This window comes from Spodoptera frugiperda, chromosome 31, assembly GCF_023101765.2.
Source record: "Spodoptera frugiperda isolate SF20-4 chromosome 31, AGI-APGP_CSIRO_Sfru_2.0, whole genome shotgun sequence".
Lineage (NCBI taxonomy): Eukaryota > Metazoa > Arthropoda > Insecta > Lepidoptera > Noctuidae > Spodoptera > Spodoptera frugiperda.
In genome coordinates this window covers 3439459-3544455 of record NC_064242.1, presented here as the reverse complement: position 1 = coordinate 3544455, position 104997 = coordinate 3439459, and the positions used below count along the sequence as shown (strand labels likewise).

The 104997-nt window shown below is 35.9% G+C and overlaps 7 protein-coding genes across 10 annotated transcripts; 2 read left to right on the top strand and 5 right to left on the bottom strand.

The window, feature by feature from the left end:
• Positions 1-561: 561 nt before the first annotated feature.
• Positions 562-39718, bottom strand: LOC118276066 (uncharacterized). Its single transcript, XM_035594203.2, has 5 exons — positions 39420-39718; positions 10956-11059; positions 10476-10592; positions 3478-3710; positions 562-3362 (listed from the first exon to the last, which is right to left on the bottom strand). The coding sequence occupies exons 1-5, from the start codon at positions 39649-39651 to the stop codon at positions 2969-2971; spliced, it is 1080 nt and encodes a 359-aa protein (XP_035450096.2). The 5' UTR covers positions 39652-39718; the 3' UTR covers positions 562-2968.
• LOC118276067 (transmembrane protein 230) lies at positions 39607-48981 on the top strand. 2 transcript variants are annotated; one of them, XM_035594204.2, is made up of 3 exons: positions 39607-39750; positions 47544-47732; positions 48263-48981. In XM_035594204.2, exons 2-3 carry the CDS (start codon positions 47705-47707, stop codon positions 48622-48624), a joined length of 390 nt encoding a protein of 129 aa, XP_035450097.1. In that variant the 5' UTR covers positions 39607-39750; positions 47544-47704; the 3' UTR covers positions 48625-48981. The 2 variants fall into 2 exon arrangements, with proteins under 2 accessions (XP_035450097.1, XP_035450099.1); XM_035594206.2 differs by lacking the exons at positions 39607-39750; positions 47544-47732 and adding an exon at positions 47894-47966.
• A 42-nt stretch (positions 48982-49023) lies between these two features.
• Positions 49024-53591, bottom strand: LOC118276065 (dnaJ homolog subfamily C member 21). The gene is made up of 7 exons (XM_035594202.2): positions 53097-53591; positions 52844-52988; positions 52604-52751; positions 52124-52338; positions 51481-51708; positions 49990-50367; positions 49024-49705 (listed from the first exon to the last, which is right to left on the bottom strand). Exons 1-7 carry the CDS (start codon positions 53285-53287, stop codon positions 49166-49168), a joined length of 1845 nt encoding a protein of 614 aa, XP_035450095.1. The 5' UTR covers positions 53288-53591; the 3' UTR covers positions 49024-49165.
• A 2162-nt stretch (positions 53592-55753) lies between these two features.
• LOC118276017 (MORN repeat-containing protein 5-like) lies at positions 55754-68672 on the bottom strand. Its single transcript, XM_050707363.1, has 10 exons — positions 68605-68672; positions 67696-67773; positions 66927-67054; positions 66298-66496; positions 65635-65802; positions 64973-65177; positions 57639-57682; positions 56647-56665; positions 56210-56253; positions 55754-55959 (listed from the first exon to the last, which is right to left on the bottom strand). Exons 1-10 carry the CDS (start codon positions 68646-68648, stop codon positions 55929-55931), a joined length of 960 nt encoding a protein of 319 aa, XP_050563320.1. The 5' UTR covers positions 68649-68672; the 3' UTR covers positions 55754-55928.
• On the top strand, positions 57998-64465 carry LOC118265164 (uncharacterized). 2 transcript variants are annotated; one of them, XM_050707345.1, is made up of 2 exons: positions 57998-59396; positions 64059-64465. In XM_050707345.1, exons 1-2 carry the CDS (start codon positions 59070-59072, stop codon positions 64095-64097), a joined length of 366 nt encoding a protein of 121 aa, XP_050563302.1. In that variant the 5' UTR covers positions 57998-59069; the 3' UTR covers positions 64098-64465. The 2 variants fall into 2 exon arrangements, with proteins under 2 accessions (XP_050563302.1, XP_035433783.1); XM_035577890.2 differs by lacking the exon at positions 64059-64465 and adding an exon at positions 60358-60501.
• A 1212-nt stretch (positions 68673-69884) lies between the features above and the next one.
• On the bottom strand, positions 69885-76938 carry LOC118276085 (MORN repeat-containing protein 5-like). 2 transcript variants are annotated; one of them, XM_050707366.1, is made up of 9 exons: positions 76819-76938; positions 76445-76479; positions 75310-75387; positions 74855-74979; positions 74289-74490; positions 72024-72191; positions 71349-71535; positions 70574-70632; positions 69885-70228 (listed from the first exon to the last, which is right to left on the bottom strand). In XM_050707366.1, the coding sequence occupies exons 2-9, from the start codon at positions 76453-76455 to the stop codon at positions 70195-70197; spliced, it is 864 nt and encodes a 287-aa protein (XP_050563323.1). In that variant the 5' UTR covers positions 76456-76479; positions 76819-76938; the 3' UTR covers positions 69885-70194. The 2 variants fall into 2 exon arrangements, with proteins under 2 accessions (XP_050563323.1, XP_035450141.1); XM_035594248.2 differs by having other exon boundaries at positions 76716-76914.
• Positions 76939-77361: 423 nt separating this feature from the next.
• On the bottom strand, positions 77362-91957 carry LOC118276018 (MORN repeat-containing protein 5-like). The gene is made up of 8 exons (XM_050707367.1): positions 91816-91957; positions 88383-88428; positions 87512-87589; positions 86293-86417; positions 85607-85793; positions 84370-84537; positions 78696-78906; positions 77362-77505 (listed from the first exon to the last, which is right to left on the bottom strand). Exons 2-8 carry the CDS (start codon positions 88415-88417, stop codon positions 77446-77448), a joined length of 864 nt encoding a protein of 287 aa, XP_050563324.1. The 5' UTR covers positions 88418-88428; positions 91816-91957; the 3' UTR covers positions 77362-77445.
• Positions 91958-104997: the final 13040 nt, after the last annotated feature.

Here is a 104997-nt window from a genome sequence, read left to right as displayed (position 1 = left end):
GTAAGTTCGTACACTTTCGTAGTGTTAGGTAGTGACGTAATAAAACACTTTTGGTCTAGTAAGTAAAAGTACGTTTATTTATTACCTAGGTATAGGTATTTATTATTAATAGTCTTGTATTATTCTTATAAGTACTCAGGCTACACCACAATACTTTGCCCTACCCAGTGATTAAATCCAGGGCAGGATAAGATATCTGGAACTGCAGACTACGGTTGTGGCTTAAAGTAGGAGTAGGAACCGGTAGTTTTTTGTCGGTAAGAGTCTGGTACTCTCTCTCGCCTCACCCATTGCGGCGAAGTCTTTGGATGATTTTTCCTCGTCGAAAAGGCCAGGTTTAATTTCTTTATTGGCATAGGTTTAATTACTTACTTTTATTTAAAGTAGGTAAGGTACTTATTGCCGCTCAGAGACATTTAATGATTACTTAAATTATTCTTTAGTAAAGATTTTGTATCGAAAAGAATAGCTGAGGGCAGGGTTAAGTAACCTTTAAATGACTCTGAGTACGGCGGTTAAAGTTAAAAGGATAAATAGGGCATCATGAAATAAAACAGAACATTTTAAAGTTTATTTTTATTGTTTTCTCAATACCTTTGCAAGGTTGGTAGTTAAGTGATAAACCGGTAAACAATACAGAATGGATCCTAAACTCTTTATTATTTTCTGTTCAATTGAAGTACACTGCGATTATGTCAACTGCAGTATAGGACGGAAAGCTTGTCCTTTTAGTTTATATTTTATTTATTTTATTAGATACATAAGTAAGTTAAGGGAGTGTTCAGAGAAAATGTTACTTATAATTAATAATTTCAAGAAATCTCGATCTACTTATTCGACATGTTCCTACTCGTATGTAGGTAAGCTTTTAGCATGATTCTATGGAATGAGTGTACCTACGTTTTCAAATAAACAGTTGAACATTACAATTGACATGTTACACACCACCTGTTTATAAGAAAATTGTCCGTAGAAATGACAAAACAATGCATAGTAGGTAATACCAAATCTTCACCCAACATATCGTCCAGTTCAATAACTATACACAAATAAAGACAAGCACAATTCATATTATAAGTAAGTAATCAATAATAAAAATGCAAGAACAATACACAATCAATAATTTGGCAATTTATTGAATTTAATAATCGGAAGCTCCAATTATTGAGCAATACTTAATTTTACAATTCAGGCCTTTGCCGATCTCTTTGATACCAGAACAGCGGAGTTAATACTACGTGGAAATAATAAATAGAAAGTATGTCTTCTGTCTAATAAAGTAAGAAGGGATAGGGTAATTATTTATTATTTATCATATTTATTACGAGTCCTTTACAAACCACTCGTTTTGTCATAAGAGTTGTCCACCATGCTTATAATAATGTCTTAGGAAGACAGAATAAATACTACAAATTGGCCAAATTAATAAAAATATTCAAAAAGCAATAAATATTATCATATCACACAATAATATCTATAAATTACATACTTAATAAATCGATGATTAACTTAATGATTCTAAATAAGTAATAATTAATTAATACTCAGGTATAAGGATAGCAAACGATTTTTTTTAATTAGATACGTCATTACAATCGTAAAATACATTCCCGTATTATATAATACCTACCTATCTACGTTTCGTATCAAATTTTAAATGATTTCTCCATGTACTTGATATATAAAAACTTGTTTGCTATAAAAAACTAATAATAACTAACAGAATTCTAGTCACAGTTAATTTTACTTCTATATTTATGAAAATATCTAGACAACAAGTTCATTTATTTTTGGTTTCTGATCATTTTGTATCGCAAATCACATTTTTTTAAACTTAAAATTAAAATTAATTGTCATGCCCTCCCATTGCTTAACAGTCCCACTTGTTGATTCACGTCAAGAAAATAAAATGTCCGAAATTGTTTAACGTTTTTTTTTTTACTTTTTTATTTATTTTCTTAATATTCGTCGCGTTCGTTCATTTTTAAAAGGTGCTTGATAAAATTTGTCGAATTGTGCAATCTGGGTGCAACGTCGGCAACCTTTCTTTCTCATGTTATTTTATACATTTTCAAGTATTCCAATGTTAAACTCTAACATTTTTTATCACACAGATCAAAACGGGTCCCAAAAATTTTATAAACCATGAGACAGAATAGTTTCCGCTCGATCAACGAGTGGTAATGAAGCGTTCGCCTAAATGAGTATGACCAGGTTCACACATCTTGGACATCCGATACAAGTAAAGACTCCTTAAACCCGCGTCACATGGTAGGTACCTACATGTTCCATTAACATAAATAACTTATTGTCTTAATACTAGAAGGAATGTTTTAATTTTTAAATGACGACGGTGTTTTGCTGTCCCAACCTATCATCGACGTAACGTACCAGTGACGAGGCCTATGGATCTTTAAATGCCAGGTTCCGAAGTATAGTGAACTCCGTATTTTGAGATCAGTTTCTAGGCTAGCGCCGGAGAACGCAGCAACGGCTACAGCTCTCGAATCTGACTGGAAGCGTGATGAGGCATCAGCTATATACGTATCAAAATGTAGGCAGACTTGTATGTAACGCCCAACAAGAAAGCCATTCGTTGTCATTATCAAGAAGTAGATACTAGGAGATTAAAAACGCTAACGGCTGAAAATTAATTATCGCAGAGGCCCTATGTATAGAAAGTCTAAGTGTGCTTGTACTCTGAGCCGGATTTATACCAATCATCAGGAGCCCTTGAAGTAGTTTGATTGGCTGAAGAGACGAGGGCTGGCACGACTGATATCGGCTCGTACAAACGCCACAACGGAGCTATCACTTGTCATATCGACTCGGGTCGGACCGAGAGCACTAGCCGCCCCATCTTAAAGCTACTACTAAAATTCTCTAGGCGATCAAAGATCGCAAGCTAAATTGATTTTATTCAAAAGTCTTAAAAAAATAAAATCTGCTAGTGATCAACTTTAACGCGTTAGCGGGGACGCAAAACGGCGCGCACCGTTCGGAAACGTTTCTCGAAGCCGAGCTTCGTGTACAGGGAGCGGGACGCGTCGTTCTCCGGACGAATGACGACGAAGGGTTTGTAGCCGCGGGCTGCCACCTCCTTGGTGAGACGGCGGGCCAAGTAGATCCCGTAGCCTTTCCTGCGGAATTCGGGCCTAGTTTGCATGGAGAACATAGCGCCGTAGTACGACTGCACCATCCAAGCAGCTAACTGTCCTTCGACGAATATTCCGTAAGCGGGCAGCTCGGCGACCAGCTTCTCGAACACTTCGCGGCATTCTATGTCGCTGGCCGGGTACAGGTCGTGAACGGCCTTCATGTGCTCGGGCTGCAAGCGAACTAACTCCACGTCCGGTGGCAATCTGAAACAGGTTTCATTAATATTAATAAAACTTGGAGGGTTAGTTGATAATCTAAGAACATAAAGAACTTTGCAGAGATGGAAAATTTATTATAGGACATTTTAAAGTTTTATACCCATCAGTACTGTCGTCTTGAGGTGGGTTATCACAGACGTAGACGTCGCCAGTAATCTTGTCGTGCGCTTCATAGTGCTTCTCGAAGCGGTTCACGATGGCTTCGTGAGTAAAGTTCAGGTACAATGGCTGGGTGAGGTCCAGGAGTATGTCCTCTGTCGTCAGCAGGTCCACCAGCTCCGCGCGCTCCGATGGACAAAATACTGTCACGCTTTCATATGTGGTTTTGTTCGGCTGGAAATGAAACGTTTAGACGATATTAAATAAAGGTTGTGACGTACGGAAGGACAGACAGACAGACATGACGAATCTATAAGGGGTCCGTTTTTTACCATTTGCCTACGGAACCCTAAAAAAATCTGGTTCAGGCGTCGCGTCGTGTCTTTAGTATCGGAGGGGCTATATAAAAATCGCCACTTTTGTGAACATTTTGAACCGTAATTTACATTGAAAACACTAATGACATGTAGTTTTCCTGTCCCAAAGTATCCTTTTACAAGTGATAATCCTCACAGAAGCACTATGTCATTTAGGTCATATAGGTAATTAGTCAACTAGGTCGCGTTAGCACTGAAAGCTTCTGGATTCAGTGGGGGGAGGGGGAGGGTTGTCGTTTCAATATCTGTTCCTGACACTCGCACAGTCGTACCTATGACGTGTCAACCGCATTCACAAGCGATACGTTTCAGCATTTTATCTGACAGTTTCGTTGTAAACATGTCTCGGTGAAAAATTTTCCATACAGGTATTTTTCAAGAAAATTTATTTCTAAAAGAGATTCCTAAATATCTGTTCTCACAAATTTTTCAGGTTTATGACTACCTAAATGTAGTAATACGACACATTAATTATCCGAAACTTCAAAGCGAGTCTTAAATAATAAAGACGTGCCAGTTTGAACTTTATTTTCACTTTACCTTAGAGATATTTTTTACTGAATTCAGATTATAATAACTTTAATAAAATATACCTAAATACTTCAAATATAGATCCACATATAAATCCTAAACACACACTACAAAGGGAATACGAGTAAAATATTAAAATCGTTCGGTTGTCAGGCGATTTGGGGGAAAGTTTGACGCAAGGAGACGCCTTTATTTTACGTTTACGACATCTTGTCTGGGCTGGGAGGCAATCAAAGTAGGTCTAGGTACCCTCCGTGTCTAAAATTAGATTCTGTCTGGAAAAGGTCAGAATATGTACCGAAAATTGACACAAATACGATCAAAGTTACTGCGAAATGGCCATTAATGATTAAAAGATATTAGATTTAGTACGTAGGTGGGTAAGTATAATTGGTATAGAATATCGGAGAGATGAAATGGATGGAATTTAATATTAATGTTTGTCTCGTTCTATTTTGAAGGACAATAAGGACAAGCGGACGAAAAGCGATTCAGATTAATTTCTAGCCTACCTTTTACCTTTACCTAGTAATTTTGCCCTCTCTGGTGGAAAAACACTCATTACATAAACACTTTTAGATTATGCACCAACAAATATGCGTAAAATGTACTCAGGTAATGTATATTCATGTCAAAAGCACTACATAGAAAATGTAATGGGTAATTTAAAACGTGGTCACACCTTAAACTAATGACGGCACATGAGACCGAAAGCAATTAATATACTATTAAAAGAATGGAGTAAAAATCCAACTATGATAGTTATAAATTACTTTTAATAGCAAAAAAGAGACAAGAAATATTTTTCATACTTTTATCTTTAATTACGTAATGGTATGTTTTGTCTGCCTCGTTGGTCGAGTGGTCGGAAGTGCGACTGGCGGATAAGGGGTCTCGGGTTCGATTCCCGGATCGGGCAAAGTATTACTAGGCTTTTTTCGGTTTATAGAAAATTTTTCAGTAGCAGCACGGAGTCTGAAATTGTGTCCAGTATATGACAATAGGCTCACCCCTTATTACATGGGACTTATAACACAAATGGTGAAAAGTGGGTGGACATTGTATACCGGCATTATATGCCGTAATGTGCACCTCTGCCTACCCCTTCGAGGATAAAAGACATGACGTTGCATATTACTTACCTACCACATAATGAGTGTATCTCAAAGATCGTACTTTGCTTAAAACGATTCTAGACACCATCTCTTCCAAAATGACTAAATAGAACTAAATCTAGATTTCAGTAGATAATCATGTACGCTCGACTACTCTACATAATGAAGAGGGCAACATAATCTGGGTATGGCCCCAAAGTCTTATGTAATAGAGTAGGTATTTGTTTGACGAAGGTAGCTATTATTTGGCTAGCTATCAAATGAGCCAAATGACGTAGCATTAAGCTTTGTTGTCCTAGTAATAGGAGGATACAGAGTACATTAAATTGCTACCATAGGGAAGATGGATTTTCCACTGTATCGTTTTGTTTTAAAGTTGAAAATCAATTGAAGGAACTTTATAGTTTAGGGTAGCTTGATATGCTGACGTGGGTCTGTTTCAATGCAAGGGAATTGCTTCTGTATTGACAGATTCATTTTTCTTTTTTAAAAGCCGTTACGTTAGAACTATCTATAGTAAAAAGCCCTTTTCTTAAGTGTGTATCAAGGTATTTTAAGTTATTTTTTTATTTCTTATCAACTCCAAATTCAGGCGAGATTAGAAATAAAGTTTTATCGTAATCTCAGCTTTAGTCTTGAACGTCGAAATATACGGTAATCCTCAATCATCCGTGCTTATAAATCGAAGGTAGGCTCTCGCCTAATACCATCGAGCAGTCAGGAAGAAAATTAATCCCTCATATTAGGCGTTTTAAGCAGATTAATTTATCTAAGCTTCTTAAAATACACGAATTATGGAAGGTTCAGTAAAAAAACAGTACCTCGATATTTTTTTACCAAGAAGATTGATTGTGTACAAAGCGTAAGAGTGCTTTTCCACCAGTGATGTGCTATGTAGCTATGCTATGAAGATGTAATAGCTAAGATATGAAACTATGTGACCGTTTCCACTGGTACTAAGCTATGTAGCTGTGCGAGGAAGATGCGCAGCTCGAGTATGCCATGTATCGATATCCATCCATAGCGCAAATCTATAGCACTAGTCTTTCCATATAAAATCAAAGTTTAGTTAAGTCCGTCCAGTGCTAAGCTATGTGTACCAATAAATATGATTGGTGGAAGTTAAACGTATCCGCAGCAACGTAGTAGAGCACATATCTGGTGGAAAAGCACTCATATGGAAGCACCCATATTGAGCGCCCAATAACAGTACCTAGATAAAAAAACCCAAGAAGGTTGGTTGTGTACAAACCGTAAAAAAATAACAAACAAACTTACTTTCGCATTCACTTTATCGTTAGGATTATGACATTAACATCAATATAGAAGGTACTTCTAAAGTCGAAATTAAGTAGGATCCTAGTAAACTGATTTAGTGAAGATCTTCTGAGTGGTCTAGTATTAGTTCTAAGTCATATGAGCGATCATTAAGTGCAAAGTTTTGGGTATGTGTGTGAACTTAATTATACCAGTTAGGTAATAGGGCTGCCTCCTATTATGTAGGACTAATTAACACTGAAATATGTTTATTAGTATAAGTCAGGAACACAGCTCAATATAGGCTCTCTCTTTAGTTCATAACATTAAAATAGCTGATTATTTAACACTAGCTATTTCAGTGCGGTTTCATCCGCTATGCTCGGCTTCTATCACCCATATCGTGATGTTTTATAGCCTGTAGCCTTCCTAGACAAGTGCACTATCTAACATAAAAATAATTATTAAAATTGAACCAGTAGTTCCGGAGATCAGCGCGTTCAAACAAACAAAGACTTCAGCTTTATATATTAAAGTATAGATTCAATGAAATATCTCTTTCTAGTAGATTCTCTAAATAAGATCTCCATTATCTAGTTCAAAAAAACTAAATAATAATATCAAAAATATTAGCCTTTTTATAACTGTCCTACTGCCAGATATATAGAGAAGGACTCAGGATAAGTCCCCAAGTTTGTTCAAAGTCGAATTTGCGATTTCAAACTTATAAATACAATGAATAGTTTATACATCTTTCTACCCTTTCAAAATCAAACAGACAAAGATTATTATATGTTTCAATATTCTTCTTTAAGCTCTTAGTGTATTTTTAAAAGACGTCGAGATTTTGCTTAGCAAAGAACCTCTTATGCAGACGTCCTCTTGAAACAGCTTACGTCACAACCTAAGTGATGTCTAGGAGGAGGGCGGGCGATGACAACTTAATGGTACAACACGATGGGTATTGGATTTCTTCTGCCCCTATTTAAGTAGGAAGGTAGTGGAATTTGTAAGTGAATAAGGGCTGTGTCGTCAATTGTGAAGTGCTAGAGGGTAGGTAATGGGTTTGAAAGTAGATAAATTAAATGGAAAATGTGTTTTGTATGCTTTGAAATACTGCTCATTGTTCTTAAACATTGAAACTTAAACTGATACAATTACGAATTAGAATTGAATAGTAGGTAACTTTACTACTTCGTATACATCAAAATCCAAGATTAAAAAGAATTTTAATATAAACATAGGCTTGTTGTATCTCTGAAATGACTGGACTTATGTTGACGGAACCTTTACTGGCAATTCTTTTATTAGTTAAAAGTCCGTAATTCACGCGAATAAAGCCGCGGGCATCAGCTAGATAGCATCCATAAAAATACCAAGCTTATTTTACCGAAAGTCAGCTTCACAAACATTGTAAAAAAACAACAAAAAGAAACTAATTTTCGTTTCGCAATATTTTCTCTTTTTCAATCCCTCACGGAGTTGCAGGCTGGCTTACAGTTAAATAATGCATGTAGTATGGCGTAGTTGCAAACACCGGTGACATAGCTCGTTAGTTGCTCACTGTGCTACCAATCCCTAGAGCCTACACAGAATACAGGTATAGAATGGAGTAGGCTTACAAATCTTTTGGTTAAAATGAAAAAAAAAACGCTACGAAAGTAAAAATGTTACCTAAAATTTGCATACCTATAAAATACATTTGGGAAAACTAAAGATAGTCCAATTGGTAATACTGATAGTTCTGGTTATCAAATAATATCCACTTGTAGCTCTGATTGGTTAGTTTATTCGAGCCGCGTTCCGATCATCGCTGATTGGCGGTCTCAATTTGATTACTTTAAACGTAAAGCAAACTCATACTAATGTTACTGAACATTTAAAATCCTGTGTTGGGAAACTTTTCTCTGTCTAAAATCATACATTTAAGAGTATACGTCAGATACAATACAATATGCCACACTATCCAATAAAGACTACGATTATGATGCAAATAATACAAGTGAATCTACAAAGACGAACTAACACCCACACTCACACAAACGAAACAAGGAAGTATCTATTAGCAGAATATCTAAAAAAAAAAAAACATAAACCTGACCTCCTTCACTATAGTATACTCTCGTACATAAATAAAAAAAAATGTCTTTCATGCACGGAAGTTCATTATACCTACAGCGTGTTCTTAAAAGTGAGCCTTTTATACTTATGCCGTGTTAGTAAGCAAACTCGCAAACGTCACGTCCCAGACTCATTTCCGTAGCACGTTTTATGGATTAAAATAGCAACAACCCTTAACCTTTTCGTTGAGTAATGACATTTTCGTTTATTCAGGCCTTAATGTTAATGTTTCGATATAATTAAAGTAATGTAGGACTGGCTTTATCTTTTATACAATTATGAGCATTATTTTTTGTTGGTTTAGAGATTATTTTTGTATGTAGTTTAGTGTGTTTTTTGGTTGGTACTTTAATTTTGATAGTATTATGAGATCTTTTATCATTTCGGTGTTTTTTTAGAGGCGTTACAAATGCGTTGCCGGCCTTTAGGGATTAGGAAGTCAAGGGTTGTTGGGGAATCGGAGATTGGGAAGAAGGGTAATTAGGCCTCCGGTACCCTTGCTCACACAACGAAACACAGGCGTTGTTTCATGTCAGTTTTCTATGAGGCCGTGGTATCACTTTGGTCGTACCGGCCCATTCTTGCCGAAGCACGTCTCTGCTACACTTAGGAGAGCCATACTTTCCGACCTTTTCTTGATTCCTACCAATTCTTATCTATGACTGAACCTATCTGAAACCAAAGTCCGACCTAATCTACGTTTGTAAACGTACCTACAAAACAAAACTTAACGGAAAAATTATCCTCACAATTTTTCCTCAATCTTCATAAAAATTACCTTTCAGTTTTCAGTGGGCGGCACGGCATAGGAAACTTTATCATTATTTTTCCAGAAGAAAAAAGAAAATTTCAAAAATAACATCTTAAGTTTATGTAAATTGATATTTCTTGTGTATTATTATACAGCGGGGAAAATAAGACGGTTCGTATTTTCTCTTACCTACTTTAATTTTAATCTCAAGCGAAGTAGTTGCTAAGGTACAAAAGGTCCACTTTTGAATAATTTAATGTAGGCCTTTGACGTCAAATGGACGAAAGTAGTTTCTGTTTTCAATTTCGGCCGCTCTTAGTAAAAGTAAATGAACATTCTTGGAGGTACTAGGGAGTAGTAAATTGACAATACTCTGTTTGGTATCGAAAAGTGCTTTAAGTTTACTGTTTGTAAGAGCTATTTTTGTTTGTTCTGTGAAAATGGGGGTTGTAGTTTTAATTGTGACAAATACTTTCTGATTTGTACTTACAATAGAAGGCTCTTAGATTGGGCTATTGTCTAGAGCCTATAGGCTTTCCAGGCAATTTATTTGCTAGGTAATTATAAAGTATCGTTTGGTGTCTAGAAAGCTATTACGTACTATTCAAGATAATGTAGTGTAGTAATATGTAGGGTAGTAATATACTACTAAATATAGTGCGCCAAACGAACAGACGGTTCACACGATTGTAAGCAATCGGCACCATCCATAGACACCAGAAAGAGTCAGAAGTATGTGGTCCGCCTTTTGGGAAGAGTGGATTTTGAAATTAGGCTTGGGGATTTGGTGATTGAAGATTGGGAGTCCAGAGATATGTATTAAAAGTTTAATAAATCATGTACTTACCGTACTAGTACAGCCGGGGAAATGTAGACAGATCGGGTCCTCGGGCCAATTCTTCGCTACATAAAAATGGAAGTCCCACACCTTGTTGTTTAGATATGTTTGAATCGTTTGATGAAACTAGAAATAGATTGAAAAAACATAATGTTATTTAGCAGACAAACAGATATAGTTTCATTTTAAAACATATTTGAGATAGAGAGAGCAGTACCCTTATAATCTATATGAAAACATTTAAAAACATGAAATTAAATTCGTAAAAGTCGTTGTTTTTCTGAAATGCAAGTATTTTATTTTGAGCCATTTTTATCGGTAAAAATTTCTCATAATTTCTATCGATTTACTGGACAAATATTAATGTTATTTTGTAGAACTTATCGGAAGTTGTTGGAATGGAAGAAGTTACTAACCATGTTTGCAATAACAGTAATGTTATTGTACTTTCATCAAAGTATTTTTATAAACAATAACTGATAAGATTACCTTTAGAGATTCAGGCATATACTGCACTAAGATATCGGCCACCGCTGGGAGCTCTTCTTCTGTAACCAATCGAAAGTTTTTCCCTTCGGGCACGATTTCCATCTCTGCAACAATACATTTGTAACTGTTATCATATCGTTTGAGTAAAATTGGAAAAGTGGGAATAGGTTTTCTGATAGTTGTTATAATAAAATGGCGGATAGAAATGATGAATATTCCAGATGTTGATAAATTGGCTGAGACGGGGCAGCAGCGGTAAGCGGGCCTCTTAAACTGCAATCTCCAATTTGATTGATTTTGATTGCCAAGAATAAAAATTACGGCTAATCCCTATTATCTAGAAATAGTCCATGTATTTTATAATTAATAAAATATTTTATTTAAACATCTTTGTTATTATTAAAATATTTTACTTTTTATGTTATAATATGGTTTTTTATTATTATTATTGATGAAGGGAAAGAGGTATGTAAGATGTAGCTGCCTGTATTTTACGTTTGTGCATAATAAACACTTAAAAAAATATTAAGAGAAAAGTAATATAACATTATAAAATGTTGTGTTTACAGCCATTTACATAACAATTTTGAGAGAACAATAAAACCAGACTCCTTTATTCTAAACTGCAACCATTCTAAACAACCTTTCAACAAATAAATGAAAGCACACAAGCATAAAGCGAAGTAAACAACTATAATTCACATTTAATGTTCTGTAAATAACTTGAACTTTAAACGAATGGTCACTTAGTTACTCGGGTTAATGTTCACGTTCACTGATATTTTCAGAATCGTCACAAACAAACATACATCGCTTCGATTATGTCGTTGACATTTACATAATCGTTGTGTGTTTAGATTAGAAGGACCGTTCTGTTATGTTATGTAATGTGACGTAACATCATGTTTGTCCTTTTAGTTACGTAGTTCAAACTGGGTTCAATGTTTGGGATATATAATATATGTCACTATCATTCTGCCATTTTTTTTGGGGGAATATCATCCAATGACTTCTTCCGTCTTGGCCTAGGCTAGAGAGAAGTGTGTTGTATCAGGAAGGGAGTATCATTACTCGTGAGTACTTTAGATCCATTTAATAGAAACTGGGGAGCAGCATAGCTTAAACTGGCGAGAAGCGCTGTTTAATTAATCTGGATCTTTGAAATTGTGATCTTTAAATCTGGTGTGCATAATAGAATATAGAATCACATAGTCTCATAGTTCAGCTGTTGACTGTCACAGGCGATTTGTTCCGATACTCAAACTCAAATCTCTCAAAATCAAGTAGGTAATCCACTTTTCAAATGTAATAGTAGGCCTAATAATAGAACCGAACCTATATTATTGTCTGTCCTATCATCTGTCTAATATTAGGTTCCATTCCAGGCTTCAGGCATTGTGTTAACAAGAATGCCATAACGCTTTTATTCATCCAGGAATGAGTCAAGAACCTTTATGCATACCTATTAGTCATATTAATCTAGTCTGAGAAAGAATAGGTACCGAAGATAATGGCCACTTAGAAAAAGCTGCGGAAAAAGTAAAAGACATACTCTTTTGTTTTTCCGTAGTACATTTTCACAAGTCAATTAGCCCACATTCCTTGTTTCTAAGAACTTGTGAATTATTAACTAACCTCTAATGATATCAGTATCGAATCAATAAAAGTACTTCTGCATGCATCGTGACACATAATGTACATGCCTATTATATAAGAGTTAAGTCATATTAAGAATGTTTTTCTTCGTTGGTCACACCACACGTATTATAGGACGCGGCAAAAACGTGAGAGTTCAAATACCTTTGAAAAAAGAACATATTTTATTTTTTATTTTGTGTTATATTGCTGGCTGGTTGTAGCCTGTGACTTGTAGTTTACCCCCAAAGAGGTTGTTAACTTAAGCTTGCTTTATCGCAATGGTAATCTGGCATTTTATATCTGAACAAGTAATATGGTTACAAAGGTCGTTGTTTGGAGGAAATAACTGCGAACACGCTACATTTACTATGTTTAGTTGTTTTGGTATGTTATATTTTATCACTATTTCATTAATTTCAAGTATAATACTTGATTAAAGTGTGGGAGAGCCATACTTCGGCACGAATGGGCTTGCTCCACAGGAGTGATACCACGGCCTCACAGAAAACCGACGTGAAACAACGCTTACGTTGTGTGAGTGAGGTTATCCCATAAAAAAAACACTATTAGTTTAAATATGACTACTGTATAATTATAAGGCTCATTCAATTAATCTAGTTCATCAGTAATACTGCGTACACCCTCATCGAATAACAGATTAACTACACGATAAAGAAAAGCAAACTTAATTCCTAGAGCTACATGAGAAAAGAAATGCGTAGCGTTGTAGTAAATGATAATGAGTTTGCTACGAACGGGCTACGATTACGTAGCGGCTACGGCTACGGCTACGGCTACGAGTTCCGGCAAGCGTAGCGTATAAGAAAAAAGTGGCTTTAGATTTGTAGCAGACATAATTATTCTGAGCTCGCTTTGATTAAACGAACAAAAGCCTTGAAATAGAAATCATCATCAGCCTGTTACGGCCTGTCGGTAAAGGTCCATTCTCATTCAAAAATAGAATGAGAATTAATCAGCACGTTTGCTCATAGCGGATTGGCGATTCCAAATTCATATTTTTTTATTTTTTTTCATTTTATATCTTTTGTTAGTATCTGATCAAAAATCAGGATGTTAGGTAAAACTTTTTTATGTAACAGGTTTATAATTTGGCAGTGGATTGGCGTAGGTTTGATGTTTATGTTAATAATGCCTCCTCTATACTTGCTATACTTCGTGTGTCATTCAACCAGCCACTATAGATGGGGGCCCAGTAAGGCTAATGCACGACCTGGAGCTGTGGACTACCTAGCGGGTCCCCGGGGTTCCGCCTCGAATTGCAGAAGTAAGAATGGTGTGGTTTTTAGTCATAAAGAGTCAGACACTCCCTTTGCCTCAGCCTTGGCGGAAGAAGCCATTGTATGATTTTTCGCACTCAAAAAAAAAAAAGATATGGGTTGCCAGGGCTTCGGCTCGAAGAGCAGGAGTAGGAACGAGGTGGTTTTTAGTCAGTAAGAGTGTGACACTTACTTTGTCTTACCCTAGGCGGATAAAAGTAATTGGATGATTATATCGCTTAAAAAATACTCGTCAATAAATAATGTCTGATGATATCTAAAAATTTGGAACAAGAGACCTAGTGTCGCATTCGAAACAGTTTTTAATAAAATAACAGAAACGTTGCATCGGTTGAATCGGCGATAAAATCTTGGAATGGAACGTGCAGGGTGAGCGGGATCCATGCCAGCGCACCACGAGTGTCGTTCAAAGTGGATTACTGAACGACAGCCAGATCTAATCTTGTTGCACTGTTTATTTTGTTAGCTTGTGGTTTTTTGTTGGTCTGTTTGTAGGATCACTTTTTTTTTAATAGGAACAAACAGGCTGACAAACAAACATTGTAAATACTTTTTTGGTGTAAGTATGTGTATTATGTATTGTATTATTTCAATATTACAAACAGACACTCCAATTACTAGTCTAACAGTCTAAAAACTTATTTACTAATCTAGATTAAAAATGGGTTATGTAGCTATAAAATACGAGTTTTTAGTTTAAAAATTACACATGTGCATTGTGAATAACAATTTAATATGTCTTAATATGATATGTCTATATACGAATCCAAACTTAATACGCCACTATTGAGAATAATTAAATGTAGTAGTGACCATACAATCAATGAAACCAGAATCCTTAGTACGAGTTTGTAATCGAAACGACAGCACGTTTGGCGCTCTGATTGGCCAGCTCAATAAACCAACCAATCAGAGAGCCGAACCTGCTTTCGTTACACAGAACTAAATATTGATGAATAAAAACAAATACAATGCTTACTGTACTTGATTGTACTGGCATTCTAACTAGCTCAATTAGAAAAAAAAACAAAAACCTTTAAAAAAAATAAAAGCTAACATGGTATCCGAACGAGGTCATATAAATTGACATGTAAACTCGATAGTAAACGTTGCATGTTGCACGACACCGAAATCACGCCACCAAGTACGTTACCATGTACCGGCTAACCGCAAATCGAATTACTAAAACCAACATAACTTGACCTATCAATATAGGAGAGTTTGTACACAACAAGAGGTCAGACTTAACTGGTGTTACTATTTGTCTGTATGGTCGAAATAACCAAAATACATGACCTATCAATATAGTGAAGTTTGTATACAATCAGAGTCCAGATTTAACGGGTTTGTACTATTTTGCTATCGGCATTGTAACCAATATAACGTGACCTATCAATGTAGGAAAGTTTGTAAGCAATCAGATGTCAGGTTTTACTGGACATTATTATTTTGCTATCGTCAAATAACTAATATAACTTGACCTATCAATGTAGGAAAGTTTGTACAGAATTAGAGGTCAGGTTTTACTGGACATGTAGTAAACTCGCAACTAAAAGACTGAAAACGTTTTGTAAAGTCGCTAAATGAAGTGCAATTTGCAAACGTCGAGTGTAACCTGCGCGAAACTCGTTAGTGACCTTGTTAGGGCGTTTAAAGTTATTTAGTACTTTTTAATGAAAGTAAGAACTGTTTTGTAATTGTATTTTTGTAATTATATGTGGTTTTTGAGATCACATTTAGGGCACCGAAGTGAAGCTGTAACTGTTTGTTTGATAACTCGAACTAGACGGCCATTTATGTACATAAATTATAATAATTATATTAGCAGATTCTAAAAAAAAATATCAATATTGGAAATAAAAAATTTAAGGTCTAATTTTTAAAGCTTTAAACATATTACACAACAATCATAAAAAGTTAAAAGTAACAAATTAAAAGTTTTTATTAAAAAAATAAATAAAAACAAAAATATCTGATAGAATGTTTCGTTCCCTCGTTCCGAGTTTGAATTTAAAAAAGGAAAACGTGAATCATTGTCGGAGCGTGAAGGGTTGTGGTTCGTTGCGAAAAAACACGTGTTGTGTCTATGGCTACAAAACATAAGTATAGGTACTCAGTGGCAGATTAATCAAACACGGGGCCCGTAGTAGCTTTTACTGGGGGGATCCTTAATTTTATAAAGTGGCCCTGGATCATGCTGTAATCTAAGTGTCTGTTTTATTAAAATACTTTCTAGATGCCATGCGATATCCGCAAAAAATATTAATTTTAGTTAAGTGTGGGAGAACTATGCTTCGTCGTGGGTTGGCTTGACCGAAGAAATATCACGGCCTCACAGAATACCGATGTGAAACAACGCTTGCGTGTTTCGTTGTGTGAGAGAGGTTTAGGTAGGCCCGTATTGTTTCGGATTTTCGTAGGCAGCGGCGATTGTTTACCATTAGGTGACCCGTCTAATCGTTTACCGGTTAATTTAATAAAAAATAAAATAAAAGGAAACTTTTATTCAGCTTGGCATTTATGGTCATACAAACTAAACGTGTATACAAAATTTCAATTCAATCGGTTGAAAATATTTGCTTCGTTTAGTAATTTTAAAACAGAGATGAGTTTATTCCGTAGGGCCCTTTTTGCGCGTGACCCATAGCAAATACTACTTTCTACGTAGTTAGCTAAGCTCTGTAGGTACCTAGCAAACGTATGAATATCAAAGTCCGTGATAACGAGGTCGGGCCGAATTATTGTGAAGTTTTATGGCTTATTCCGCTTTTAATGGGAATATGCAGACGTTATGGTGTGTTTGGCTTTATGTGGCAGTCTAGATATTTGACATTCAGGTCAAACAGCCATAGAATTCAGTTGAATGGTGGAAATACAGAACAACCATTAACATCTTCAATACGAAATATTTCTCACTGAATTGTATTCTAATTTGAGGATGAAGTAAGTCGGTGATTTTTCGAATTATTGTGTGTCAGCCTAATTTCTATTTAGTACCTAATTAGTTGACAATGAAATCTAGAAACATATTTTACTAGCTACTTCCGCGCGGTATCACCCGCTCTGCTTGGCTCCTATTGGTCATAGCGTGATGTTTTATAGCGTATAGCCTTTCTCGATAAATGCACTATTCAACACGAAAATAATTATTCAAATCGGACTAATATTTCTGGAGATTAGCGCGTTCAAACAAACTCTTCAGTTTTATAATATTAGTATAGATTGTATTAATTCTTTTGCTAATGTTGTGTAATATTAATTTGCAGTACGCAATTTAAAATGAATAAATTGATTCAGCCTTACTTCATGTACGAGTAACTTTATACACAGTTAATAAATGGATTAAATAAAGGTACAACATGAATGATTAAACATGTTTGTGGCACATGCACAAAATGGTGACTCAGGGAAATTAATTACGTGGGGCTGGTAACAGGCTCTTATTCACGCAGTAAATAATATTTTATCACAACATTTATTTAGATTTATTTACTTATGTTTATAACTGTATAATTCAAGTGAACATTTAATTTTGATTTCTGATAAGTAATTATCATACAACTTCGTATGTTATGGACATTAGAATACTTTTGATTAATTTATTTCTCATTTAATACTCTGCAGTTGATTTTATTGTTTAAGTAAAATGTTAGGTAATTGCCAGATTGAATTACAATTGATCTTATCTTGACATATTATGTGCAGAGTTTACATTGTAAACACTGCAATCTTACAATCTAATAGAATATCGGAAATCGGAAAATGAATATCGGTAAAGTGCTAGAAATTAAATTATTGATAAGTAACACTCTAAATCAAGCGAAAACGCCATTAAACATTAAAATGCGTAGAGTTACATTGTAACATCAATACATCAGTATGTAATAAAAACAGTTATTGTTTCAATATCACAAATCAACGCTGCTTTTAAATATCACAAACCAATTCTGCTTTTGAATAATTTACCCAAAGAAAACACGTTTTTTCTAAAAGGGCCACTTGAGAGACGTCAATGCTAAAAAAAGGAAAAAGATACGAAGGGCAAAATTAGATTAATTTTCCTTAGCGATACGAGGAAATCAATGAGTGTTGCCGAAAATAATTCGCGAGGGTGGTAGATTTAGTAGCAAACATTAAGGTAATGGTGACCTCTACGATATAATTTTGTTCCTGTAATTATTTTCATTTATGTAGGTGTGTGAGGAAGATTTGCAATGTTGACGTACGTGGGATTTATGTTTATAGGAACTTTGTGATTTAGTTTCGAAAGCTTATGTAAGAAAATTATGTAATAGGATGCTCTAATTCCAGCTATAATTATATAGCTAACATGATTTGGTATCAGCATAAAACTTTGACTATTATTATGTAGGGGTTCCCAATTTAAAATGAAAATCAAAGTTAAATCATTCCAATTAAACCATAAATACATACTTTTGCAAAGGCAAGAAATAAATAATAGTCTGTTAATCTGTTCGTCAGTGAAGCTAGATGCTCGTTTCAAAGTGTAGCTTCGAATGGAGAAGAACGAGCAAGAAACTCCATAAATATAATATTTATTAATTTGATAATACACTTACCCCAATTTATCTATGTACCTATAGCGTCCCTTTCAAATATTGGTTCACGAAAACCTAGGCGTTATTTTCTTAAAATAAACTTCATAAAACACACTTCATAATAAACTATCACAACTTATAACACCATAAACACAGTTTTGCAAATATTTTTCTGTCTAATTAGAACGATAGAACGTTCGGATAGGAGAGTTGGTCGCAATTAAATTTGCAATTCAAAGCAGGTGCTACACCCCTGCAGTTTGCAGGAAGGGGTCGAATGCAGTGAGGGGTTTCAAGGACACGAGTGACGTCACACGAGGACCCCATATTGCGTCCGGGGTAGGGTTGCCAAAAAGCACGTTCTTGTACCTGACACTTTGAATTAAATACAAATTCTCTTTGGGGATAATGGACAATGTATCGTGTACGTGCCGTTTAAATATTAATGTGATTATTTTTTTTTGCTTGATTTTTGCTAAGTATATTGTGTACGATGTATTTTTTTATCATGGTCTATGAAAAAGATATTTTTATAATAACTATCGTGAGATATACTAAATTAACTAAAAATTACGGTTTACTCACGTATATTAATAGAGAAAAGCTTTACTAGTTTCGAGTCACAGAGGGACTCTTCATCATGAGCAGCGTGCGCAGACGCGGCGACGTCGCGCGGCCTGCTCTAGTCACTCCAGTAGTGAGATGCTTATGATGAAGAGTCCCTCTGTGACACGAAACTAGTAGAGCGTTTCTCTATTTATGTACGTGAGTAAACCGTGATTTAAGAAAAACTAAAATTTGAGTATAAAAAAAGGATTCTTTGGAGTTATTGAAAGGTACCTACTTTGTGAATAGCGATAACCCTAACTTAATTGCAGTATACAGAGTGTGGACGTTAACTAATTAATCATAATTTATTTCTAATGGTTGGTATTCAAGGCACGTACACTTATAGGTATTTAATTAGGTGCATGCAACATGCCAACACTTAAATGACTAGGCGTAGGTAGGGCAAGTGACCCGGTTGTGGCCATCGACCCCTTTGTGGCCATTTGGGCCTTCAAATATTTATAACTAAGGCATGGACAAATAAATTACTCTGTGATGTACAGTATTTAAAATATTGAATATTGTAGACACTGATACCGTTAGCAGCTTTGATTTGTCAAACTTTACTTCCATGCAACAAATCATTTTTTTTAGTTGAGGGTGAAATTGTTAAGATCTTAACAAAAAGGCTAAGACGAGCGGGTGAGGATTTGGTTTTTATTTTTTAAATCTTTGCTTATTGTTTGAATGTTTATGTTAATACTACATGAAGAATATATTGTCTAAGTGGAATTAAAGTTATTTTGTCGGCATTTGTTTCTGAAGTGAGGTAATTAGAAGGTGGCCACTAATGGAGACCAAATTATGAATTTCTCCATCTTTGGCCACATGTCTAGCCAAAACTTTTGTACATAGACGCCCCACTTCTAGTCATTTGTCGTAATTTATTTATTATTTTTCCTTGGCTTTACATATCAACAAATACATATTTTTAATTTTCAAAGATGCAATTAATTGCCTTCACACAAAGGGGAGGTCAGTTTATTTTGCAGCTTTTACCAACGTCATATAAATGTTGATCTCTTTATTTGTAAGTTAAATTCAAGTGAAGTAATAATATTTCATATTTTCCAAACTAAATGAAAACCATTGTTTCTAAAATGTTAAATTTAATTAATAAATTTTGATTACTTTTATTGTACTTTTTGATCGCCAGAACTGGCACACGACCGTGGCCAGAAATGTCATCAATCTGGCCAAAAATGGCACAAACTCCCTTTTTTTTCTTTTTTATAGAGTAATTTTTCTATTGGACGTTCTTTAAAAAAGGGTTTTCTTAGGCAAGGTTAATACATGTTAAATGACTTTTTACAAGAAATATGTTCGTGATAACAAAAACTATAAGTTAAGAAAGCCTCAAAGTCGACAAAATTCTTAAAGTGGCCACAACCGGGTCACTTACGATACTTATTTAAGTCCCTATAATATTTACAAATAAATTAGTTTTTTTCATTCAACGCTCTATAGTAATAAAAAACGTTGATTGAACTAACTTGTTGGTGATATGAGATCAACATTTATTTATGGAGTCACCTTTAACTTGATTTTGGTTCATTTATGACTTTTTTAAGCTTTCAAATACGACCACTCTGCATGATACTGATGATACGGCGCACGGCATTTAGTATTACGCGGTTAAAAACCGCCGCGGTGCCTGCACTAGTGCAGTCGAGATCGAAGAAATGAGACATTGAATTAGGAACATTACACCACGAATATTAAAGTTACTTTTTAATAAAATCTCGTATGACGTGTGAGGAGTAATATCTACGAACAATAAGCTATGTATGTTATTTTAGGGGATATAGTCGAGACAGGTAGGTAATCCAATATTTATGAGAAGTAAACGCATTAATATCTCTTTGGTAGATCAGAGTTGAGAAATGTTTTTTTGCCATTCACATGTCATGTTACTCACGTTCCATATGTAAAATTCAAGTGTAGCTGTGTGTAGCTACCTAAAAATGTTTGCGTAAATACGTGTATCGCACACCAGTGGAACGTAAAAATATTAGGTTTTATATTTTGAGCTGGAAAAATGGCCGGCGGTTCTAAAAGCCTCGCCTGAGTACCGCCAATATAACGTTCGTGAACATTTGAATTTCGTTTCAACACGTCATTTCTTTTGGTATGAAACATTAATAACAAATAAAAACTCTTTGCAGTTTACGACTCTTCATAGTTCATTAAAAGGAGGTTTTATTGTGTTTACAAAATAATACTGGCCGATTTTAACGAAAAAAATCGGAAAGTGCCATTTAAGTAAGAAAAATAATATTATATTAAAAAAATAATTAACGGCATCTTAGAATTATTTTGTCTTCAGTGGCCAGCACGACAATGATTATTATTTTTTTAATCAAATATTTAAAAATGTAATAAACAAGTAAGATAAATAAATAAATGACAATAATAAATACTCATTTTTCTAAAGTTTCTGTACAAACATAATTATTCCTATAACAATTATTTTATTACGAATCGAATTTTTCTCTTAAAACCACATAAAGAAAATCCTAGGACATTGTCTTAATTCTTCAGCGTCTGGCTGAAGAATTAATAATAAAAATGACAGTAGACAATGTCCTAGATTTTCTTTATGTGGTTTTAAGAGAAAAATTCGATTCGACATTTGTCTTTTTGACCGAGTAGCAAAAAAGCTAGTACCTACTTAGCTAAGTCCAGATTGACCTAGATCTAGGCTAGACAAAGAGGATTAGTTTAGGTTAACGTGTTAGGTATAAACAATACCTAGGGTTTGTGTAACCTTTTTCATTAAAAGTCAATATTAAAACGTATTAAGAACTAACTGTTTCGCGTGGAAATAGCTACTCTATTTCGACTTGAATTTTATAGTACGATTTTTGTAAGAGGTAGAAAGTTTGTAACGGGCGGAAAACTAGATTATTCTAGACAGAAGTATTTCAGCTTTCGTTTACAAAAAAAAGTTGTCCCACACTAGACTTTTCTCCTGTGTCGTGGGTGCGTTTACACAAACATACAAGTTCACATACACGAAGTTGGTATATAACATACGTACGTAGCTACCTGATATATTAAGTTTTCTATGCAAAACACAATCATTATACAAACCGACATCTTATCGCCATTGATTGAAATGTACATTGTATTTCATAGAGTCAGGAAATTGAGTGACGTACATAGGTACTTATGTACAATTTGGTAAATGGTGATCTGGAAAGTTTCGAACTGATAAAACTGTGATAACATGTGTCATGTCCATTTGGGTGTCTAGTCGAATACAGTCGAATCTCGATAATTCAAACTTTCGGTAGTTCGAACCTCTCAGTTATTCTCTATATATTTTGAACTTAATCAATAAATTTTTGAGCACTTGGTAATTTGAAAAGGCATTGCTACGTAACCCTCTCGATATGTCGAAGTTGCAAAGAGAAAGAGAAAGAAAGATCTCAAACTGTGCAGAGTAGTAACTAAGCACCTAAATTCTGAGGCAGTAAATTTTGGACCTTCGGTAATTCGAAATATTTTAGAAGCCCCTCTAATTTCGTATTAGCGAGAGTCGACTGTATATTGAAAATCTCTTATAGGTATGTATTATAATACATAATATACTAGATAATTATCTAGTAAATTATATAATAGGTACCTACTCCCAAATTGAATTACGCGTTAATTGTATTGTGGCTTTTCGAATTTCAGACGAAAATGTAGGTTCAGTTAAGTTAACTTTTACCAAAGCACAAAGCAGTAATTAGGAGTGACAATGCCAGGTAAAGGTGTAAAACGTCCGGAGCTGCGGACTACCTAGTGGGTTACCGGGGCTACGGCTCGCAAAGCAGGAGTAAGAACGGGGTGGTTTTTAGTCAGTAAGATTTCATCCAAGGCGGGAGAAGTCATTGGTCAAAGTCAAGTCAAAGTCAAAGCATTTATTTCAATTAATCCTTAATTAGGCACTATTGAAACGTCAAATTGAATAGTCCATCAGTCTGTCTGTCAGTGAAGCTAGGTGCTGGATGTTTGGATGATTTTCCCCCTTTAAAAAAGGTATGTGAAACGAATTTAGAGTTTCAATCAAAGGATTAAACTAGGTGCGAACGAAGTACGAACTTGCGAAGAATCGTTCCAATCTAGCTAACGTGAGGATTTATGTCTTTGAGATTAACGTTGCTACTAGGGTTGCCAACTTTATTATTACTAGAAATAAGGTAGATAATTCCGTGTCTGAGAAATGAGACATATAATTATTTTCAGTTACTTAGATGCGTGACGTCGAAATGCCATCCACGCTTGAAACTAGTAGAGTGTTTCTCTAATAGTTTCCATTAATGTGATGTAATAATCTTTTCCGTACCTACTAATGTTTTTAAAGACACAAAACTTAACAGTTAAAGTGTTATTTAAAAAGTATTGTTCCCGAAAAAATATAGTCCTCCTTATCGATTTCGGTAACGGCTACCTTACATAAGCCTGTAAGTTAGTTTAGTAGTATAATAGTTGCTTTATGTATTTATTTTGTCTGCTTTATTTTTATGTAACAGCAAAAACATCTCCCTATGGTTGACTAAAAATGCCAACAGGCATTAAGTCCGCCAACATATTATGTTATATACGTAAGTGAAAATAAAAAAGGTACTAAAATTCTTAATCGAAAACAGTATACCTACTTATTTATAGTTTTTAGCTGTATAACTGAGAACCCTAGCGTCGTATCAATTGCTGGAAAGACTTAAGAGACGTTAAGACCTACGCCTGTTGAATTATTACTTCGTTTAGTGGTTTGGGAAATGTATAGAGGACAAATAGATGTCGCTAGTGGGCTAAGGTTTTTTACTAAAAAACTTAAGTTGAGTGGTATAAAAGAAACTTGTTGGAGCATTCTCAGTGTATCTTGTTGTTGTATTGTGTTCTGTCAAGTGCTTGGGGCTCGTTATTTCATTCGAGTTGTGAATAATAATAATTATATTCAACGTTATTTCAGTTCTAGTTGTTGAAGTAAAAAAAGTTTTTGGGTGATCTTATTTATTTATAGAAATATACATTAAGGCACTAAGACATAATATTCAATTATAACGTAAAGCACTAGATTTCCGCCCAAACGAACACTATACTCGATAGTCCGCTTCAAGAATGCACAAAAAAGCTGCATTGCGGGAGAATGGCGACGGAAAGGATGACCACAGCCCCTCTGCCAAGAGTGTGTTGACAGAGATAAATAAGCACAAACAAATTCTGTTCTTGAAATACTAGAAAGAATAAAAGAAAGTAAGAAAATACATTTATTTCATATGCAAAAAAAAAAAATTGACAAGTAGGGTAAACTACCCAATTATCAGCACTTTAAGAGTTAGTCCTAATTTAAGTCAATTTATTATTGTGAAAAAAAGGCTTTCACCCGTTAAGGTAAATTTTATGGTTATAATATTTAATAAGGAAGACAATAATAAAAGAAAAACACGATTGACCTCTATCCAAGATTATTTAGACAAGTAAGAATAAAAAATGGGTCTGTCACCATTTACTGGCACCATATCCACCAATTACTAGCATAGAGCAACCCAATTATCAGCACCTCACTATCACTGTTAGGAATTGCATTAAAAAAAATTAGTTACATTATTAAAACCTGTTTTAATTTATTTTTTACATAGTTAGTAAGTAGGTAACAAAATAATTACTTATAATCTAATAATACTTTTATCTGTATAAGTCAAGCAAAAAAAAGCGTCTCGGCCGTACCATCCTTTTCTCGAAGCCATTCAGGCCAATTTCGACCGCCTATAACTTCATTGTGGATTAAACAAGAAGCCTGAATTTTCAAATACTAAGCAGGCATTATACAAACATGGTTTTTTTTAAATTTTAACCATTACTTTAAGAATTATAACATGTTAAAGTTTCGAAATTTTGTCACTGACTGACAGATCATCAAAAGTATAAAGCACTTTTAACAGACATAGAAGCTTAAAATTTTTGAATAAAATTAGTATTTAGTACCTATATCAGGGGAAAAATCAAATATTTTGTAAATTCAGTCCAGTTTTTTAGATACATCAACTGCATCAATAACTTTGTAATCCTATAAAAATGTATGGGGTTACAAAGTTATTGATACAGTTACAATTTCATCACACCAATAACTTTGTAAACCCATATAAATGTATGAGATAAAGTTATTGATGCAGTTACATTTTATTGTTTAATGAAATAATTGAATCTACAAAAAGAAGTGAGATACCATCAAAAACATTCTGTAAAAAAATCCAAGTCGCGCACCTCATCAGTTTATTATGTACCTACCGTAAAAAAATGTGAGATGCAGGTAATACCAAGTCGGTTATTTTATTTAGTTCCTACTTAAGAGACCTTCTGTCTTAAGTTATTACGTAAATTGTTATCATATCAATGTTCATTTATTTCACGTTTTAAATAAAATAGATTGACTTGGCCATCGTATGAAAACATAAGTATACCTACTTTTGTTGACATTTCTCGTATTAAATTGTTTAGTCTATTTCATGGCAACGAATTACGATGGTCTATTGCACGATGGCCAAGTAAATCTCTTTTTTTAACACCTTTCCGTTCAGATGGTTTATCAGTAATCAAAATGTCCTGTAATCTGACTGGTGTTAGTAAATATTGTTGATTATCAAGACATAGTAATTACGCACTACTAAAATAATCTCTAAAGTTGTCGCAGCTTGCATACGATCTACAAAATCTCTGCTAATAATACTGGTAATAAAACAAAAAATAAGAAGAGAAAAATAAATAGAAAGAAATAAGAAGAGATGATGATATTCTAGGGAAACCAATTTATCAGCATGCTTCTGATCCAATTATCAGCACCATGCTAACATTTGGATTTTGATGGTATAAACTAGTTTTACAAAGCAAAATCAATTCTTTGCATAAAATAAACATAATTTACATTAAAAAATATGAAATTAGTATTTATGTACTTTTTTCCATTTATCATCACCAGTGCTGATAATTTAGAATTTACAAAATATTCGATCCATTTATCAGCACTACCTATTTTACAAATTAATCACCAAAACCTCAAATTCTACTCTTCAGATTATCATCAAAAATTATCTCAAATATCAGAGAAATCAGTAGTTTCAATATTAAATTTGTAAAAGATACGATATATCATAAAATGTAAACACGTGACCTTAACGGCGATCACAAGAAATAGGCAAAAACAGAAGAAACTGCAAGACACAAATGTTTGTTTACATAATTTCCATCAATTTGAGGTCTCAAAGTATGATTTTCCCAATAGCAGGATTCCAAAAACATACATTTATTTATTTATAAGTGTGGAAACCCAAATTAGTAAGTGAAAACCTTAGAATTGGTCGATTTATTCAGAGTGCTGATAATTTGGTGCAGTGCTAGCAATTGGGTAGTTGCCCCTACGTACAGTTTATGCAAAGATTTGATAATAAAAATTATGTTTTGTATGGATTTTATACGTATTTTCCAAGTCTGAGGTGAAATGGGACCAGTTCAGCATGTGTAAAACATGGTCTTGCGCTGGTATTCTACTGAAAACTAGAGAACATTTGAAATCAAGAGAAATGTTTTCCTGTTCAAAAGAATCGAATAAAATACATTTACAGTATTTAATATCAGCTTTTTTTTTGAATGGTCCAAAGACTTCACCCGCCTTGGGCGAGGTGAGAAGAAGTGTCAGACTCTTACTGACTAAAAACCACCCCGTTCCTACTCCTGCTCTTCGAGCCAGAGCCCCGGTAACCCGCTAGGTAGTCCGCAGCTCCGCATTAATATCACGTAGCTACCTTTATGACAAAAATGTTTAAGTATACGCCTACAGGATGTGGTCGGAATACAATAGGGGAAGAGGTATGGGTAAAAAGGGTAGTCGAATGCTTAAGATTGAGAGATACGTCAGTCAAACAAAAGAAGATTGTAGGCTTAATTTGTAGCAATTGTAGCATATCTTAAATGGGACTCTTTGTGGGGAATTGTGAAACATTTTTTATTTTATACCTTACATTTTTTCTTACATTTATTATGTGTTTATCTCAATGAAGTCTCTTGGTAAGAAGATATGAGTCAAATTATGTTTGCTTTTGTTTTGAATAATGCTGTAATGTGATTAATAGTTTATGTGTAATTGCTTAAATACGATAATGTACTATATCGAGATATTCTAATTAGTTAGAAATTATAAGGCCATAAGAATGTGACGGCGGTAAATATAAAAATAGAAAGGAATAATTAATGGTATAGCCTATTAATATTATATATGTATAAGTTTAGAAGAGAGTTCTTAACTTTTACTTATTCCAAGTATTAAGGTAACGTAAATAATTTCTCTAATTGATTGTTAAAGTTGTTTAAAATCGCTAACCCGCATCGAGCAAGCGTGGTGATGAATGCTCAAACCTTCTCCGTGTGAGAAGAAACCTTTGGTCAGCAGTGGCCACTTATAGGCTGTTGATGTAAATACATATTTTAGTTGAACTTTTATTCAATGGTGCCATAGTTGCCATTACTACGGCAATTACCGTGTTCTACAGTAACAGTGAATGGTGCCAATACAAATTTAACAAAAGTTTCCAAATCACTCAATCAAATTACAAAACACCTAAGCTAAACCTATTTAGAACTGAAAACCTAGTATTTTTAGGTCTCAAAACTGTGTATTATTTTACAAAAAAACTCTAGTAAATATGTTATAGTTTATTTCACATTACGCACTACCTAGACTTCACACCAAAACCAAACCCATTTTGAACTCAAAACCTAGTATTTTTACGACTCAAAACTGTGTAATATTTTACAAAAAACTCTAGTAAATATGTTATAGTTTATTTCACATTACGCACTACCTAGACTTCACACCAAAACCAAACCCATTTTGAACTCAAAACCTAGTATTTTTACGTCTCAAAACTGTGTAATATTTTACAAAAAACTCTAGTAAATATGTTATAGTTTATTTTACAGTGTACACGCGACTGGCAGCCATATTAAGTTAGTAACAACGTTGCGTGTGAACAGTAGCGTCGCGACGCCCTTGAATCTGCGTCTACTGCAGTGCCCGCGCCGCGATCGATGGATTACTCATTTAAATCTCTTAACAATCCTATTTATGTGTTTCCTGCTATGACTTCTAATTGGAATCTTATAATATGTACCAGATTAGAGTAAAAAAATCGCACTATTGAAAGATGGTGACACTTATTTTTTAAAACAAGCTTGATCTTTCCCAAAGGATTAGGTAGAGCTACACAAATAAAATGCAACGCTTACTCAATGTGATTTTTTCTGTCATTATTATGAATTGATAATTTCGCTTTCGAAAAAGCCCAGCAATACTTTGCCCGACTCGGGAACAAAACCCGAGAACCCCTTGCCTTGCCAGTGGCACTTGTGATCACTCGACCAACGAGGCAGTCCAAATACTTATCTACATTATAAATATTCCTTGAAAATTATTATAACCCCGAAATATATTATGTATAAGTTTGTAATTAATGACTGGAAATGGAAGCTGAATTTGTATGAATCGTTTCCATTGAATGAATGTATTATTAAAGGAGTTGATTTATTTTTGGCGACCATCCAATGCCTAGTCTCTGTGAGCAATCACGTTAGTGACTAACGCACTATTAAATCAATAGAAAGATTTTGCCTTTAGTATGATATATTTTAAGTACCTAATGAGGATTCGTTTGCTGGAGTAGTTTATGAAAACCTAGCTTCTGCCAGCAGCTTCTTCAAAAAAGTCCTATCCTATCACCCAAGTCAGCTCATACCCTGTCTATATACCAAATGTCATCAAAATCCGTTCAGTAGTTTCAGCGTGATTGACGGACAAACACCCAAACAAACTAACTTTCTCGTTTAAAATATTAGTGGGATAAAATAACATAATTGATATGTATAAGATAATAAAAATTGATAATTATATTAAAATTTAAGTTAGGTACTTTGAAAGTCAAATTAAAAGTTGAAAGCTAAACAACTAAGAAAAAACTTTATTAATTATTCTGTTGAAGTATCAACTTTAAATAACCATCCTTAAAATACGTACCTAATTGACCTTAATTCAATACAATACTTACTAAAAACTTACATAATGAGATTCGGACTTTAAAAAATCGAATTCAACGTACAAAATTCTTATAACCGTGCAAAAATCAAATAGCGAACAAGTTTGTCCGTGGCTGCGAATCGGACAAGTCTTCAAAGCCAAAACAATAGATAAAGTAGGTCGGTACTTATGTAGTAGAGGCACAAAGTACAATGGAAAGATTGTAGAATAGAACTACTCTAGTAGTTGACTACCTCTATTATTGTAGGATAATGCAACGAGCTACAATCTTGCAATAAGTATTGTCGTTACAATGGTAAATGGACATAAAAGAGAAATAATACATAAAAATTACACGTTAAATTGTGTGTATTTTTCTGCAAACAAAACTATACCACTCTAGTAAATAGGATAGGTAGTAAGTACAAGTATTGATACCGTATTTGCTACTGAGCGTGTTTATGTTTTAAATGGCTTAATTCAGTCAGCGGATAACTGTTAATATGAAATAAAATTTGGTAGTCCTATTCTATCTGATGTCAGCAGCTAACGCTAACGTGGAAGACAGACTTTGTGACTAATAAAAGTAGCCTAAGTTATAATTACTCCTTGGTAGATCAGCTACCTGCCAATAAAACTCCTGTCAAAATTGGTCCAGCCATTTCAGAGATTAGCCAGAACAAACAGACAGACACAAAAATATTAATTTGGTGTATGTATCGTATGTATATTCATATGCATATAGTAAAAAGCGATTACTTTAATATTACAAACAGACATTCGAATTTTATTTATTAGAAAAAGTAGATGATAGAATAAGATGTAGATATCGAAAATTCATTACACCTCCCTCTACTAAATAAAATATTGACCTGTCATCGGCAAAAATAAAGAAAAAAATGTAACCTTATATCTTTTGATACTGTAATTTCATGAAGAATGTAATTTCATGAAGATGAAAAACGAAATTATGTGTCTCACTGAATATTAAGGTAGAATTTCTTCGAAATAAGTTTATTAAGGCCATGTATCAAGTGATCGGCCCACGTTTGAGCGCTGAACTTTCCAGTTCCTTCGAATACGTTTTTATGAAATAAGTTTTTAATGACATCTCAGATTCATTTTAACTTGGATTACTGAAATGTCAAAATATTAGATTAGAATAATATTACAAATTATGGATAAAACTATATTTCGGTAAAATTGAAATACCGTGTTTAAAAGTGTTATTTCAGACACGCCTGTGCGTTCGGCGCGTCGGATTCCGTGCGCGCCTCATAGAGCCATCAGACCACCACAGATGGGGCCCAGTGGGGCTGATGCCTAATTCGGAGCTGCAGACTACCTAGCGGGTTTACCGGGACTCTGGCTTGAAAAGCAGGAGTAAGAATGGATGATTTTTAGTCAGTGAGAGTCTGACACTCCCTGTCACCTCGTCCAAGGCGGGAGAAGTCATTGGATGATTTACCACCTTCAACATTTTTTATCGAGAGTTTAGTCTAAAAACTAATTTGATTTTTGCCTATATTTATTTCTGCAACATTATTATGTTGACTATATTATTATCTTTCATCGTAGACAGGAGTCTAGGTTAACATCGTTTGATCATCGAGGCAGAAGCAGTGTTTTATTTTTTCTTAAATGTGGCTAAGCCGTCGACTATCTAGAGCACATTTTTAACTATAAATAAGAAAGTAAAATCATGGTATATTATAGACCTACCTTGAGTTTTATGGTATCGAGTATGGGATGTGAATTTTTTGACATAGACTCACAAAAGATCAGATTTTTAGTCAGCAATGGGTGTTTATGTGATGATGTACATAACATTTTATTTAAATACAGTTAAGACTCACACATGAAACAGGTGTCTAACAAAAATAGTGCTACTGCGTTCTATGGAACTACTTTTATTATATGCATCATTATGCGTTTGTTTGCACGCCGTATATTACACGCATATTGCATTCTATCCGTCAATGAATGTGCCAGCTTTGTCCAAACATGAGGCACACGTGTTAACGTTCATTAATGCAAAAATATTGCATACGCAACACACTATTCCTTTTATGACACAAGACAACTGACAACTATGATCTGTTATAACAGAAATAATTAATTGTTCAATCATAAAACATTGTTATTAATTGTCCAAAACTGTCTGCAATACTACTGCGTACTCCGTATGAAAGAACAGCCGTAATGTTATGTTTTGTATGACATGACAGTTGTTGCTCAGGGCAGTTGTATACTTGTATAATGTCACACTCTACGAGTTAATTTGATATCACGTCTAATTCAAACGTATTATATTTATACCTTCACTTCATTATTTGAATATATTTTTATATAGCTGACCCGGCAAACGTTGTTTTGCCTTATAAATTATTTCTAGAAAATAGATAGTAGCCGATTCTCAGACCTACTGAATACGCATATAAAATTTGGTAAAAATCGGTGAAGCCGTTTCGGAGGAGTACGGTAACTAACATTGTGATATAGAAATTTTATATTAGATGTGTGACTTGCAAAATTAGAGTTTTAAGCGTAAATGTTTAAGATACACAACATATTATTCGGTTTATGACTTCATTCAATGACACCTTTTTCAAATGGCGAGTGTTCTTCAATTCACCTCTGCCCATCCCTCCATAATATTATCTAATTCCAACGATTACAGCAACAATGATTGCGTGTTCTTTCCACAAGATTTATGGTGTTATTCAGACCAATTTTTACAGGCGATACTTAGTAAAATCGTTCTAAATGAATGTTGTTGGTGATGGAAATTAATATTTAGTATGGCCTTGGCATTATACGTAAATATGTAAGCAGAGTTTGAATGAAATTGTTGACGGTTATTCAGAAGCACCCTGGTGTATAGGTATTGATTCGTTTGCGTACGAAATGATTGAGCCGCCAAATCGAGGTTGAATAAATATGCATGGCGGTTTTACTATGTTCTGTTTTGACAAACAAAGAATGGCGCCACACTATTGCCTTTATAGAACAATGATAAGCGTTTGAAAGAAACGCTAAGCTTAGAGGTTTAAGCTTACATTAAATGAATGTAAATTGTAATAAGTATGAAACATATTCGAAGCAACACTTTTTAAAATAAGTTATGTTTTAACTATTGTGCAAAATAGTTGTACTTAAAATTCGTCCTCATTGAAAAATATTTTCGTTGTTTATTAAGATTTTTCATAATTTCACTAACTTTTAACTAACGTAATTAATAAAACGAATGACTAAAAGAGAAAATTATAAACTAGAACTTACTGAAGACGTCGTTACACGAAAGAGGTCCTTACTTAAATAAAAGAAATGCAATTAAATGTTGCCAACTAGTATTAGTGAACAGTACCAATATATGTATAAAGTTGCCATCTGTGTTTATTTAATCAGCTACTTAAGTAAATAATTTAATTCAATTATACACATTTATCGGCAACTGATGAATATACTAATGATTTATCCATTATTTACGATTTCAGAGAAATTTATGAGCGGAAAAAATGAGATTCTCTACCTAATCTTATTACATCACCAAATACTATTGAAAAAAGGGCTCCCATCTGAGAGAGCCACCATAAGAACCTTTCGTAGAGTGTAAGGTAATCCTTGGCTACCAAAGTATAAATAAAATAAATGTATAAAAATGGTACCTAAATAAATAAAGCCGCATAATTAAAAATTGATATTTTGTAATTAAGAACAACTAGTATTTCTGAACAGTACTAATATATAAAGTTGGCATCTGTGTTTACTTAATTAGCTACTTCAGTAAATAATTTAATTCAATTATACACATTTATCGGCAACTGATGAATACACTAATAATTTATCCATTATTTATGATTTCAGAGAAATCGATGAGCGGAAAAAACGAGATTCTATAATCTTATTACATCACCAAATACGTCCACTGTTGAACAAAGTTCTGGCATCTCTAGAGGGTGTTAGTAGCTATAAGGCATAGACCTAACCTTTGGCAGGTCTAGAGCCGCGGACTACCTAGCGGGTTACCGGGGCTACCAGCTCTAAAAGCAAGAGTAGGAACGGGGGGCGTGAGGAAGTTCGTTCCCTCACGCGCCCCGCCTCAGCTAGCATGACTGTTCGCAGAAGGAGGAGATGGCATCCCAGCCCCCTCGCTACGCAAGGCTTGTATCAGTGCCGGACGCGAGAGGGCGCCGTCACCACATCCCTGAGGATGTTATTATGCCTGGGTCAGTCATTTAGCCATCTCCTTTGATAGGTGGAATGTGAATGCTCATCAAACACACAATGTAACACCATTTTTAATGTCGAAGGGGTAGCGGTGCACATTACGCTATACAATGTACACCAACTTTTCACCATTTGTGTTATATGTCCCATGTAATAGGGGGTGAGCCTATTGCCATATATGTGAATGCACATTCACTGTAAACATTTGATACGTCAGTCACTTTAGACTTGAGCATTTAGCAGTGCTGCCAATCAGTTGACCGAAAAAAGATTTTTTTCTTTGCAAAAAAAAAACTAAAGTAAATCATGCAGATTGGTGTTCCAATCTCCGTTTTTGCGAAGGCAATTTCAAAAGTTTTTATCTCGTTTCTAAGTACGGCCGTAATAGTTGTAGCTTTTTAAGTTTCAGATTATCCCGTGAATTAAGCTTAGCTCAGATTAGTTTATTAAAAAAATGGTAAGATAGATTAAACGAGAAGATTCGTCGATTCAATTGATGGTAAGTAATCAATTGGCGACGTTCTTTGGCATACGCAATACCAGAGGAGTTACAAATCCTACAAAACGTTCATCCCCTATTAGGTACCTACCTACAAAAATAAAATAGTAAAACTGGCAAAATTCCTTAAAGAGAGTAGAGACGTGTTATTTTTAAGTATTAAAAGACTTAGTCGTTGCGCTGCCATGCCGCGGAATATTTCAATAGAAAATAAATTCCTTTGTCCCATTCTCTTGAACGACAGCGCAAATCCTGTATGAATGCGGGTTGGCTTCATAACATTCTTACATCCATTCACCTCGAAATATGAGAATATTCCACATTTAAAATTGAATTTAGAATCGATCTACCCGTCCAAAGATGGCGTCTGATCCTATTTAATTTTAACGGTTAGAACCGAAATATTATTCGATTTATAAAGTTTAGAGACATTAAAGACTTTTTGATATTTTAGATTAGATTCAAAACGTTGTTTACGGAATTTTCAACCTGAGATGCTCCATTAAGGCGCATTTAAATTATTAACTAACAACAAAAACTAAGTTAATTAGACAATTAGCCTGCAACGTAAGAAGATAAATAGTTTCTTATTATTATAACATTTTAAAGCTCACTTTGTTCGTGGAACTGGCAATAAAGAGCCGTTTAATAGCTACAGGCGAAGAACAGAGTGGTTCTAGGGTTGTATTAAACATTTTACAGTTAGTAACCGAAACGAAAGTAAAACGTTCGTTCGAGTTTAAGATGTTTTTTGTTAGAGAAGTGGTGCTAGAGTGGAGATCGATAGTCGCACTGAATGGGAGCCGACTCGATAGCCTAGTTTTTGTGTCGGCTTAGCTGAATTTCTTCGTACAAGGACAATAGCGTTGGATTTCAGTAATGTCTGGTCCTCTCGTCTCGTTTGAGGTCGTTTGTTGATACTCTATATGACCTTTTACGAGACACGAGACAGGCATTGCGATATGTCAACTTATATGTCTGCTGTCGGTGTTTTTCTTTAGTGTAAATGGAATATTTTGTCTTGTTGTATTAGTAGGCGTGCTGCGTAGTTCAGAGTTATGTTTATGTATATGTTTTGTTATTTTCTTGTAATACTTGAAATATATATAAAAAAGTCTATGTTTTTATCAGTATTACCAAATGTTACAGCAACATTAATTACATGTATTTGCTACTATTTTGTTGTTATTTAAAAGCTTTCCAAAGTACACTGCATCTTCATTTCCTACACAAGATTGTGTCTTAAGGAAGTGTGGATGTGGTGGCACTCTATCACGCTTTTACCGCTGCCAAGACATCAGTCTTAAATACCAGTAACTCCGGAGCTGTTAGACAAATGATATGGAAATGGTTCTGCCATTTCATCTAACAACCACTCGACATACTTTCAGCGGGAATGGTTTAGTTCTTTTTTATTTTACAATCTATTTCAAACTGGATAAGGTTCTGTTTTAATAGACACGTTTCTGAAATGAAAGTACCTGCGTTAAATGATTCGCTCGTTAGACTATTCGAAGCTTAACTAGAGGTTGTGTAACAGGGCTTTAATATTTTTAAATTAGTTAAGAAATTACGAGAATACTATTAAAGCAAGTAATAAATTAAAATTGTATTGAGTATACTATTACGTATTAAGATTATAACAATAAAAATCTTCGTAAAACAACACTATCTGCCGCACCCAGAGCCATTTATTGATTACTTAAACTATTCCTCAGTAACGATTTTGTATAGAAAACAATTGCTAAGGACTGGGTTAATTAATCATTAAATGACTCTGAGTACGGCGGTATGAGACAGTTATATTAATTAACGTTGAGAAACGTTACGCATATTACATTTCCAAGTAATGAAAATTCAAAAATAATTACGTTTTGAGCTCGGGAGAACAATTTTGCGGAAAGCTTATAAGAGTATCGCACTCTTCACCACATCCTGGCATTGAAGAATGAAGAAGGATGTGGAAGAACAAACTCCTTTGTGAAATGTTCAAGAACTTTACACAGGTACCTACCACCAGCGAAGGTAGGTACTATCTATTCTGATTAAATAGGTATTTTTGATTCATTGTTCTTTATAACAATAATCACAATATTGTAAAGAACCTTTTTTCTTCTTATATATAAAAATAAATTGCTGTTAGTTAGTCTCGCTAAAACTCGAAAACGGCTGGACCGATTTGGCTAATTTTGGTGTTGAATTATTTGTGGAAGTCCAGGGAAGGTTTAAATTATTGAGGCGGTAAGTACGAAGTTTGCCGGGTCAGCTTGTACGAAATTAACTTTATTTACGAAACAAATCAATACAATTAATTATTCATCGAAATATTCCTCAGTTTTGGCGACAGGTCAAGAAGACAAACATTGCGACCTTTTGATAAGTTAATCTCACTTTGAACGTTTAACAAATTAATAACGATTTTAATTATCTGGATCGATCTTTGACACGAACTTCACGAAACGAATCTATAAAATCGATGTTAATCCAAAAACATTTATTGATTTCGATTATTAATTTTGGTAGTTAGTCAGTTTTTGGTTACCTAGATTGCTACTTTAGGTGACCAAAAGGTGTTTATACATTAAATTTATTTAATGTTGAAGAATAATGTTTAAAATACCACAGAGTAAAAATAAATATGATTTTCGTCAGACGGCCCTCTGGCGTGTCGCTCTGTAAGATTCGATAAGATCTGTGAAATGGTTACTGCTGTTAATTACGCATAATACATTAACATTCTATTTTAGTTCTCTTTCTTCTGTATTATTAAAATTATTCATAATTATACTTATTTTTTTAAATGGACGGCTGCTAAAAATTGTCGTTAGGTATATTTTTTAACAACTATCATGAGACATACTAAATTAACTGAACAATCACGGTTTACTCACGTATATTAATAGAGAAAAGCTCTACTAGTTTCGAGTAACAGAGGGACTTTTCATCATGAGCAGGATGCGCAGACGCTGTAGTGGAAAGGTAAATAGTTGTGTCAAGCAAAATTAAAATTTACATCATCTACTTAGTCGTGCACTAAGTTTTAATGGTTACTGAATAAGTTATTCCATAAAAATCGTCTATTGTATACATTAAATGACGTCAGTTAGAAAATAAAATCTAAAATAGTAATATTGCGTAAAAATAAAATATAGTAGCCATTAATTCCGTATACGTATTTGGCAACTACCAACCAAATCTTTTCAAGAAACAAAACGAATTGTGTCAGTGGGGTAGATGTGCTCCTCCGTGCCAAGTCAAAATGATTTATCGGGACAGTTTATATTAAAATCAGTGCATGTCACAATGATCCAGTGACTGTCGTGAGTTCGTGACAGACAGCCATACAAAGTAGTGACATGTGCACATAGTAGCGAGTTTGAAGGACATATAACTGCAACGTCGCAAGGTCAATTAGCTAAGCTGATAGAATCCGCGCTGTTTCATTTTCTAGTCTGTTGCGTTTGTGTTTTTAATAGGGATGATGACTGTTTTTGTAATGTCGAAAATAAAAGTTTTTTTATGAATTTTCTATGAGATTGTAAGTTATAAGACGCATATAGTTATTACTCTGAAATTATTTCGCGAAATGGTAAAATTAAGCGTATTGTTTAATTTTTAACCGACTTTAAAAAAGGAGGTTCTCAGTTTGACCTGTATGTATGTATGTTTGTGCACGATTATCTCGCGTTTGGCTGAACTGATTTTGATGCGGTTTTCAGTATAGTATTTTTCAGACTTAGGAGAAGGTTTTAGGGATATTATCTGACTTAAAAATGGTAAAGAAAATTGAAGGCGGTTCCCATTTTTAAAAAAGTGTTTTAGTTCTCGTATACATTTTGGTCATATTTTGTTGATTGAGTTATCGTTTTAATTGATTTTTGACAACGACTCTATGGTCGCAGCCCGTAAATAAGCTACGTACCTATTTGGAAATTCTAACTAATAAGCTATTTAAGATTTTTTCGTCTCATATAGCAGTTTATAAGTACCTTTTAATAGAGTAGCATGACAAATCTAAACCTACTTAATAAGTAATGTAGGTAGATAGAGAGGGGAGTTGATAACACTACTTTGTTATCTACTCCCCTTGCACAGGGGTGAGCTATTAAGTACCGTCCGAATTCAAGCTCCCAAAACCTGAATACCCCTACATTAACCGAAAAAAGACATAAGTAAAACATGGATTAGCATTTTTTTTATACCTATTAACAATGTCTCAACAATCACTCGAAAAGCGACCGTATTTTACTTGTATTTAAAGTACACTTCAAAGTCTTTGTAAATAATTTTGTTTTCGCCTTTTTGTGTTCAAAAGCTTTAGTAAGCATCTCGGAACACGTCAATTGCGCTTCACTCAATGGGAGCGCTATTGAGGTAGGTTTCGACTGTTAGCCTCTTTTTTATACAAATATTTTAAGGGACGTGTATTTAATGTACTCAATATGTACCATAATAGAATGGTATTTCATTCAAAGAATGGAGATTAAGCATCTCAAAGGACTATTAAAGATAAAGGTCGTTAGTTCTGTCAGTATCAACGGAGTCCTTAGTTCGATAAAATAGAGAGAAGCTTTATATAATCTGTGCCCAAAAAAATCGTACATAAATTGAAGTCTTATTACCCGTTCGATAGAGTCAATGGAAACAAAAAAACAATGTTTTTTTTTGTAAATAGACTACAAAGGAGTACTTTTACACGTTTAAATTATTATAAAAATTACTCTGAGAAGAAATGTCGAAACAAACTCAGAGGTCATTGTTTGAATGTTAAAAATTGATTGTTAAAAATCCTGCAAAAGTTCTCCATACCCAAAATTGATAATGACATAAAAGTGACAATAAAAGTGTTTGAAAGAAAAGCCATCAAAAAGATAATGTTTCGTCGTGGTATTGCGAAATAGCGACGACAACACGGTTAGCACGACAACCGCATGGTTTGTTAAAAATTTTATTGCTGAGTCAAACCGAATAAGGGCTCAGTAAAATGTCTATTAAAAGTACCTAATTGCGGATTTTGCTTTAAAATCGCGATCACCGATAAAAAAATGTAACTCTTTTACTCTTATGTCTTAGTAACAATGTGAAATTACTGCAGAAGTCATTTGACATGATTTCAAAATCAACCGATAATAATGACGGATAATGTTAATGACTTTGAAGTTGATCAACTCATCTGAGCTTCTGAGTTCACGCGTTTTTGGTCACGAAGTATGTAACTGACAGGTGTCGCGGACAGGAGAACCGCTCACGCAAAACTATGGTAAATTACAATATTTACAGTACTTCGATATAATCATGCAGGCTGTAGTGGAAGCCGTAATGAGGAAAGGTCAAACACTTTGTCTTACTCGACAATTAGAGGATTAACGGCATAACCAACATACGGCAGCTGACAAAAGAGGAACGAGGATTCGTATCGCGTTCGCACTCTTTTGTCATAATGCAGCAACCCCAGGTGCTCAACTGGCAGCGGATATTTTTTGCTTGCCGGCAAACAATTAAATATGGTATTGTACCGCAAATGAATAGCGGATCCGGGGCGGACATGTCATTGCAAACACATAATGAAAAGTATACCTTTTATCCGGCGAGCCCTGTGTGCGAACGCCGGCGTCCGTGGCGGTAAGCCCCGGTGTAGTGTCGAGTGTAAGGGTGATGGAAGCGCCAAGGAGGGCTCCGGGCCGCGAGGGGCCGGCGTTGCTGCGCGTAGCGAGCGATGGGCGCGCGTGTGCCTCGAGGTCGGTTTGCCGGCGGAGTGGGCCGCGCTGTCACAGCCGGCGAGGGTGCGCGCGCCTGCACCACCGCGCATGCGTGCTCGTACGCCGCAAGCGATTAAACTAAATACACCAACACGCAGCGCCACTACATGTGCTATACTGGCGCGCTGCCGCCTTACCTACATACCGAGGTGAGCATTATACATATTTTTTATAATCTTCGGTTTTGACCTATATTATTTACTTATTGTGTATTACAACAAAGGTTCGTACCTTTGTTATCGTTTTGTAAGTACAATGAATGAGTCGAGACCTCGCAACAAGGTGTATTCGCAGCGAGGAGCTACATCAACAAAAGCTTTGACGTTTGATGAACTTTTTGAAAAATTAGGGTTTTTCTATACGTAGCTTTATTCCCTTTTTGTCTAGTTGCATGTGTGAGATGTCAATTAGTGGTGTTAATTCGTAATCATACTCATATCAAGACATAAAGAAATGGTTTGATAGAGGTGTATAGGCAGTGGGAGTAGTTGTTAAGATCAGCTGTTTGTATCAGGTTATCGGTGGGTAGTATCGATTGGCGGCACTTTCACCGCTGGGCGCGAACAGTTACTGTTATTCTATGTTTTGGCGCCGCTCCAGCAATGGCGGACACCCACCCTGTTACTAAGCACGCGCCATTTTCACGTCACAATTAGATAAGTCTAAGAAAAATATTCATCAGATAAAAATATGAAATATTTTTTTTATATTATTACGATATCAGATGTTTATACAGGACATTGAATGAAACCGGTGTATAAAGAGATCAACAGAGGTTCAATGTAGCTATCCTTCATGGTTCATATAATTCGTGATGTTCCTTTTGTCGTGTTTATAGGAGCGGCACAGCTGACAACAGTGTCTGTGTTTATGTCGTGCAAAACTATATTTTAAGGGCAGACAGACCGTTAGCAATGATGTGACGAATATATTTAGTAACATAATTTGGCTATTATTTATTTTAAATTTATGTGAGAGTTACAAATTAGATTCCATGGCACAAAATTATTTCATTCGGCATTTTTGTAATGGTAATTGACTTAATAATGTATAATTTATTAAGGACTCAATCAGCGTGAATTGTGTGTAATCGTAAATTGTACTAGGGTAACATAAATCAGTGAGAAATATGAAAACACTAGGTACCGACCTACATGCTACATATCATAAAGTGTTTACGCGTAGGAACGCTACGCGCCGTATCTGCATTGCTACAAACTAAATGAGACGTGAACATTTTACACCGAGGGTTTAAAATATTAAGAATATATTCTGAATATCTCACTGTTTTACATAAAACATAAGACATTAATATTGAATGAGAATGTTAAGTTTGAAGAGCTTTATTGTGTAGCAACAATCTTTAATGTAAGGATTTAAGTATGTCTATAAAATATGAAATTGCTTAAAGCAGCAAAATTACTTAGATACTATAAATAGGTAGTTATATTTATATTTAGTTGACTTCAGCAGACGTGTAATTGAGTACATAGTTCTTTTTATACCGAGTATAAAAGAAAACACGTTTCACTAATTTTTATTTTAATGTCCGTCTTGTAGATTATTTTAAAATACACACGTATTTTTTATTTCCTTATGAAAACAAATACTTTCGGCGGTGTGTCTAATATTTTTTCATTACCTAACTGACGGACTAAATAGATTTTAATTTTCATACTCCGTCATGATCCTTATTTGGGATAGGAACACAAAAAAATCTGATAGGGCTTCTTAAAGGCAGATTGGGTAGGTAATTATTATTAGAAAACCAATTCATACGCAAAATGTTTATTTATACATAGTCGCTGGTGGTATCAAAAAAGTTAAATGAGTTTTAAAACGAACTGAGAAATCAGTGTTGTGTTTTCTTGTTTTACGTACTTTTATGAGGAAAACATTACAACCCTCGTAATGATTTAAGGGTCAGGTGAATGAATTAAAATGGAAAGAAAACAGGAAAAAAGATTTTGATAAGTTTAATTTCAAAATGTTTTAGAAAATACATTAGTTTCGGATTCAATACGATTATTGTTAATTTGCTACCTACTGAATTTATCTTTGCAAAAATTATCCATTTTCGTTAGCACTTTCGTAGCTGTCTTCCATAGACAAGCATCCTCTGTTTAATAAGCTTTTAATGTATCGCCTTACTTGTTTATGCTCGGGAAAATAAACAACTTGAATTTTGCTGGAAGTCGGGGGCTTAGATTCATTTTATGAAATAATCTAAGGCTTATGTATAGCATAGTTTAGGTACCTACTTATCTAGATTTCTGTAAAGGTGTATCTACTTGAGCGCTGTTTGTAAACTTCGTGAGGAAACCTGGACTTATAATTTCAAATTATAAGTTTGAAATCGCCAAAAGCCTAAAGCGTAGGCCTTAAGCGAGGGTGGGTGGTTAATGCTTATTCCTCTTCTGTACGAAGAGGTTTATTTCTTAGTAGACGCAGTTATAGTCTGATAATAAAAAGAGTGCTGCTTAACTTATTTGTTTGGATGATCCAAAAATCATCCAAAAATCTGCAAAAAATGGGGATCCAAATTGTATCCCCATTTTTATGCCAGTATTTTTTGTCTTGAGCATCATGATACGTTTTTATTAATTTTAAAGTATGTAGCGCTCTATTAAAATGTGACGTGTTAGCAAGGGGAGAAAACTGACCAGATGTTCAAAGTGTAACAGAAGGGGTCATACATTTTTAAGTCTTTTAATGTTTTTAAAATTAATTCTGTTACTACAAGACTAAGTTAAGTAGGGATGGTGACAAATTCATTCATCTCTGTCATGAGCGATTTGGGGGAGCCATGCTTTGGCATGAATAGGCCGGCTCGACCGGAGTGATACCACGGCCTCACAGAAAACCTACGTGAAACAACGCTTGCGTTGTGTGGGTAAGGTTACCGGAGGCCTAATTACCATCCTAGTCCCCGATTTGCCCAATAACCCTTAAATTCCAAACCCCAAAAGGCCGGAGACGCACTTGTAAGGCCTCTGATGTTTCGGGTGTCCATAGGCCGCGGCGATTACTTACCATCAGGTCATCCGTCTTCCCATTAACCGGTTTATAACATAATAAATGATCACACGACAGACTTTGGATAAATGTGAATTATTATAATGTTGATGATTTTGGTTGTTTGTGAAATGATCATATTTTAAGATGATACCTAATCAGTTTTAAACTAAACACAAACAGGTAAAGATTTACATTAATCCTAGTATTAGAACTCGAAACGGGATATTTACCATGTTTTTCAATTTCTATGAGTTTCGATATTTCGGCACTGCACTGTTGCAAGCGCCATGATCACGAATGAACTGACTGTTCATCTCATAGAATTTAAAAAACATGGTAAATATCCCGTTTCAAAGTTCTAATACTTGTGTTAGTGACCATTTCAGTTTAAAAACTTATATTTACATTAATCGTTATAAAACTAACAAAACTTCTTTCTTAATTGATATGTTAACAAAACAATAGTTTAAACGCTTAACCCCATCTTAATAGCTAACAAACAATCGTAAAAAAATACAGAACGTCTGAAAACATCCATAAAAAGGGTATAGAGCAAAAAGAAAAACCACTTCACACTCACCTTCAAAGAAGGAAACAGACCAACCAGTTACTATCAAGATCTAGTTAAAGATCTTCACAGCATGGAATGTAAAGCACAAATACATAAGTAGAGGGTATTTTACCAGCATTGGAGTATGTGTTCGCTGCGGCTAGTGGTGCAGGTCAAGGACATTGCACAAATCCGCAGTCTCCTTCGCAAGCGTGACGCATTCCCCAACCAGCTAGCAACCCCTGTTGTAACTAGTGTCCGAATATTGTTCAAGAGAGAAGATCCCTCTATTGGGTAGTTTCCTTGGTCAAAAATAAATTATTTTGACAATTCAATATAATAAAATATCCCAAAATAATCGTACTTTCATTCATTAATTTGACGATATAATTATTTATTTAATTTTTATAATGAAATAAGTATGCTATTTGACGTAAAAAAATTATGACGTCATAAGTTGCGATCTCCTACAAAATTCATAGAAAATTAACGTTTTTGACATTTCGATAAAAGTATTGAATTTGAATTTGAATGGCAATAGGCTCACCCCCTATTACATGGGACTTTAACACAAATGGTGAAAAGTGGGTGTACATTGTATAGCGGCATTACGTGCCGTAATGTGCACCTCTGCCTACCTCTTCGGGGATAAAAGGCGTGACGTTGTGTGTATTGAATTTGACTAGTAGGAAACTAGCCTATTGCAGGGACCCCTATTAAAGAATATCTTAATATTAAGTAAAGAAAACAATTTAACTTATATTGAAAAAATCACTTTTATTAGTTGGCAGTAATAATGGCACTACTCTTATTTCTAATTTAGTCTTTGTTCCCATTTAATCATGTTTTGTGACTGTTTTTTAACTGACCTACTATGGACCCCTGGTACACATGCTACGGACCCCCTAGGGGTCCGTGGACCCCACTTTAAGAAACCCTGCTCTATTGAGTACTGTTTTATTTTTGTTAATGGTAAGGTTAGAATTATAATTAGGTTCTGTTGTTGGTCAGTCATTTTATTGCCTAGTTGATTTTATTATTAACACATTAAACGCCATAGGGGGCTAAAATGACTGGCGCTAGCGGAGTTTGAGATTTGCCTTTAACAGATTTTTGTTGGCAGTCAAAGTATTAATTTAGTTTATATCTATTTTTGCATCTAATTAATACAAAAATTATTTTGGATGTAAAAGAAAGAACATCGGGCATTTTTGTATGGGACACTTACCTACGGCGAACAAAAATAAAATTAGGTACGGTGGATAGGCAATTAAATCTAGTTCACAATGGTATAGTTCCCATATCTGTGGGTCGTGGCAATAAGGAGAAATTGGACATTTAAAAAATATTTATAAATGTTTTTGGGCAATAATTGAAGAGGAAAAAGGGAATCAAAAATAATTAAAACAACATATTTTTCTCTTAACTTTTGGCGAAGGACTGCGATGATGATGACGAAGGACTGCGATGTAGTAAGATAAGCTAGCTACCTGCGCGAGCGCAACATATGTATACCAGTTTTAGGACTATGGGCGAGAGTGAGAACGAAACATGCACATCAACTTGACGGATTTAGTCTGATTGGGTTTACAAAAATACCACGGAGTGATATTTTAACTTACTGAGCGGTCGTTTAGTAATTAGGAAAAATAGTCAACTTAAAATATCATTTTCATTTTACTAATTATTTCCATTTTCCCATTATTGTGAATCAAAATAACTACACAATATTAAATATGATTGCAAACACTTTCATTTAAAAATGTTTTGGTTTATGTTCGCGACTTTTAAAAAATCGGGTAAAAAACGCCCGATGTCCTTTATTAAACGTCGAAATATAATGTTTTTGAAATTTTCTGCTACAACTATTGAATTCAAAATTTTTGCTGCATTTACTATAGGATTACATCTACATTGAATTAGGTTATTAATATAGTGATTACTTTTTAATTGATTGCAATAGTTTATAATACAGGATGATGCTGATTGAGCACGATCGTATCATATTTGTATAATGAAATGGTGCAATGCAATGTAATGATATTAAATTCGACCCTTGAGTAATCTGTGCGTGACACAGGCACACAGGGATGTTGGATTTGAGTGTTGATTTTGTAAAACAGACCTTATACGAACTAAATCGACATAATATTGGAATTCTTACTTCTTTTTGTCCGCCTGATATTTATAAAAGAATGGTGCATGCTTTTGAAACGCCGATTTCACACATACGTGTGTAACAATGTAACTGCATGGTTATAAATGCAACTGCTGAAGAAAGGGCTTGATTCCTGAGTCAGACAAAAACTATTTAATGGTTCTTTTTATTTTGAAATCATGTAAGAGTCAGGAAGCGTGTCCCGAGTACGAGAAAATGGCTTAACTACATTCTATTGCAGTCGATTCATAGAATAATGTGCAAATGGGATACCTACGTAACATTTGTTCCGCGCACTGCCTACGTCTTCGGAAAATTGAAAGGTGCGATGTTACGTGTTATATAAAATTCATGTAACGAAAACAGATTTTGTTCTACATTGCATAGGTTACGCAATGTCTGCTACGGACGCCAATGACGACGTAACAAATAGCTACGAATTTTCGTAGTCACTCTAATTAATAAAACGTGACTTTTCGTAGCACTGACTACTACAGATTTAAAACATTTTCGTAGCCCAGTGACTACGGCGTAGCTACAGCTACATTAGTAGCGATATTTAACCAAAATCGGGTATTAAATAACATTTCGTTAATTAATTGATATTAAGAGAAAATTGGTGATTGGTTTTCCTATTAATGTGGGCAGTAGTAATGTACGTGGGCTGGAAATTAGTTCTCCATTACTACCTACGAGTGAAATTGGATCCTGAACGAAATCACTTGGGCGTGCTGAATACGTAATAGACAGTGGAAAAAATCATACCTTAGTTTTTCAAAGCTTTCATCCTATTCGGAGAATGGTTATCGAATAAGGAATTGAAATTTTTGACCAATAGGTACTTTATGGTTGGGTGTCGTGCCAAATTCATTCGGCATTTCGGATAGAGGTCAGACCAAATTCGTTGACCTGAAAATACACCAAGAGTCGAGGAATAATTTCTATCAAAATGCAGATATCTTACGTATGTACTGGCCTAACATTTCTTAAAATGGCGGACTTGTAGAATTATTGAAAGAAAATTTAAAAAGGCTATTTAATGTGGTCGGCTACAAAATACTATGATAAATGCGAAAGTACTATTATTTGTTTGTTACTTTTAGTGCAACGTCACGCCTTTTAGCCCCGAAGGGGTAGGCAGAGGTGCACATTACGGTACGTAATGCCGCTATTAAATGTACACTCACTTTTCACCATTTATGTTATAAGTCCCATGTAATAATAGGGTGTGAGTCCTATTGTTATTTCTTTAATATATACTGAGTATGATGATGGACAGGGACTACCTTTTATGACAAAATCATGCGGGTAAAGTCGCAAGTAAAAGCGAGAAGCTAGTTAGATTTCCTATTAAACGACTGAGCAATCGCAGAAGGGTTGCAAACGCGTTAGCAAAGCGTGGATAATTTGTCACTCGGTTGAAGTGAAGGGATCTTCACTATTCACTTTGATTGAACGAGGTAGTTAGTGTCAGATAGGTACTATCATCAACAGCAGCTTTAATAAAGGTCCATTGAACTACTTATTATTAACTATAGGTATTAATTTGTTCGTATTTTTTACATACTGTTTTAATTACGTGCCGTAATGTGCACCTCTGCCTACCCCTTCGAGGATGAAAGGCGTGACGTTGCATCGTTGTTATAATTATCTACATATGTAGTAATTTAAAATTACGAGCACTTAGTCCATTTCAAAAGAAAATAGGTCAAAACATTTTATTCATGATTTTATTTTGCGAATGAAACGTCTGGGAAGTTTGTCGAGCGTTGCCAAATTTCGTAGTAAGTTATTAGGTTTTAGTTTTTTTCGTTTTAGTAAGTCTTGTTCTAGCGTGATTAAAAGAAATAAAATAGGCCACTTTACATCCAGTGACTGTACTGTGAAAATTCGTTAGTTAATTTTTAGCTACGATGATGTAGGTGATGTTCCTATACTTACTGAACTTTTTATTATTAAAAACGCCTTCTAATCTTCGGGGAAGTAGGCAGATGTGCACTTACACGAGGCATTCCCATACTATTCTGTTCTGCATAAGTATTTTTAATTTTTGCACGTATTATACGTGTTCAGCCTTGTTATAGGCCCCATAAAGTCTCAGGTAATTAGGGTCGACCTTAATGCCACATAGTTTTGTAATCGTTGAATCTAAAAACAGTGCCATAAATCCCTTAATAGCTTAATAGTCAAATAAAACATTTTTTCTTTTTTTACAGATGTCGGAAAGTTCCATTGGAGGCGGAGATTGAGTAGCGGCGACCGTAAGACAATGGATGGATCATTGTTCCTTGCTTAACTACTTGTTACTACTTATTTATTGAGCTTTTTACACAAAATTATTGCATCAACCTAGTTAGGAAAAAAGACCTCAAAATAAATGACACTTTTCCTGCAACAAATTAAAGGTGAGTATCTAAAAGGATTTTTTTGTTGACTATAATATGAATCTGTTAATTGATTTTTTAAATCAATAATGAATTTCACGTGTAAAATATTTAAAGCGTGAGATCTGACGAAATAGATTATATCCGGTCGGAGCGGCTGGTTACTCAGTCTGTGGTTAAAAGTGACATTGACGTTTTAATAATTCATGTCAGATTGCTGATCGCTGTCACTGTCACTTGTTATGGTCGATATTGGTATTTATTATCAATAAATAATTATTGTAAAATAACGTTGTTATTAATACAAAAGAGACTTCAAATACATCTGACTAATTGTAGTTTATAGAGTCCCTTATAATAACTTCATCTTGGCCGTTTCGATTGGTGTTTAGAGTTATTTATGTATGTAATAACAACACTAAAATTGTTTCTCAAGAAAATTCGAGTAATTTTGTCGGCTTATCATTTCAATAACAACTAAAATTAAAGAGTGAATGTATGTAAAAGTTGTTTATGGAATATGTTTTAAAAGTAACCTTTTTCCTGTGCAGAGCAACTGAAGACCTTGAAGATGTCCAGATTCCGATTTGGACGGCAACATGATGGGTATCGCCTAGTGTCCAATGACGACAGCGGCTTCTCCGATGCACAATTCGAGGTTCCACCACCCAAAATACCATGGAAAGCAATATCTTTAGCAGCATTCCTGTTTGTTGTGGGCACAGCTCTGCTTATTGCGGGCAGTTTAATTGTAACTGGGCACATAGACACTAAGTATTCTGACCGACTGTGGCCTATGATAGTTTTAGGCTGTATCATGTTTCTGCCAGGAGCATACCACATAAGGATAGCATATTATGCATATAAGGAGTATCCCGGTTACAGTTTTGCTGACATTCCAGAGTTTGAATAGTTTTAATATGAAATATATAGGTTTACATTATGTGTTTTTGTTCATTAGATCTGTTTATAGGTTGTTTTCCATGTAGTTGTATGTTTCTGTTATATTTTATGCATAATTAACCACATAATATGTAGATTAATTTATTGAATGTTGATTACAATGTCCATAGCACATATATGTACTATAATATATTAGCTGATTTTTAGTAAAACTTTAATGTTAACATGTTATGGTGTACTTATTATTAGTCTATGTATGTATGTCTATTTAAATGTGATTTTAATTATAATGTTAGGTTGTAAGTAGCTTTGCTAAAAAACTATCCATTTGTGTTGTAACAATATAAATACAAAACATTGCAATTAACCTGTATATTTTATTTGGGTTCACTAAAATAAAATCAAGGAGTCATTTAGGCATATCTTTATTGACAGTGATCATAATTTTAATAAATAGATTGATAAAGTCACTTTTACAACGAGATTTTAAAGAAAATCAATTGATTCTCAATGATTAGTTAATACTTCCATCCTATCTAAATTGCACATGTTTACCTATTGGCTCTTTTACCTTTCCTAGTCTGTGGTGTGAAGCTAGTCTGAGGAAGAGGTACCGAGTGGCCTGTCTTTTTTAAGTGTTCAAACAGCTTATTCTTTGATGGGAAGTCTGTCTCACAGACTGCGCATCTGAGTGTCAATGCTGTGCTTGAATCTTCAGTTTCACTGGTTTTGGTCCTAACTGGTTTTCTTTCTACTGTTTTCTTTGGTTTGATATTCCTCTGTGTCTTGGGTAAAGCTGGCCTGTCCTTGGGTAAGGCGGCTTCTCCTAAGGCATCATCTGTAGGAGTTGTACTAGATACTTCATAAAGATTCTCTGTTGATGTTTGTGACTGGGACCCTTTCTTCAGATTAGCTTCTTTCTTAGCCTGTATTTGACTCTTTAGCATATTGAATTTCTTTGCCTTTCTGCTGCGTGACGGTCCTTCTATTTCATTAAAACTCATTTCATCATGACTGTCATTGCCTTCACTCTCCGGCATGGGTATAAACTTCTTTTTGTTCTTTTTCTTTTTATGACTCTTGGGTAAAGCCTGGAAAATAAATACAATCAATAAGTATATTTCTAAATGCTAAGGAAAGATAATTTTGCTAAATGCTACAAAAGAGGCAAATGTTCTTGGTTACAACAAATAGGTGCAAAATATTGTCATATCAAATATATACATTTTTGCTAACCTAATTATTTGCTATACAAGTTCTGAATGATTTCATAAAGCACACAATTGTGTATTCTTCTTATTTGAACCACTATGCACCCACCTAATGCACCAATAAAGGACCATAAAACCATTTTGAACAAAATTTTAAAACATACCTGTACTTTATCAGAGTCATCACTCAAAGTCTCCCTCAGATCAATATCATCATTGTCTTCAATATCTGAAGTAGAGTTGCCTACATTTTCTCCTTCCACCTTATCATCACCGTTGACTTTACCATCATCTACTTGTTCTTCTTTCGTCTCAACTTCCTGTTCATCAAGATCATCTTCATTCTCATTCTCATCTGATATCTCTAATTCATCATCAAATGTCATATTAGCTACATTCTCTTTATGTTTCTTACTCTTCTCATGATTCTCAAATGACTTGACATTTTTAAATAGTTTATTGCAAGCGGAGCAGTATAGATTTTTCATAGTTGATTTAGATTTTGTTGATGGTTTAGCTGTCGCCTTTGATGCTTCACTCGCCTGAAATTAAGAATATTGAGATATTTAGAATAAGCAACAAGTTATAGAAATATTGATAGTGCACTCGTGTAGTTAGACCTAATCCATAATAAAAAAATAGTCATTATTAGAATGACATGACACTATTTATAATTCAAAAATGGCGAAATCGATTTCACTAATAATTTGGTGGTGATGTAGCTTAAAACCAGGAGACAGAAACTTGGATAATATTTTTATCAAGGATTGCCCGAAAATCCTAAAGGAACGGGAAAAACGGGATTGTACATATGAAGTTGTGTGCAGAACTAGTATACTATAAAATAAAAACAAACTTGTTTTTAAAATACTGATGTTCAATCAAAATAATGTTTTCTATTTGGTCTGACAATCAACTGATTGGTCTGCTCAGATTCTGATTCTGCATCATCATTGTCAGTAATTGGCTATCATACCATAATCTTTTTTGTATGTCAATATCATTATAATAGATCCCATCCAAACATCTAATCTAAATAAAACAAATCCATATACAGGATACATTACTCTTTATCTATATGTCAAACATACTATGTATAAAAATTTAGATAATCTTACTAACATTATAAATGCGAAAGTTTGTGAGTTAATGTGTTTGTGTGTATTTTTGTTACTGAATCATGTCAAAACGGCTGAAGGGATTGGGATGAAATTTGGAACAGGGTTAGATTATGGTCTAGAATAACAGATAGGATACTTTTTATCCCACAGGAACATGGGCAAAGCCACTGGCTAAGGCTAGTACTAAAATACAGTAGGAACTCGATTATCCGGCTCCTGGTTATACGGATTCGCGATTATCCGGACTACCGACTTATTATATTATAAAATTACCTACAAATCGAATTTATGCAACATAACGTACATGTATGTATGTAATCTAAGAAGATGTATCTCATAATAATTATTAATAAACATTGATTTTCATTCATATGTGTTTGTTGTTTTTAATAAATACATAACATCGTATGTACAACATAATATGTATGCACAAAATTCGCTTTTCTTCGTAAATTCGATTATCCGAATGCCTAACGACAATAATTAGTCCGGTTAATCGAGTTTCTACTGTATGATAAAAGAGTTATCACATACCTCTTCAGTCTTAGAGCTTTCTTCATTACTACTTTCCATGCCACCCTCACTGATAGTGTCATCATCATCTGAAGACAGACCAAACTCTTCTGCTAAAAGTGACTCAATCTCACTCAATTTCTTCTGATAATCTTCGCTCTGTAAGAAGGAGCTTTCACCTTCTTTCTTCTTAGCTTCTTCTATTTCTTTCTGCCTTTGTATTATTCTTTCTCTTCTCACTTGTTCAGCCTGTGAAAAATAGAAACAAAATAATTTAATGTTTAGGGAATAGAGAGTAAAGTTCCCTAAGAAAAGGAGGATCCTCCGACCAGGCGAGGAGCTCGTGCCTGGCGGGCTTTCTGCCCAACTGTTGTTTGTTGGGTTTTTCTGTTATTTTATTCTTATAGTAAACAGGTTAAATATCATCATCAATTTAAATAGAAATTATATAGAATATATTTATTTCAATAGAAATAAACTAAAACTTCACATGTATGTGGTCTTCAAAATATTAATGCCACATGCTAAGAACATTTATTTTTAGCATGTGATATTTTTTATGCCATGCGGTTTTTACGAAAATATTAATAATTTATGTGGTATTTTATAAATTAATCTATGAATTCATTTCCTATAAGAAAGAAATTGACAGAATAGAACATACCTTTCTTTTATTTTCCTCTGCTTTCTCCTGTAACAGTTTTGTATGTTCTATTACTCGTTTATCCTTCCTGCGGACAAAGCTTACAAGCCTTCTGATCTCCTCATTTCTTTCTTTGCGAGCTTTCTGCCTAATCTTATTGTTTTCCTTCTCCATTAGTTTTATAACTCTCCTGTTGTCTCCCTGTGAAATTTCATATTGGTCCAACCAGACATAACCTGGAAAAAATTAAGTTTTTATTTTCACTTAAGTCTAATCAGAATTGAAAACATTAAATAAGAATGTGTGTAACGTCACGCCTTTTATCCCCGAAAGGGTAGGCAGAGCCCCAAAACCCTTGCACATCCTTTGCGAGCCGACCCAGTAATACTTTGCCTGACCCGAGAATCGAACCCGAGGCTTCTTGTGTGGCAGTTGCACAGCAACCACTCAACCAATGAGGTAAATAAGAATCTCTAAATAAAATAAATAATATGTATTTACTTTTATTAGTTGAGAATGCCATCCAATAAGCATAGAACTCATGGACTTCTTCATATGGTGTGGTGGAATTTCCAAATTTGGGAATTTTCGATACATCTTCAGGATCATCCAGGAAATCTGTTTCTTCTGCTATCAATTTGGAGAATACCTGGAAAATTGATAAAAAAACCACATTAAAATTTGATCTAGAGTAGGTTTTAAGTAATCTTGTGCAATAGTTAAAGCTTTAATTATATTTACCTCATTGTAAACTCCATAGAACCCTTGTGCATCGTCACCAAAACCTTTGTAACAGGACGGACTGAAGTAAGGGTAAACATCAAGGCTGTCATCATTGTAAGAGCTGCCAGCTCCACGCAATAGCTGCTCTCTGTGATTGTCATACCTAGAAATGAAAAAAGTTGATGTTAACAGTGATTGCAGTTGTTGAGAAATCAATGCAATTACAAAACTTCATTACATTGATAATCATTAAAAAGCTGTCGAAACTTACCAAGCTCTCTCTTGCGGGTCAGAAAGCACTTCATATGCATTCTGCACGAGCTGAAATTGCTCTTTCGCTTCAACCAAATTTTCTAAATTCTTGTCAGGGTGCCATTGCAGCGCGAGTCGCCGATAAGCTTTCTTTATTTCGGAGGCAGATGCTTCCTTTGGTACACACAATACTTCGTAGTGGCACTTCATCTTCTGGTCATATTCCGGTCACTTTCACAATATTTTTTCACAGCCTCGAGTATTAAAACACGAATCACAAGAATCCTTAATGTCAACGGAATGAAATTGAAATTAACAAAGAAGGTTTTCACTTGACTAGCGAATTAAATAAGGAACTTTACTTATATATTCAAAACGTTTTTGCAGAAAAATATTATCGATCTATTTTGAACATTTCAGCAGACACGACGTCCATGCCAAGCAGTATATAACTATAATATAACCACAACTACTGTCGACTGCGCTGCGATACGTCCATGCTTCATTCGGGTTTGTTTTTTTCCGTAGTGTTGCCACTTTTGAAAGGGTCTATTGTTATTATTTTCAATATTCTGCGTGTTAATTACATGAAAATATTATAATGTATTTAAAAAGTCTTTGACCAATTTATAAATGTTATATTTTTTATTATAATCTGATTATAAATTATATTATTACCGGAGCTCAAATGAATTATTTATTATTGGTTTTGGCAACACTAAATATATTTGTCACAAAATGACGTTCTAATAAGATTCGGTTCACGAAGAAAATGATCGCTAGCTTAAATACTTGCCTTTTTGATTATCAAAAAAGTATTTTATATTAACGCAGCAAAGCTTACGAATACCATAATGGTAAGCAGTCACTGTAGCTTTAATACTTTTGCAAGTGCTTTGCAGGCCATTAAGCCCTTTAACGAACCTATTTATTGAGTCATCGTTTCTAGGCAGGAGGTTCCCTTAATATGATAGTACACTATTATTTTGTACAAATTGTCGGTTACGTAGCGACGTTATGTCACCGCTACTGGTAGAGCTAGACCGTTCAAGGCATTTTTAATTACTCCTAGGGTCCTACAGTCCTACATGTTCTATCTTCACGTAGGGTCAGTGTATTTTATTGTAAACTCATGTCTATGTGATCTTTATTGCTTATCTGTCCCATACATCTTGTTTCCCATGGTCACACATTGTTCATATAATTTTAAATTGTTTTATTGCCGAACTGTTTCACAATGTCTAGATAGCTGCTCTGTATGAGATAATTTTGAATTAAGAATGTAATATTTGTGTTCACTTTCTGTCACATACCTAAGTTTATCGGGCACTTATATGAAGGTGGTGAAACGGGCGTTCAACCAAATAATATTATGTGGGTATCTACAAAAAATTGAACCGGTGAACTCCTGTCCGGTAGTGGCATTTTTACGTAACTATAGGCATCCATAATAATTATAATTAAGACGAAGAGATTGTTTGGATAGGATTGCCTTCCACGAAACATCACACTACCTACGCTTAATAAGAACTTAGTAGTGGCTGAAATCTCAATGCAGTCACTAATTGAATTCTAAAATATTTATAATATCCATTATCTCTGAATTGTAGGCAGGTATCTAGATTGTTAAGTATTCAAAATTTAGATATCTGCTATACTACTATTGTCACGTCTTTTTATCCCCGAAGAGGTAGGCAGAGGTGCACATTACAGCAGTAATGTCACTATACAATGTACACTCACATTTCACAATTTATAAGTCCCATGTAATAGGCGGTGAGCCGATTGCCCTATATCGGAATAGTATTTAACATTGTCAGACTCCGTGCTACTAATAAGAAATTTTCGAATAGCCGGAAAAATGCCCAGCAATATTTCGCCCGATCCGGGAATCGATCCAGCAGTCGCACTTGCAACCACTCGGCTCACGAGGCAACGAGGCAGTATAGCTATACTACTACTGCTTCATAAGTACCTACTTGAGCTTAAATTAGAAAGAGCGTTTCCATTCAAATGCTCTAGAATGCAAATTGGTGTTTTAATTTTTCTGTAAAAGGAATAAGGTCTTCATAGCCGTGGCTCGTTTTCGTGTACCTACTTAATTATCTTTTTCACAGAATAATGTGGAATTGTGATGCTGTCACGATGCTTTGGTCACGACCTCGTGACGCCTGTAAACCTAGAATGTAGTCCAAGTAGTACCTAGATGCTGTATTTAGGTATACAAGGAGCTTTAAAAGTATCTGATACGGCTTTAAACCATTAAAGCCATATCAGATACTTTACACTACTTACCAAAGTAGTGTTGTGTTTGAAGATTATAAATTATAATACTTAGTAAATTTAAAATTTTTCAAAGTCAAAGCATTTATTTCAATTAATCCTAAATTATGCACTTTTGAAACGTCAAATAGAATTCTCCGTCAGTACGACCGTCAGTGAAACTAGGCGCTCGTTCCAAAGTGTTGTTTCGAATGGAGAAGAACGAGCAAGAAACTCCATCGTTATTGTATCTTCAATTATTGTATCTACTTATCAATATAGGTACCTATCGATATTGATACCTCAAGTACCTACTAGATATCCTAGTTAAGAAATATACCGATACACTCACACACTCACAATCACTTAAGTAAATAAATCAAAATCAAAACACAACTTATTTTATTCGAGTATTTATTATTCCATGATTAACATGTCTACAAAACTATTCAATTGGACTAAGTAAATTAAATTAAAATTACATATGAACTAGAGAATAAAAATAACTAAAACTATTGTCAATAACTACATAACACTTATTGAAATAGTAATATTGATTAAATTGAAAAAAGCCAGCAAACTTTTTAAATTAAAAACTGACCCTTGGAGCGGGTTTGTCCCTGTAAACACAAAAATAAATAACAATATTTATAGAAGAAAAAACATAAAAATATAAGTATGTAAGTCGAGTCACAGTAAGTAATAATGTACACTAAGTAATAATATTGTATGTATAAGTATAAGAGCGCCACTATCGCCAACAAACTGTAATACAGTTTGGCGATTTTTGATGTAAAAGTTAATACATGTATACTTTGGTGAATAAATGTTTAAAAAAATACAGTATAAGTTCGTAATAAAAAAACTTACTCGTCGTGTGGATTTTCAGGGTCATAGAAGGCTGGTGTTGATTCCTGGAAAGTACGTATAATAAAAAAATATTTATAGGAATAGAAAAAATTACTACGGCTACCAACTGAAGATTATTAAAAAAAAGTCACACATGCTAACAAATCGTAACTATAAAATCTGGCTAGAACGTATTTTAGGAATAAAAAAAAAAACACTACTGCTACCAAATGAGTAGGTATTTATTATTCCATGATTAACATGTCTACAAAACCATTCAATTGGACTAAATTAATTAAATTAAAATTACGTATATATGAACTAGAGAATAAGAATAACTAAAACTATTGTCAATAACTACATAACACTTATTGAAATAGTAATATTGATTATATTGAAAAACCGCCAGAAAAGTTAATCTGTCACTTCAAATCTGACTTTTTAAATTAAAAACTAACCCCTGGAGCTGGTTTGTCCCTGTAAACAGAAAAATAAATTACAAAATTTAGTAGAAGAAGAAATATACGTATATGTAATAATATCTGATTTTTATAATAACTATCGAGACTTATACTAAATTAACTAGAAATCACGGTTTAATCGCGTACATTAATGGAGATAAGCTCTACTTGTTTCGAGTCACAGAGGGACTCTTCATCATGAGCAGGGTGCGCAGACGTAGCGACGTCGAGCAACCTACGTCGCCGCGTCATGTACATAAGTAAAACGTGATTTTTAGTTAAGTTACCTGTAGGCAATATACAATGTGATAGGGGTGAGACTTCTAACCCGTTAAGGTTGTGTACTACACCTAATTTTATCGACAAAAATAATAATATGGGGGGTTGAAACCCCAATTGAAAATATTGAAAAATAGCGCTTTTTTCGGTAAAAATAATTTAGGTATGTTTTTTTTCTCACCAAAACATTATCAAACATATGAAAAAAGTAATGAATTAGCCAAGGTTATTACCGTTTGTCGTTTTTTTTGTTTCTACGACGCTTACAAACTTTGATATCAAAAAAAGTTAAATAAATATTAAAATAGCCATAATTTTTAGGGGGAGGGGATTCGACCCCTTCGACCCCCGACTTTTGTCGATAAAATTAGATGTAGTACTCAGCCTTAACGGGTTAGAAGTCTCACCCCTATCACATTGTATATACATTATTTAGACAGAAAGATCGTCTGTGTAGCTGTAATTGGATAGATTGTAAATTATATTTTTTAATTCGGGAACTCAAGTATTTACTAAGCATGTAATTAAAAAAATAGAAGACACCAATAATCTTTGTGGTTTGAAGTTCAAAGTTGGTTAGGACTCGCATTTACTTCAGAGCAATATCTACTACATACTTAGGTATTTAGTTCTTTAAATAAGTATAATGAGAAGAAATTATTTTTTATTATATGTACCCTTAATATATGAGCTTGTAATAAAAAACTTACTCGTCGTACGTTTTTTCAGGGTCATAGAAGCATGGTGCAGATTCCTGGGAAGTATGTATAATAAAAATATTATTATAGGAATAGAAAAAAAGCACTACGGCTACCAATTATTAAAAAAATTAAATAAAAAAAGTATAGTTACGCATGCTAAGAAATCGTAACTATAAAATCTGGCTAGAACGATATTTTAGATTATAATAGTTTCAACCAAAGCAACCAATTTCAAGTATTTCTGTGTCATCGTTGTCGCCTGAAATCAACCCTGGCGCTACTCTAGAAGGTCGACTTACAATCACTTTCTAAATCGGCCTCTATTTGTACTTCTGGGGCCTTATACCCGAATACTCAAACGCTACTTGTTGACGCACACACTCAACTACGTGCGCCGTGCGGGAGGGCGCCACCGGCGACGACGCGCGCACCAATGGCCGCCCGCCCCGCGCTTCCCGCGCTTCTACAGTACGCTGTGAGCCGCGTCAACGACCCCGCGCTCGCGCTTACAATCTTAATCTTATATACTTTTCATTCGTTAACCATATTGTAACAGTCCTTATTTACATTATACCATAATATACAGTCCACCGTTATTATTTACTCCACCTACTGAGCCATCGTCGCAACATATGGTCCTTCTCCCATCAACGTTTGAACCGACGCCACGACGCGGACTCGACTTGAGAACAAAGAAAAATTCAAATTTGACCAACGATTATGCAAGTCATCCAGCAGTGAACATATTTTCTGCGGTCTTCATACATCGTGTCGGCATCGAATTTTCATCGTGTTCATCGTGTATACTTCAACATCTTCGTTCGCATTTGGTGCATCGTGATTATTGGCACGGCGTCACTTACGCCATCTTAGCCGTCTTCAAACCAACGAACGAAGAATTTGGGACGACATCAACTCAGCGGTTGCAAATACACGTCTTCGGATTGTCGTCGTGCATCGAGAAACGTGAAGAATCTCCTCGTCACAATCAACATTTGTGGTTTGCGGCAACATAACCGTGAGATCGTTCCAATTATTCCATACATTTTCCATAATCATCATCATCGTAGTTATCATATTTCCTTAGTTACATCCATTCATTTCATTCGTTTCATCGCATTAGTATTTTGCAAGTCATTCAAATCATTTTCTTCGGCCTCCATTGAATTTAGACTGTTACACACTGCATGTCGCTTAGGCGCCTTGAAAAATTTTCATAGCAAAGCATGCCCTTGCTTTTAGCTCAATCATACTTTTCGTAACAAATTGCCTTTAATTTTTTGCTAGGCGTTTTGCAATTGTATACGCCTTGTAAAATTTTTATAGCAAATCGCAACTTTGCATGTCGTGGCTTAAAAATTTCAACAGGCTTTTATATTTCTTTTGTTTTGCCTTCACCCGTGTTTAGCTTACAGCTTATTAAACTAATTTAAATCAAGCATGACTGATATCAAAAGCCTTATTAAGAAGCGAGCTTCGATTAAAGCTAAGCTTACGCTATTTTCCACTTATTTAAACGTAGTCAAGTCTTGCGAAAAGTTAAGTGAGACTCAGCTCATTGAAATTGAGCAGCGACTGAATGCATTCGAGAGCTTATATGAAAAATATGACACGTTACAGATTCACCTGGAAGAAGCAGTGGACGAACCCAGCGAGCAATATGCGGAACGCGAGACATTCGAGAACCTGTACTACGCGTTGGTTGCTTCTGCACGCCAGCTAGTCGGCAGCGCTCGCAAGCATCTTACGGGAGACTCCGCGTCCGAGGTGGTATCTGGTTCTTCTCATACACACAATCACTCATCTGTGCGATTACCCAAAATTGATTTACCGAAATTCTCCGGCAGCTATCATGACTGGTTAGAATTTAGGGACACCTTTATTTCCATCATACACAAGAATGAAGGTATTGATAAAATTAATAAACTGCACTATCTTCGTGCTTCGTTGAAGGGTAGTGCCTCTCTTATTATAGACAATTTAGACTTCAGGTCAGATAATTATGACGCTGCTTGGAAGTTGCTCTGCTCGAGATACGACAACAAAAGACTGCTTGTAAATAATCATGTTCAAGCACTTTTTAATATAAATAGCATCAACAAGGAGTCCAGTAAGGCATTGCGTCATTTAGTTGATACAATCAATAAAAATTTAAGAGCCTTGTCCACTCTTGATCAGCCAGTTCAGCATTGGGACACTCTTATTATTTATATCATGACCAGTAGGCTTGATCAAGTGACGAATCGTGAGTGGGAAGAGCACAGGAATTCGTTAAATGATCCTCCAACTTTAGACATCTTCATAAATTTCATTAGTAACAGAGCTGACTTATTGGAGACACTTGAAGAGTCTAGACCTTTAAAATCTAGAGCTGAAGGTGCAGGTGAGAGTAATCATAGATCGAAAGCGTTTGCATTAACATTCGAGTCCTCTCACTCAAAGGTCGTATTTTGTCCCATGTGTAAGGAGAAACACTTCATTTTTCAATGTGACAAATTTAGAATTCTGCCTGTTCAGGATAGGATTAAGAAAGCTCACGCTTCTAACGTTTGTTTAAACTGTCTTCGACCAGGGCATCATGCACAAAATTGCAAATTAGGTCATTGTAAATACTGTCCTGAAAAACACAATACTTTGCTTCACACAGACAAAGAATCTCCTCGTACACAAAACATTGTTCTTTCTGCCAATCACCTTAATACATCAAAGGTTGTATTACTGTCCACAGCGGTCGTGAAGGTGTCAGACGCTGCAGGCAATCTTCACGATGCCAGGGTGTTGCTGGACAACGGAAGCACGGCGAACTTCATATCTGAAGACTTCTGCCGCAAGCTACGTATCCATATTTATCCCGTTAAATCTAATGTGAGAGGCATAAATGACCAGGCATCAGCTTGTTCACATGGCTGTGCAATTCGATTAAAGTCAGACCATAGTAATTTTGAAGTAGGATTAGATTGCTACGTCATATCTAAGGTGTCATCATCCATTCCTAATACGTATGTTCATACGGATAACATCAGTTTGCCTAGCAACATAGTTCTTGCCGACCCTGACTTTTATACTCCGTCTTCCATCGACATCCTTGTCGGAGCGGAAATATTTTGGGGTATCATAGGCATGAATCGCATTACGCTAGGTAAAAACATGCCCACATTAGTTGAGTCGAAATTAGGTTGGCTCGTAACAGGCGTTTTACAGCAACCTAATCATTCATCCCCTAACATTTCTTCCTTTGTAACTCTTACAGATGACTTACGGGTGGGCCTGAATCGCTTTTGGGAGCTAGATTCAGTAGATCCAAAGCACAAACAGACATGCGAGGAGCGATCCTGCGAAGACATTTTCGTAGAGACCACATATCGTGATTCGGATGGACGGTTTGTTGTTACAATTCCTCTTAAAGAATCACCCGACGTGTTAGGTGACTCGTATTCAATGGCCAAGCGTCGCTTTCTTTCACTTGAACGTCGTTTGGCCAAAGATACTCACTTAAAGCAACTTTATGTCAGCTTCATGACTGAATATATAGAGTTAGGCCATATGTCTGAGTATAGTCACCTTAACACTACGTCTTCTTACTCTAATTACTTACCTCATCATGGAGTATTGAACGAGTCAAAGTCTACAACCAAACTTAGGGTTGTCTTTGACGCTTCGGCTCGTACTACCACAGGTAAGTCGTTCAACGACATACAAATGGTGGGTTCGCCTCTCCAAGACGATTTATTGTCCATATTGCTTAGGTTTCGTCAACATATGATAGTCGTTAGCGCAGACATAGAGAAAATGTATAGAGTTACTCTTGTGAACGACATTCATAAACCTCTGCAAAAGATCCTTTGGAGAGCAGAACCAACTCATCCCCTAAAAACGTATACGCTAAACACAGTGACGTATGGCACTGCTTCAGCACCATTCTTAGCAACCAGGTGTCTCATGCAGCTTGCTCGAGAGTGTGATGATCCATCAACGCGCTCTACAATTGAGCATGACTTCTATGTCGATGACTTTTTGTCAGGGAATTCATCTGTGGTAGAGACGATAGACAAATGTCAAAAGGTCCTTGCTGTTCTTCAAACTGGTAGGTACAATCTACGCAAATGGCAATCCAATTCATGTGATGTACTGAAGGCTATTTGTGGAGATCAGGTTACCTCTGATTTCGTCATCCTTAGCGAAAATGAATTGTCAAAGACACTAGGGCTAAACTGGAGGTGCTCAACAGACACATTTTCCTTTGCCATCAATGTCACTCCCAGTAACAACACTACGAAACGTCAAATCTTATCGACAATTTCCCAAATATTTGACCCTATTGGCTTGGTTGTTCCTTGCATAGTAGAGGCTAAAATATTAATGCAGCAGTTGTGGCTTACGGGTTGCTCTTGGGATGAACCCGTTTCTGAAGAGATTCAGCATACCTGGAGTGAATTCACACACACTTTACCTCTTCTGAATAATTTCAACATACCTCGGTGGGTTCTTTGTGAGTCATTTAATTGTACTTCGTTGCAGTTACATGTTTTCACTGACGCCTCTGAAAGAGCATACGGTGCTTGTGTGTATGTTCGAAGTGTATCGGAGAACGGAAAGGTTCACGTTCATCTTCTAACGGCCAAAAGCAAAGTCGCTCCAGTCAAGTCCACAACCATTCCCCGCCTCGAACTCTGTGCAGCATTATTGGGCTCACGTCTTTATAATAAGGTCCGTCAGTCATTGACTTTGGAATTTGAGGAGGTATACTTCTGGTGTGACTCTACTATAGTGTTGGGCTGGTTGTCTACGTCCCCAACGCAGCTTAAGACGTTTGTTCGCCATAGAGTTTCTGAGATACAGGAAACTACTGCGGGAAGGTCTTGGCTCTATGTTCCCTCTCTTTTAAACCCCGCAGACCTCGCTTCGCGTGGACTCAGGGCCGACAAACTACTGTCGTCTTCGTTGTGGTGGTCAGGACCTCAATATCTTCTTGAAGGTACATCTTCTTGGCCACAATTTCCAAATTCAAATCATCATGACGTCAATCTTCCTGAAACAGTTTCTTGTCATCATGTTGACGTCGTCAATAAAACAGATAATCTTATAAGTTCGTTATTTCCTAAATATGCATCTAATCTTAACAAATTACAACGTATGATTGCATACGTGTTACGATTCTGTAATAAGTGTAAGAAACAGGAATCTGCCTGCGGTTCACTCTCTTCTTCAGAATTAAACAATTCTTTACATCTTCTTTGTAGACTATCTCAACAGGATTCGTTTTCTGAAGAATATAATTTGTTGTCAGCAGGCAAACAATTACCTGCTAAAAATAAACTTCTCTCCTTGTCTCCATTCTTTGACACTAAATCTAACTTAATTCGTGTGGGGGGCAGGTTGAGTAATTCCTTTTACGATTACGATGTTAAGCATCCAATTCTCTTATCTAGTTCTCATATTATTTGCAAGTTGTTATTCAATACGTTTCACTTGCGTCTCTTGCATCCAGGACCACAGCTCTTACTTGCTACGATTCGTCACCACTTCTACCCTATTGGGGGCAGGAACTTGGCGAAGAAGGTCACACATCAATGCGTGAGATGTTGTAGGATCAAGGCAAGCACTATCCAACCTATGATGGGAAATCTTCCAGAGCAACGCTTGCATCTGGAATTTCCTTTCTTAGACTCCGGTGTCGATTATGCTGGACCTGTCATGATAGCTGATCGTAAAGGACGAGGGTGTAGACTCATTAAAGCCTTCATTTGTGTTTTTGTGTGTCTGGCTACCAGAGCCGTCCACCTCGAACTTGTATCGGACCTCACGAAGGAGGCTTTCCTGGCTGCCATGAACCGCTTTATTGCTCGAAGGGGGAAGCCACGTAACATCTTTTCCGACAACGGTACAACATTTGTCGGGGCTTTCAATGAGTTGGCTAACTTGCTATCACAGGACCTGAACTTAAGCGTCATTGATCCGGGCATTAACTTCTCTTTATCCCTGCGTACACTCCTCACTTCGGCGGATTATGGGAGTCCGCAGTTAAATCTACGAAGCACCACCTCAGAAGAGTTCTAGGTTTAACAAACCTTACTTTTGAAGAGATGGCAACATGTCTAATTCAAGTGGAGGCTATCTTGAACTCCAGGCCTTTAACTCCGCTTTCCAACGATCCTTCCGACCTTACACCTTTAACTCCAGCACATTTCCTTATTGGACGATCACTTGTTATGTTGCCTCATCCACAGATCGAGAGTACGAACATCACCAATCTGCAACGGTTTCGACGAGTTGAATACTTGAAACAACATTTTTGGCATCGTTTCTCTCAGGAATACATTCTGTGGCTGCAGGAGAAGACGAAATGGCACCGATCGTCAGGAGAGCTGAAAGAAGGGACACTCGTTGTCATTAAAGATAAAAGCTTACCGCCTTTACTCTGGCTTTTAGGGCGCATCACACGGGTGCTTCCTGGCAGAGATGGCGTAGCCAGAGTCGCCGACATCCACACGCGAAGGGGTGTCATTCGGCGAGCCTTTAACACCATCTGCCCTCTACCTGTCTCTGTTGAAGACTCTTCAACGGGGGGAGGATGTTGACGCACACACTCAACTACGTGCGCCGTGCGGGAGGGCGCCACCGGCGACGACGCGCGCACCAATGGCCGCCCGCCCCGCGCTTCCCGCGCTTCTACAGTACGCTGTGAGCCGCGTCAACGACCCCGCGCTCGCGCTTACAATCTTAATCTTATATACTTTTCGTTCGTTAACCATATTGTAACAGTTCTTATTTTTACATCATTATAACATATTATACAGTCCACCGTTATTATTTACTCCACCTACTGAGCCATCGTCGCAACACTACTAAATTTTAAGATGCTCTCAAATGTAGTTCTGTCACTATCAATTCTTTATAAAATGACAGAGATAGCACGATTTTTAAGTACAACTTAAAATTGAGTAGCCTTTGAGTATTAGGGTTTTAGTCTGCTAATACAATTGTGTCAGAATGGTCGACCATTGAGCAGTGCAAGAGGGACGGAGCTATACAACCTACATAGCTCCGTCCCTCTTGCAATTGTAATAGCAGACTAAGGCCCCTGGTCTTGGTCACCGATCGGGTCGAAATCATTAACCAGTACCCTTAGTACGAGTTTGCTTTACGTTGAACGAAAATAAAACGAGATCTTATTCGGCGCTCTGATTGGCTGGCGCGAATGAACCAACCAATCAGAGCGTCGAACGCAATCTCGTTTCGATGTCGTCAAACGTAAAGCAAATTTGTACTAAGGGCATAGTTCATCGTTAATCGTCTAAGTTGTTATTTTTTTTTATTTTAGATATTATCAGGTAAATGCTTACGTAATCAATTTCGTCAAAAACGAAGTCTCTATTCAATATGGCTGATATTTTGGCCCTGAGTGCAGCTCCTGGTGTTAGATATTGTTTTGGGTGGACCACTGGATCCACTATTTTCTCATATAAGTCCGGACGAGGTCCTAAAGGTTCTTCGGATCCCCTACGACAGTTTACTACTATCCATTGTCGCTCCCTAAGCGATGGGGCCCTTCAAACAATACTTAATATTAAGCAACACTATCTACACCCCTATCATCTAGTTATTAAACCACAGATACTCTTTGATTCAGTTGTTTCTTTTTTTTCTAGAAACAATTGCCAAGAAACCATGGTTTAAGTTACCATTAAATGACTCTGAGTACGGTGGTAAGTAATTACAGCCTTGCCTTGGTATTCTATCACCCAAGTCAGCTCATACCCTGTCCATACGTATAGCAAATTTCATTATGATTTTTAAATAACAATTTTATATTATCATTGGACATTTACCATGCTTATTTATGTCTATGAGTTTCCGATATTTCGGCACTATTGCCAGCGCCATGATCACGGATCGAAAACTCATGGACATAAAATATATAGACATGGTTAATATCTCATCTCAAGTTCTAATGATAGTGCTAGTGACCATGTCAGTTTAAAAACTGATAACAATTGTATATTACCTCAAAATATCTGCCAGGTTGTCATACTTGAAAATGACTTTCGCTTTAGGATCGAAGAAGCCGTCTCCAGTATCGTAGAGCCCTGGTGGTATCTCCTTAGTTGGCTGGTAAGCCGTCAAATATGATCGGCCTGCAGGCTTCATGCCTTTATCGAATTCAACTGCAAACCTGTGCGTATAAGGAAATATGTATTTATAATTTTGTTGAATAAGGTTTAAAATGGCGTGTTAAGTATTAATTTCTTGTGGAGAATAATACCAACAAAAAAAAACCTGAAAATATATACAGTCCAGTTTCTGATTTTTTCTGAAGAATGTCTTTCGTCAAGGAATTAAATACTTACATAACTTTTCGTATTAAGATATGACAAAGATAATATTTTTGCCATCACGCCTTTTATCCCCTTTTTAATTTATCACATGAAACATGAAAAAGTCTGAGAGTGGTACTCTTAACAACTTCGCTGCCGCTCTCGCGCCGCTGCGAGACGCGTGGTGCGAGAGGCAGGTCTCGCGCCGGCGCGAGATGCCTACCGGCCAACATAGATGAGTCAATGAACAATAAAGAAACTAAAAACAAAAATTTAATAAAGTTGGCTTCTGACTGACTCTCATTTTCAAGACACTGGCAGTGAAGCTATTAAACAAAAATACGGCGTAACACCTTCTATCAGGCAACTTGCAATAGTTCCAGCCTTCTTCTTTGTACTCCAGGTCGTGTGCGAAGAACAACGCCCTCTCAACCACCACATCTTCCTTCCATCGTCCACGTATGACGGCCATGCCACCACCTTTTAATTGATATCGAAGCTCGCCCTTACCATGCATCATGCCATTTTCAAACTGGCCTTCGTACACGACTCCTACGAACAATATTTGGTGTAAGAGACATAGAAAGCTAAGGACCAATAACGAAATTTTTAGTCTTTATATATTTGAAAGAAGAAAGGAAAAGAGTAAGAGGAAAGTTTCATCAGTAATGTTTAAGTCTCAGGAATGGTCGCCTCTTCGCACGACCTAATGGGTTACCAGGGACGCTGGCAGTAAGAGGTGGTAAGAGTCCGTTAAGTAAGAGTCTGACATTCTCCCTCGCCTTACCCAACGTGGAGAGATCATTGGATGATTTTCCACCTTAAAAAAAAAAAGGCTGGTCCCAAGTGCCATTACCATTCAATTATCTGAGACTTCTGTACTGATAAAAGATCACGTGAATAATTTTATCTGAGAACGTTAATATCTGGAGTAATTTGCTCTTAGCTATAGAAATAATACAAAGTAGAATAAAAAAAATACCATTCTCATATGTGTACTCTCCGTAGCCATGCATACCCATTATATTCCATTCGCCATCATAGTGCGCACCTGACGAGAGCTCTTTTTCTTGCCGATAGGGACCGTGACATTCGTCCATCGGTTCTACACTACGTGGGAGTTGAAAGAAAAAAAATAAGTATACAATATAGGCCCAAAAGGAGATGGCGGGACGAACTCGACAGCTATGACAAGGATTGGCCGCAAAAAGCTTTAAACAGAGAGGAGTGGAAGGAGGGTAGGGAGGCCTTTGCCCTGCAGTGGGACGATCATGGCTGAAATCTAAATCTAATACAAATGTGTATAATATGACGTGCCGTCTGCCACAAAAGTGTCGTGATTTTTTTACAAAACGTTGCCTTACGCTAGGTTGTCTCCTGTATCGTGGGTGCGTTTACAAAAATACTGTTTCACATACACAGTGACACTCAGATCCGAAATAACAATTTGTCGACACAAAGAGTTGCGGTTCAACCCGCTAGCTCTGCATGGCAGCTTGGCGGCGATCGAACCCACTTGCATGGGAGCCCAGCCACCGCACCAACCGTGCAGATTAGACTTGATGTGTACTTTGTTTTTAAATGGTAAACCATAATCTGACATTGAAGCTGGGAGTCTGGGATGCGAATTCCCTGTTGTCCTTACTACCAAGTTTTCAATAAGATATATATAAGATATCTACGAGGTATCTAAAAGACCACATAATGCGTGAAATAACTAACAAACTGTAATTTAATTGTTATGTACTAACTCGCACTTCTCTTTGTTTTTTTGGCAAAAATCTCTCATAAGAGATTGCCAGGGTGAATCATATTTGCTGGTGATAAAGCTGAAAAAATATCACTTTTAAATTACATGTTTAGTTTTTATTTAAATTTACTTAACCACGTAACGTAAACTTACTTTTATTTCTACTTATGTTCAAACTCCAGATCAAAAGTTAATTGGACTTTCGATTTTCGAAATTCTCAGCCCTTAATAGCATGCCCTTAGTACGAGTTTGAGTGCGCGTTGGGCGCTCTAATCTCCCTCTAGTTTGGTTTAATCAAGCCGGCCAATCAGAGCGCCGAACGCGCTCGTATTTCGATTACTTTAAACGTAAAGCAAACTCATACTAAGGGTGCCGATTTATACCGATTTGGAAGTACATAAATGGTATCAATAGTTGACATCTTGCTGATTATGTTAATGCTGGTAGGATGATTATGAAGATGACCTGTGGTATGCCGGAACGCAGATCTACGCGTAGATCAAGACAATTACCACCCTTACCAATCTTCCCAATCCCCGATTCCCCAACAACCCTTAAATTCCTTACCCCCAAAAGACTGGCAACGCACATGTATCACCTCTAGTGTTTCGGGTGTCAATGGGTGGCGGCGATTGCTCATCATCATCATGTATCTTATGATACATCGGTATATGAATACCGACAGACAAGAGTTAATAACATGTAGATTGGAATAATGAAGATTTAATTTCTCAAACGCAATATCGGTAAAACGGGGTGAATAGAATTCAAGGGGCGAATAGACACATAGAAAAGGAATTAATAAATGTTGGGAAAATGTTCTAACATCTATTCACCCCATTCTTGTATCTATTCACCTCTTGAATTCTATTCATCCTGTTTAACAGTGGCTCTGGAAGTAAAACTTACGTATTTTCTGCTAGACTTAGCTTCCTCAAGGACAGGGATACCATTGTAGACTGTACCTATACTAAAATTAAATAAGTAGGTAAAATTATTTATCGAGTAGATATATCGATCGACACGCGTCTGCGAGTTCCTCTGTGACTCGAAACTAGTAGAGCTTTTCTCCATTAATAATACGTGAGTAAGCCGTGACTTTTAGTTAATTTTGTATGTTCGGTATTTATTATAAAAAGTAGGTATAATAATATTATGAAGCCACTTTTGAAGCATGAAGCTTATGGTATTTTAGAGGATATACCATAACTGACTGTGTTGGCGATGATGATGATAAAATATTAAAAACCGACTTCAAAAACCATAAACTAAAAACTTGAAAGTTATTATTATTCAATGTAGTCAGTATCTACCAAAATCCACTGAAAGTTAAGTAGTCGGTGCCTAAGTGTCTATTGTTAAAATATAGTTAAAGTTTCACAAATAGGTATCCATACGTAAATAAATGGGCAACAAATTGGTTAAAAGAATAAAAAATATTGTAGGTACTTATAACTAATTAAAGCTTACCTTATATACGGTATCAGCTTATAGTATTAAAATTGCTTGTTTAAAAATAACGCAAATGTCGGAAAATATTTACTTAAACGAAGACAACAAGAAGGAAAGCAGTTAGTACCTAGTTATTTTATTAAAATGTATTACAATTTACACGAGCTTTTAATAGCACATGTCAATGTTATTTATATATTTTTTCTCTTTTTCTTCTGTTAAGTAGGCCATCAAGAAGAGACTTTCGACTAAAGAGTTTGTTACAAAGTTTCTTTCGGTCATAAATATAATTTTGCATCATCATGAACCCGAGGAATCCGATGACCGAATGACTTGACAGAATCCAAATCAAATCAACAGCCTATCATCATCATCATCAGCCGAGAGCTGCTGAACAAGGGCCTCCCCTTAGCCCTCCACAACAGCCTATGAGTAGTCATTATTTGTATATTTTTTTGATTTTTTAAAACCTTATTTAAAGGTTGTGTAGACTTGGTGTGATCCCCGTCATAGGCGATACCAAGGCAAGGTGATCAAGAGTCACTGACTGATACTCCCTACCGCCTCTCGCAAGGCGGGAGAAGTCATTGGATGATTTTCCCCCCTCAAAAAAAGATGATGCCGTCCCTAGGCCAATCATCTTGCCGATCTCAATAGACCTGATACTGATATTTTGTAAACTGTTTACGTTAGGTACTCTCGACAATGTTCCAAAAAAACTTAAATAAAAAAACAAAAATAATTAAAAGAAAGTTTATTTTAGTTTTCAACAGCTAAATGATGAAAAAACCAGCAAAAACAGACTAAAATTAAAAATCCATACCTAATACTTTAAGAAAGGAATTATAAATTACAATTTACAAATAAAAACATTAATTATAAACTATTTAAACTAAATTTCAATAGTATAATACCGAAAACCGCTTAAAGTAAAACTAAAAATAAAATTAATCAATAGCAATAAAATAAGTTAGCAAATAAATAATTTAAAATTAAAGCAGAAATCGGATTAATTAACCTGTATGTATTTATAATATAGTTTCATTGTCAATTGGCAGGTCTGAACTTTCGTCGCGGGGGCCTGTAGAAAAATAAAAAAAACATAAATAAAGAAATTAACAATTAAATGTTATCTTTCTGATCTTGTCCAGAAAATTTTCAATATGGCTTTTGTGAAATAAAAAGCTTTTTCCTTTATAAATCGTTTATCGTCCAAAACCCGTAAATAATTAAAAATCATAACATTATCGAAGAAAATCATAATATCTGAAAATTGCCTTAAATATTTCGTTATGTGTATGTGAGACTATAAAATTTCCCAATTCCCAGAATAAAATTGGCGATGCTCAATATTAGTTGTTGTTTTTAATATTAATTGTATACGAAATAAAATTATAAAAATCGAACTGGCAATGTATGATCCAACCTTTGCATTGACGCAGATCTAAGTTTCGAAGGATTGTAGAAGTCCCTTAGGGGTTTTTGCTGGAAAATAATAGAAATGATTTAGATGCTAATTAATTATTGGGTAAATCATAAAGTGGGTACATTACAATAATCAGAATCAAATAACTAATGACCCTCAGGGTACTTTAATAAATATAAGTACAGTTTGCCTGGCTGGTAAAACATTAAATTGTTCTTAGTTACTATCATCATATCAGTCAGAAGCTGTCCAATGCTGGACACAGGTTTCTTTCAATGATTTCCAGACAGGGTTGAAAGCGCCCTGCATTTAGGTACGCGTCCACAGGCCCGCATCGTACGCATCGCACGCAACGGATTTGAGTTTGTCTTGTATAAAAACTCATACAACTGCGCCCACTGATCCGCATCATCAGCAATGCTTACATGCGATGCGTACTGATGACGTCATACGGAATGCGTACGGCCTGTGGACGCTTACGTTTTAGCGACTTAACCTTGATTAGGTTATCTGGTAATCAACTTTTTGGTAGACGTTGTCGTGTAAGTGTTTAATCTATACTAATATTATAAAGCTGAAGAGTTTGTTTGTTTGATTGTTTGTTTGTTTTAACGCGCTAATCTTCAGAACTATTGGTCCGATTTGAATATTTTTTTTTGTTGAATAGTGCATTTATCGAGGAAGGCTATAGGCTATAAAACATCACGCTATGACCAATAGTAGCCAAGCAGAGCGGGTGAAACCGCGCGGAAGTAGCTAGTAACAAAATACATACATGTTCTATATCGAATTGGGAACTTATTCTGGAAGTTAAGCTGGTGGCTGGTGGTGGCGGTGGTTGCGCCAGAAGGAGAGTTGGTTGTTCATAGGTCTCGTACAAATCGGGGCGGGGACCCAATGGCTTCACGTCTCCAACGCGACAGTTCTCTACTATCCAGCGCTGCTCTCGTTGTGACGGAGCCCTGTAAACAAGAGACGAAGGAGAAGAGAGGAAGAGGAGTCCTGTAATTTATTGCTAAGTTTTCATAACAGATTATGTAGTTTATTATCATTTTTCTTATTCATTACATGACTTGTTTGGGTCAATCGACAGAAACACTAAACCTTCTCAATAAAGCAGCAATGATTAGCTCTATTATATTTTTGTTTAATACACTAGATGCTACTACTACTACTGCTATTTCTACAACAACCCATTAGCTAACACCAGGACTAGGCCAGGTAACCATATTAAATCACCTGTTATTACAAATTTACCCAAATAACTCAATTACACCACAACTTGACTTATTTGTTAATTTTTACCGACTTCAAAAAAAGGAGGATGTATGGTACTGACTGCTTACTCATCAGTGGGTGGGTAACCTATCAGTACTTATAATAGTATTTTTTTCTATTTTGTTTTGTTTTTAGTTAATTTTGAAGTGATTTAATTAGAAAAATCATATACCTTTTGATAGAAGTGAGGTCCCTGTGATTGTAAATAACTTTCGTCTTAGGATTGTACAGTCCGTCTCCCGTATCGTAGTAACCGGGAGGTATCTCTATAGTGGGCTGACGAGCCGTCAGGTATGACTTGCCAGCCGGCTGAATGCTCGTTGCGTATTCTATGTCAAACCTGTACAAAATTAAATGATTAGTGGTTTTCATAAGTAAGATCATGTTCAACGTCAAATTTTGTCTTTGCAGTAGAGAAACTGACTGCCTCGTTGGTCGAGTGGTCGTAAGTACGACTGTCGGATAAGGGGTCTCGGGTTCGATTCTCGGGTCGGGCAAAGTAAAAAACCGAAAAAAGGCCCGTAGTACTGAGCTTTTTCGTTTTTTTTTAATTCCTAAGTGGTAGCATGGAGTCTCGAATTATGCCCAGTATGGCCTATACTCCTATACACCTCCTATTACATGGGACTTATAACACAAATGGTGAAAAGTGGGTGTACATTGCATGGCGGCATTACGAGTCGTAATGTGCACTATGCACCTCTGCCAACCCCTTCAGGGAGAAAAAGGCATGACGTTGGTTTGTTTTAGCATAGAAAAGAAAACTAGGTAGACTAAAAAGCTCTCAAGTTAATACAAATAATTTAGGGCACATAACAGTAAAAACGTTGCCAACCTGAAAATAAAAACACCCTTCTTTTCGTACCTCACGTATATTTTTAACTTCAAGCATTAGATAATCCCACATAATGCCTATCCCCGCTTATTCACGCATCCCGTTTCGGATACAAAATTTAAAAAACGCTACGGAAAAAGGCTGTTTCATCATTTATCCTCATTAGAATAAACGTTCTTTTCGGGGCAAAAATCCGTATAAGTAAAACAAATCATTATGATGGGCGATTAGTGTGAGTTAAGCAAAAAACGCGCGGGAAATGTTTTTGGCGCGCAATTCATTGCCGCCATTTTTGTTCGTACCGAACGGGATGAGATGTAATTCTGGACGTACATTGTTTGCCTTGCGGATGAAAAATGTTGTTAAATACAAGAAATGTTTCTACAGAATTTGTTTTAAAAATATGCAATTGTTTACAGTGGTGGTTGGTTTAAAATTTATTTTTGTTACTATAGTATGTAACGTACTTAGATGCCTAAATGCGTTACGTGCTGTATTGTACACGAAATCAAAGGAAAGTTAAAGCTGAATAAAGTTTTATTATTAAGGTGGACGATTGTACGATTGTGATAAGTTGAACACTAACTAGTCGCACTCAGAGACATTTAATGGTTACTTAAACTATTCCTTATTTTGTTCAGAAAACAACTTTTAAATATTAGTACGGCGGTAAGTCATTTAATGGTCACATAAACGTGACATTCATCTATTAATGTCTTTGACTGCCAATAGAAAACTGGTATGTAGGCAAATCTTTCTTATATTTAATGTGTTAACAAAATGATCTCTTATTATAACAGAACTACGGAATAAGAATTGTTCAAAGCTAGTAGCCTTTTTTAAACCACAATCAGAGAAAAGCTCGCAAAAACCAGTTTAATGATTGTTAAACTCATCGCATTACCTTTATGAACATTTGGCGGCTATGTTTCCACGTGAATGTTGGGTAAATCCGCAGACAATGCAGAGTGTAACGAATCTTAGATTATAATCTAATTTCACATTCAATTTGGAAAATGTTCCTGCGGGTTGTACAACTTTTGGGTCCCTAACCTAGAAACTTCGCTCTTGTTCGGATTACATTATTGTTTCAAACAAAAAGTGACAGAAAATAACCCAACATTTGTTTTCTTTGACTTATTTTGAGTAAACCCTGTTTTATTGACGCTTTGCTTATTGGTATTCGATAGTTTCTTTGATTGGTAATTAACTAATAAGTAAAGCCAAGATAGGAAAATTTTGCGGGTCTGCGGAGCAAGGGTAGCTCGATGCTCGACCAGAACCAGACCCGTGCGTACAAAAAAGAGCCGTCAGACTACCACAGATAAGGGCCAGTAGGGCTGATGCCGACCTGGAGCTGCGAACCGCCTAGCGGGTTACCGGGCCTCCGGCTCGAAAAGCAGGAGTAGGAACGGGGTGGTTATTGGTTAGTAAGAGTCTCGACACCCCATATCGCGTCGCCAAAGGCAGGAAACGAGATTGAGTGATTTTCCCCCCTAATATTATGCCTAAATGTAATTGGGATACAGTTTTTTTTTTGATAAGTAGCAGTAAGCACTTAGTTTTAGTTTAATAAAGAAAAATGAAAAGTAAGTAAATTACCTTCTATCAGGTTGCTGGCAATACGCCCACTTGTGCTCGTTATATTCGAGGGTATTAGAGAAGTGTATCGACCTCGATGTCATGGTACCGTTCTCCCAATTACCGCGAATTACGGAGTGACCTTCAGCGGGATCCGGATTGTATATCAGTTCACCATTTCCATGGAACATGCCTTCTTTAAACTCTCCTTTGTAGACAACACCTAAAAATGTGACCAGTATAGGTATACGATTGCATAACAGATGTATATATGTATATCACATATTAGTTCAATTGGTTCAGCCTATCGATCAGAACCTAGTGGTTGCGTGTCAAGCATAACTGTAACCTCCAGGCATGGCAAGGGTTCAGTAGACTCACGTCAATAGACGCATGGGATCCGGAGCTGCAAAACAATCTGGATTCCTACTACAATTCTAAGCATGTAGTATACCAGGATGGTGTTTAGCTATATTTAGTCCGTAAAAGATAGTCTATATCCATATGGCTATTATCTTCAGTCCAAGGATTATCACTGTATCTGTAATATTTTATTGTAATTAATTAAGTGTTGGGATCTTATTTACCATTAGGAAACGTGTATTCGCCATAGCCAGTCATACCCAAGGGTCCCCACCCGCCTTGATATCTCGAATTTGTTTTGAATTTCTTCATAATAGTTCTAGTTCCTGATGGGTCGACAGGTGTCGCACTGTGGAAAAGATCGTTTCACTCAACTACACAAACTACTGTCATGCGATTTTTTTCTGGAGATATTATATTAGTAGAATTAAAGAGCAACAGATATGATAGTTATGATTTGTGGGAAATATGCTTCGACACAAATAGGCAGGCTCGACAAAGTACTCGCAGCAAATCGGTGTGCAATAACGCTAGCCCAAAGAAAGTTATTCGTTTCATCTAATGCATTGAAAATATAAGACTAAAGGAAGGCAAAGCTGCTCTCTCTCTCTATGCTGAGCCAACATGTCTGGACTTGTCAAGTTCACGACTACAAATAGGTATGTATTTAGTTACTTACCGGCAGACCTCTTTATGTTTTTCAGAAAACTCCTGCATAAGGTTCGTCCAATGTGATGTGCGTCTCTCTCGGTCCTTGCTAAAAGAAATTTCGTAATAAGAGATATAATATAACTATGATACTATGAGAAGAAATCTTTTAACTACATATGACTTCATTTACTTTGCTAAACTGTTAAACATACAATATTGAACTCAATTTACTATAACTTAACATACAATATTGAACACAGAACAAAGTTTCGGTATTATCGGGTGACAAAATTCGTTAAAAAATCTATCTATCTATCTATACTTATAATAAATCTGTAGAGAGGTCAATTCTGTACATGAAATATATTTCCAAAATAACTATCAGCGGGTGATTAGTGATCGCTACTAACGCCAAAAATGTAATCAGAAAAATTTTTGTCTGTCTGTCTGTCTGTATGTTCTTTATAGAAATAAAAACCACTCGACAGATTTCAATGAAACTTGGTACAATTGTTCTTCATACTCCTGGGCAGGTTATAGTATACTTTTCATCACGCTACGATCAATAGGAGCAGAGCAGTGAAGTGAAATGTTGGGAAAACAGGAGAACTTACTCCATTTTTTAAGTTTCCGTCGCGTGTGCAGCCTTAATGGTTAAAGCTACACAGAAATAATGTATGACGGAAATGTTCTCCTTAAAATTGTTTAAAAAATATTCCACAACAGCAAATGTCTATCTCTTATGGTTGACTCACAATAACACGTATAACTCCCGATAGCTTAGCAGTTCGGAGCTTTCTGATTATATTTGTCTACTCTTACGTTTATAACACATTCATTCATTCGTTCATTCATTAATTCATTAATTCATTCATATTATAATAAATCTGTAGAAGGGTCAATTCTGTACATTGAAAATATTGAAAGAATAAATAGCAGGGGGTGTCTTTATTTTTCAGTCTTATTCTACAGAACACGAGCTCAATAGCAGTAGCTCAATAGAGGGATCTCCTTAATTATTATGGGCCTCACCGTATTTGGCCACCGCATTGTCAGAGTTACTCAAAATGGAATAAATAAAACTTCCACGCGAAGACCGACATCCGCGCGGACGGAGTCGCGGGCGGAAGCTAGTATATAATAATATAAGTATTTATACTTACGTAGTTCCCATTTTGGGTTTGTTTATAAAACACCACTGAAATAAAGTTAGCAAGTATTATCAAAGGAAGTTTGGTGTAACATAATAATGGCTTCTGAATTGGCACTGTTATTATTATCTAGAAAAATACGTTTCAATGATTAATTACTTGGGGGCATAATCTTAGCCATAATCAACCGAATATCTATCGCTATTCTTTTCAGTTATATTTATGCAACGACTATAGAATACCATGAACTCAGAACCATTGTTGTTTACCTAAGTAAACTTACCTCAGACGTTTAATGTATTTCAAAACTTCTATCAAAATTTTACTATAATTATTTTCTATTAAAAAAACAATTATAGCTAACTTAAAAAAAGTTAAAAACAAACTGTTTTACATATTGTTTTTCAAATTAACAATTAAAAAACGTATGTATAAAATAGAAAAAATAACAACTATCTTTCGTCCCTTTTGTCATAGTGACATTTTGGAGTAGACGTGAAAATGTCATTTGACATTTGTGTTCTAAATTTAAAACCAGGTCGACCACAAAGAAGGGCAAGATTTTATTCATTGACAGTGATGAGGATTAGTTTTTCGACGCCTTAAGTTAGTTTTTATTTCTTTTTTAAGGTATTTTTAAGTTGTAAATATTTTAGTTATAGTTATTATTATTATTTAGTTCCTATGTTTTATATACTAATTGATATAGTTTGTGATGATATCAATAAAATTTGAGAGCAAAAAAAAAAATGTCTTTAAATGTAGCATTTTTTGCTACAAAATTTAAACTTCTGCCAGTAAATTTTCATGAAAATTCAGTGCATTATGGTTTTAGAAGTTATATCTAAAATAAAACTTCGTGTTAAATTTAAAATATAACATTTATTTTGTTAAAAAGCTAAGTATTAAAGTATTGAACAACTAAACAATTAAAAATAAATTTTACTTAGAACGAAAATAAAATTAATTACTTGACATAAAGTAAGTACTCTTGATGTCAATGAGAGAGATCACTATTCGAAGCTATCGCTGGAAGAATCCCCAGTGTTGTGGAACTTCAATACTTTGGAGCTCTGAAATAAAAAGATACGTAAAATTAAGCCTTTCATCTAGGAAAACGTAGGCATTAGTAACACCCACTTTTAACCAGTTGAGTCCCTTGTAATAGGGTCCTAATTCCTTCCGAAAATTAAGGAATTCCAGGAAGAACGAGTAAGTCCCGACTCCGAATACAGAGTTACTGAGAAATCTTCTAAAAATAAAGTCAAAGTCAAAGTAAAAATTATTTATTTCAAATAGACCAGGAAGGCACTATTGAACGTCAATGCAAATAATACAAAATTTAAAAAAAGACAAATGTCTGTCTGTCAATCAGTCCTCTAGTGAAGCCATTTGCTCGTTCCAAATAGAAAAAGAAACCCTATACCAAAAATTAATACCTATTTTTATTTATATAAAAAACAATTACTCGTTTTAAAACAAATGAAGAATTCATTGGCTCTCGACGAGAAAACTTAAGAAAAATCTACCGAGTTGTTTAAGTGAGATCGTTCCGTAAGGCATAGGCTTCATTTACATTATCTTCCAACTTTCTGAGTTTTGTTTAATTTTAGTTTAAAACTACAATATCTGTAGAATAAGACTTAGTCTTATTTATTGTTACGGTTCAGTCTAGTGAATTACATCTATGTAGTTTTGTAACGGAATTCATTACAAACTAAGTAAGTAATTTTTTGTCCCAAGAATTCGAGCTATTGCCGTTAAACGTTGCCCCACACTAGGTTTTTGTCCTGTGTCGTGGCTGTGTTTACAAACATACAAGTTCACATACACATTTCGTGGATCACACAAAGAGTTGCTGCGTGCGGGACTCGAACCCGCTTCACGATGCGCAGCGGCCAGTTGCTCAACAACCGCACTAACCGTGCAGTCCTTATATGCTATAATAGGTGAATAGTGGATGTTACATTTTGGTATAAGTAACTGTGTCAGTGATCGTATGATAGGGTTCGATCACTTGAGTCACTTGTTCTATCATTCGTGATGTTATGTTATGTAAAATACTGACCTGACTGCACGGTTGACGCGGTGGCTGCCGCGCAACGTGTAGCGGGTTCGATTCCCGCATGAAGCAACTCTTTGTGTGATCCACAAATTGTTGTTTCAGGTCTGGGTGTGATGTGTATGTGAACTTGTATGTTTGTAAACGCACCCACGACATAGGAGAAAGTCATAGTGTGGGGCAACTTAAAAAAATACTTACAGATGTAAATTCTTCATCAATCGTGTCCAACGATTCTGTCTTGGCTACGTTCATTGTGAGCTTCACGCCAGCTGCAGGCGGTGGTGGTGGTGGCGGTTGCACCACTGGTGCTGTGTACGCTTCATACAAGTCTGGACGAGGACCCAGAGGTTTCTCGGGATTCACTCGACAGTTGCTCTCAATCCATATCTGCTCGTTACGTGATGGAGTTCTGCAAGGAATTTATACTATGAATTTTATTGTCATCATGTGCATACTAGTTCATCAAAATATGTTAATAGGGATGATGATTGGGTATAATAATTAAAAATCTATTTAGTTCGTCAGTTAGCTAATGAAAAAATATTAGACACGTATTTTTTTATTTTGTCATATAAGATAACAATACTGAAATAAAACGAATCAAAGTTTAGGAGTGGGAGCAATTACGTAATTTTTCGTTTAAAACGTACGGAGAAGTGACGTCTCGCGACATTTCAAATTAATTTACCTTCGAAAGTATTTGTTTCTGTAAGGAAATAAATACGTGTTTAATATTTTAAAATAATCTACAAGATTGACATTATTAGTCATCATCATCATCATCATCATCATCAGCCGAGAGACGTCCACTGCTGAACAAAGGCCTCCCCTTGGTCCTCCACGTAGAACGACAAGCCGCCACCTGCATCCACTGGCTCCCCGCCACTCTGACGATGTCGTCGGTCCACCTAGTGGGAGGTCTGCCCACGCTGCGTCTTCCGGTCCGCGGTCGCCACTCAGTCACCTTCCTGGCCCAGCGGCCATCAGTCCTCCGAGCGACGTGGCCTGCCCATTGCCACTTCAGCCTGCATATTTTGAGAGCTATGTCTGTAACTCTTGTTCTTTGGCGAATTTCCATATTTCGGATTTTGTCGCGCAAAGATACTCCGAGCATAGCTCTCTCCATCGCGCGCTGGGCGACTCTGAGCCTTTCTAAAAGGCCAGCAGTTAGGGACCATGTCTCGGTACCGTACGTCATCACTGGCAACACACACTGGTTGTACATCCTGGTCTTCAGACACTGCGGGATTTTTGACGAGAAGACTTCATGCAACTTCCCAAATGCTGCCCATCCGAGTTGGATTCTTCGAGCGACCTCTTTCTCGAAGTTGGACCTACCTAGCTGGATGATCTGACCCAGGTATGTGTAGTGGTCTACAACTTCGAGTATATCGTTCCCAACGACAACCGGTATAGGTGCAACATGGACATTTGACATGATTTTCGTCTTGTCCATGTTCATTTTAAGGCCCACCTGTTGGGAAACGGTATTGAGGTCGCTGAGCATGGTGTTCAGCTCTTCCAGCGACTCTGCCATTACGACTATGTCATCGGCGAAACGGAGATGAGTGATGTATTCGCCATTAATGTTGATGCCGCGTCCGCTCCAGTCCAAGAGCTTAAAAACGTCCTCCAGTGCGTTCGTGAACAGTTTCGGAGATATAACGTCTCCCTGTCTCACGCCCTTCCGCAACTGGATTGGCCTCGTAGTCTCTTCCTGGAGTCGGATGCGCATGGTGGCGTTGTTATACAAACACTTCAAAACCTCGATGTATCTATAGTCGATGTGGCACCGCTGGAGAGACTGCAGCACCGCCCAGGTTTCGATTGAATCGAAGGCTTTCTCATAGTCCACAAACGCCAAGCATAGTGGCAAGTTATACTCCTCGGTCTTCTGTATAATCTGCCGCAGCGTATGAATGTGGTCTATGGTACTGAAACCTTTTCGGAATCCGGCTTGTTCGGGAGGCTGGAAGTCATCAAGCCTGCGTTCGAGACGGTTCGTGATGACCCTCGAAAACAGCTTATACACATGGCTCAGAAGTGAGATAGGTCTGTAGTTCTTTAGCAGACAGTTGTCGCCTTTTTTAAAGAACAGAACCACCACACTCCGTTGCCATGCTACCGGCGTGGTTCCCTCGAGTATGACGGAATTGAATAGCTTCTGGAGGACTAAAAGTATCGGTTTTCCACCCGCTCGCAGAAGTTCCGACGTGATTCCGTCATCGCCCGGCGCCTTGTTGTTTTTAAGCTGTTTGAGAGCCATCCTAATCTCGTACAGGCTGATGTCTGGGATATCCTCAGTGTAGTGCCGCGTCAGTTTAGCTCTTGGGTCCCGAGCTGTACCGACGATGGGTTGCCGTGTTGAGGTGTATAACTGTCCGTAAAACCTCTCGAGCTCTCCGAGGATCTCGGACTTCGACGAGATGACGCTGCCATCCTCGGTCTTCAGCCTCGTCATTTGGCTTTGCCCAACAGACGAATTCTTTGCGAAGACTTTTGAGCCCTTGTTTCGCTCAATTAAGTCTCTGACTCTTGCGGCGTTATAGGCCCGCAGGTCACGTCGCATGTATTTCGAGATTCGTCTATTGAGCTTGCCGTATTCAGACATATCGTCTGAAGACTGCAGCCTCATCTCGCTACGATCCTTAAGAAGTTTTAAGGTTCCGTCGGAGAGCTTTTGGGGCCTGTTTCGGCGGGGGTCTTGAAGAAGTCTGACCCCACTGCTCGGACAGTTTCCACCAACCCATTATTTATCTCGTCCACGTTTCCACAATCAGCTAGACACTGGAAGCGATTTTGCAGTTGGAGTTGGAACTGCTCGGGGTTTTGGATCTGGGCACGTCCAGGGCGGAGCGTGGACTTCACCAGGCGTGACCGCTCTAGTTTTACATTGATGTTCAGTGTGCCCCTGACAATACGGTGATCGCTACCGGTTTTCACCTTCGCTATCACAGAGACATCACTGAATATACGTCTTTCGGTCGCCATGATGAAGTCGTATTTGTGAATTATTCGTTGATATGGTTTTAAATAGAAATGTTCATTTAATATTACTGAATATATAATTACGAAGTTCTTTTAAAGAAAATAAACTTAATTCAATTTAACTAACACTAGGAGTTATTTACGGTAAGCTCTCGAGTTTCTTATTAAAACTAAAGTTCAAGAAAAGCTTCGCTCGTAAACAGTGGTAATGTGTGGATAAATGTTATTCAACAGCTAACAGCTAGCAGCTGGAATGAGGGAAAGCTATTAGCACGAATAAAAAAACAAACGAGGTTCACTTCGCTATGAAGATATACATCAAACAGTTTTAATTTCATTGCTATCATACTAATGTTAAATTAACGGTTTTGAAAATATCATAAAATTGAATATTTGATATAATTATGATAAGTATTAAAGCCCTGCTCATCTACTTGTATCAATTTAGCTTGTCGATGTTTTATACGTTTTTACCCGACTGCGCCAGAAGGAGGGTTATGTTTTTTAACATGTTTTTTTATCGAATAGGGGGCAAACGAGCAGACGGGTTACCTGATGGTAAGCGACCAGCACCGCCATTTTTAAAAGGAATACGGCATTTTCTTTGTCTAAAAAAATAAAGTGATGCTCCTCTTTAACCCCAGGATTGCTAATGAAACGAAGTAAAGCCGCTTGTTATGCCTTGTGAAACAATATGACCGGTACTTATTACATATTACTAACTCACATCTTTGCTCGTGAACCATTATAGGCGTTGTCGATTTATTTATCTTCAGTCGTAAATTGTATTTGGTAAACTACTTTAGTGATTGCGTTCAATTGTAACACATGTTGTATGGCAATTGAACGCAATCGTGTGTAGTTAAAGAATTCCAGTAAGTAAAGGAATTAATAAGTACGCGAATATGCAAAAACCCAACTAAGTATTTAACATAGTCATCCTAAGTTTGCAAAAAATACTACCTCATACTACTAAATTCTCTAGTGTCGAGACAAAGCTAATTATTATCTATTTAGAGTTCACACAGTACCAGAGGTGGCGAGTAATGCGTCCCAGGACATACTAAACGAGGCATACGACATGGCCGCTAGATTACTCTCCTCACATTTTCACAAAAAAATTGGCCCCAGGATGCTACCTTGTGGAAACCGTGGAAGGTGAAGCTAAGTAGTTGCTAATGCTTTGTTTTCGTACGCGCTGGTTAGCTTTAATAGCACTGGTTATGTCTGCTAGTGTCTATTACGGTGCTCTAAGTAGTGTATTTAATTTTGTTATTATTGTATTAAAAGGTTTTCCTCTGGGAATGAGTAGAGAAGGAGCATTTTATTTTCTTTTGTTTTTGATATTATGCTTGACGTTCATACTCATTTTAATGTCTTCAGAAGGGTAGTTCACGTGCTTCTATTTGATTCTAGTTTTAGCGCATGTTTCACACGTCTATATAAGTATCTAATTAACTAATATGACAGATAGTTCATACAAATTACGTTCTTAATTTTAAAAAAATATCTGGAACATAGCGGCTATCTAAAAATTTAGGTAAATGCAATGCAATTTTTGTAAAAGATTAACAGATGTTTATTTTCATTTATTTTCGCTAAGGTAAGAAGTTATTACATCAATTAATTCACAACTGAAACATATTTTTAAATTGCATAAACGATTCGTTAATATTACTTTCCTAATTATTTTCGGTGCATTCCATTATTCAAAAGGCTTTATTTGTATTATTTTATTGTGCCAACAAGCGTGAACTATTTTTAAGCACGTTGAGTGCAGAGAGTCGTCAATCAGCCAGTCAATTAGTGCACCAATTAAGGTACGTTTCGATGAGTTACTAATTGAATGTAAGTATATGGGTATCATCAACCTCGAGCGATATAATTTGAATTTATTAATATTTCAGTTTGATTGTGATTTATTTTTATATACTACTACTACTACTAGCTTCTGCCATTGGCTTCGTCCACGTTCCCGTGGTAAAAAATAGTAGCCTATGTGTTATTCCAGACTATAATCTAACTTTTCCAAATTCCATTCCGATATTTCGATCCCTTCCTATCCCGAGCCGTTTTAAGTGATTGAGTTACAAACATACACACAAACTTTCGCATTTATAATATTAGTAAGATCACATTTGTCTTATTGTTTCTGTAAATTACTAGATAGGTGAATTTCGCTACGATTACTACCCGCCCATTACGGTTCAATTGATTACAGCTATAACAGACGGACAACAGAGCCTTAGTAACAGGACATTTCGGGACTAAACCCCAAAAAGGGTCTTTAAAGAATTTAGAAAGTTCAAGGATACCAATCACTATTGTTCCGTGAAAAGGAAAATGGTCACGATTGGTTGTGACGTCATCACCGTCCAGAGAGTCGTGCCCACGTTTTGAAGTACTAGGTACGTGAATAATTGGAAGTTGATTGTAGTGCAATTTGCTAGACGTCAATATGATTAGTAGTTCTGCTGAATTGTGGTTACGACAAGCAATAACTTGGTCATTGCTCTCTGGGTTTAGACTGATCTGCTTTATTTTTGTTCTTTGTTTTTAGTTTCATTTAGAAAGAAGCTTTGAAGATATTCTTAATTCCAACTAAAGTATAAAATAAATAAAGTTAGTTTGTTTTTGTTTGTTACTCCTTTACGTTTTATCTACCGAACCAATCTTCTTGAAATTTATATAATGTAGCTAAAAATATGGGAAAAACATGGTGTACCTTTTTAGGGCAATTCACGTGTTTAACACATTGAACACCGTGGTGGTCAGCGGTGACCGACGTTAGCGGAGGATTTGCCTTCAACTAGTTTTCTATTGGCAGTCAAAATCTTAAGCTACGGAATTAAACTAGGTCACAAAAAATATAGGTATTGCTTACCTCAAAACTGCTCCTAATTCATCATACTTGTATATCATCTTTGTCTTAGTATCATAGAAGCCGTCACCAGTATCATAATGGCCAGGAGGTATCTCTCTGGTGGGCTGGTCAGCTGTCAAGTACGATTTGCCAGCAGGCATTAAGCCATGTTTATATTCTATTGCAAATCTGTGGGGGTAAGAAATATTATTTGAGATTCTTTAGAACATTTAAAGGTTGATAGGTTCTGTCTGGTTTGTTAAACAAATGAATTTTTATTTTGCATGTCAGATGAGTGGAAGGAGGGTAGGCCTTTGCCCTGCAGTGGGACGATCATGGCTGAAAAAAAATGTCTGTTGTGATATACAATAGAAAAGCCAATGTATGGGACGAAGTAGCATAATTATTTATTGGCTTTAGATTACCGGGCTGTGTATACTTATAAATATCTAAGCAAGAATATCCTACGTCAGAAATGATTAAAATCTCATTTTGGCGATCAAAAACAGAAATGATATCGCAATATCTGTGGTTACTTTTGAAATTTGATCCCAAAAGTTCCTAATTTGTCTGCTAAAGTTGGGTCGCAAATTAAAAATTTAATTTCAATTTAAATTTTCTACTCCGACCGTTTTGCACATGTTAAATTAGTAAAGGTTAATTAGCGGTTTCTCGTGGACTGGGACCTTTAATATCCACAAGAGAAATATTTTTGGGAAAAATGCAAAACATGTTTTAATATCCTCAAGTATTTAAAGTTACTTCAACAAATATCAGTTTAAGTTAAGTAATTACATTAACTTTTGGTTAGTTATGTTTTTTATAGAAGTATCTAACTTAAAAATCTTCTCGAAAAATGCAGGATCCAACTTGTAGTTGTAGTGGTTACAGTCTAAGTGAGGAGCCTGTGAGTGTCATGTTTCGGCACGAATGGGCCGGCTTGACCGGAGTGATTCCACGGCCTCATAGAAAGCCGACGTGAAGCAATGCTTGCATTGTTTGTGTGAGGTTTCCGGAGACCCAATTATATATTCCCTATCTTCCCAATCCCCAATTCCCCAACTACCCTTAAATTCCTAACCCCCAAAAGGCCGGCAACGTACTTGTGACACCTCTAGTGTTTGGGGTGTCCATGGGCGGCGGCGATTGCTTACCATCAGGTGATCCGCCTGCTCGTTTACCGGCTTATATCATAAAACCTGATACTGTCCTCCTGTCTATTTTAAAGATGGTTCTACTTTATACACATTCCTTTTACCTTCTATCAGGCGGTATACAGTACTTCCAATCCTTTTCATCGTACTCCAGGCTATCGTTGAACAGAAGAGTTCTTTCGACCATGGTCCCATTCTCCCATCTGCCTCGCAACACCATGCCGTTCTCGTAATGCAGCTCACCTTTCCCATGAAACACTCCATCGTCAAATTCACCTTCATATGTGACTCCTATTGAAGAAAAAGTTATACTATGGAAAGTTATATGAAAGAAGGAAGAAATACTTAGTATTATTCTTTTTCAGATGGAAATTAAGAACTAGTGGAGGACTAAAGCGATCCTTTATCCAGCAGTGAACATCTTCAAATACAAGACAGAGAGGCAGAAATACATATGAAATCTATACTAATCTTATAAAGCTGAAGAGTTTGTTTGATTGTTTGTTTATTTGTTTGTTTGAACGCGCTAATCTTTGGAAATACTGGTCCGAATTGAATAATTCTTTTAGTGTTGGATAGTCCATTTATTGAGGAAAGCTACAGGCTACATTACGCTATGACCAATAGGAGCCGAGCAAAGCGGGTGAAACCGCGCGGAAGTAGCTAGTATATTATAATATCGAAAGCGGTGTGTAAGAATTGTAGCAATTGGCGTTCCATTGTCTCTGCCTAGCCCCATGGGACACCGGCGTGAGGTTATGTATGTATGTAAGTATGTATAATATCATACCATTCGGAAAGGTATACGTTCCATATCCACTCATACCCAGTATATCCCAAGAGCCCTCATACCGCGAGGATGTAGGAAAGTACTTGGTTAAACGAGCAGCTTGAGGAATATCCAATGGACCTGTCCTGTGTGATGTAAAAAGAGATGTTGAGAATGCAATTAAAAAAGAATGAAATATCCCAGAAGTAAGATGTTAAGGAACAAAAGGAATTCAGTCACATATTTTATTTATGTTGATGCTTCAAAATAGCACGATATTAATTATAAATCACTGTTTACATACATTGAGAAAAGCTCTACTAGTTTCGAGTCACAGAGGGACTTTTCATCATAAGCAGCGTGCGCAGACGCGGTGACAAAAAATCCGGCCAAGTGCGAGTTGGACTCGCCCATGAAGGGTTCCGTAACAGCAAGTAGATGACATAATATAAAAGTTATAATATAACAAGTTATATTATAACTTATACAAATGTACAAACACTATGTAAAACCTTGGTTTTGTATGAACGACAAAGTTATATTTGCGGTTTTTGAAAATATTTTATTTCTTAAAAACTAATAATGATATCTGGTTCAAACCAATTTTCGTTGTTAGTTTCTATTGAAATCTACAGCATATATTTATTTTAGTTTTCTCACTCTCTTATTTTAAAAGTTAGAGGGGGGGGACTCATTTTTCCACTTTGGAAGCGTCTAATTTTAAAACGGTTAATTTTGGCCAAAAAATGGTTTTTGGAACCTTAATGTCTTTTTTAAAAACCTATCCATAGACACCCATCTAGGAAATGTTAGCCGAAAAAAAAATTTTTTTGAATCAGTTCCCTGTATGGGGTACACTCCTTTAATTTTTAAATTTATTAATTTTTATTCAAAATTCGAATAGCGGTTACCGAAATACATCAACCTACAAAGTTTCAACTATGTAGGCCTAACAGTTTCGGAAATAAATGGCTGTGACATACGGACGGACGGACGGACAGACAGACATGACGAATATAATCTCATAAGGGTTCCGTTTTTTGCCATTTGGCTACGGAACCCTAAAAAAAAAAAGATTGTATACATTGTTGTATACATTGTTATTGTATACATATCAATACAGTTTAAAGAGAAAATCATCAAACACAAAAATTAAAATAATGTTTCATAACTATTCATATATGTATTTTATGTAGGTTTGAATGCTTTACTTTAAGGTTTATTAACATGAAGCACTTACTTGCTTTGTTCTTTGCGAGAATCAGAAAACTTTCTCATTAAGTGTTCCCATTGTGAAGCTCGCTTTTCAGGAAAATAACTGAAAGCATAAAACATATTTATTCGGTTAAGCAATTCTAAAGAGACATTTGCAAGGTACCAGAGCAACTCAGGCCCATACATTATTAACGAATTTATTGCAACTATATTAAAATCAGTTCAGCTAGGCTATTCTGTAACAGTCAATTCGAAAAATTTGAAGTGAGTTCGATCGCATTCTCGCCCGTTATTGGTCGAGATTATTCTCACAACCAATGACATGGCGCACCGCGATCGAGTACACTTCGAATGGGTACAAAATCATCCAATGTCTTTTCTCGCCTTTGGCAATTCGAGAGGAGTGTGTCACCTTGTTTTTTCTCCTACTTTTCGAACTGGTGCCCCGGTAAACCCGCTAGGTAGTTCGCAGCTCCAGATCAGGCATCAGCCCTACTGGGCCCCATCTGTATCAGAATAGCCTAACTGGACTATCTGAAACTACAAGTAATAGCAGAAGTAGGTCTGCTTCTTCATACAACCTGACTACGAAGCAAAGTTTCTAATGAATACCTAAATATAGTTCAGTGTGTATAGTGACGTCATTAAGGCACAGTTACGAGTATTAATGCAAGTAATGCAACTGTTACCGAGCAAATAGGTACAAGTGTGCCCCATTTCGGTGGAGACGCCGGGCAAAGTTTGGGCAAGTCTTAGTGAAAACTTTGGTACAGTGTATTTAAAATTTATATTAGTTACCCATGTTGGTTGGTGTATTGTACTTAGGTGTTGTTGTTTTTATTACGACTGTATTTTTAGAGTATTTTCATAATAAATATTTGAAGATTTATACTTACGGAGTCATCATACTAATTTTCTTTGACAACGCCATTGTGTAGAATGCTGTAAAAATTGAGGTTTTAAATATCTTGTGTGTACAAGAATAATATGTTGAATTCTCGGACATTATAGTGACCGCCTCGTTGGTCAAGCGACCACGACCCGGGTTCGATTCCCGGGTCCGGCAAAGTATTACTGGGCTTTTTTCGGTTATTCAAAAATGTGGCAATAAAATTAATGGTGAAAAGTGGGAGTACATTGTACAATACCATTACGTGTTGCAACATGCACCTCTACCTACGCCTTCGGTACATAGTAAAACAAGTGATAATTTTAACAAAAGGTGTTCATAAATTGAGATGATAACTTCAGCTAGCTGACAGAAGGCTTTGTTTCTATGAAATAGTTCCTTAGTAATTAGGAGCGAGTTCCAGATTATAAGCTTGTATAATATTTATACTACATACATAAATATATAAATCTTGCTGTTATAGACTGTATGATAATTCAGGACAAAGGCTCATCTTAACGTGGGCAGCGTATTGTCTAATTGATGTTTACTTCCAGGTAATGTTGTCTGTTTGCCTCATAGGGATAGAGATAGAAGAAGTTGTGAGTGTAATCATGTGTTGATAAATAATAATAATTAATGTACGAATATTAAGTTACCGATACACAACAATTTTAAAAAGTCGTTAAAAACGAATTTTGCACTTTTTAAAAGAGTATTTTCATTCTACATAAACGTATCTCGTATCGTTACGCCTTTTATCTCCGAAGAGGTAGGCAGAGGTACACTTTGATCCACGTAATGCCACTGTAAAATGTATCCCCCCTTTTTACCATTTGTGTTATAAGTCCCATGTGATAGGGGGTGAGTCTGTTGCCATATACTGCGCGCATTACCAAACTCCGTGCTACTACTGAGAAATTTTCGAAAACACCAGTATTACTTTGCTCGACCCGGGAATCGAACCGGAAATATACGTAAACGTTCACCTAAAGTTAACACAATCCTCATAACAATTGATTATTCTTTACTAGAATCACTGTGTCAAATAAATTGTTAAGTTTCCTACTACTTTTATTTGTCAAACCAGCTGGTTTGTTTATCCAGGTTACAATTATAAAAAACAAAAGTTCGACAAACATTGGAGAAATGAGGAGCGTTGTATAAAAGCCTTAGTATGCAGATGGTGGCGCGGTCATGGTCACATACATACAACACATGCATTATTTATAATGAAAGAGTGAAACCGGGCATCGAACAATAAGTTTATTGCCAAAGCCATATTATTGTCTCTGATAACGTCCGGGAAAAGTAATAAATATTTGATATATATGGCTATGGATTACCGGATAAAGAAATCTATCTTATAAAATATGAGAAGGCAATGTTTCCTAGTAAGTTAGGTTTTATTATAACTTTCGTGGGACATACTAAATTAATTATTATGTTATAGGCTTACCCACGTAACTATTTGACGAGGAACTCGACTATTTTCAAACCAGGCTAGATGCGCATATTCTTGATTAGTATTCCGCGACACACGACGCGGTGATTGTCGCGCTGCTATTGACACTCACAGTTACGTGAATAAGCCGATAATATCATAATTAATTAAAGAGGTTTCGTTCGAAAAAAAAAAGTTATAGGAGATTTTTCGCTTGGAACGCACTTTCCATTTTTTTCGGTAAGTGGAAATAAAATGGAAATATCTATTCATGTAACAGCATGAAATAATTTCAGTCTATATCATTATTTTTTTTTAAAGTCACATCGTCAAGTTTCACACAATTTAATCTCCTTAGTTTCGTTTAAAAATCATAACGTAAAGATTACTTAAAGACAAAAATGTGTATTTTACCGTACTTAACTTCGAAAAATTCTAACTATTCCAAGAATGTATGCAAGCGAAGTCGACAAAGGAATAGATTAAACTATTGTTTTGACGCGGATGTGTGATGGAAGAAGGCTAGAAGGGCAGAGTGTCAGGTGCTCGTCTGTTCGTCATCTCGACGTAAATATTCAAGAGAGGAAACGAGGTCGCTCATTGTAGGCGCTGCAGGCGTTCAGTTTGCACACTCCCTGATATTTTCTACTATGTTCTATATGTTGGTGTGTAGCCGTTTGGTTTAAGGTAAATTACTAGTATTTTGAGTTTCCTTTAATGGTTTATTTTAGGGGCTTTTATTCTTAGAATATGCCAACCCTATTTTGAGATTATTATTACTTTGCCGACATAGTGATTTATATAAAAATCAATTGCTGTTCGCTAGTCTTGCTAAAAGTCGAAAAAAGCTGGACCGATTTGGCAAATTTTGGTTTTGAATTATCTGTAGAAGTCCAAGGAAGGTTCAGAAGATAAATGTTTGAAGCGGTACGAAGTTTGCCGGGTCAGCTAGTATGACATATATATTGTTTATCAATTAAATGGTCGTTTATGACTGCAAGCATGATGCTCTGATTAAACTATACTTAAGTAGGTGCATAATTGGAATATTTAATTTGGAGATTATCAATGATTGAGGTGTTTAAGCAAGAGGTTTGTTGTACCTAATCTTTATTAGATGTGTTTACCTAAAATAATTAAGTTTACTATAAAATATCATTACAAGGCGCGCATATACAACTCAATACACTTTAAATTGTATGGAAAATTCAGGAGAACCGCTTTACATACATAGAGCCACAGGTAAGCAAGGAACTTGGTATCAGAATGGCTCAAACGATTTCCTACAAGCATGTTTCCGAGCCAGCAAGCACATCTCGAGCCATTTGAATAAACTGCATGTTATTGCAATTTTTGTATATTTTCTACAACACGCGGGAACGGTTGCAAAATCCGTCTAAATCTGCTTCTGCGTATGTAAAATAATGTAAAATTGTATACACATATCTAAGTTTTGAATTCTATCAATTTTTTAGGTAACTTAAAAAGTTTGAGTTTTTTTGAGGCGGTACGAAGTTTGCCGGTAGCTGTATGTATTATTGTACGTCGATTAAATGGTCAAGTTTGGAGGCTAAACCGATAGGTGTTTAGGTAAGGCGGTTCCCTTTTCTTTCTTAAAGTTTTAAATTGTTCATTATGAACATTCATAGTCGCTTTAGTAGACAACACGTATATTACACGAGGTTTTATTATAATCGTACGTATCGTATCTAATATGGGCCTCTAGCATGGCTTGAAACTATAGTCGAGTTCCTCGTGAAATAGTTACGTGAGTAAGCGGATAACATAATAAATAATTTACACGAGGTTTATCATGATAGAGGATGGATGCCAGAAGGATCTTTGCTGTGGAAGACACCATAGAGACGTGCATAAGAAATTATGACAAAGTAAAGGTGACAGCGTGTTTGTAAGTTTGACAGCAAGTGCTGTAGGTACCTCCAACCTAATACTTTTATAGAAATTAATATTATTAATATACAAACAACAAGCTTACCTTATGCTTATCCAAAAGAGATAAACCAAAGCTTTATTCAATAACTTTCATATAAAATATTAATTATTATTTAAAAATAATAAAGATTTATTTCCTCTTTATTCTTAGTGTCAATTGACATGACATTGAATTGACTTTGACAGCTTGTCAATACTAGTTACCCCGCCATCTTGATTTCAGTGCGAAATTTTCAAAATTCCTGTTTCATCGAAATTTAACCAGCTATTTATAGATAATAGTTTTAAAAACTTTTTTTATTTTAGGTTAAAACGGGAATATTGCTTAATTTATTTATACTATGTCACCCAAAATATTATATTTTCAGTAAGTATATTAAATACAATTTTTTTAGTTGATGATGTGCAAGCCTCGAACAAGGTAGCAAAGTTCGGTATCAGTTTTAAACGAGGTTTTACCGGATACATTAGCGGTGAGTGTATAATTAGTCGAATTGCACAACTTCATTCACACGAACCACAAGACAATTGGCGAAGCACCACCGCTTCATGGTAGATATCCCACCCACTCGTACGAAGGGCTTCGAAGCGGGAAGTTGTATTACCACGGAAAAGTTCTGAAATTTGCAATCACTCGAAAGCCTTTGATCAATCAGTATCGGGTGCAACAATAATATCTTCAACAACTTTCCTATTACATACATACATGTTCAGTATTTATTAGGATAAGTGAGGTTTTATGTACATGATCCGCCTATAAGTGGCCACTGCTGACCAAAGCCTCTGTTCATATGGAGGTTTGAGCAATAATTAATTACCACGCTTGCTTAACGCGGGTTGGCGAATTCGAACTTATTATCAGAAATTCCAGGTTTCCTCACGATGTTTTCCTTCACCGTTTGTCAGTGGAGTCTAAATAATTTTAGAAAGTACATATAACTCGGAAAATGTTACATTGGTACTTGCCGTTGGTAGGTTTCGAGCCCGCACTCTCAGGCATGAGAAGCGGGTCTTAAACCTGTAATGTATGACTTAGTAGTTTTACCGTAACAATTTAATACTAGCTGCAACATAATATCTGACACCAGCTTTAAACTACGCTAACTCGAAATTTGGTAAAAACGTTTTTTTATGCCAAGTTATGCTATAAACTATACGTGTATTTCATACGTCATAAAAAATTTTGATACCAATGACAGAAATCTATGTAAAAATAAGAAAGTTTTGGACAAATCTTATAAAATTCTATTTATTGGTACTTTTTAAATCAAAAATCGATTTATATAAATACCAATATTATTGCGGAGTAAAATTCGGGGATCACTTTTTCAAAGTTCTGTGCAACACTGCGCTAACCATAGATTAGCGAAGTTTAGTGCGTTCGTGTGTATAGGCTTGTTCGAGATTTTATGAAGAACTTAGCGACTTTTACATAGTTAATAGTCTTTGTGTTAACATATTAATTAGTTTATAATGGTACGTTGACTATTCTTTTTGTAAGTAATACGATGTTCTTTAAAAAAATAAAGAAATATGCATTTTATTATTGATCAGCACTACGAGCTCCCGTACTACACTACGCTAACATAAGTCTAGATTTGTATAAGATTAACATTTTTTTGACTGAATTACGTTTATATACGGCTAACTTGCGCTAAATCAAAAAATGAAATAATTAAGGAAATTGTTCATAAATTCGAGATTTACAATGAATAAATTAAATATTAGCATACCAAATTTTAAAATGAGTATCTTAATTAATGTAAAAGCTATCACGTTTTTCCCTTTAAACGCCTCTACTGATAAAGTACGTTTGATTCCCGAGTTAGCGTAGTATTAATTGCTGGTGTCGATATATTGATAATTTGAGTCGCACTAAAGGATTGCTGAGTTATGATATCTCTTAATTATAAATAAGTGTTATTTTAATAAAGATTATGATTCTATTCCAATACTATACGACATGAGTTTCATTGATATAACGTAAAACCTCACATGGCGATACCCTGCCAGGATCCGTGCCACAACGACATCAGGGAGTCTACTCTAATTCAATGAAAAACGAAGTTTCGTCCGAAACTTCGCAGATTTCGTACTACAATTCCATTTATTGCGAACTTTCGTGAACAAAAATAAACGAATGAAATTAAGATAAATAAATAGGTTTTGATTTGAAATTAAAGAAAATGTTATTTAAGTAATTTTATTAGTAAATCAATAAAACCTAAGTTTTAAGTGTGGGAAGCCATGCTTCGGCACGAATGGGCCGGCTCGACCGGAGTGATACCACGGCCTCACAGAAAACCGACGTGAAACAACGCTTTTGTGTTTCGTTGTGTGAGTGAGGTACCGGAGGCCCAATTCCCCCCTTCCCAATCTTCTCCTTTCCCATTCCCGAACAACAACCCTTAAATTCCTAAGTTTTAAAAAGCCGGCAATGCACTTGTAAAGCCTCTTGTGTTTCGAGCCTCCATGGGCGGTGGCAATTGCTTACCATCAGAATACGTCTGCTCGAACCGGCATGTCTCATAAAAAAGTACGGCCGAAGATTAAACGAAACTTCGCATTCGAGAACCGGAGTAGCCCCACAGGTTCGAGGTTTTATGTGTTTATAGCATTTTATTTATTTGTGACAAAGAAGAGCGTCGGTTGGCAACAGACGAGACGTTTTGTCTCCATTCGTATAGACACACATTAATAATTAGTTCCGTTGACTGTATGCGATTCGTTCCAGAGAAAGTCTTACACTCGTGCTCTGTGCCGACAGACGACAAAGCGTCTGCCGTTGTTCAGTTTAATTCGTTAATTTCACAACATCAAATTGAACTTTAGCTCTAATGTGGTAAAATGAGCATTTAATTAGAAATTACTGCGTCATTGGTTGAGTTGACCAGGTGCTACTCCCATACAACTAATTGGTTACGCTCGATTCCCGGATGGGGCAAATTATTATTTAGCATAATTTTTTTTAATTATCCTGGTAGCATCGGAGTCTGGAATTGTGCCCAGTATATAAGGTCAACCCCTATTACATGAGGCTTATACCACAAATGGTGAAAAAGGGTGCACATTGTATAGCGGCATTACGTGCCGTAATGTGCACCTCTGCCTACCTCCTTCGGGGATAAAAGGCATGACGTTGCATACATTAATTAATATACACTATGTAGAAAAAACTATTTTATAGTTATGCACTATTTAAAACTTTTATACCAATAAATAACTACACTGAAAATAAATATAAAGTTTTCCTTTATCGTAGTTTAATTCTACATTAGTGTTGTGCCAAAGAAAGGCACATAAAATACAAACCCTTTTACTAACATATTGGGGCGTATCCCATCCAATTTATGTCCAATAAATAGAGTTCAAAATTGCTTAGCAAAGTTTGTGAATATAAATTTTTAATTCAGTAAAGTCGTTTGAGATCGAACTACTCGTACTCCTTTTCTCCCTTTGTTCCTAGTGTCCTGGTATGTGGAAATGAATTCGGTGGAACAATATGCGAAAGTTTTATTTGAATGAATGGGACTGATGCATCTAGTGCTCTTGCTCTGTTGTCTGGCTAGTTCGTTATTGTTTTATGAACTCGGTCTCATGCGCACCGTCTGTTTTCATTGCCTCTTTGTCAAATAAGTATGTTATGAATATACGTTTTCAAACTAGTTTTTGTTCCAGTAGAATATTACGCTTTTCGTGTGCACTGTTGCGTTTGTTTTGTGTGTATTCTTTTTTATATATTTCTGTTGTTGTGGTCAGTGTTTATACGCTTGGAAAGGTGCCTAAGCCATTTTGTATGTGGAGTTATGTGTGTAGAACTTTTTAGATAGTTGTTGAACGTGTTACGAGTATTAAACTGAGTTTAGATGAAAATTATAGAAGATTTTTTCTGATCAAAGAGTGGGCGGCTGTAGAGCCTGCCACGAAACCTAAGAACGAATACATAGGAATAGAAAGTGTACAAAACAAAAGGAAGGATACTATGCAACGATAGCGTTACAAAACACAGTACAATGATCACAGCTCTCAAGATTAACGAGACCTAGACGAAAGCAATCAACCGCCACGATATAAAACATCACTCTATTTCTCAACAAATCTTTTATCTACGTAACAAGTACTTATTACAGCATTTATCTTATTTATCAGACAAACATGGCTAACAATGTAATATTCAGAGATCCATTGTTATATCATATTACTTCAGTCGTTACCAATTAAATTCGTGTGCGAATTACGATCAGATCTGGTCGCGTCACGGTATCTCGCGGGCGGCGGCGGCGGCCATATTGCGAAGTGTATGCGCATAAAAAATCGAGCCTGCGCATCATTTCTCACGATATGACGGATTACGTCAGTGTGCGCACGCGATCTGCCAAATCATAGCCTAATTAATTGTATAATATTTGTGTTGAATGCTTTTTTACAGTTTTTTATGGCAGTTGAAGTATGTGCGGCGTGTGTACTGTGAATTTCATTGTTTTTAAATGTTTTTTTTTTATTTTAAAATTCAGATGGCGGTGCTCACTGGAAAATGTAGTTTTGTTCCGCATGGGTTGGCTCTTTCTTGTTTTCTATTTATTCGGCGTAAGCGAATTTAATGGAAAATAGAAAAAAAACAATCAGTGATAAATTGATTTAAAGTAGGCTAACTATCAATAAGGTTGAGAATAAGCACCATACAAGAAAACAATCCACAATCCACTAGTTTTCGATAAAATGTTAGTGAAAGCAAAAAAACAACATAAGCACATTGTGCAAAAAAATTACAACAAAAAATTTGCATGTAAACGTGATGAGTACGAAAAGAAATACGAGTTTCCGTAAGTAAATATAATGTGTAATTATATGTAACAGCGTGTAATCCGCTATTACTGCAGATTTTATTGTTTGGAACATGAGTGGTGATTGTCGTAACACTGCTCAGATGTGTGCCATTGGGCCACTTATATCTGTTAGATGTCAAGCGAAGATTGTTCTTTATAAACTTTTGATTATTGTCGTGATGTTACATTTTTAGAAGTCCTTAGTAAAAACACAATTTGTAGTCCCATTTTTGGTTTAGGTTAACGTGTAACCTTACAGGGGCATCGGTCTTCAGGTCTATTTAGCGAAGTCGGTGCCCCTTACAGGTGCTGAGGGTGGCCACCGGGGTGGTTTCAGTGAGGTAAACATCCCATACTTCCTAGTTTTTCATCCCCAGTAAGTTAGGCCTAGCTAAAAGTATAAGTTTCTATTGTAAGTTTACCCTCGTCATCAAGAAAATATGGGGTCACCGATCTTCGTGTTATACTAAAATTTCCCTAATTAACAGTTTTTTACCGATAGTCAAAGCGAGAATAGCGTCTGGATTCTGATTTTTGAGGACCAGGTGTATAACCTGAGATGTATACGAGATTTCTGTCGCGATTTGTCGTACCTACGTATTTATCACTTCATTTCTGATCTGTTACTCAGTACAGGTAACTTGCTGAACAACGTATAAATATTAAATTACAAAACAACAAATTGTTCTCAAAGATAGTACAACTCGATAACGATACACCCTAATAGTAATAGTCCATTAAATATTAAACGAAAGGCATTACATTCAATAAAATATAACCTTGACATCATCAGCAGAAGACGAATGTAAGAAAAAATGCTTGAATACATTCTCCTCTGTGTTTCTTAAAGACTAGATGTTTTCACGCGGTTTTACTCGCTACTCGGTCGGTAGTATAGCCGGTAAACGAGCAGACGGATCACCTGATGGCAAGTAATCGCCGCCGCCCATGGACACTTGAAACACCAGGGGCATTACAAGTGCGTTGCTGGCTTCCTAGGGGTTAGGAATTTTGAGAAAAGAAAAGAAAGAAAAGATTGAGAAATGGACCTCCGGAAACCTCACTCACACAACGAAACACGACGCAAGCGTTGTTTCACGTCGGTTTTCAGTGAGGCCGTGGTATCACTCCGGTTGAGCCGGCCCATTCGTGTCGAAGCATGGCTCTCTCACACTTAACAATAGACTATCCAACGCGATAATGTTAATTCAAATCCAACCAGCACTCCCGGAGATTAGCACGTTCAAACAAACAAACGAACAAACAAACTCTTCAGCTTTATAATACACCTACTAACTACTAAAGTATAGATTGTGACATATCTTGTCGAGAGAGATGTGAAGTGATGAAAATTTTAATGGGAGCTGTTCTGAGCTGCAATACATTCATTGAATCTTAATGTGCCATTGTTATGATGGACGTAAATTAGAGCTATACTTAGAACTTTTGACGAAATAAATATTTGTCTTTTAAAAAAGGTGGTTACGTTACGATATATTAAATAATTGTTGGCAGTTTTGTAATTTATTGTCTTTTAGTGTTAGTGTGTTTTTGGTGTTTATTTTTAGTGTTAAATAGTCAGTTCTGTATTAGGTAAATTTATTTGTATTTACATAACATTTTTTATGTCTGGTTCACATAGTTTCTGATGTTTTTAAGAGTAACTTCTAGTGATTGTTATTAAGAGTAAAATCTAGTGATGTTACTCTTAATAAAAAAAATATAGCTTTACTCCACCACATTCTACTGGTACATAAATTTAAATCAGTTTATCGTTATAAACAATATCGGGACACAGTGACACACCCTGGTTACCTTATAATAAATTATTTACAAAATAGGGGCACCAATAATGGGCTTCCCTAAACTATGGGTAGTTTAGGGAAGCCCATATACGCACTTGTACGCACGCAGGTTTTGGTGTTTCAATGTCCATGGGCGGCGGCGATTGCTTACCATCAGGTGATCCGTCTGCTCGTTTACCGTTATTCCATAAAAAACAAGCCTTGAACGAAATAAATTCTAATATCGAGATAAAAAGCAACTTCAAAACAACTTTTCCTACAAATAATATTTAATGTTCTATTCCCTAAACAAATTATGATAATATTAAAATTGTCTGTGCATACATTCAGTTTACCTGCACGAGATTACATTATGTAACATTAAGTTCAAAATGAAATTACTGTTTAAATAATGTGCGCTTGCAAACTGACGCTCGTCGTGTTCCTTACTGCGCTGTGTGTTTGAATCGCTCCTCATTTGAAGCATAATAAAGTCTTGCTTTATTTTATTCAATGCTTCATGCACACACTACAGTAATTTGAGGGTAAGGTTTTTGATATTTTCTCTTAAAATATTTGAATAATCGATTAAAGCAAGCAAAATACTGAGCTTTTTTCGATTTTCAGTGGTAGCACGGAGTCTGGAATTGTGCCCAGTATAATAATATGGCAATAGGCTTATCCCCTATTACATGGGACTTATATAACAACAAATGGTGAAAAATGGGTGTATATTGTAAAGCGGCATTACGTGCTGCAATATGCACTTCTGCCTACCCCTTCGGGGATAAAAGGCGTGACGTTGCAGCAACGTTGCAGTATTCATATAATAAAAAGGTGCAACTCTAAAGGTGCACAATAGAACAAATTTTGTGTATAATGAGCAAGTTGTAAGTAGGTAGCATTAGTGAGCAGGGGACACACTGTTTGGCGTTATTCCAGAAATGTAATGCTTCCATTATGAGTCCTCAGTTGATATCATGTGACCAACCAACTTGTGGTCCTCTTGTACCGTTTGCAAATTGGTTTTTTATTATTAAGTAAATGTTTTAAAAAGGATCAATTTCAAAGGGAATTCTTTATATGATTTCTCGCACAGCAAAACTGTGGAATGAGCTGTTGTCAGCGGTATTACCGAACCGATACGACTTTAAAACCTTTTTTATAAGGCCGGCAAGGCACCTATGACTTCTCTGGTGTTGCGGGTATACTATAGGCGGTCAGGCGATCAGGTGACCTCTCTGCTCGTTTGCCTTATATTGTATAAAAAAAGATATAGTCGGGTTTTGACCAAGCCAATAACTTCTTGTATTGTTGTTAACTAAAGTTTTCATAACAATAAGGTATCGTATAGAATGAGGGCGAAAATGTTATTTTAATCGACATTAGCCGTACATTCGAAACACAAAACTTATGTTCATAAAATCCTTTAATATTATCCAAAACCAATTCATCAAATTAATCAAACATACATATCAGGAACCTTCACATACAAACAGCCTTTTTATAAAAAAAATCTTTGAACTAACCTCCTGTACACACGAAATGGTCTATTCCCACCTAAAAACGTTCCAAATTACCATAAAACAAGAAGCACGTGAATTACCAAAGGGTTCTCTTTGATCTCGTTCAATACTCTTCATAAAGTCCCGCTAAGCTCTCGCATAGTTTCACATAAAATTGATAGAAGTGCTTAATGCTCAATTCACGGCTTGAAAGGATGAATTTGCGAGGCAATTTGCTAGGATTGCCGTTTTCTGAGCTTATGTCGGGGCCTATGTACGGAGTATATTAGGCCCGTACTATATTATTATATACCTACTATGTGTGTTGTGTGTTACTCACATTCATACTGTTTTGGTTAAATATGAATGGTTAGAGAGTCTGTTGTTGTTGTGTTTTGTCGTAGTGAGCTCCTAATTACCTGACTGTATCTTATTCCTTATTACTTGTAGTACAGTTAGCGCGGTGGCTTGGCAACTGGTTGCCGTGCAACGTGTAGCGAGTTCGATTTCCGCACAAGCAGTACTTTGGGTGATCCACAAATTGTTGTTTCAGGTCTAGATGTCATGTGTATGTGAACTTGTATGTTTGTAAACGCACCCACAATACAGGAGAAAATCCTAGATGGGGTCATGTATTTAGAAAAAAACATGATGACACAAAAAAAAACGCGCGTATCTTGTCATTAACCGAATTCATTATTGTATCTGAATTTCATTCTAATTTAGATTCAATACAAAAGCTACTGAATTGTTTAAAACATTTTCAATCGTTGCTATTGGTTGATTAGACGCTACATTTCTAAACTTGAAGTTCATTGTATAGAAGACGAAACTCTGTGTGGCAATAAGCGAACTTTCTAAGTATTGCCTTTTGATATAGGTATACTTTTGCCTTCAATTTAAGGAGCAAAAGATGTACCGTATCGTTCTAACAATACAAAATTTGTGAACAGAGAACAGGCTTAGAATATTATCAATCCACGATACACAGCTGTTGTACGAACAACGGCACATCAAGCTATCCGTATTCATCTAAACTCTTTTTCGACTCTATAACTTTGTCATAAAGTTTAAAATGCATTGAAGGATTAGCTGTACCTTCATACTTAGCTGTAGAAATACGACAGGTTCTGTTTGCGGTCCTCATTTTATCGTGAGCAATAATTATTTCATTTCGCGGAACATTTCTCTCGAAATTATTTATGAGTTCTGCTTATACCTTCTCGAGGTTTTCCTTGTTCGTTGATTAATGATGGATATTATATTGTGTGTATCTGGCATTCATTTGTTTAATTTTTAATGCAAAAACGTCTCTCTATTTTAGCATTAATCAATAAAATAATATGAATTTAATTGGTTGGTTTAAACAGTAGCAAAAGTCTCTTCGGAGCTGCGGAGTAACTGGGGCTCCGGCTTGAAAAGCAAAAGTAGGAACGGGGTGGTTTTTAGTCAGTAAGAGTCTGACACTCCCTCTCGGCTCGCCTCAGAGAAGCCATTAGATGATTTTTCTCCCTTTAAAATAAAAAGTAAATAAAACTTTTATATATTTTAATGAGTATTGAAATTATTTGCCTAACCCGAAATCGCGTTACTCTCAACGAGGTAGTCAAGCAAAATAAAAATAATTCGAATTCAAAATCTTTGTAAGGTTGACATGATTACATTTGCCAGTGTCACATCCAGATTATAAGATTGCTTTTCTACCAGGGATGTGTTATGTAACTATGATACAGAGATGTAATAGTAAAGCTGTGAAACTATGTGACCGCTTTCACTAAGCTATGCATCGATAGCACGTATCCACAGTACGCATCTTTCCGTATAAAAAACATGGCTTAGATGTCTTAGGTGATGATGAGAGAAGCTAAACGCACACAGAGCAACGTAGCATAGTACAACTCTGGTGGAAAAGTACCTAATGTGGTTCTTTAGAATATTTCACAGATTTCTGCTTAAAAAAATCATGAATGTAAAAATAATGTTACTGAGTCGTAGGGTTCAATCTGGGTTACATTATCCATATTACTTTAGAGGTCTAGAATCTAGATCTAAAATCTCAAAACATTTAGATTTATCTGGTAACATGTTTCATTCCGTAGCCCAATGACCGTATTCCCAAAACATTTTGTTATCTTAATGATGTTATCCGATCTTATCACATGTTTAAAATTGTCACGCGAACAAAGATATTATCAAAATTATGAACTTACCTACATTTACGAGGAATCCGAAAGTGAAAAGTTTGAAAGCGTGAAAGGTTGTCCTGTTAAGGCTTTTTAGTGTGATTTTTATAGCTAAATCTTTGAAAATTATTGACAAGAAATATTTACACAAGATCATAATTATCAAAGATATTTAACAGGGTAAGTAACAAGTTTTTAAACTGACATGTTCACTAACACTATCTTTAGAACTTGAGATGGGATATTTACCATGTTTATTTATGTCTATGAGTTTCCGAGAGTATATCCGTGATCATGGCGCTTGCAACAATGCCGAAATATCGAAAACTCAAAGGTAGACATAAATAAACATGGTAAAATCCCTTCTCAAGTTCTAATGATAATATTTAACAGGGAGCAGGCAGCATCGCTGTCTGATAAATCATAGACGAACCAAGAGCCTTTTGAACTGCGATCATCCACCCGCCTGTTAAGCATGGAGATTATTGCAAATCCAATTATGTAGAGGAGGCCTATAGTCCTATAGTAGACCATCACGGGCTTTTGATGATGATATACATGAAGAAAAACTAAAAGTGTACCTTATTTATTTAAAAAATAAGTTTATTTTAGTCTAAACAAACACTTTTGTTTACACACAGAAATCTTTCGAAATCACCAATGGCTGTCAAACTACGATACACTTGGCACCTGTATAGGGACATTAATAATTCATACCATCAATCCGATATACAGGGGGAGTAAATAATGTTCAAACGTCATTATAAATGTTAATGCGACGTTGGTAATCAGTATAGCGCAATACCTCATGTGTGATGAGTGATGTACAGTCTGCATAGTTATATTAGTATCATCATCAGCCTATAAGTGACCATTGCAAAGACAATACCTTTTTTGACTTGAAGAAATAAAATAAAATCAATTTAATAAAATGAGTGTGCGGGATCAAAATCTATAAACGACAAGTAGCAATATGACTTTGTCCAAGCTATATGTACTTTCTAAGATTATTTAGACACCACTAACAAACGGTTAAGGAAAAACATCGTGAGGAAATCTGGGTTTATAACTTCTAATTACAAGTATAAAATCCCCAATACGCAATGAACAAGCGTGGTGATTAATGCTCAAACCTTCTTTCTCCATGTGAGTTGTGTGTAAGGCGTTTCGTCAGCAGTGGCCACTTATAGGCTGATGATGTGATGTGATACCAAATAACTGTGCTGACTGTACACACATGCATACATCTCAGTATGCAATTAGATTATTGCAATAAATTCTACGTTTCATACATTTATTGATGTTGCGTACATTCGCTTTGATGCGTTAATGACTTAGACTTGAATGTGCGAACACTTGAACTGTTTTTGTTCCGAGTGATTTTATTCTAAGTAGTTTGTTTGTAAGGTCATATTGTTGAGAGGGATTCGCTTGTATTATGTTTTAAGATATAGTTGAAGATGGATAAATAAAATAACGATTCATGTAAGGTGCGTATAATTCTTATACTTTATGCCAATCTTTATTTAAAAGTCTTAGTCGTACTGAGAGACATTCAATGATGAATTAAACTATTCCTTATACAATTTTGTACCGAAAACAATTGCTAAGGACTTGGTTAAGTAAACACTAAATGACTCTGAGTACGACGGTTAGTCATTTAACGCGAAGTACCTGAGAAACGTGTCAACCACGACACAAATCCGCGACAAAAAGTCGCGCCACAAATCGGATACAGCAGACCATAAAATACTTTTATTTTCACGACTTTATAAATACACAAGCTGAGCTGAGTTCATTGACCTAATTTAACACGGTCAAACAGGTTGAAGAGAAAGACTAATCGCATTGTTTCTTTGGGTTCTTCTCTTTTTTGTGTCTCTGCAGACCCTTAAACGAGTGAGGCGTGAAGTTTTCGAGCGTGCCGTTACGGTGCATCAGTTTGTGAGACCGCTAGTTTTGAGGTTCCATTCTACCGCCACTAATAAAAACTTAGTGACCAAGTAATCAAACTATGAGGAGCTTTGAGGGTAGCGGAAACTGGGACTGGTCACAGGTAGGTACGATGAAGTTTCTCTTGCTATCAGGAACGCACTTGATTAGATCCTGTTACTTAAGGATATTAATGCAGGATTCAAATGATTTTTCGCCAAAGTGGAGTACTTCTGTGATCTTTTGATTCAAAACTTATAAGTGCAATCGTGTATCAACTTAAAACTCAGTGAGTGAGTTGAGTCAGAGAATGAGTGAGTGAGTGAATACCATACCAAGGGAATACCTATAGGTATGTGCTACACACCATCTAGATACAACTATCTATTATCAGATACGTTATTGAGCACAATTACTACAATTTTACTGACCTGTAGTAGGGACTGCGGAGGTTATAGCCTAAATTAAATGGCAACTAAAGCCACAGGTAAAAGCTACTCTCTTTATAAATGTACAAATTGTACAAGCCCGCTGTTTTCACAGCCTCGTCGCCATCGTCAAGTCCCGTAAGTCATCGTTCACAGTGTGGTTTTAGTTTCCGCTGTTATTGCGTTCTAGGAAAAGAAGTAAAACGACTGGGTATGCTAACTAGTGGTTAAACGGAAGCTAAGTTATTCTAGCGTTGGGTAAACCTGACTTAGATCGTGTGAACCAGCCTACTGTGGTACAAAGTTTGGGAAAGCCACAGTTTATTGCTAAAGCCCAATAACGTTGTTGTATTGGTACCATTATAGACCAATTAGATACCAAACAACACAAAGAAACCTAACCTATTTTTTAAGCGGAGAAAATAATCCGATGACTTTTTCCGCCTTGGGCGAGGCAAGAGGGAGTATTACCCCCGAATACTGGAATGCTACTCAATATTGAGTTGTACTTGTATCGTGCTATCACTGTCATCTATACATATAATAAAATCGTAGAAAAGTGCTGTC

What these genes read in the sequence shown, in the direction of transcription:
- LOC118276066 (XM_035594203.2), bottom strand. Translation starts at nt 39,651, where the DNA reads ATGCGCGGTGGTGCAGGCGCGCGCACCCTCGCCGGCTGTGACAGCGCG. An exon ending in CAGGGCTCGCCGGATAAAAG is followed by an intron (nt 11,060 to 39,419) that starts GTATACTTTTCA and finishes GTATTGTTGCAG; the next exon opens with AGATGGAAATCGTGCCCGAA. An exon ending in TCCCCGGCTGTACTAGTACG is followed by an intron (nt 3,711 to 10,475) that starts GTAAGTACATGA and finishes TTTCATTTCCAG; the next exon opens with CCGAACAAAACCACATATGA.
- LOC118276067 (XM_035594204.2), top strand. Translation starts at nt 47,705, where the DNA reads ATGACACTTTTCCTGCAACAAATTAAAG. An exon ending in TTTCCTGCAACAAATTAAAG is followed by an intron (nt 47,733 to 48,262) that starts GTGAGTATCTAA and finishes TTTCCTGTGCAG; the next exon opens with AGCAACTGAAGACCTTGAAG.
- LOC118276065 (XM_035594202.2), bottom strand. Translation starts at nt 53,287, where the DNA reads ATGAAGTGCCACTACGAAGTATTGTGTGTACCAAAGGAAGCATCTGCC. An exon ending in TCTATGGAGTTTACAATGAG is followed by an intron (nt 52,752 to 52,843) that starts GTAAATATAATT and finishes TCAATTTTCCAG; the next exon opens with GTATTCTCCAAATTGATAGC. An exon ending in GGCATTCTCAACTAATAAAA is followed by an intron (nt 52,339 to 52,603) that starts GTAAATACATAT and finishes AATTTTTTCCAG; the next exon opens with GTTATGTCTGGTTGGACCAA.
- LOC118265164 (XM_050707345.1), top strand. Translation starts at nt 59,070, where the DNA reads ATGACTGATATCAAAAGCCTTATTAAGAAGCGAGCTTCGATTAAAGCT. An exon ending in CGGGAGACTCCGCGTCCGAG is followed by an intron (nt 59,397 to 64,058) that starts GTGGTATCTGGT and finishes TCTGGCTTTTAG; the next exon opens with GGCGCATCACACGGGTGCTT.
- LOC118276017 (XM_050707363.1), bottom strand. Translation starts at nt 68,648, where the DNA reads ATGGTATCCCTGTCCTTGAGGAAGCTAAGTCTAGCAGAAAATAC. An exon ending in TTTTTGACGAAATTGATTAC is followed by an intron (nt 57,683 to 64,972) that starts GTAAGCATTTAC and finishes CATACTTCCCAG; the next exon opens with GAATCTGCACCATGCTTCTA. An exon ending in CCTGAAAATCCACACGACGA is followed by an intron (nt 55,960 to 56,209) that starts GTAAGTTTTTTT and finishes TTGTGTTTACAG; the next exon opens with GGACAAACCCGCTCCAAGGG.
- LOC118276085 (XM_050707366.1), bottom strand. An exon ending in TGCCAGCAACCTGATAGAAG is followed by an intron (nt 72,192 to 74,288) that starts GTAATTTACTTA and finishes AATTTTGTACAG; the next exon opens with GTTTGACATAGAATACGCAA. An exon ending in AGATCTGCGTCAATGCAAAG is followed by an intron (nt 70,229 to 70,573) that starts GTTGGATCATAC and finishes ATTTTTCTACAG; the next exon opens with GCCCCCGCGACGAAAGTTCA.
- LOC118276018 (XM_050707367.1), bottom strand. Translation starts at nt 88,417, where the DNA reads ATGGCGTTGTCAAAGAAAATTAGTATGATGACTCC. An exon ending in TGTATACCGCCTGATAGAAG is followed by an intron (nt 84,538 to 85,606) that starts GTAAAAGGAATG and finishes TTACCCCCACAG; the next exon opens with ATTTGCAATAGAATATAAAC. An exon ending in GAATTAGGAGCAGTTTTGAG is followed by an intron (nt 78,907 to 84,369) that starts GTAAGCAATACC and finishes AATTCCTTGCAG; the next exon opens with AACTCCATCACGTAACGAGC.